Genomic DNA, 114346 nt, shown 5'->3' on the forward strand with positions numbered 1-114346 from the left:
TTCATGTTCAGAAAAGAAGGTTTCCAAAAAAGGAAAAGGTTCCTAACCCGTATTCTTCTCGCTTTTCACATTTCCTGTGTCTTTCGATTTCCCATAAAACCCTTGAAGGACTCGGAGAAGGAAGTGGTTGGATAGGGCAGAGCCAAAAAGGGGGCGGAGTCACGGAGGGGGGCGCCGAGCCACCGTAGTCTCGTAGATATGTTTTTAGTTTTATTTTTTCACAGAAAACTTTTATGTTTTAAGATAAATATTAAAATTGGCAAAGATTGTTTATGATTGCGTCTTTTGGCCTGGGTTAGTAAAATTGTGTTAAAAAATTTATATAATTTTGTAGATGGAAATCAAGGCTATATTTTTGTAATTAAAAGTTTTTAATAGGATACATACACAGCGAGTTATAGCCAGCAGAAGTCAGGGATTCCAATTAACTTCTTCTCAAATTTTTAAATTTTAGAGTGTCTAGTACTTTCGAAACTTTTACAGTGAATTCGACACCGCCCGTATCTCCCCAGTTTCAAATTTTCCCGCAGAGTTATCAATTGCAAAAATATAGTCCTATTCATAATCTGTTCAATTTTTTTTGAATTTTCAAGTTTCGACTATTTCTAACGATTTTACACCAAATTTAAGTAAGGCCATTTTTGGTCACTGTACCACCAATCAATTACAAAGTTAAAGCTCTATTTTTGACCTATTGATTGCCAATTTTTGTCAGTGTACTTGGTCACTGTAAAATATTTGTCAGTGTAACCATTATTCTATTTTCTGATAAAAAGTATATACCATCTTTCTCAAAATACATTGAGAGAAGGTCAAACCGATCTGACCGTCAAAACGTTCTTTTTTTCTTCATTCTACCTCCGGTCGTTATACAGTTTTCGTTGTGGTAGGTATAGGTATTGGACACACCGCGTTGATCACTTTGCCGGTGTTTTGTTTGTGTTCCCTAACTTTTTTTGTAGTGATCTGTAGTGATCTACAATACATTTATAAAAATATTTTCACCCCCTAAGCCGCCATCTACCGTAACCCATGTACACATATGTACATACATACACATGTCGCCTTAATCGTAGGGGACCGGAAAGCCATGGGGTCCGGCCCGTTCCCACCCATTTACCCTCTCACACAATCCACCGTATACTGGAAACAAATTTTTGTTGCCTTGCCTTGCTATGGGTGGGCTAGCTGAGCCAGAGGGCAAGCACTTTGAGGGCTCTTTTATTTCTCACTCCAAAAAAAGTTTTGGGTATTTGGTGATGTCATCGAATCTTACTTTGCTAAAAATTTGGTTTCAGCGTTTGGAATTGAAGTTTTTCAAAATGTTGATTTTCCAAAAATCGCAGATATCCAACTTTAACTGCTCATATCTCTCCAGGGAGGTGTCCTATCAAAAAGTTGTCAACTACAAAAATGTAGCCCAAGTCTTGTTTAGTAAACATACTTAAAATCAATAAAATGGAATAATAGGGGAGCTAGTGACACTATGTCAAAGATAAGTCAAAGCAGAACCATTGTAATGTGAGTGAGAGAGACATAGAGAAGCTAGAGCGTCTGTCTTCTCTGCGTCTCTCGGTCTTTCGGTATGTTTTTTTGAAGCAGATAGCGCTGATAATTTGCTATAGGAGAGTTTACCTGGACGCAATATCTTGGTTCCCCTTGAAGTTTGACCGGACCTAATCTCGAAAATGATTTTTTCAAATTTCAAACAAAATTTTTAAAAATTAGTCTAAATCGATAGAGAAAAATACGGGCTTTCTAATGGTATAAAAATCTTGCCAATCCGATCACAACTAAAACAGTTAAGCTTTAAAAATTTTTGGTCAGTGTAACTGTACAATAACCAACTTTTGTCAGTGTAGCTCTGTACACAGACAAAAACTTCCACCATTCATAATTCCACATGGACGGCTCATACTGAAAAGTTGTCAACTACAAAAATGTTTTAAAATGTAGTACTTGCCTTCCTTAGCATACATACAAAAATTCAACAATGTGAATTTACATTAGAAGCCGTGACGGAACTTCAAAATTTGACATTTTCCGAAAATTTTCGAAAAAAACTTATTTTTCATTTTTTTTTGTCAAGTCTGAAATGTTCATCATTCTCACTTAAATCATATCAATTTCTTCATATATTCTTTAAAACCGTCTAGACTGGTCATTGTAACTTACAGTGACAAATTTTGGTCAGTGTAAGTTACAATGACCAACTTTGACCGCCTGTATCTCAAAAGTGGGCGGAGCTAGCAAAAAGTTGTCAACTACAAAAATGTAGCTCGTAACCTATATGGTGCACCTACCAAATTTTGGGACACCATCCCACCTCCCCGTGACGTCACTCCATTTCTCAATCCCCCCCCCTTTTTCCAACCCAATTATCCTTTTCCCCGCCGATAAAATGTCAAAACCTTTTTTGTCTCGATTCCCCCCTCTCTGCAAACTATCATTTTATCATGGAGGTCGGGGCGCCCTCCTCACACTTTAATTGACTTGGGAACGTTGTCGTTGTATATAAGAGAGGGACACCGACAAGAATTTATTACAACAAAAAAGTTCATCTCTTCAATTTCTCGAGTTTATTAACAAAGGTTCCGACCTTTTAAAAGAAAATTTCTTGAGAAAATTTCTTCTTCTTGACCATCGGAGTGGACCCATCAGCTATGGGAATACTATCTCTTTTCAGTATTTGCTCTCGTTCTTGACCCTTTTCTTCTTTTTGTTATTCTCTTTTCTTTTTCTTCCCAATTCCTCAATTCAATCATTCCAGGCATCTCCCATGATGAATATAGAGGAAATACTACCAGAGTTGTTCGGCGAGAAACGTGTATATTATTGTCAGAGGTAGGTAGGCCAGGCGGTACTGTAGGCTTACTGTATGTGCTTACTGTAGCCTAAGTCTCTTGAATTTGGTAGGGCTGGCGCGTGATAGGCGCGATTAGGACATCAAATAAGAAATTCTATAACAAGAATAAAGAAAAGTGTAAAACTAGCTGGGGCACCGTTGACGCGATTTCTAAAATTTCGTGCTGCTGCACGTTTAGCGCGTTTTCTTGGGGGCGCCTAAAGATACGTTTTCTTGGAAAACTCAATGTCGAAATTTTGGAAAAAATGGCTAAAAAACTACTGTCTGGCGCACCTTTGACGCGCTTTCTTAGGCTACTGCGGAAGCTACGCCCCGGAAGGCTTATATCTCAAAAATTTAACGTTTTTACTCAAATATTTTGTGATATTCTTGTTCAGCATGTCTTCTTTAGTATTTGAGTCAATTTTCAGATATTTCCGTTAACAAGTTTTTGAGAAAATGTGATTTTAGTGAAGGTAGCGCACTTTCATGCACGACGCTAGTAGTTTGACCGCGCCCAAGATGCGACAGCCAACAATCTTTTAAAAAATGCTGAAAATTCCAGATGCCTCAACCATGGTCTCCGTGAGAAGCGTAAAAACCACAAGCTCTCGTGTTCTTTCCGATTCTGTCAGTGTTCGAATTGTATCGTGAGTCTCTCACCATATTTCACTTCACCCAAAAAAAGTAATTATCACTCCAGATGGTCGAACGACGTCGTCAACTCAACTCGCGTCTTATGCAAATCGAGGGAAGTCAGGAGGATAAGAAGCCGTCGCCGACGACGCCACTGACGACGTTAACGATGGCGTTGACAACATCGTCGGAGGAGGATCAGATGGAGTGTACGAGTCAGTCGGAGACAACTAATGAGAGTAGTGGAGAGGATAAGGATGATGGGAAGCCGAAAGGTATGTTGATTGGTGTTACAATTTATGGGATTTTGGGAATTTTGAGAATGCAAGTATACAGATCAAGTCAAGGGCTACATTTTTGTAGTTGACCACTTTTTGATAGCTCCGCCCACTTTTGAGATATGCGCTTTTAAATAGAGACAAGTAGCAGTGGGAGAAAGGGGTGAGGAGAAAGAGACATTTGAGATCCCGTCACGTCTTTTCTTGTCATCCGACTTTTTCAAGACTTGGCACATGTAGTAATCAGGTTTTGGACTACATTTCTGTAGTTGACGACTTTTTGATAGCTCCGCCCATTTTTGATTTATGCACCTTTAAAGATAGAAGACCTCGAGCAGTAGGCTAGAGAGGAGGGGACGTAGAGAAGCTCTCGTTTCTCTGCGCTCTCTTTAGCTAAGGATGTGAAACATAGATTTATAAAAAGAAGAAGGCTAGACGGTTCTAAGAAATATAAAAGTTATATGATTTCAGTGAGAATTCTGAAAATTTCAGATTTGACAAAAAATGAAAAAAATTTTTTAGAATATTTCGGAAAATGTCAAATTTTGAAGTTCCGTCACGGCTTCTTCTGTGAATTCACATTATCAAATTTTTGTATACATGCTAAAAAAGACTAGGGCTACATTATTTTAGTTGACAACTTTTTGGTATGAGCCGTCCATGTGGAGTTATTAAGAGTTGAAGTTGGTCAGTGTACAGAGCTACCAACACTGACCAAAATTGATAAAGGTGAGGAGAAAGAGACGTGTCACCCCCACTTCTCCAAGATTTGACACATACATTAATCAAGTTTCGGGCTACATTTTTGTAGTTGACGATTTTTTGCCAAGACCTCTTCCTAGACAGTTATAGCCCATTGAAGTCGGGGGAGGTCCACTACACGACTCATACAGTAGTTACCGTAACCTAGTTTTTTTTGTTGATATGTGTGAAGTACGAGTCTACGGGTACACATTCTTAGTTGACAACATTTCGCTAGGATCTGTCCTAAAAGCCCTTTGAAATCAGTGCTTGACTACATTGACCAAAATTTTTGACACCTTTGGAAATCGCGTCAAGACCTCCAGGTCAAGGTCTTCCTTTTTGCAATTGACATCATTTTTTTTGGACTCCATGATTCATAACTATTCCTTATCACTTTTTCAAAATCTTTTTGCACATACACTGACACACTGACACAAAGGGGTACCGCCACCCATTTTTATTATAACGTCAGTGGTCCCTTCCCTTCGCAAAAAAATCTGTCCTCCAACTTTCATTTCTTTCGATACTTTAATTGTTTCTTCTAAGTGTTTCCTCTTCCCCCCGTCAGCCTCCCCGCCTGCACAGCGACACTTAACGATTATGAGCACACGTTCCAGAAACTTTTTTTTTGGTCGATTCCTCTCTATGTTTCGGGGGAAGGGTTATAACTCTTGTTCGCATCTGAGAGAGAGAGAAGATTTTTGCGATTTTATTGCTTTTTGACAAGAAGAAGATGATGATGAAGAGTTGAGATTAGAGAGATCTCACACAGAGAGAAACAACTGGCTCCAAGCAAGAAACATAGAAGAGTTCCAAAGTTCCGGGGGATCTAAGTTACATTTTTCGATGGGCTGGCGTGCCTTGGACGCGCCCAGAGAAAGTTATATAAATAAGGCTTCGAGGATTCTAAAAATTTGTTCAGAATCGGTGTCTTTGCAAGGTGAGAACTTCAAACCTGTGTATCTCCGTCAGAATTTGTCGTATCAAAACTCTGAAAGTAGTTTTGGAATACGTAGAATTTCAGCTTTCTAGCCATATCACATTTATTCTAGAAATATTTGAGAAAGGATGCTATATATGAGTTTAAGTGGGAAAATTGAAATATTCAGACTTTTAGAAAATGCCAAATTTTGAAGTACCGTCACGGCTTCTAATATGAATTCACATTGGTCAATCTTTGTATGCATGCTAACCTAGACAAGTTCTACATTTTTATAGTTGACAACTTTTTGGAATGAGCCGTCCATGTGGAGTTATGAATCTACACTGACAAAAGTTGGGCATTGTACTTACACTGACCAAAATTTTTAAAATCATAACTTTATCAGTTTTGATAGGAACGGCAAGATTTGTATACCATTAGAAAGCCCGTATTTTTCTCTCTCGAAATAGTCTAACTTTAAAAAATTTGCTTTGAAATTTAAATTATATTTGGTCCGGTTAAACTTTACGATTTTTTCCATCTTTTTAAGCTTTTAGCAGTCTGTCAGACATTCAGACAAACCATCATATGGACATCCGGACAGACATGCCGAGTCACAGACAGACGCTCAAAACCCCTAAATGATCCAGGTTAAGACATCCGGACCCATAGATACACAGTCTCTTTCCCACCACTACCGTACACCAAAACTATAAAATCCTGTCCAAAATCACCGCTTTCTCATGACCTCCATGAACTGATCTTTTCAACCTTCCCCCCTATCACCCCAGCAGGCAAAGTATCAACATATCTTTCTCTGCGTCTCCTCCCTCCACACACTATTTCTCTAGTCCAGGCGGCCACAGCTGTTTAACCCATTATATCTCATTTCTCTCATTTTTTGTTGCTACTGAACGTTTCATTTTTGCGGCGGATGGATCGGCTTCCAAGAATACTAGGTTAGAAAGTGTGGCCTAGAATCCCAAAATCCCCAAAAACCGAATCCAAATTATTCCAGAACGCCGTCCGAACTGTCAACGATGCGCGCAGCACAGTGTGGTGAATCGCCTGAAAGGACACAAACGGGCATGCCCGTTTCGTGACTGCTTCTGTGCAAAGTGTCAAGTAGTCGTCGAGCGGCAAAAGTTGATGGCCGATCAGATCAAGTTGAGACGGCGTCAGAAGCGCGAGAAGAACAATTTGAATAGCGAACGCGAGGCGCCAATGACACACAGTTTGACACCGTCGCCGACAGGTTAGTTTTGGGGAAATGATATATGAGTAGATAGGAAATGTCTCGGGCTACATTTTTGTAGTTGACCAATTTTTGATAGCTCCGCCCATTTTTGAGATACACTTGGTCAAAGTTGGCCATTGTAACTTACAGTGACAAATTTTGGTCAGTGTAAGTTACAATGCCCAACTTTGACCAAGTGTATCTCAAAAATGGGCGGAGCTATCAAAAAGTGGTAAACTACAAAAATGTAGATGTTGTCTAGGTTAACATACATACAAAGACTCAAAATAAAAGAGAGATTGGATTTTGAAATCGGGTTGGTCAGTGCACCAAAGTCCCCAGAGTTGCGAATGCGTCACGGCTCTCTATTGAGTCTTAACAATTTCAGATTTTGTGAGCATATAGTACAAGTCTTAGGCTTTGTTTTTGTAGTGAATTACTTTTTCATAGAATTTCATAGAAACTTTCCCTAGAGAGATATAAGCGCTTTAAGCTGGTCTATCCAAAATGACCAAATTTGGTCAGCGTAGTTCCGCCTTGTCTGCTGACAAGATAGGTACACGACGGACTGAACTTTTTCTATAAAACTGACCGTAGGCAATTTCGACCCCAAGGATTTTAAATCTGCAAGAAAAATCTTGAAAATTGTCCTGTGGACCGAGTTATGAGCCATCAAACTTTTCCAATGGTTTTTACCACGGGGGGCACGGTCTGGAAAACGTTTGACGGCTCATAACACCGCCCACGGTACGATTTTTCAGATTTTCATTTCAGATTTGGAATCCTCAGGGCCAAAATTACCTATGGTCAAATTCATAGTGAATGATGGCTCCCCCCACTTTTGAGATACGGGCGGTTGTCGTAACTTACACTGACCAAAATTTGTCACTGTAAGTTACAATGACCATCTTTGACCATGTATATCACAAAAATGGGCGGAGCTATCGAAAAATAGTCAACTACAAAAATGTAGCCCAAGACTTGCTCTATCTTCCAGGCACCGCCACCACCACGCCAACCTCCGACTCCTCCAACCCAATGTGTCTAAAATGTGCGCAACAAGTCATCGGCTACCAGCAACTTCTATCCCTTCTAGACCCCTCTGCAACCCTTCAGGACCCCATGATTACACTATCCGCGGTCCTCTCAGCGTGCCCTCATAAAAATGAGTAAAAACTGTTGATTTCACAACGTTAAACAAAAAACTACCAAATTTCTCGGTGATTTGATCACACTTTGACACTTCCAGTTGTATTTATTTTTGTCCCGATTTCTTTTTTTTGAAAAAAAAAACTCTTCCCATGCATTTTTAAACGTGTTGTTCACCCTGTTTATTTATTCATTTTCCTCCCATTACTTTTTTGCAAGTTTTTAAAAAACTTTCCCTCAAATTTTTCCAAAAAATTTGTTTCATAGGTTAGCGTTGAATCTCATTCTCTCCCATTGTGTAACACTACTAAATCAATAAACGACCCTCTCTTCTCCAGAAAAAAAACGGAAAAAAGCAATTACAGTATACCGGATTTGCATGTCTCACGACACATTTGAAACGGAGAAAACGAGAAGACACCCCCCAAGTGAAATATGTGGTGACATTTCGTTTCCGCAAAACGAAGTGACTCCTAATATCTTGGGAATGAAAGACTAGTTTTGGGATTTTCGAATTCCGCGTGTCTTGGTTAGTCTATCTGGTGAATTTCAGAATGTTTGGATACGATCTACTCGAGTTAGAACAAGTTGTTGCAGGTTACCTTTGGAGATTCGCGTCTAAGGCGCGCCAGCGCTCCCCAAATTTTTTTATATTAGCTCGGTTCAGCTCATACAACTGCGCTCTACCGAAATTCCCTTGAGAAATGTCTTCTTTTCTCTGCGTCTCTCAATTTCGCACACTATTTTCCTCGTTTTTCGGTAGAGCGCGGTTGTGAGAAGCGTGCCGTGCTAATAGATATTGTTTTTTGGCACATTTTTCAGTAAAAATTCGATAAAATGTGAGATTTTTTAATCAAAAGTTAGTTTATTTTGTTTTTAACGAGAAAAAATGCTGATTCAACACAAATTTTTTGCTGAAAACGCGGTTTGGCTGAAAAACTACGATATTCGGGTAAAAAAAGCGAAAAAGTAGCGACTTTTGAGTTTTTCTGACATTTTTATTCAAAAAAAGCGCGAAAAATTATGCTTTTTTTCTATTTTTGACGAAAAAATGACGGAAAAATGAGACTTCGCGAAAAATTCGAAAAATGTGTTGTATGCAAGCGCGCTCCGTTAGACTCCGCCGTGTACTCCTCTCGGATGAGTCTTTTTACCGATTTTGAGTGTTCCAATAAGTTTAGACCGAAAATTCACAAAAAAACCGGAAAAAATCCAAAAAAAAAAACGTTTCAATAATTATTTTCAGGCGTCGCACCAACCCGTTCATCGGATACCTCAATATCTCGACAACCACTGAACCAAATTCTTTAAAACCAATATATTCTTGTTTCCCGTGCTTTGTTTAGTATGTTCACAAATTTTCAGTAATTTTTAATTGAAAATGTTCGAGAAATCGCTTTCTCAAAGCGTCAAAACGTAAAAAAAAAAGAAAAAACGCGCCTAAGGCGCGCCAGACTTGGTAACCTATGTCAAATTGTGTATATTCTTGCTCCCCATGTCTTATTAAGTCTTTCAGCCAATTTTCAGACAATTCCGCTGGCAAATCTTCGAAACAACACGCGCCACAGGCGCGCCAGACTCCGTTTTTTCCATTTAATTCCTCACAAATCAATGTGACAACTCTCCATTTTTTTTTCTCCAGAGGTGGTTAATTCGTTTCCATCTGTCTGTGTGGCATGTTAATTCTGAGATCTCCGCCAGATGCCAGTGACATTTTCTATTAAATGAATGAGAGGGAGGGGGATTTGAATTGGATTGGTGGCGAAAAAAAACGACATAAATTTATGAGAAAACAGAAGAGGAAAAAGAAAATCAACAAAAAAGCTATTGGGGGGGGGGGGGTGTCTAAAATGTACAAAAATTTCAAAAAATTAAACGGGCGGTGACGACGACGACGACGTGGCTTCAGAATCCTTTGAAGCCACTTCTGACGTCTTCTGATTCTGACGCTGTTGACGTGGCACATTGGATAGAAGACGTACGAGTACCGCGTCCGCTTCCAACAACGTCAAATCCTTCTTCGATCCCAAAAATCGTTCGCTGAGCTCTGGGTCGAGGAGACGGATGAGCACACGAGCACCGCTACGGTAGGCTCTGAGAAGGAAATTTGGAAATTTTTAGGCAAAAATATTGATTTTTGAGCTTTTTCTGGCATTTTAAAGCCAAAAATATGAAATTTTTACATAAAAATCGCTGCTTTTTGCAAAAATTCTGATTTTTGAGCTTTTTCTGGCATTTTAAAGCCAAAAATGTGCAATTTTTAGCAAAAACTCTGATTTTTGAGCGATTTTCACGATTTCTGACACTTCAAAGCCCAAAATGTGGTACTTTTATGTCGAAAATCGCATTTTTTCAGTCAAAAACTGAAAAATATTGATTTTTGAGCTTTTTCTGACGTTTTAAATATTAAAATGTGCAATTTTCATATAAAAATCGTTGTTTTTAGCAGAAATTCTGATTTTTGAGCTTTTTCTGGCATTTTAAAGCCAAAAATATGCAATTTTTAGCAAAAATTTTGATTTTTTTAGCGATTTTCACGATTTCTGACACTTCAAAGCCTCGAAAATCGCATTTTTCAGTCAAAAACTGGGAAATTCGGAGTTTTTTGGTTCAAATTTGATTATCGGCTCGAAATGCTGATTGTAGTCATAATTTTGAGCGTTTTCCTGATTTAGCATCTAGAAATCCTGATTTTCTTGATTTTTCAACCAAAATTGAGCATTTTTCTCCAAAAAATCTGAAAAAATTAAGTTAAACAGCCGAAAATTGACTTTCCCGCGAGAAAAACCCTGAAAATAATAGACTGTTGAGCTTTTCAGAGCTGAAAATCACGATTTCGATGGTGAAATTTCCATTTTTTCAGTCAAAATCACAAAAAAATGTTGAAAATCGGCTGAAACTAAGGATTTCTCAATTTTAGCTCAAAAATTCAGAAATTTTGCGATTTTGACACGTTCCAGACCAAAAAATGACGTTTTTCTCGCTCATTTCTATGTTTTTCATGTGTTTCGCTTTTTTTCAGTAAAAATCACGTAAAAATATTGAAAATCGGCGGAAAAAAGGGATCTCTCGATTTCATCTCAAAAATGCAGACAATTCGCGATTTTTACACTTTCCACGCCAAAAAATCACGATTTTCTCGCTTATTTCCATGATTTTCACCTATTTTTCACTTAAAAACGCCAATTTTCGAGCTAAAACGGTTTTTTTCTGTTCCAGGCCGACTCACTCAGCATTAACAGCTGGAACTTTGCAGACGGCATTGAATTTCAGTCCAAAATCAATATAAACGTCCTCCTGAATTCGGTGTACAATTTTTCCGACAACGAGCCGCCCGTTGAAGTCTCCGAGCTGCATGAATTTCGAGTTTCGGAGCAAAGAGGCGAAGGATTGGTTCTAAATTTGGAATTTATCGATTTTTTTTCAATTTTTTTTCGAGTTTTCGATAAACCTGCGCTTCTGAAGATTCTGTAACAGTGTCCACAAAGTCAATGATACTCTCATCACCGGCTCCGGCCACTGTTTCTGTGGAGAACGCTGCGCGGAAGCTTCTGAGAGCGACACCTCGAGAATTCAGCAAGGATCGCAGCATTTTCTGGAAATATACCACTACTTTAGGTGCATTTTTTACTTTTTTTTGTTAAAAAACTATGAAAATAGCTCATTATTCAGTTAATTTCGATTTAAAAATTAAAAAAAACCGTTGGAGGGTAAATGTCGTCAAATTAAATGCCAGGTCCGCAATTCTGCCGGCGCGGTGTTTGCGTACTTGTCAACCGTACCCCGTCTCATTAAACCGACCGCCAGTGTGATTTGTTTTAATTTCAAAAAAATCGATAATTCCGTTCAATTTTGAATTTTCAGAATGCAAATTAAACCTTCACTTCTCACTGCTCTACTCATTCTTCCCATTTTTTGCACGTCAGAATGGACAATTGACCTCGAATATAGTTTGAATGGTTTGTCTCAAAAAATCAATATTTAAAAAAATTTAAAATTTCAAAAATTTCAGGATTTACCAACAGTTATCCACTGGGAAATATCGAAATGCGACGCGGTTTCGACGGAAATTTCACGGGAACTTTTAAACCGAGTCAAGAGCAAAATTTCGGACAAAAGTAGTTTTTTGAATTAGAAATTGAATTTTTTTTTTAAATTCCCAAATTTTAGGTTATCTTCTGCTCAGGATGAAACATATTCCGTCAGAGCGAAGTCTTCTACACAAAATGGGCAGACTTTTTTGACTACTAGTGATCCGGTAGGTAAATTGGCAAAATTTACATTGTTATTGCGCTCCAAATGGTTCCCAGTGAATTCTAAACTGAAAAAATGGTTTTCCTGATCTTTTTTAGGTCTAGAAAACCTAAAATTCATCAAATAAACCGTACTTTCCTCTTGCTCAAAAATTCAGCGCGCCCCCACTCATATCTACGCCCTCCTCGCCCTCTTCTCGATTGCGCACGCGTGGCCGAGTGGTTAAGGCGCGCCGTTGTCTACCCCGTCGGTGACCTCTTCGGCCAGTTCAATCCCCCATGGCAACAAATTCCAATCGTGTGATTTCTAGCAACGCGATTGAGCCGACGCCATGGGAAAGTGTATTCCAACGGCTATTAGATCCCATTAACGCTACATTCAATTAGCGATCGTGGTTTGCACGTAGTCGACATTTTGTTTTTCCCCCTTTTTTTGTCTTTTTCTATAGATTTCTGCGAAAAAATCGAAAAATTATGATTAATGTCAATCAAGAGCTTTTCAAAGCCGAAAATCATGATTTTTGTCAGAAATAATGAATTTTTTCAGTCAAAATCACATAAAAATGTTTAAAATTGTCTCGATTTCAGCTCAAATATTCAGAAAAATCACGATTTCTGACATTTTTCAACCCTAAAATGTGCAATTTTCATGTCGAACTTTTCGGTCTTGACTAAAAAAAAAAGGATTTTTCGCTAAAAATAGTGATTTTTGCTTTTAAAAAACCGATTTTTCAACTAAAAAAAGCCATTTTTCGACTAAAATTAGCGATATTTAATTAAATAACCCGATTTTTGGCTGAAAAAAGCGATTTTTTTCACTGAAAAACCGAATTTTCAACTAAAAATAACGATGTTTGGCTGAAAAAAAGCGTTTATTTAAAAAAAAAAGAAATTTTTCAGTGCCTCTTCCTTCACTCGAACCTCTTCCACGTCTTCTGGCTCTCAATTTCCCAAGAAAAGCAACAATTACACACGATTACAGTATTCCCAGATACTGTGGCGTGGCGTAACGATGAAGAGGGCGGGAAATACGAATCACTTGGAAAAACGTGTAAAGAACGAAGCTCATTGGCATCTGAATCTCGCGGAACACCGAAAGGAATCGTCCACGTCGTCGGTGAATCCACGTTGCCAACTCCAGACACGGCGTCATTCGTTCAGAAGATGGAGAGAGAAAAACGGGCGAAACAGCACGGAGCCGATGCCGATAATCGCAGTTTTATCGCGAAATATGTGGGGTTTTCGCGAAAATTTTTGAAAATTTCAACAATTTATTGTCGAAAAATCGCATTTTTCGACCAGAAATCTTCATTTTTGATCGAAAAATCACTTTTTTTTGTAGAAAAAATTGGTTTTTTTCAGTTAAAATTTGCTTTTTTAGTCAAAAAAAGTTGGAAAATTGATCTGGAAGAGGGAAAGTTAGGTTATAAGGCGGATTTCTAGGCCACCAGCCGAAATTTTGTGATTTTTAACGATTTTCTGGTGAAAAATCGCATTTTCGACTCAAAATGAGCAAAATTGGTGAGTTTCGGGTTTCTAGGCCATGAGGCGGATTTCTAGGCCATCGAATTGAGAAAAGCACGTTTTTGAACATTTTGAGCCAGATTTTTGCGATTTTTACCAATTTTCTGGTGAAAAATCGCTTTTTTCCACATATTTTTAGTCAAAAAATCGCAGAATAGTTGCGATTTTTATCATTTCAGGTCATTTTTTGCAGAAAAATCGCATTTTTTCCACCAGAAATCATCATTTTTAGACAAAAATTGTGATTTTTATCATTTTCAGGTCACTTTTTGTCGAAAAATCGCTCGATTTAGTCTAAAATTGATCGGGTTTCGCTGATTTTTGATCGCAAAAGCCGATTTTTTAAGTTTTTCAATGCGAAAACAGCGAATTTTTGATAGTTTTTGACAAAAATAGTTTTTGACAAAAAAATGACAAAATCTGGCTGAAATTCGGTTCTTATTCGAAAACGGCTGAAATTGACCGGATTTCGCTGATTTTTGTGGGAAAATGATGAATTTTTGAATGATTTTGACTCAAAAACTATCAAAAATGCATTATTTTCGCATTAAAAAAGTTAAAATTTCGAGCAAAATACGGTCAAAAACCACCGAATTTCAGCCGGATTTGGGTTTTTTAGGTGAAAAACTAGGAAAATTTTAGATTTTTCATACAAAAACCTCAATTTTTCGCTGAAAATGGCGAATTTTCAGTCAATTTTATGTATATTTTCAGTGGATGTACATCGTTCCCGTCGTCCTCTTCGCCGTCATCTCAAGTGCAATGAATCCGGAAGGCGCCGAAGGCGCGCCAGCTCAATAAATTCATTTTTCCCGTCGAATTTTGTTAATTTCTCAGTGATTTTCTCCCTATTTTTCCTATTTTCACCATATTTTCAGCTTTCTCCCCCTTCTTTCCACTCGATTTCGGGTACCTTTTAGATATATTAGTATTGTGGTAAGTGCGCTCCATTGAGAATTTTTGATTTTTTTTTGTTGATAGAGCGCATTTCCTATAATTCTGTTATTTTTAATAATATTGCGCCGAAAAAATGTTTATTTATTGATTTTTATCAAATTTTTATCATTTTTGAAATGTTTACCGTGAATTTCGGTGATTTTGAATATCTTGCAATGATTTTTTATTGAAATTTCTCAAATTTCCATTCAGATGAACTCCAGAAACTACGAGACACACGTACCGCCACTGGCGAGTAACACAGTGACGATCGCAACTTCCTCGACGGGACAGGTTTGTTGAAAATAGCGATTTTTGCGGATTTTTAGTCGAAAAATGCGATTTTTTGAAACTTTTGACCCGAAAATTGTGAAAAATCGCAAAATTCCCACTGAAAATGCTGATTTTTTGTCGAAAAATGACTTGAAAATTGCCAAAAGTAGCAAAACTTCGCTAAACATGCTGATTTCTAGTCGAAAAATGCGCTTTTTTCAGAAAAAAAAACCCGAAAATTGTGAAAAATCGCAAAATTTCAACTAAAAACACTCACAAACGTGCTCATGCGATTTTTTCGACCAAAAAGATGTGAAAATTGCTATTTTTCACATGAAAATTGATTAAAACTGCGATTTTTTGACTAAAATAGTGGAATATACCGATTTTTCGACTGAAAATTACCCGAAAATTGTGAAAAATCGTAAATTTTCGGATGAAAACACTCAAAATCGTGCTCGTGGCCTAGAAATCCCCCTCATGGCCTAACTTTCCCTCTTTTCCAGGACCATAGCGATTTTTCAATTAATATACGTGAAAATGCGATTTTTAACCGGAAAATATGTGAAAAATGCGTCCTGAAAATTGTCAAAGATCACAATTTCTCGCCTAAAAATTCTGATTTTCAGTGAAAAACTGCGATTTTTCAGCAAAAAATTACTTGGAAATTGTCAGAAATCGCAAAATTTTCCCTAAAACTGCTGATTTTTCGTCTGAAAATCACAATTTTTCAACTAAAAAAGGGGGTTTTCACCTGAAAATCGTTAAAAATCACAAAAAATTTCGGCTGGTGGCCTAGAAATCCGCTTCATGGCCTAACTTTCCCCCTCTTCCAGCTCCATAGCGATTTTTCGGCTGAAAATAGTAGAAAATTGCGATTTACGACCTGAAAATCGTTAAAAATCACAAAAATCTGGCTCAAAATGTTCAAAAACGTGCTTTTCTCAATTCGATGGCCTAGAAATCCGCCTCATGGCCTAGAAACCCTGAAACTCACCAATTTTGCTCATTTTGAGTCGAAAAATGCAATTTTTCACCAGAAAATCGTTAAAAATCACAAAATTTCGGCCGGTGGCCTAGAAATCCGCCTCATGGCCTAACTTTCCCCTCTTCCAGGGCCGCCTCCAACAACAATTCACCGGTATTCGCCCCCTCAATTCCGTCCCAATGCGTCAAGTTCCCATACGAAAAGTGGCTCACGACGGAGGGGGCGGAGCCTCCACAAGCTCCGCCCAATTTCTACAAATCAAAGAGGAAGTTGACGATGGATTCGGAACGCCGACTTGCTCATCGGGTCCACTCATCGCCTCAACCTCCAACTCATTCCAACAATATCAAAGGGGCGGTCCGACTGGAGGGGGCGGAGCTACAGTAACCTCGGGAGCCCTCGTAATGAATAATAACGGGGATCGAAGTAGTATGGCAATGGATCAACCGGCGCCCGTCAATTTGGCTGCGAAGGTGGCCGAAGTTTTTCTGACCGCCGGCCACGCATTCCAGAAATTGGGTGATTTGACACTTCAATTGCACACGACGACCGATGTGGATGAGAGTAAATGGTCGGAGAAAGAGGTGGATAATTTGAAGAATGCGTTGACGAGATTTGCACATGATTTGGATCAGATTAGTAGTGCTGTGCAGAATCGGAGCACGTGAGTTTGGAGGGGAAACTAGCTGAAAATGGCTCCAAAATGACTTAGAATCGGTTGAAATTGGTTAAAATCGGCTGAAATTGACCAAAAACTATCGAAAATAACTTAAATTAGCTGGAAATTAGCTGAAATTGATAAAAAATGGATGAATTTTGCTTTTAATTCATTCACTCAAAAACGGGTCAAAAACAGCTGAAATTGGCCGAAAATGATTCAAAATGAGCCAGAATTCGATTCGTATCACCTTTATTGGCTGAAAATGATCAGAAATTGGTCAGAAATCGGTCGAAAAAGGCATAAATTCGCTGGAAATGAGCTGAAAATGAACGACTTTTGCTTTAAAATCAGTTAAAACCGGTCAAAAACAGCTAGAATTGGCTGAAAATGTTCGCACATGATTTGGATCAGATTAGTAGTGCTGTGCAGAATCGGAGCACGTGAGTTTGGAGGGGAAACTGGCTGAAAATGGCTCCAAAATGAGTTAGAATTGGTTGAAATTGGTTAAAATCGGTTGAAATTGATCGAAAATTGGTCAGAAATCGGTCGAAAATAGCTTAAATTAGCTGAAAATAGGCTAAAATTGATGGATTTGGCTTAAAATCTGTTAAAACCGGTCAAAATCGTCTGTAATTGGCTGAAAATGATTCAAAAGTGATCGATATTGGTTCAAAATGACTTAGAATCGGTTGAAATCGGTTGAAATCGGCTGAAATCGGTCAAAAATGACTGAAATTAGCTGAAATTCAGCTGATGAAAAATAGATGAATTGGCTTAAAATCTGTTAAAACCGGTCTAAAATGGCTCAGAAAAGTCCAAAATTGTCGGAAATTGGCTGAAAATGAACCAGAAGTGATCGAAATTGGTTCAAAATGACTTAGAATTGGAAATGGGTGGAAACTAGCTGAAAATGGCTACAAAATGACCCAGAATTGGTTGAAATTGGTTAAAATCGGCTGAAATTGATCGAAAATTGGTCAGAAATCGGTTGAAAATAGCTTAAATTAGCTGAAAATCAGCTGAAATTGTTAAAAAATGGACGAATCAGTTCAAGCCGGTCAAAATCGTCTGAAATTAGCTGAAAATTGTCCAAAATTGATCAAAAATTGCTCAAAAATGACTGAAATTAGCTGAAAATTGACAAAAAGCATATTTTTAAGCTCAAAAACAAGTTTTTGGGCCTAAAAACACAATTTTTACCCCCAAAAACCGTCGAAAATCACCTAAAACTCCCTATGGCCTAATTTTCCGATTTGGTGGCCTAGAAATCCAATTCTTCCCGAAAACTAGTCTCTGAACCCAATTTTGACGATTTTCTTCCATTTCGAACTGAGAAAAGTGCAAAAAATGGTCGTGGCCTAGAAAATTTGCGGAAAACTAGTCCTGAGGCCGTATTCATGAACATTTACCAAGTAAACCGTTTTACCATGGTAAATCTTTACCAAGGTAAACAGGGGGTAAATCGTTTACCGCGGTAAACCATTTACCGTATTCACAAGACATTTTTACCAAGGTAAAAATTTACCTTGGTAAATGTAGTTGTTTTCCCTCAAAAACTCATTGACTAAACGTCTCAATGACTGCATAGAATCATTGACTCCACATTTTCAATGACTATAATATCCCAGAAAAAGTAGCAGACTAGCCCTATTAGGAATCAGTTTCTATTCATGAAGATGATATTTGAAGCTATTAAATGAAAAGTGGAGATTTTTCTATTAGCGTTCTACAATCAAAACGCAGATTCTTGTGTATAAAGTCATAGCTATAGCACATTAATTAACCGAAGCAGGTCTTCAAATATCGTTAAAAGTAGATGTGTTTTGACCATAATATGATGGAAGTCGTGAAGTTACTACCGTAATATATCCTTTTTTGTACAAACACATTTTGATAAGTTATCAATAGACAAAGTAAAATATCGCAATTTCTGCAGTTTCTCACTGCTAAAAGAAGAGTTTTGGACCTGCCCACATTGATAGACTGTAACTTGTTAGCAAATGAACGTACAAAAAAATTTTCAACTATAAAAATGAAGCTCTATTGTTTATCTATATATTAATTTAAAAATTTAACTAAAAAAATGTGAGCATCGCTTTCTTTTTGGAGGATCCTTTCACTAGCTCTACTGTAATTGGTTCGGTAAATCCCATTTACTCGCAAAAAAGATGGGTAAATGTTTTCACCATGGTAAACGCATTTACCACAACTGCCGATTTTTCATGCATACCATTTTTCACCAATTTACCACAGTAAACGATTTACCTTGCTCATTTACCTCGAGGTAAATGTTCATGCATACGGCCTCTGGTTGAAAATTAAATCAAAAATCGGTCAGAAATCGGTCGAAAATCGGTCGAAAATTACTGAAATTAGTAATTTTTGAGTTTTAAAAACCAATTTTTCCATGTTTTTGGCTGTAAATCATCGAAAATTGATCAGAAATCTGCAAAAAATGACTGAAATTTGCCATTTTTGAGGTTTAGAACCATTTTTTCCACTTTTTTGGCTGAAAATTATTAAAAGTTGGTAAAAAATGGCTGAAGAATTGGTAATTTTTGAGATTTAAAACCATTTTTTCGGCTGAAAATGATAGAAAATGAATCAGAAAACTGCCAAAAATGACTGAAAAACGACTGAAATTGGTCATTTTTGAGGTTTCAAAACCAATTTTTTCCATTTTTTGGCTGAAAATCATTGAAAATTGATCGAAAAATTACTGAAATTCGTTGTTTTTTCCATTTTTGGCTGAAAATGATCAAAAATCAATCCAAAACCTGCCCAAAAATGACTGAAATTTCCAATTTTTTTCAGTCGCCTCGTAAAAAACGAGATCAAACGACGCCATATGCTGGCTGCCGACGATTCTCAACAAGCACCGAAACGAATGCAAATGAGTGGAGTGGGCGGAGTCCAGGGACAACCGACGGGTACTTATACGACAGTGAATTCAGTTGGAATGATGTCTGGACACGCTGTTCCACTCGGACAGAAAAGATTGGGTGGTGGAGGACTGACGATGGGAAAATTGATGGCTGCTAGGGTGAGTTTCGACTGAAAATAGTGGAAAAATACTATTTTTTAGCGAAAAATTACTTGAAAATGTTTAAAATCGCAAAATTTCGACCAAAAATGATGCTTTTTAGTCGAAAAACGACCTGAAAATGTTTAAAAATCTTAATTTTTTACCTAAAAATGTAGATTTTTAGGCGAAAATGCGATTTTTCAGCAAAGATTAACCCGAAATTGTTTAAAAATCGCAAAATTTCAACTAAAAATGTCGATTTTTAGTCGAAAAATCCTGATTTTCAGTCGAGAAATGCGATTTTTCAGCAAAAAATGACTTGAAAATTGTAAAAAATCGCAAAATTTTGCCCAAAAATGTTGATTTCTGGTCGAAAAATGCGAATTTTTCTACTGAAAATTGTTGAAAAATGCGAATTTTTCGACTAGAAATCCCAATTTCGGACTAAAAATGAGATTTTTCGAATGGAAAAATGGAAAATAGCGAATTTTTTGGCTGAAAAAACGATTTTTGGATCGAAAATAGCGATTTTTCAACTGGAAAAAGTGATTTTTTTCTCAAAAAATGGTTTAAAATCGCGATTTTTCGACTAAAAAGTGCGATTTTCCCATTAAATATGCAATTTTTGACCGGAAAAGGCGATTTTCGACTGAAAAAAACCAATTTTTCCACTAAAAAAAAGCGATTTTACGAAAAAAAAACCAGATTTTCATAGTTGTCAAGGCCCGGCCCGGGCAAATTGGCGCGAAAGTCAAAATTTCAAATTTTTTGAAAATTTTTGAAGTTTTTCGCGAAAAAGTCAAATTTTCGACTATGATTCAGAATTAGAAGAAATTCTGAAAATTAGTCAAAAATGATCACATTTTCGATGAAAAATTGGGAAAAAAGGGTCATTTTTTGAAGCCGGGCCTTCGGGCCTAGCCGGGCCTCGACAACTATGCAAAATTTCACCTAAGAATGTCGATTTTCAGTCGAAAAATGCGTTTTTTTCAGCAAAAAATGAGGTGAAAATTGAAAAAAATCGCAAAATTTCGCCCAAAATGATGATTTCTAGTCGAAAAATGACCTGAAAATTGCCAAAAATCTCAAAATTCCACCTAAAAATGTCGATTTTTAGTCGAAAAATGCGATTTTTCTGCAAAAATTGACCCAAAAATGTTTAAAAATCGCAAAATTTCGCACAAACATGCCCAAAATCGTGCTTTTCTCAGTTCGATGGCCTAGAAATCCGCCTCATGACCTAACTTTCCCTCTTCCAGGTCAATTTTCCAACGACTGAAAATAGTGTTGAAAATAGTTTTAAAAATCGCGAAACTTTTGCCAAAAGTACTCAAAATCGAAAAAAAAAAGGTTTTTTGACTAAAAAGTGATTTTTCGACTAAATAAAAAAGATTTTTGACTAAAAAACGGATTTTTCGATCAAAAGAAAAGTGATTTTCGACTAAAAATGGTTGAAAATCGTGATTTTTCCATTAAATATGCAATTTTCGACTGAGAAAACCCATTTTTCGACTGGAAAATACTATTTCAAATCAATTTTTACGCCCCAAACCCCCAATTTTCCAGACAATGATCCCGGCCGCCCGTTTCACGGTGACTCCGATTCCGGGCTCCGCCTCCTCTTCCTCTGGGCTCCACCCCTCCGTCGTCAACTCTCAATCTCAGTCTCCATCACCCGCCGGAATGCCACAATTACAGTCTCAAAGTGGAGGACCATCGACATCGTCAGTGGGCGGAGCTTCCTCGTCCAGAATAATATCGACGACGACGTCAGGAACGACGACGCCTTCTGGAGCCAATAGTAGTACGCCGACGACGATGACTCGAGTCATGGCGCCACAATTACAGCATGGAGGAGGAGGTGTGACAAAGAATCAGAATTCAGTGGTGAAACAACGAGTCATGACACCAGTGACGATGAGTATGCCCACGTCTGGAGCACTCGTTTTAGAGCATACTGATTAATTTAGGAGGCGGAGAGAGAGGAGAGAGAAGTGGAGGAAAAAATGCGAAAATTTGAGATTTTCGACAATTTTTTGGGTGAAAAATCCCAAAAAATCTCATTTTTCGAACAAAAATCAAAATTTTGGAGGAAATTTTGCGATTTTTGACAATTTTTCAGGTGAAAAGTCCCAAAAAATTGCATTTTTCGACCAAAAATCATCAATTTTGGAGGAAATTTTGCGATTCTTTTCAGGTCATTTTTCCTGAAAAATCTTGTTTTTTGACTAAAACTCATCACTTTTAACCGAAAATTTGCCATTTTTAACAATTTTTCACGTGAAAATTCTCAACAAATCACATTTTTTGACTAATAATGATGCCGAGTGCTCTGAAATTGAGTTCTGATGAGTTTTTGGCTCTCAATACCAAGTTTTTCGTCTGGAAATGCGTTTTTTTCAGGTCTGAGATCATATTTTTGCTCAGAATTCAGTCTAGACGAGTTTTTGTCTGAAATCCGAGTTCACAGCATATTTTTCCAATTTTCCTGCTCAAAATTGTAGTTTTGAGCAACTTCCAGACACTCCTGGCTGAAAACCTCAATTTTGAGTAGAAAAATTGCGAAAATATGCTGTGAAATCGGATTTTCAGCCAAAAACTCGTCTAGACTGATTTCTGAGAGAAAAATCGAAAATTTAGCTAAAAAACTACATTTCCAGACGAAAAATTTGGTGTTGAAATCGAAATTTCAGCCAAAAATTCATCTATATTCAATTTCAGATTTCCCTCGATTTTTCAGCCAAAAATTCACCGAAAAATTTGAAAAATTCGAAAAAAAATCAAATTCTCCCTCTGTTCCCTCTCTCTCTATCCTACCGTCGCTTCTTATTCCATTTTTCAAAAAAAAAAATTTTTTCCAACAAAAACAATCTCAATTGTCCTCCTTATTCACCACTTGTCACCCGTTGTCTTTCTCTTTCACGAGCGCGCTCTATTGAGAATCTCTTCGTGTACTCCACGTGGACAATCCGACGCTTTGGATTGTCCACGAGGACTACACGAAGAGATTCTCAATGGAGCGCGTTTCCTGCATTTTTCTAATTTTAATCAATATTATCTGTATATCAGTATTACACCGCCCGAATTTTCACTTTTTCTGCCTCCCTCAAGTGTCCTTAAACCCCATTTTTTGCCTCAAAAAATTTGAAATTTTACGGAAATTTTACATTGTAACTGTCGTCCCGCCTACCTCACTGTTATCCAGCCTTTCTGTAATTTTTTTGTCTGAAAATTTTGATTTTTTGAATTTTCGAAATTTGTCTGAAATTTGTCTGAAATTACCTCCACTATCTCTTCCATCTGACCTCACAAAAACAGTTTTTTAATGAATTTTAGAAAAAAATTTACTCGTAAAAAAGAAAAAATTCCATAATTTTTCCAGATCTACCACCCGCTTCCAGTCTGATTCCGACGAGTTGGAGGAGCTGAATTTTCAATTTTTTTTGTTGTTTTTATTTTTAGTTTGTTTTTTGGTTTTTGGTTTTTATGAACGATTTTTACAAAAAAAAAGTCCTGTGGAGCGCGGTTACAAAATCGAAAAAAAATTTGTAAGAAAAATTTTTTTTTCGTTTTTTTTTTGCGGTTTTAATGGTTTGGAGTAAAATTCATTTAAATTGAAATAATTCATTATTTTAAAAATGAGAAAAAAAATATTTTTTTCCAAAATTCCAACATTTTGGCAACAAAAACTTTAAGGCCCCTTCCCTCCTTAATTTTTAGGAGGAATCCAAAAATTCTTATATGAATGTGTAGATCAAAACTAGAGCTACATTTTTCTAGTTGACCGTTTTCCGGTAGCTCCGCCCACTTTTGAGATATGCGCCTTTAAAGAAAGCGGCCAGAGGGCTAGCCTTCCTTGAGTTTAAAGGCGCATATCTTAAAAGTGGGCGGAGCTACCGGAAAACGGTCAACTAGAAAAATGTAGCTCTAGTTTTGATCTACACATCCATATAAGAATTTGGGGGTTTGGACAAAAAATTTTAAAAAAAATCACGGAGTCTCAAAGTTGAAGGAATCAAAAAAAAATGTCAAAAAAAAATTTTTTCCAAAATTTTCAAAGTTTTTTTCAAAAATCACAAAAAAAATCACAAAGTCTTGACGATATCTCAATTATTTTGAGGCGCCACGGTGGCCACCTTCTGGCCGGCATACTTCTCCAAATGCTCATAGTGCTTCTTCAACGAGGCCCTCACACTTTCCGACCGCCGTTGGGTATTCTGATTCGACGAGCTTCCGCCGCCGAATAGTTCCTCCTCACGACTTCTCCGTGGCCGCCGTCCAGAATCGCCAAGATTCAGGTGCATCGTCGAGTGAGCCATGCCACTGATCTTCTGCTCATTTCGAATCCGCTCTATCTCTGAGCACTCGGCGGTGAGGAGGGTTTCGAGGTGTTGGAGCTGGAAAATGTTTTTGTGAGGGTCCGCATGGATAGACCAAGACTAGAGCTACATTTTTGTAGTTGACAACTTTTTGATAGCTCCGCCCACTTTTGAGATATGCGCCTTTAAAGAAAACGCTCAGATGACAAGCCTCTCCCCTTCATTGAATTTAAAGGCGAATATCTCTAAAGTGGGCGGAGCTATCAAAAAGTTGTCAACTACAGAAATATTCTCCTTTTTATAATCTATACAGTCGTTTAAAATTTTTAAAATTTGGACCAAAAGTTATGTGTAAATTAATCGAAAAAATTTGCGAAAAAATATTGAAAATTTTTTTCAGCTCATTTTTAGATTTATTTATTTTTCACTATTAATTTTTGTTCAGATTTATTTATTCTAAATGTGCATATTAAACAAGAGTAGGGCTACATTTTTGCAGTTGACAACTTTTTGATAGCTCCGCCCACTTTTGAGATATGCGCCTTTAAAGATAGAAGACCTCGGCTAGAGAGGAGGGGACGCAGAGAAGCTCTCGTTTCTCAGCGCTCTCTTTAGCAAGAGATATGAAACATAGATTTTGAAAAAGAGGAAGGCTAGACAATTCTAACGAATATAAAATTCATATGGTTTCAGTTAGAATTCTAAAAATTTCAGACTTGACAAAAAATGAAGAAAATTTTTTTTTTCGAAAACAAAATTCGGAAAATGTCAAATTTTGAGATTCCGTCACGGCTTTTTCTGTGAATCCACATCATTGGCTCTTTGTATGTATACTAACCCAGAAAAGTCCTACATTTTTGTAGTTGACAACTTTTTGTTAGCTCCGCCCACTTTTGAGATATACATGGTAAAAGTTGGTCACTGTAACTTACACTGACAAACTTTGAGTATGCATATCTCAAAAGTGGTCGGAGCTATCAAAAAGTTGTCAACTACAAAAATGTAGCACTAGACTATATCTATATTCCCTCCTAACTTCAAAACCCTACCTGTCGATATTTAGTCTCCGTGATCAATTTCATCTCGGCCACATGTTGATCCGCTGTCGTCACCTGCTGTGACTTGATATCAAGCTCATACGCCTCCGACTTGATCCGCTTGATATCTTGGTCACGTTTTCTAGAGAAAAACTGGTGAATATCGGCGAAAATAAAGGAAAATTTGAAACAATCTAAAAAACTTACGCCAAAAACTCATTTCTCTCCTGTTCGAGCAGCTCTCGTTCAGTGCTCACACGGAATAGTAGGTCGTTTTGATTCTTACGGAATGCTCTCAACTCCTCCGCCAACTGCTGCTTCTCCTTCTCAATATTCCCAATAATCCTGTCCTGATTCTCCTTGAAAATCTGCTTCTCCACTTTCAACCGGTTCCACTCCTCTTTTGTTCGCCATTTTTCCTAGAATTCTTTATTTTTATTTTGGATTTGTCAAAGCTACAGTACAGTACCCTCTCATTCTCGTCCTGCTGATTTTTCACAAGATCCTTCAGACTCAAGTTCAGCTCGTGCACTTTGAGCTGTTCTGTACGGAGAGCCGTCATGTCATCGGCGAGTTTCTCTTCTCGAATCTTGAGTCGTTCCTCTTGGAGTTGCAGAAGGGCCGCTTGTTCAGAACTCACTTTGTTGGTGGTAGCGCTGAAAATGCAACATTTTAAGATAGTCTAGCATAGTCCAGAGTAGCCCATCATAGTCCAGCCAAGCCCAGCCCACGATAGTCCAGCATAGTCTAGCATAGTCCAGCATAGTCCAGCATAGTCCAGCATAGTCCAGCATAGTCTAGCATAGTCCAGCATAGTCCAGCATAGCCCAGCATAGCCCAGCATAGTCCAGGATAGTCCAGGATAGCCCAGCATAGCCCAGCATAGCCCAGCATAGTCTAGCATAGTCCAGCATAGTCCAGCATAGCCCAGCATAGCCCAGCATAGTCCAGCATAGTCTAGCATAGTCCAGCATAGCCCAGCATAGCCCAGCATAGTCCAGGATAGTCCAGGATAGCCCAGCATAGTCTAGCATAGTCCAGCATAGCCCAGCATAGTCTAGCATAGTCCAGCATAGTCCAGCATAGCCCAGCATAGTCTAGCATAGTCCAGCATAGTCCAGGATAGTCCAGCATAGCCCAGCATAGCCCAGCATAGTCTAGCATAGACCAGCATAGTCCAGCATAGTCCAGCATAGTCCAGGATAGTCCAGGATAGCCCAGCATAGCCCAGCATAGCCCAGCATAGTCTAGCATAGACCAGCATAGTCCAGCATAGCCCAGCATAGTCTAGCATAGTCCAGCATAGCCCAGCATAGTCTAGCATAGTCCAGCATAGTCCAGCATAGCCCAGCATAGCCCAGCATAGTCCAGCATAGACCAGCATAGTCCAGCCAAGCCCAGCCCAGGATAGTCCAGCATAGTCCAGCATAGTCCAGCATAGTCTAGCATAGTCTAGCATAGTCTAGCATAGACCAGCATAGACCAGCATAGTCCAGCCCAACCAAGCCTAGCCTGGGAGAGGGGGAGGGGGACTAAAACTTACACCACATCCGCTGCGATCCTATCGATATTCATCGAAATGCTATCCACCTTCCCCACTACCGACACCAGATCCCCCACTTGACTCGTCGACGACGTCACACTATCCAGTTGCCTCTCGAAATTCGTCTTGATTCTCTCCAACTCCACGTGATGCTCCTCCTGGAGCTTTGTGACTTGAGTCTTATGAGAATTTCGAACATCCTCCAGGAGTTTCGAGTGATCCCTCGACTGGACCTCTAGCTTCGTCTTCCAAAAGTTCTCCAAGTCCTCCTCGTCCTCCCGTTTCTTCCGTTTCGTATCTTCCAGCTCCCGATTCACCCGTTCAAGCTCCGCCTCTAATCTTAGAACCCTCCCCGCATCGAAGTTATCGATCGGTGGTGGTGCAGTTGTCGCTGTTGGCTGGGAGACTTGCGGTGTTGCAGCTGTTGCAGGTGCCCTTGGTGCTGTTCCAAAAATGTCATCTAATGTGGAAGTACCTCCACCGGCTCGCCGGGGAGGGGCGGTTGAAGTTGCAGGTGTGCTGAGAGAGGTGCTTGGTCCGAAGAGGTCGTTGAGGGCATTGGTGGAACGGGCCACCTGGAAATTGTTAGATGTGTATACTAAACAAAGAAAGGGCAACATTTTTGTAGTTGACAACTTTTCGATAGCTCCGCCCACTTTTGAGATGTGCATGGTCAAAGTTGGTCACTGTAACAAAACTACACTGACCAAAAGTTGTCAGTGTAAGTTACAATGACAAACTTTGACAATGTATATCTCAAAAGTGGGCGGAGCTATCAGAAAATTGTTAACTAAAAAAATGTAGCCCTAGCCTTGCTGGTCTCATCTAAAATTTTCAATCAATTCTCACACAGTCAAAAAATGACAAAGTTTTGCAATATTTATGCCAGAATGAAGCTTTTGACTTGCAAAAGTCAATTTAGCACACCTTTCAATAAAATGGATTCATATTCAACACAAAACACACACATACCGATCTCATCTCCTCCTCCTTGGGTGCAATTGAGAAATTGACTTCTTTCTTGGCGGTCGGTGGTGTCTGAAATAGTTTTTTCCAGTACTTTTTTGATCAAAAGGGCATAACTCGCCTAAAACCCATTATAATCAGCTGATAAATATTCCAAAATGTAGATCTCAAAAAGATCTGTGTCTGTGACCTACGCGGCACATTGAATAGCCATCCGGCCCGTAGTAGGTCACAGACTTAGCACTCGCCGAGATTTACATTTTGATATATTTTTCAGCTTATAATATTGAGTTTGAAGTGAGTTACGGCCCATTATGCTCCTGGGGACCGTCGAATATTACGAACAATTAATTAATTAACTAATTAACTCACCTTATCGGCTCCTCCTCCCGAACTCAAAAACGAATCTAATCCACTACGTTGCCTTGTACCCTTCTGATTCTCTGCTGCTGGTTTTGCTGCTTCTGGTGGTGGTGGTTCGTTATCTAATCCCTAGAAAATAAATCAATTTCATTTAATTAGTCACAATTATCTATCCATATCACTTACCTCTAATAAATCACCCCATTCATCGTCAGACATACACTATCTCCCCCTCTCCACTAAATATGTTATATAATTATATCTGAAAGAGAATAAAACTTGAATAAGGGAAAGGATGAGGAACTAGTGAAAGTGAGTGTGCGGGAAAATGGAGAGAGAGAGAGGGGGAGCATTGAGAAGAAAGGGGGATCACTATGGCAACGGAGCAAGAGGCGGGAGGGGGCTCTCGAGTTTTGAACTTTTGGAGGGGGACTTAAGGGGTATTTGTATAATTAGAATGCGGAATCGATATGTTGCAGAGGTGTGCGGAAATTTGGACGTATTTCCTGTCAGTGAACCTGAAAAAGCTGAAAAAGCTGAAAAAGCTGCTAAATTTGACACATGAAAGTCGAAAGTGGAGACTTTTCAGTACCACTGGGATCAAATAAGCAAAATGTTATGATCGAAAGTTAATTGATTAGAATTGCATTACTGCCGTAAGTTTCATCTTCCATTTACTTTACTTTCACACAACTCTGGCACCTGGTAGGGAGCAGAGTTGCGCGGAATTCCGACTTCCGACTTCCGGGCTGTTTTTCACTTCCGACTTCCGACTTCCGTTTTGAAAATTTTAATTCCGACTTCCGACTTCCGACTTCCGTTTTGAAAATTTTAATTCCGACTTACGACTTCCGTTTTCAAAATTTTACTTCCGACTTCCGACTTCCATTTTCGGATGTTTACTTCCGACTTCCGTCATTCCATAATTGTGGGATTTCGGAAAAGTACATCTCGCAGAAATAGAAGGAAAAATGGTCTAAAAAGACAGAAAATGAGCTTTTCTTCAGCCAAAAACTAATTTTCCACTGATTTTCGCGAATTTTATGAACTTTTTCTAGGAGTTTTTGAATCTTTGCGAAAAAATCTACTTCCGACTTCAGACTTCCGACTTCCGGGCGTTTTTTCACTTCCGACTTCCGGCTTCCGACTTCCGTTTTCAAAATTTTGCTTCCGACTTCCGACTTCCGTTTTAGAAAAAATCACTTCCGCGCAACTCTGGTGGGGAGTGTAGAGCTAACGATGCTTGTTGTAATTTTTGGACGAATTCTGAAATATGTGTTTAACTCTGGGTCTGAAAAAAATAGAAAAAAATAGAACTCTTTTTTCTTGAATTTGTGTCATGGTGGCATATGATAACTGTTAGACTATAAACTACAATTTTCACAAATTTGTTCCATAACTAACCAGTGTTAAACCTTTTTAGGATGCTTCTAAAAGTTTAACTTCAAAAATTGAGCTTTTTTTGACCAAGTTTACGAATTTTTCGATTTTTCAAATAAAACTGTCCGCTGTGTCAAATACTCGATTTCTTATTTAAATTTCTGTGTTAATTCAGGTAATATCTTTAGTGTTACAAAAAACTGTTACAGTATGTCTCCTGTCGTTTCTCAGTGGATCTGATTTTTTTTGCTCGGCAAACTTCTAACAGTACTTTTTTTTTGAACCACTTTTTAGTAAGAATTCAACCTGGGAAGATAGAATAGGTTTACTACAGGTACATTATGCTAAAAATACCTTTTTTGTGAAAAAAAACTCTACATTTTTGCAATTTTGCTTTGAAACTTTGCAAAATCTTTATTTCTCTAGTTGACCTCCTGTAACAAAACTACACTGACCAAAATTGTCACTGTATGTAGTAATTTTTTTACAGTGACCAACTTTGACCATGTATATCTCAAAAGTGGGCGGAGCTATCAAAAAGTTGTCAACTACAAAAATGTAGCCCTAGTCTTGCTTAGTAAACTCCTTACCTCTTCGAAACTTGCTTTTTTATCATTTTCGGTTTTTTTGCCCGTATTAAGCCACCTCATCCATTGAACTCGCTGAGATCAACATTTTGGTATATTTTTCAGGTGTGCTCCATTCTTAAAATAAAATATTTATATACAAATTGTCCCTCTGTGGTCCAGTAGCCTCTTCCATCACTTCCTGTCAATAATCAGTCCCTATCATCAATATCATTTTTCCCTCCTCTCCTCTCCATCCACCAACCATATCGAATACTAATAATTTCTTTTCTCGCCCCCGAGACACAGAGAGAGACTCTTTTCTCTCTCCATCTCTTTCTCTCAAAACACTCTCGTCTCCTCTCCGTTCCCCCTCTTGCCTCCTATTATTCAGTATCTCATGTGGCAAACAGCCGATTCATCGGAAATCGTGTGTCGTAAATTGGCTGTGGCTGTGTTGCTGGCTGCTGCTGCTGTAGAAAAATTGGAGAAAAGAAGACAAAAAAGAAAAAAAAAAGGAAAAATTGGAAAATGAGAAATTGACAAGAAATCGTATAGTTAGAGGAGGGAGGAAAAACTACAGTAACCGTATTGGTAAAAAAAGCTTACAGTAACCTAGGCCATCTTGCGCAGGTGCCCGGGGTACTGTAGCCGCTCAAGGGTGCACAGGGGAAGGATTGGCAGCAGAGTTGCGCGGAATTCCGACTTCCGACTTCCGGGCATTTTTCACTTCCGACTTCCGACTTCCGACTTCCGTTTTGAAAATTTCACTTCCGCGCAACTCTGATTGGCAGGTACCCTGGTCTGGATTTCAGGTGATGATGTAATTCTGAAAACGAACGGAAACGCACGTGGATAGCATGCCTGAAACATAGTTTTCATTTTGGGAGATTCGGAAAATGGATTATGAAAAAAAAATCAGCTCATTTTCAGGTTTTTTTCGCTATTTTTGAGTGTTTTTGGTGTTTTTCTGGAAAAAGTTGGTCGCTGTAACTTTTACACTGACAAAGTTTGTCAGTGTAACTTTTACACTGACCAACTTTGACATACTGTATCTCAGCACTTTTGAATTCCCAAATTTCAATATTTGGCTTGAATACTAAACACGATTAGGGCTACATTTTTGTAATAGATCACTTTTTTGTAGACCGTCATCCTGAGCAGAAAAGTGTGTTGGAAAAAAAAAACTTCAAAAAAATTTTTGGTAAAAATGTTTTTCAACACTCTTTAATGTAACATTTTCAGTTTTAACCCATTCTTTCTAAACTTGAGCACACAGACTACCTAACTCAGATACATTCTAGTAGGACTGTCCGGATCCTCCCTAGACTGATACCCCTTTTTGCAAGGAGGAGCGAGTCCTACAACTTCTCAGTGTGGGCTCCTATTAAAAAGTGAGCAACTACAAAATTGTAGCTCTAGAAATTCTCTACACACTCATATACTATTCGGAGCAACTCGACTGCACCAGACACCATGGCGCCACCGCTAACTCTAACAATACTCATTTTGCTTTTAACTCTCCACCAAATCAATGTGACCCCATATATTCCGTATTTCCATCTCTCTTCCATCTTCCAAAATGGCAAGCAATACATATAAATGTGGTGGTTGGAGAGAAGGGTTTTTGTGGAGAAGAAGACCTCTCTCTTCCTATAGTGAGTGCGGCGTCGCACTCAAACTCACACAAGACGCAGACGCTTCCAGTCGAATCGGACGCTACGCGAAATTTCGGCGAGAAGGGGTTAGTGATCATTGTGCGGTAAAAGAGACGGAGAAGTTGTGAGACACTGGACGCATTGGATGGCGATGGCTGTGTATGTATATGTGTGTGTTGAAGTAGAGAGAGAGAGTCGATCAGCCGGGCAGCCGAGGCACCCATAGTCTGTCTCTCTTCCGAAGAACAACAATATTCGTTCACTTCTTTCTATCTCTCCTCTACTCCGCCTCTTCTCTCCTCTCCTCCCCATCTCCTCCCAGCCAGCAGCCCCTGCTGACTAGAGAGGAGACCTCCTGACTAGGTTGTGCCCCCCCTCCCTGCTATTTTCGTGTGTGTATAATCATTTTGGAGCTGAAAAAGGAATAATGGAAGGTATGGAAGAGGAGGAAGAGATTCCCGTCAAGTATCGACTTCGCGGTGAGACTGATTGGCAAGTGAAGAAGGAGGCTGTGATGAAGTTGGGAAAGACCGAGTGGTGAGTAGTTACAGTATACCTACCCCCTCTAGGCAGACTCGAAACAGAAAATCTGGGGGGTTACTGTAGCACCTATTGAAACGCCTATCGATCTAAGTTCTTCATCTCTCTCATAATTCCTCCGCTTTCTTCCTCTTATTGTTACACAGTTTTGTGAAGCCTTTTCCTCTTTCTCACGCTGCCTACAGTACCCTAAGCCCTTCAGAAGGAAAAAGAATGAAAGAAAAAAGTTATCGATTGGAATACAAGACAAGACAAACATTAAAGTGATGGGAATCCCGATCTGAAAATCTGGAAAGCTGAAAATTGACAGAATTATATGTAGTACTAAACAGATAAATATGCTTTATTCAAAAAATTTTAATTAAAAAAATATATACTCATAAGATCATACCGTACCTGTGTTATCAGTGGTGTCTCACATTGATAGACCTTATCTTTGTAACGGGTCTTGAGAGAAATTGAAAATTATTACCCAGATTTATTACTGTTTTATTGTTCGGCATGAATTATGAATTTTTAGGGATTTGAATCTATGATCATCTTGTTCAGCACGTCTGATTTATATAGTTTTTTCTAGACATTTCGATATCTAAATCTAATAGAAATATCACCATCCGTCCAGTTCTACGGTAAATCTCAAAATCTACCAACTCATCTTCTTACGATACTGTCATATTCTTGTTCAGCATGTCTTGTTTAATATTTCAGCCAATTTTCAGAGATTTCCAGTGACTCTTTGTTTATTTCCTCTCTTCTCCGTTGCGTTCGCTTCTCGAGAATTCTGAGTCAACAGACCTAGAGAACATTTATTATATTTAGCGTCTTATCTTATTTAGTAAATGAATCAGATATTTGAATCTTGTCGAGAACTTGTCAGCAGGAACAATTTCGTGTCCTTGAAGCTTGTCCTTGTTAGCTTGTTTTACTGAGTAGTTGAGCCAATTTTCAAAGTCATAAGTTTCAGAGAATCTACTTTTTTCCGTATTGTTCGTCGATCTTCAAATTAGTAGCACTATCTTTCGTTTTCAGGAAAGATTTAGTTAACAGCATACACTACATTGAGAAAACTTACTTTGTTTTAGTACATTTACCAATTTCCAGAGATTTTTGGAGTCATAACTTCTTAAGCTTCAACTTCTGTCTCACATATCATGAAACCTAGTGCATCAACTTAATTAGTTCCTATTATATTCTTATTCAGCATGTGTCGTTTAGTATTTCAGTCAATTTTCAGACATTTTGAATAGGGCATTTTTGAGAGATCGCAGTTGCAAATGCATTTCTTATTTATAAGGGAAGTTTGTGGAGATGCGGCTTTCAACTTTCAAACAATATATAAATTTGGTCATACGCACTTTCGACTACGGGGAGTCTATCACTCCCGTCAAAACCGGCGTATTTTCATATGGAGAGCTCATAACTCGAGCCTAACTTTGATTCATGACTCTGCTCGCTGAGACATTTTTTCGGTTTTGATTTCAGAAATGGAATTCGCGTAGTCGAAATTATGTAAATATGACGAAACTTATAGAAGCGCGTTTCCAAAGACTTCCTTTGTGAGCAATCTCATTTTCACAAGTTTTGAAAGATTTAGTCTCTACTAAATCCCATGTACAGTAACCTCACAAAAACATTTATTGACTTATCTCCTTATCACATCATTTCATTTCCAGGGCGATCCGTCTGAAACTATGCAAACAAGGCGACGACCACCAATACTACTCTCTCCACGTGGTGCTTCTCACCCCGGGAAAAGTGTCTCGTATCCAAATCAAATGCACTCGTGAAGGAGAAACCAAAACCGATTGGCAACAGGAGTACACCTTCGGCAGCAAGCAGTCGACAGTCGTCAATCCGTGTCTGATGAAAGTTGGCGAGCAACGGGTGGGTTACTGTAGTATTATCACTCTCCTGAGAGTCTCCTGAGTACATTTTCACCTTTTCAAGATTTCCCAAAAAGCTTCTCTCATCTCTTTGCATGGCGTCCAAGACAGTTGAAAAGACGGAGAGAAAGAGAGCAGAAAGAAAAAATATGTGTGTGTCATGTCATGTGCGCGCTCCTCATGTGGGGAAAGAAGAAAAGGGAGAAAAACACATCGATAGTTTGTCTTGGCTTGGAGGAAAACGCGAAATTTTGGAGAAAACTGTATAGTGAAAAGGGAACAGTGATAGTGAAGGCTATTGCTATTATTGTATAATTGACACTTTTTTGGTATAATATTTCCCTAACAAAGGAAGTCTTTGGAGACGCCACTTTTAAACGACCTATAAATTCGGTCATAGGTATTTTCGACCACGTGGAGTCCATTTCTGCAGTCAAAACCTGCTAAATGTCTCTGTAAGCCGAGATATGAGCTCTCAAACTTTTCATGTGGATAAGCTTTCTCGCATGGAATTCCAAATCGGCGATGTATACGCTAGCGCACGGTTCCGCTCGTGTTCCCCAGCGGTTTACCTGTGCTCGTACGATGCAAAAATGAAAATGTATTGCGTCTACTTCCTGTCGATTAGGAATCCCACGTGAAAAAGCTTATCCACATGAAAAGTTTGGGAGCTCATATCTCGGCTTACAGAGACATTTAGCAGGTTTTGATTGCAGAAATGGACTCCACGTGGTCGAAAACACCTATGACCAAATTTATAGGTCGTTTGAAAGTGGCGTCTCCAAAGACGTTACCATGAACCGTCTCAAAATCACACTTCTTTAAAGTTAAGGAAAAAAAATTATCAAAAAACTTTTTTTTTTGAATTTTTTTTCTATTTTTTTTATAACGAGATTTCAAGCAGCAACTTCAACACACGGCATCTTGTTAGGGAAGGGTCTAATAGAAAATGTTCAACTGCAAAAATGTAGCCCTTGTTCTGTTTAGTACACCCCTCAAAAATAGTGATAGTGGGACCGGAGCAACACGCTTTCCAATTTAGAGCTCAAAAAAAAATTTCAAAAACATTTTTTCCAAATTTTTTTATTTTCAGGACAAAGTGACATTCGTTGTGGAAATCAAGCAATTATGCGAATATGACAACCCGATTCTGGAGTTACCCGACGACATCTGCTTCCCGAATTCTGATTATGCATTGACAGTGGGAACCAAGAAGCTGCATGTCGACTCGGAGGTAAGTGGAGGTTTAGGGCGCTAGAGTGAAAATTTTCTAACAATGTTTTATATCAATAAATAGGAAATGGTATGAGGATTCTGAATATGTTTTTAGATTTTTGATAGGACAAACTTGAGCTGAGTTATGCGGTTTTCCCCAAGTAGATTCTCAAAATTCCTTCATATTCGTCGCATAATTCACACTGACACATTGCAAATTGCAAATTAGTGAATATCTAAAAATCTACAAGATTCCCAATCGGAGATAACATCTTTCATAATTTCATTCATTCCAGTTTTCCTTGGGTTACTGTAATTTTTTGATTTGATCATCATCACCACCAAAAAAATTACAGTACCTAAAACGTCGTGCTCCACTGCTTGGCTACATGTTTGAGGATGAGGAGAAGAAGGAGTACGAGGTGGATAATGTGGATTTTGCGGATCTGGTGGATGCGTTTGGAGTGTTTCAGCATAGATGGGAGTTTCCAGGTATCTTTTTTGTTCGTAGTTCATAAAAATTAATCGATTTCGATTTTCCAGCGGAACGTCTTCTCACCCTTATTCCAATTGCACGGAAACTTGGCTTCGATGTCTGGGGACCCGCTCTCAACCGAGAATTCTCACAGCTGGTGTATCGCGCGGACCCTGTGAAAATTGTGGCAAAGGAAGCCGAGGAAATCCAGGAATTCCAGTTTAACACAACTTTAAAGCTACCTATTGAGGATGTGGAGGCTATGGGCGCCTCCACGATTCCAGATAATCAGAATCATCTGGTGACGTGGGAGGAGCAGAATCGGAATTGCTTGATCTACACTTACACCCAAGAAATCCTTGGTCAGAAGTACTTCTCTCTCGGATTCCAAATGTCTCGCCCATCGACGTCGGATTCTGATTCTAGAGATGGAGATGATGAAGTGAATGTCACCGATGACGACGATGCACGCTCAGGGTACTCGGAATCAAATTCTGAATCCAAATTCTTCGATATTGAAATCCATCTGATAAACGATAAAGGCGAACGGCTGATCTCTGACAGAATCCGAAGAATTCGAGACGATGAGTATACAATAGTTGGGTCCCCGGTGTTCGCACTATTCGAGGATGTTCTAGGCAACTGTGTCGACGGGCGAGTGGAGTTGGAATTCAACTTTGTGGAGAATCTGGATGACGAGGATGAGGATAATATGACTCCAGATGAGAATCTAGATTTCGAGGGAGATTTCAAGCTGCCACCTAAGATCAGAATGCCTGGAGTCACCAACGGCGAAATCCAATGTGAAGGAAGAATCATCCAAATCAATCGAGAGTACCTCTCCCATCACTCTGAATACTTCCGTGGACTCTTCTCAAAACGATTCAAGGAAGGCCAAATGGATTGTATCACTCTCCCAGCGGAGCACCTCAACACACTATGCTCGGCTCTAGATCTACTCTACAATCGGAGACTTGTTCTGAGTGATGTGGAGATCTCGCGGGTGTTGGACTTCTCGGATCGGGTGTGCTTGAAGACGTTGACCGATGGGTTGCAGAGTCAGTTGTGGAATAGCAAAGTGATGGATGTGGGAGATAAGAAGTGGTTGGCTGAGCAGTTTATGTTGACGGATTTGGAGGTAAGGAGTGGGCAGATAAAAAACAGGGCTTTAATTTTATAATTGAGACTTTTTTGATAGCTCCGCCCATTTTTGAGATATGCGGCTTAATAGAAAGCGCGCCGAGAAGCTTCCCTGGCTTTAAAGGCGCAGATCTCAAAAGTGGGCGGAGCTATCAAAAAATGGTCAACTACAAAAATGTTTGTCTGTTTTTAATCTACACAGATATATAATATAATTATATAATAATTTCAAATTTTGGAACAAAAATTATTTACAAAAAAAATTTTGAAAATTTTTTTAGGTCATTTTCAGATTTATGTATTTTACCATTAATTTTTCTCCAGGAATTTGATTTTTTATTTTTGATGAGTACATTAAACAAGACTAGGGCTACATTTTTGTAGTTGACAATTTTTTGATAGCTCCTTCCTCTTTTGAAATATAACGGGTCGAAGTTGGTCACTGTAACTTACACTGACAAATTATTGTCAGTGTACATAGTTTTGTTACAGTAACAAAAAAGTTGGGAAAAATTTTCAAAAAATTCCAGATCAAATGCACAATGGAACAAAACGAGGAGATGCTCCGTGCCGCCCGGGCCTCCCGTAAACGTACCCGCCCCGCCGATTTCCAAGATGAACCACTTGACGCCCCGCCCCCACCGAACCCAGAGCGTGTGCTCCAAGAGCTGCCGGATATGGTGATGAATGAACAAATGAGCTCATGATAATCTGATTTGATGATTTCTATGTGAATATTGTATAGTGCGGTGGAGCGCGTTTTCCACTCCATCGAACATCTCTCCTCTTGTCTTTCCATTTTTTGTATATTCCAGAAGCTTCTAAGCTTCCACCTCCTCATCAATAAGACACCTCGTCTCAAAGTTTTTAAAATTTCAGGAAAATCTTTTTTCTTCTTTTTTCTTAGCACCGCCAAAATTTTAGTCCTCATGAACTTTAACATTCGTCTCACAACTGCCTTTCTTTAGGGTTTCTTTTTTCTGTAAAATGTCCTCAAGGTCCTCTTTAAATTGTATTGTACATAAAATAAAAATGAAGCAAATTGAGCAATATTTCATGTTAAAAATAGCACCTTCAACATGCTGAAGTGAAGTGGAATCCGAAGCCTGAAATAGCTACAATTAAAAAATCAACTTCTGAATGTGTTTTTCCAGAGGAATTTGTATAAGAATTGGTCATTGTAAGTTTTACACTGACCAACTTTGTCTGTGTAACTCTGCTGAATTCTCAAATTTCGACATTTGGCATGAATACTAAAAAAGACTACAAACTTTATAGTTGATTACTATTTGCTAGGACAGCTTCCTGCAGAGATATTGACCTAGAACGACTGAAGACTACCGAATCAAAACGGCGGAGCGGGGCCTAAACCTTAAATATTCACTCGACGATCCTGATGTTTGAAAATTAACGTATAAGAAACTGAAATGTCTGAAAATTCTGAATCTGTTTTCAAATTTGACCTGCGATCAAAACTAGCCGAAATGTGTAGCTTCAAAACTGAATTCCTAGCTAAGCCTCTTGTCCACGAGAAGTACACAGCTCTATTTATAAAAATTCTAAATCTGTATTTCGATATGAACAGCCTATACTCTATGAGATCATTTTTTGATTTCCCTAATTTCCAAAATTTCCTTTCCTTGTTTCAATGATCTTAACTTACGTGATTTTTTATTCGATTTCATCTTTCTTTACATTTAAACAAAGAGACAACAGAGACACAAATCAGAATCGCCAGTCTTTGCCCCGAAACCCATTTCCTGTCCGCTATCAAATCAGGAGGCGGGGTTTGTCTTAGTCTATTGGGTTTCTTTTTTTCGAGAGAATAAAGGTACCCTAATGAGACTATGACATCATCAGAGGGTCGGTATAAAAGAGAGACTTTTCTGACCGAGCGGACACACAGATACTTGTTTTCTTAGAGTGGGGATTGGGGTACTGTAGGTTTTTAAATTATTTTTTTTGCTAAGATCCCATCTTATAGTCAGTTTTTATAAAATTTAAGTCTTGAGATACACACTTTTAAATAAAGTTCCTTTTTATATATTTTGTTAGTGTATACAACCACGTTTAATTTGGGATACTGTAACTTGACCAATTTTTCTCCATTATTTTCGAAATTTTTACAGGTACATATGTAGATAAAATCTAGGGCTACATTTTTGTAGTTGACCATTTTTTCTTTTTTTAGTTGTGTTTATCACTGTAGCTTTCCTACCTCCACTTACTCCGATGACCTGGTAACTTGGAATTCGCCCAGTCTTTTTTTTATAATATGAAAATTGTATAGTTCTGTAAATCATATCAAGGGCTACACTTTTGTAGTTGACAGTTTTTTGATAGCTCCGCCCACTTTTGAGATCCTTTAAAGGAAGCGCACAGAGGGAGAGTCTCTACCTCCCTGACTTTAAAGACGCATATCTTAAAAGTGGGCTGAGCTATCAAAAAGTGGTCAACTACAAAAATAAAGCTCTGGATGTGATCTACATAACTATGTAAAAATTTTCAACAATTTAGCGACGCCAGCGCCTAGGAAACGTCTTTCTTCATTTTCCTCTTTTTCTTCTTATCGCCTTCAAATTCCAGCAAAATATCTTCAATGCCTCCATTTCCAGAATGCAAAAACTAACGCTTCTCCTACTTCTCGCCATCATCGGCTACACCACATGCCAGTGGGGACCGGGCGGTTGGGGTGGTGGCCCAGGACGATGGGGCGGATGGGGCGGTAATCGATGGGGCGGAGGAGGTCCAGGCGGATGGGGCGGTGATCGAGGAGGCGGTTGGGGAGGAAGTGAGTTTTAGTACCGTCTAGTATAGAAAATTTGCTTATTTTTAATTTCAGACGGCGGTGGTGGTCGTGGTGGAGATTGGAACGGTGGAGGACGTGGTGGAGATTGGAACGGTGGCGGTGGAGGCCGTGGTGGCGGCTGGGGAGACAACGGAGGTGGCGGTGGCCGAGGAAATGGAAACGGTGGCTGGGGAGGAAGTTAGTCCCCAGTGGAAGCTTTTAAATCAAAATTTTGTGTTTCAGATAACGGAGGAGGAAACTGGGGAGGAAATGGAGGCGGAAATGATGGTGGATGGGGAGGAAATAATGGAGGAGGCGGTGGAGGACGAGGAGGTGGCGGACGTGGACCACCAGGAGGAAATGGAGGTGGTGATTGGGGAGGCAGTGAGTGAAAGTACACTCCAGTGCTCATTTAGTAAATTCTAAATTTTCAGACAACGGCGGAGGTGGACGTGGCGGAGGTGGTCGAGGAGGCGGTGGTGGCGGACGTGAATCCACCGGCGAGCGAATCGCTGAAAATGTTCTCGGCGCGTTGTTAGGATAATTAGATCTCTCTTTTAATACAAAACGAAACAATTTCTTGTGATGTGTGTATGTGTATGAATTGATAACAATAATGAACCGGTTTTCCCGATAGAATTTTTTGAAAAGATTTTTTGATTGATTTGGGGATAGGAAGTGGATGGACAATGGGTAGAGAAATACGCAAGAAGGCAGAAAAAAGAGTGGAAAGGTCATAAGAGACAAAGAACTAAACTTTGAGCCTAACAGAACCTAGACAAGCCTAAACAGTCTGAAAGGGCTTAGAATCAGAACATGACAAACAGGGAGTTATTTCCAAAGTTTTGATACTCATATTGCCCTAGTTTGGAGTGGTGGCCTAACTTCCCAAATTTGTCGGATCCTTGGCCACCGGAAGTTTTTGAGGTATAATACAGGAGCGTGCAGAGATAGAGGAAAGTGGTAAACTACAAAAATGATCAGTAAAACATTTTCTATCAAATGATGTAACTTGTTGGCCAAACTTCCACCATTCGGATTCTAGGCCAGACTAGTCAGGCTCACATAAATCTTGGATGTTTTGGAAGGTATGAAGAAACCTAACCTGACCATACCATTCATCAAACCTATACCCGATCTTGATCTAGATCAAAATGGATCATGACAAATCTCTGGCGGGTTATTCGTCAAACAAGTAGATACACCTACACACAAATTGCTGCTTATCAGTAACGGATAGATCATTCAATGTTTTAGTTTTCTCTCGTCTCTCTCACTTCCGCTACAGTATCTCACCCAAAGTTCAGCATCGCCCAAAAAAAGGTGGGTCAGCCGTTAAGAAAGTATAAAAACCAGAGAATTTTCGATTCCATCATCAAATTCTGAATTTGAAATCATGAATTCCTTCATTCTTCTCGCCCTTCTCCTCGTCGGATTCGTCACTTGCCAATTCGGAGGATTCGGAGGATTCGGCGGTCAGCAGCAGTTCGGTGGACGTGGTGGACAATTCGGTGGTCAGCAAGGAGGACAATTTGGAAGTGAGTTGATGCATCTGAATCCCTGAAACATATTTCCCATTTCAGACCGCGGTGGATTCCAAGGACAACAAGGAGGACAGTGGGGACAACAACAGGGTAGATTCGGAGGACAACAGCAGTTCGGAGGACGGCAAGGACAATTCGGCGGTCAGCAACAATTCGGTGGACGTGGAGGACAATTCGGTGGACAACAACAGTTCGGAGGGCGTGGTGGATTCGGAGGATGGGGAAAGAAGTAGATATATTTTTATATTCCATGTTTTTGATAAGAACTTGATAAAGAATCTAAAAAATTAAAATCGTTGTTAAGAAAAAAGTCACATGACCAGTATCTTCATCTAATTTAATTCAACCATTAATTGAACTGTGAAAACTATTTGATGATGGCTGAGAGATAGAAAACTGATATTCTAGAAAAAGTTGTATAAAAACTGGTCACAGTAAGACAATGTTGGTCAGTGTAACTTTTTTTTGTCAGTGTAACTTTACCTTCTTGGACATCTGGATAACTAGCTACACAGAAAGACAAAGAAAGGAGATCTGGAAGATTAGACGCACAGAAAGACACTCTAGGAATCAAGTGAGAGATGGCCGCCCCTGACCAACGCTTTTTGAATAGTTAGCTTAAAATTTGGTCACTGTAAGTTTTACTTTTACACTGACCAACTTTGACATCATCATCGAACCATCCAAGGCTTACTTAGGCGTGACTATTCTGGGCTGATTTTGGCCCTGTTCAGCCCCACAAGGACCGTCTAGGGTCTAGAAGAGCCTAGGTCATCTTAGGCTTGCCTTGACCCGTCCTGGTCACTGTAACTTTTACACTGACCAACTTTGACATACAGTATCTCAGCTTAGCCAAATCCCTAAAATTCGATATTTGGCATGAATACTAAACAGGACTTGGGCTACAATTTTGTAGTTGATTACTCTTTGCTAGGACTGCTACCCGCCTAGATATTGACCGTAATAGTATATATCTGAAATGTAGTAGTTCTATCTTGGTAAGTTCTGATTAAAGACAATCAAACATTTGATCAAAAATTTATACAACTTATTTGGATTTTCCAGTTCCATTAAACCAGCCACAAGACACTGAACACATTGTTTCTGTCCTGATATTATTCAGCAATCAGATTGTTAATTTGGTCAAGGATGCGTCATGACAAAGGCATATTTTGACCCTAAAATCTCAGAATTTTGGTGAAAAGTGAAAAGTTTGTTTCGATGATCATTATTAAATGGCATCACACATCTCAGAGAAACATGGTATATAAGAACAAATGCCAGATTCTCAGATTCAAAATTATCATGATGCGCGGTCTGATTCTTATTTCTGTCCTAATATTCTGCCTACTCAATTCTGTCCATTCTCAATGGGGTAATGGTGGCGGCTGGAACAATGGTTACGGTAACTATGGTCCTGGCGGGGGATATGGAGGCGGCTACGGTGGAAACGGATGGCGAGGTGGATATGGAGGTACACATGTCAAAAAAAGTTCTAGGAAGTACGTGTTATTTCAGGAGGATTCGGTTCCCAACAGGCTTACAATGTCCAGAATGCTGCTAGAATTGGGACGGAGGTAGCGGAAGGAGTGCTGGTGGCTGAGGAGGTGTCGGAGGCGTTGGGATAACTTTTTTTTCTTTTTTTTAAATAAGATTTTGAAATAAAATTATTTTTTCTTTCATAAGTTCTTGCTGCTGGTCCTCTCTCCTTTGAACCCTAGTGTGTCTGTCCGTGTGTCCAATCGTCCAGATGTCTGAAACTCGAAGTTTTTCTGTGTCCCAAGTTGTTCAGATGTCCAAAAGTCGTTCAACCTGAAGACTCGGAAAACCTGTCTGTCCAATTGTCTAGGACTTTTCATTTCGTGATGCATAAAAAAACACATTTTCAACATAAATAAATAAAAATCTCTTTTTTTTTAATGTTCTGATATTCGTCTGTCTTTGAAAAACAATGCAAGACGTTTCAGGCCGAATGGAGTTGAAATTGGTGTACTCCTCTCGGACGAGCCATTTCAGGGGATGCTAATTTTTCGAAACGGGTGCGGTACGCAAGTCCGCAAACACTCTGCGTGCTTTATTGCCTACCCCATGATTTTTTCGGTCATTGCCTAGCGACCGCGAAACACTGGGATTTTTTCAAACGACAATTTCTTCAATATATTTTTCACCTTTTAACCGTTTTAAAAAGAAAAATTTCAGGAAAAGTAACAAAAATGGCGAGGACCAAAATTGGGTACACAAGTGGAACTTATCGGATGAATGTCGGTTCAGAACTTTTGGAATCGGGATCTAATAATGGAATCGAATGGTGAGTTAAGCTTTTTTTTTGAAAATAATGATTTCCAATTGTTTTGTACGCAAACAAAACTAACTAGGAAAAGTCATTGGCTCGGTCTGGAGTTATGGGTCGTGACCTATATCATTGGAAAGCTGAGAAAACGCTGATTTTAAATATATTGTCAGTTTTTGCCCTCGAGGTAGGGTATTCGAGAAAAACGAGGTCAAAGTTTGGAAACATGACAAATTATTGCCTTTCTGACACGCGAAAATCGCAAAAAAATTCAAAAATTTTTCGCGTGTCAGAAACGCAATTATTTGTTATTTTTTGACCTTGTTCTTATCGAATACCAGGCCTCGAGGACAAAAACCATACTTGCAACGGGCCGGGCCGGGCTGTGACAAGAATTTCCAAGGCCCGGCCCGGCCTGAAAGCCCGGCTGAAAAATTTGAACTGAAATTTTGAACAAAAATTTGATTTATTTTGAATTTTGTCCCAAAAATGTCGAATTTTTGACTATACTTCAGAATTCAATCAAAAGATAGTTATGCATCAAAAAAGTGAAATTTTTAATGTAAAATTTCAAAAAAATTTCAAAAAATTTGGTAAAAAAATAGGTACCTTTTTTTGATGCCGGGCCTTCGGTCCGGGCCGGACCTTGAAAATTCTCTAACGACCCGGGCCCGGCCTTCGGGCCTTGCCGGGCCAGGCCGTAAATTTGCAAGTATGGCAAAAACTGAATATATATTCGAAATCAGCGTTTTCTCAACTTTCCAATGATATAGGTCACGACCATAACTCCAGACCGAATCCATGACCTTCCCTAGTAATGCATTATTGAAATGAAACATTTTTCAGTATCTGGACCAGAACACTGTATGACCATCGAATCATTTTCAAATGGAAGTTCAATTGGATTGAACTCAAAAATCAAGGAGTCCATAAGATCACTGGATACATTACTCTCTTCTCAGCAAACAATTCGTTCCGTGCAATGAGAAGAACTGTAGAACTGACTGAAAGTAAACAAGAAATCGAGAAAGAATTCGAATGTAGTAATACAGAAACTGTCTACTATACATATTCTCTCTCTCCTTGTTACACCCACATTCCTGAAAATACAGTATACGATGAGATGTTTGCCCCCTCCGATCAAAATGACACAATTCTGATTGTCGACGGAAAGAAGCTTCATGTCAGCAAAGCTGTATGTAGATTTTTAAATTTCTATTGAAAAATCTATTAAATTCTCTATTTTTTTTTCAGTTTCTCTCATACCACTCTGAATATTTTCGCGCTCTCTTCTCATCAAACTACAAAGAAGGACAAATGGATGAGATTCCGATTGGAGAAGTCTCATTTAAAGATTTCGCTCTACTTCTCAGCACTTTCTACCCAAAACCAACGTTTCCAAGTGACGAGACTGTCGAAATAATTCTGAAAATGGCTCGTCGTTTTCTGGTAACGTCTGCCGTAAGTAGCGCCGAGCATCATCTGATGAACATGTCGAAAATCGATAATGAGAAGATATTATGGTTGGCTGACGAGTATGGAATGCCGAATCTTCTGGAGAAATGTATTCGTGAGATGAATACAATAGCAAAGGCGAAAAAAATGAAGAGATCTGCGGAATATGACCAACTATCGGATAAAACCAAGTTGAAAATGTACGAGCGTCTCGTGGATTCTAATTCATATTAACAAAAACTCGCCGTTTTATTTCTGGTTTTCATATTGTTCACAAATTTCTTGAAGTATATAAGAAAGTCACTTGCCAGATTTTCAGATTCTCAGATTCAAAATCAGAAAATCTGATTTTTAAAATTCTTTTCTTTCCCTATATCCCTAGAGTGTCTGTCTATGCGTCCAATATTCCAGATCTCCTTTCTTTGTCTTTCTGTGTGACTTGATATCCAGATGTCCAGGACATCAAAATATTGTATTTATTCATTTCGGGATGCCAATAAAAAACACAAAGATTTTCAACATAAATGTTAAAAACTCAAAAAATCACATTTCGATATTGCAAAGAAAAAAAGATTGGGATGAAAATGAAGACCAGAATGATACTGATGTTATGTCAGAGGGAGAGACACCGGAGTCTGGACTGGGGGAGGAGATCGAAAATCGATTAAAAAAAAAAAGAAAAATTTAGAAACTTGAGAAACACAGAAAAAAGGGGAAATCACAGTTTTCAAAAAATGAAACTTTTTTAAAACAAAAAAAAAATTAGCTAGACCTCCTCAAAATTGGAGATCAACGGGGTGGTTACTGTAGCGTAGATGCCACCGGTTGGGCAGTTCGACAACTGATCTACAGTACACTGAGGGAGTGACCCATTCCCTGACGACGCTGACGACGTGGTAGATCCCACAGAGATTCTGGGAATCGAAGCAGAATTCGGGAGGGCGGCGTCAGTGGTAGTGACTTGTAGGGGTTCACGATGTGACTGGCTAGCATGAAGCATTGGGGATTGACTTGGTAACGGGATCGTCGGGATTACGGTGGGGAGTACTGTACCAAGTTGAGTGGAGGTGGAGAAGTAGGCGTCTTGAGATGAGGTGACCGGGGCGGCGCAACACGGTGGACGGGTGTTAAGTGTCAACTGGAGTTCCATAATTTTCTGGGTGAGCACGTCGATCTGGGAGATGAAGTGATCTTGGGTGCGATGCATTTCCCACAGGGTCTCGTGCATATCGCTATGAAGTTTTCCGACGTCGAGCAGCGAGTTTCCTTTCTCTTGGAGCTTTCGCTGATCCCACTTGATGCGTCGGAATTCGTTGATCGAGTGGAGAAAGCGACGTTGGTGGTGACGGAGACGAAGGTCGTCGCCTTTGTGCAACGCTTTTTTGTATTTATGGATGAACCTGGAATGACAAAAGTTGTAAGAAGAATCTTAGGGTTCCTGTACCAAAAAATACTTAAACACCCCCAACGAAAAGTTGGTCAGTGTAAAGTTACACTTACCACGTCTCCTGAAGCACACTGGCCGCTGCATTCTTCCTTTGATTCGTCAATTTCGAGTCGGCCATGAAGTTATTCACGTGCTTCTCCGCTCTCGACAATTCCAGCTTCCGCGAGATAATAGCGATCAACGCAGAGGAGACTCCGGCGCCCTGAAACCGCACAAAATTTTGATCCAAACACCTCGTGGGGTCTAAAATTCTTACCACAATACCAGTGGTAATCGAAAGACAGCGTCCGCAATAGGTGTTCGGAACGATGTCACCGTAGCCGATGGACATGAAGGTGACCATGATGAACCACATTGAGTTGAGGTAGTAGTGCTCCACGTCGAGTTGACCGTCGTATCTGGAAAAATGAGAATTTTGACTTTGTCGGGGTGCCTGTATGTCCCAAATCATACTAATTCGATGGTCTAGAAAAAGTTGTATAAAAGGTTGTCAGTGTAACTTTTACACTGACGAACTTTGACATACAGTATCTCAGCTCTGCTAAATTGTCAAGGCTCTGTCTGTGTGTATCTACGTTCGGATGCCTTAAATCTTCTCAAAAATGCCAAAAGATTGACTCTAGGGAGCGCTGAACTTAGGTCATTTCCAGTTTTAAGTCTGCCTGTGGGTCCTATCATCCAGATGTCTCACCTCTCACACTGCGTAAACATCCAAGACATACACATCCAATAGGACAGTGTAAAGACTATAAGAACACGAAGTGGATGATCAGCCATCATAGTCTTGATCACGAATCGAAAGTCCATGGAGATACGGTTAAGTGCGGCGATTGACCGGGTGGCGGCGTCCTGAATTTGTAAAATTTTGCATCGGCTCACAGATCTTGGGACCCTTACCTGAAACTGTTTGCTGTGTAGAACCATAAAGCGACAAACTAGATAGGAGCGTAGAAACATGGGGACCGACAGTAGGACATCCACGGGGACGTTGATCATTTTGACCTGTCGGGTGTCCGCATTGATATAGGGCATTCGCATGAGACCGTCGGAGAAGATTTCAGGGAACGGACAAATCATACAGACCAACACTTCGATCAACATTTTCACAAATCGATCCGTACTAAACGCCACTCGCCAGTCATCCGCTCCACTGTCGATCAACGCGATTTTCACCTCGATCGCGTGATAATTCACCAGACAACAGATCAAAAAAAATGTGGAGACGACGCAGGCGGAGCGCAGGATTATTGAGATGGGGGAGTCCTAAAAAAGTGATAAAAAACCATAATAAGATTTCTGTAAAACTCACTTTAGTAATACCGGTAGAGCCAGAGAGAGCCGTAAGTTCAGAGTCGATTATCACCAGGATGAGGCCAACAACGGCGAGGAACAGAGATATGTCACAGACCTGGAAGAAGGGGAATTGAGGCTGGCGTGACTTTGGCGCGCGCGTGGGAAACGCTCTGGGGATCTAGATAGCGCTGATAGCGTAAGATAGCAGAAGATAGCAGAAGATAGCCAGTTTTCAGAAGTTTCAGATCTTGAAGTTTCAAGCAAAATCTACCTAATTTCAAAACTGTTAATACCACTATGTTCAACATATCTTGTTCAGTATTATAGACAGTTTCCAAAAAATCTTCTTGTTAGAAACTCCAGTCATGCAAAAAAGCTTATAGGAAACGCTTGACGGCTCATGACTTGGCTCACAGAAAGATTTAGCAAATTTTTATTTCAGATTTGGAATTTACGGACTTGAAAGTATCCCAGGCCACTAAACACTACAGATTCCTACTCAGATTTTCAAAAAATCCAAAAAACGAATGTCAGACCTCACACCTCAGACCTCAAGTCCGGAGCTAGCCGGGTTTGACAACGCCTAAAACAGTGTGGTCATATTTTTTCAGGATCAAAATTGTTTTTTTCCTTTTTCTCCATAAAATTTTGAGCAATTTGATACAAAAATCGGCAGATTCAATCCAGAATTCACAATGTTACAGATTTTCGAATAGTTTAATTTTTGGAAATTATCGAAGAGCCATTATTACTCGGTCAGTTTTTGGTACAGCTTCATGAAATTTATATTTTCAGAATCAGCATGTCTAGAAGCTTCCATGTTTTCCCTCACGCAGTCACAAATTTCTTCTTCTTACTTATTTATGCACCCTAAACCTAATTACTCCCTATTCATGCAGGTGCAAGCACTTCAAGTTTAGATAAATATAATTACTTTCTCCTTTTTTTACTTTCGCTCTCTAAAAGTGATGTGTGCTGCCAAAACATACCTTATTTCTTCGAATGAACAATTGCTTGCGGAGCCGGCATCGCATTTTTGCGGTACTGTCGCTGAAATAAATAAATTATGTACATATTTTAAATCAATAAACTTTTGAATACTTTTTTTTTAAACTATAATAAAAACCCACTCAAAAAAGAAGAATATTGTGTCAACGATAGTTTTTCGGGTGAAAATTCGCATCTTTCAGTGTCCAATATTGAAAAGTTGAGGAGAATTTAAAGTTCAAAATAAAAATCTTTTTCATCCGAAATGACCAGATGTTATGAGTCTCCTTCCATCAAAAACGCAAAAAAACGCTTCTGATTTTTTGACTCCGCCCACTTTTTTCATATATATATTGAGGGCAACGAGAAAGAATGTATTCGGGGGTACAATTTCATGTTTTCCTATATAGGGTGCTCATTAGACAGAGAGACGGGAAGGAATATGAGATGGAGTGTCACGAAATGTGTTTTCTCAATGGCGCTGAGATTCTGACAACACAGACTTTTTAAGCCAGAAGGTTCAGTGATCAAAAAAAAACGGCTAACTTTTGAAAGCCGTCCTGATCTCCAAAAAAGTAGGATTTTGAAAATTTTTATTTGGGCTGATAGACCGAAAATCGGCCTACATTTTTGTAGTTGGGAACTTTTTTGTAGCTATTTATAGTTTTGAGATACGGGCGGTCAAAGTTAGGTACTTGAGGCGACGCGAGAGGAGACGCAGAGAAGCGAGGGTGCCTGCTTTCTCTGCGCGCGCTATCTCGCTCTATTTTTTGAAATGCCTGTATCTCAAAAGCCTGCAGAGCTATCAAAAAATTTTCAACTACAAAAATATAGCACAAGACTGTAGTTTGTAGTCAAATAAATTTTATAAAAAACGAACCACATGACCCAAAGTTACAGGGTGTCAAAGTTGACTAGTTTTTTTGGCTAGCGGATGCAGAACCTTTGTATCTAAAAACCCTGCAGAGCTATCAAAAAACTTTCAACTACAAAAATATAGCACAAAACTTGTAGTTTGTAGTCAACAAAATTTTGTAAAAAATAAACCACATATCCCAAAGTTACGGAGTGTCAAAGTTGACCAAATTTTTGTCAGTGTAACTTTTTTGGTCAGTGTAAAACTTTTTTCCCCCAATTTTTTTTCAGCCTATTCAAACAAAAAATTTACCGCCATTCATGTGGATAATAGAAAACATTCAACTCGGGATCAGTTAGTGCCTCTTCAGATAACATTTCTCCATAAGAATAAAAAGAAGAAGAGCAGAGCCGCCACAAGACAAAAAGTGTTGATAGAATTCGGGTTTCAGCTTCCGCTTCGTTCCTCTTCTAACACAAGCCACGCCCCTTTTTTCCTTATATCGAATTTTGTCAATGACACTTGCCAAGTGACGACGACGAGGATAGCCGAGAACTCAGTGAGAAGTCGAGAGGGATCAGAAATGCAATTAGGAAAGGGGGATGGGCGAGAGAGTATGGTAAGTGGAGAGACGCAGAGAAACGGAATAGTAAAAGTTTCGATTGCTGTAATCAAATTGTTGAATTATCCCTTTTTTTTCTGCTGGTGCTGAAAATTTTTTTCGGTTTTTTCCGTTTTTGGTCAATAAGGTTCCCACCATCCGCAAAAAATTTTGGTTGTGAAAAATATATGAATGTTTTTTTCTTTTTTTATCTCACGGAACGATTAAACTTCTAACCAAAAAATATATATCATATAACAGATATGAGATTAATTCGATTTCCTGAGAGATGGACTTTTGGGAAATTTTTCGGAAAAGGGAATAATTTTTTTTGTGGGAAAGTGAAAGGATCGTGGGATTCATAAGGTGTCAAAAATGTTTCGAAAATGATTTTCAGAAATTTGAAAAAAATTGGAAAATTGGAAAAAAAGTTCTGAATTTTTTTTGTTGTTGAAATTTTCAGTTTTTTTTTCAGAAAACGTTCTGATTTTAACTGTTATAGGTAATTTCTTAATTTTCAAAAAAATGAAAAAATTTAATGGTGAAGGCACAAAATACCGAAAGAAAAATTTCAGACAAAAAAATTTTCAGCAAAAAAAATTTCAGACAAAAATTTTTTAAGTGTTAGGAGTTTAAAGCACAAATTAAACTATAAAAACCAGTATCCCGAATTTCCAGACATCGGAATGAAAGAAGTAGATAAATCGAAAAAAAATCAGAAAAAAATTTCAGCCAAAAAAATTTCAGACAACATTTTTTTCTGAATTTTTTTCCTTTGATTTTTTAAGTGTTAGGAGTTTAAAGCACAAATTAAACTCAAGAAAAACCCAGAATCTCGAATTTTCATATACCGGAATGAAAAATCAAATTCACCAAAAAAAGGGCAACATTTTTTTTCAGCATTTTTTTTCAGTACAACCTACATAATTCTCCTCAAATCCCTCTTCAGACAAAACCATGGCATAATAATGCTAGGAATACTGTTAGTGAATGTGTGCTCCATTGAACTCGGTGCCATATTTCTTAAATCCAGGGAAAAGGAGACGTGAGTTATGGGGGTTTTCTCTCTTCCTAATCCGGAAGGAAAGGTGTAAAAGGGGGCGGAGCCTATTTGGTCCTATTTGGGCGGCTCCGACGGGGGATACACATACAATTTTGATTAGCTCTTTTCCTGGTTCTGGCGAAAAAGAAGATAATAGAGTTAGAAGGGAAATGTCAGCAATATTTTTTTGAAAAAAAATGACTCACATGACAAAAAAGTTCATAATTAGAAGTTTTTTTGGAAGTTTCTGCAGAGTTTTCGGAATTTCCCAAAATTATTAGTATCTTCTTAGTCCCCTCCTCGCCAAAAATCCCAAAAAAAATTCTCATGAATCTCAAATTACCACCTCGAAAAGGTTGCCCTGCAGAAACAATTTTTAGGAAAAAGATTAAAAATGAATGCGAAAATTTTTCCAGAAAAAAATGGAGAGAGGCGTAAAACAGAATACACATTTTGGGGCCCTCTTTTTATGATACCCAGAGGATCGGCGAAATTTCACAAAAAAAAGAAAAATAGAAAAAAGTTACACATGCTTAGTAGGGTTCTTGTGGTTTGAGTAGTAATTGATGGAGTGACAACCTTCAAGATCCCGTCAGGGTCTCTAGGAAAGTTAATAAGATTAAAAATTTGATAAGTATATCAAACAAGCCTAGGGCTACATTTTTGTAGTTGACCACTTTTCGCTAGGATTGCACAGTGCAGAGATATCCGCCTTTAAAGATGGTAGGAGAGAAGGAGTAGAGAAGCGAGAGTGTCTGACTGTCTGCGTCTACTTTTTTCAGTGCTATCAGAAAGTGATCAACTACAAAGTTATAGAGAATTTTATGCAGATCATTTTTGTAGTTAAACGTTTTTTGATAGCTCCGCCCACTTTTGAGATATGTAACTTTAAAGATAGGGCTTTGTATAACAAAACGTACGAAAGAAAGGGTCACCTGAGTAAAAGATAAAAGTAAGTCTTAGCATAATCCTATCTAATTCCTTAGATATAGAGTTTTCAAGCTCTAGGTTACTATAACTCCCTCATATTTATTTATCATACACTGATAATTATTCTTTGTCAGTGTAAATCTACAATGACCAGAACCTAACTAATACAAAAACGTCTAGCGTACTCCACCCAATTTCCCTTCTAGACGCCGGATATCCCGTCTCAATGACGGCTCAACACATTAGCATTATAAGGTACAAACCAAACTTTTAGGCATCGACTGACTCAGTCGGAGTGCAGAACACAGCCTTGTTTTAATGTATATGTGCTCATTGGAGCTGAAAAAAGAAAAAAAAAACCCAATGACGTATTTTTCCTTTGTTCTTCTTTCTAAAAAACCCAGAACTCAAAGATACTGACTCACCTCGAAATAGCGATACCATAACCGCTCTGCCGTCTTCTGAACCCAGCAATCTTTCGGGGAGTCTGTAGACCGCCCGTCGTCGCTCCAGAAGCTGTGCCACCCTCGTCGATGACGTCATTGTCGAAACGGACACCTCCATTCACGTAACGGTCATCTGCAACTAATTATAATCAAAATTATGGGTTGTACTGAGATAATTCTTGACACCCCAAATTATGTGTCGATTAGTCACTGTGTTATTATTTTTCTTATTTCCCACATTTCCCAGCTATGAAATTTGAATCCCGTCTATATTTGACGGCGTCTGCCTCTGATGTGACGCTCCAAAAATTTCCCGGAAATTTGTGACTTCAAAAAACTCCGGAGAACCCGTCAACAATATTCCCAGAAGAGTAACTCTCTTTTGTTCTTCGATTTTTCCCCAATGTACTAGTCACTCAATTTATTGGCGAGTCTATGTCCCATAGGGAAACAAACTTGGAACAAAAATATTCGGGGAGTAAAAATTTTTTGGTGGTTTTTTTTTTGGGGAGGTCTTTGTTCTCTTACTTCGGGAATCTGGCAAGTTGTGCGGTAAAACCGTAAGTTTTACACTGACCAACTTTGTCAGTGTATCTTTGACAATGATCAACTTTTACATACTGTTTTTCAGCTCTGTTAAATACCCTGATTTCAATATTTGGCACGAATACTAAACAGGACTTGGGCTATATTTTTGTAGTTGACAACTTTTTTGTAGAAATTCGTCCTGGAGAGTTATAGCATGCGAGTGTCAGTGTCACTGACAAAGTTGGTCAGTGTATGAAAGTTACACTGACCAAAATTGGAGCATTTTTAATTTTTGAAGCAAAATCAATTAAGCAATTAAACCTAAGCCTAAAACCCTAACCCCTAGTCTAAGTCTTTCTCAAGCCTAAGCCTAAGTGATCCCTTAGGGCTTAACTTAAAATTTCCGTTTAAGCCTAAGCCGAAAGTGTTTTCCTTAGGCTTAGGCCTAAGAACCTGTAGACTCTTGAGGCCGCGCCTACTTCCTGCCAATACCTTCATCAATAAGAATTTTGGCGTCAGAATTGAAACAGAACCCAAATATGATCGCTTGGAACTTCTGCATGAATCAAAAAGCGAATGGGAATCCTTGAAGACGACCGGATGTCATTAATGGAAAAGGATTAACGGGGGGACAAAAAGCGAAGAAGTCGTTGGTTGCCAAGACACGCGGACAAGAAATAAGAGTGGGAGAAAAAGAACAGAAATAAGGCTCCAAGTGTGAGCTGAAAAAATGGGGGCGGAGTCTGAGCTGTTCGGCTGAGTTGCTCTGTGTGTGTGTGCGGGGGGGGGGGGGGCTCTTGGGGGGGAAAGGCGCCCAGCCGTTTTTAATTATAGAAAAAGGCACCGGGCGGGAAGAGTTGGGAGGGATATCGGGGGGAAACATTTGAAAGATTCGAGAGAGACGCAGGCGAATAAAATAGACGATTAATTTCCAAACGGACAATGACCACCCCACTTTTTTCCCCCAACTTGTGGACCCCTGAATTTAAATTTAATGGGATAATTTTTGGTCGGTTCGTTGTAGCAGTAGTAGTGGCCGGACACTCATTTATTATACATATGTATTGAATTTTTGCAACAATTGGTCATATTGAAAATTGAAATATTGTTGCGTGTGGAAAACATTTTTTTTGGGTTAGAATCAAACTATATACACATGATGAATGTTTTTGGGAGGATGAAGATGAGGAAATGAGTTTGGAGTCAGAATTGGAGCGGATTTTTCAAATGGTTACTAGTAAATAAGGTCAGAAGACACTTTTTGGAGTTTTGAGGGGGCGGAAGATCAGAATAATGTAATATGAAGTTAAATATCAAGTAAAGTTTGAAAATTGGTTAAGGAGCTTGAAATGGAGGAAGGCGGAAGGCCGAAAGCGGAACATCAGCGGAATTCCGCGTTATTTTTTTTGAATTTTTCACTGATAGATAGTACCGATTATAAAATGGCTATCAATTGAGAAAAAAACAAATTCCCGGAATTTTACTGTTGATTAGTATAACAATCTCATTCCTGGCCTAAAATTCCACTTTTTGGGTTTCTAGACCATCAAAACTCGGTCATTTTAAATTTTCGACTTTGAATTTAAATTCAGCGTGTCAATACCGTTCGAATGAGTATAATCATGACACATTTTGCTCAAAAACGAAAATTCCTAGTTTATGCGCTTTTAAAATCGTGGCGGGACCCAAAATTTCTCGATTTTAAGCAAAATACGTCATGATTATACTCATTCAAACGGTATTGACACACTGAATCCGAATTTCTTATAGAAAATAGGATATGACCGAGTTTTCATGGCCTAGAAACCCAAAACGTGAAAGGTAAATTATGAAAATTCTTACAGTATGCTATTGATCATGTATTACTTCATATTTTCGGCTAGTTTTCGAAACAATTCGCATCGAAAATCCAAAGAAATCTCATTTTTTCTAAGTGTCTACCGTTAAGACCCTGAATCTCAAAAGTTCTCTGATTTTTACATATTCTTGCTAAGCATGTCATATTAAGCTAATTTTCAGCAAAATTTCAGCAATTTTCATTCCTAAAACTTTACATGTCAGAGTCTATGTTGCGAATTTTCGATATATTCCTATTTGTCATGATTTATTCAGTATGTTAGACAATTTTCAGAAGTTGTGACCTACTGGAAGCGATTCTAAAAACAGCAAATAGGCTATAACACCAGGTGTGTAATATGTAAATACAATTTTTTCCATACTGATTCAATAAAGAAATCTGTGTCAAGTTACACGGACTTGACGGACTTGCACTCCTCAGGAAATCGAGAAAAAAAAAACACATTTTATCTATAAAAACTTTCACTCGAGACATCATCAACCACGGATTATTTTAATACCAAGAAGATTGAGATTATATGTCGTTTTGCCAGATGTCGTAGGGGAGAAGAGGATGAACTTTGAAGTTACAAGACAATGTAAATACGCTCCCCTGGATAGAGTACCGTGGAGCGCGATTACTCACTACCCCAGACGGTATGGGAAGAATTAGAAAAATCGTGAGAAAACGAAAGAGTTTTTTCTGTGTGTGGCGAAAATCACAAATAAGGCTAATTGTTAGAAGTAAAAAACTTTTTCTCGGAAAATAGGGAAAATAGGAAAAGTACGTGATTTTTATCGGAGGAAGACACTCTATTTGCAGAAAGCAGAGGTAATGATGCGGAAATTGCTCATTATCGGAAAAAAGAGGAGGAGGAAGGAGGAGGAGGGCAAAAGTTGTTAGATTGAAAGAGGAGATTTGGGATTTGATGGAAATTTTGAGAATGTTGAATTCATGGAGATACGATAGTGATGATAGCGATGATAGCGATGATAGCGATGATAAGGGCCGTCGCCTACGACTCTGGAGCCATGGCCTAGAAAATGGTAAACGTGGCCAAGAAATTGGAGAGCGTGGCCTAAATTTCAATAACGACATCAAAATCGGTGACGGTAGTGTAGAAAACGAATCTGTTTCTCACAATTCAGTGGCCGTATGATTTCTAGGCCATGGTCTCAATAGTCCTGTCAACGGGCAAGTTCTCCAATAGAGTCAAGACCGTAGCCTAGAAATTTAGAAGTTTGTAAGCGGTGGCCGTGTCCAGGATATAAATATATTGAAAGACGATGGCCTAGATATTGTGAGTTCGTAAAAAGCACCGATTTCTGAGGAAGCGGTAAGCTATGAAAGCTGGGCTCGGATTATCGTGAAAACTATATTTTTGAGCGATTTTTTCCTGCCAAAACACCCGTTTTTCCCAACTAAAACCAACAAAACAAAAGTCGCCGTGCACTTTTCTTTTCCCGTGGTCTTACACATACATACTCCATTACAATTATTCGCCCTTCTTCCATAATCCATGCCTCACAATCATTTGAAATGACGCCGCCATCGTCACTCACCCCAATAAGCCCTCTGGATTAACCCGGGTCGCGCAGAGGCACGACTTGAAACTTATTTCATTTTCAGAACTCATTTTCTGTCTTTTTGTTTTCAGTTTTTTCACTTTTTTCGCGAACAGAGAGTTAATAACGTCATCATCAATTCCAGACACTTCACAATTCAACAAAATTCAGATGACGTGCCGCCCCGTCCGTTCATGAATAAACAAACGGAGAGAAATGGGGGGTATCATATATCTTGGGCAAACACGCTCTAGTGGACCTGGACTTACATGGATTCGTGAAAATATGAATAATTTGTTTCGGGTCACTTCTTATCACCCTCCTCTTCGTACTGCTTCTTTTCAAGCCGATGGCGCCGTCGATAGTGGAGAATCGACGCGAATCGAACTGACTCAACGCCATCAGCGCCGTCGAACCCGGTGCCAGTGTAGACCGTCTAGGAGGTGCCGCCACGTGACAGCTAGTTTTCCTGGGAGCCGTCACACAGGCACCTGACGTCGACGGTATCGCGGCGCCGTTCGTCAGCAGCTCACTCCGACGACGTCGGCTCTCCGGCGTGTTCTTCTTCTGACTCATTGTACGCGTTCGTCGTCGTGGATGATGATGTGAGGAGGAGCTGGCGCCAAGCTCGGAGACCTCGGTGCTTGGGCAGCCATGCAGGTCAAGCAGAGGCTGTTGAGGCGGAATCGCTGTGGAGCACGTTGGCTGCGGGTTCAGTTTGACGTACGAAGGGGAGGTTATAAGAGTGAATTTTGGAGGTAACTGGTGAGGATCCGGTTACAGTAGTCTTCGGTTTTTTCGACCTGAGGATTGAGGTGACGGTAATATGATTCTGGAATCGGGGTTTTTTGTGACAAAACGTTTTTAAAGATGACGAGGTGATCAGAGAGCGAAGTAGAAAAATGAAAGATCAGAATAGAAGATGTTTGAGATAGCGTTTAGAAAGTTAGGCCCGTAGACGCAGACAGTCAGACAGTCTAGCTTCTCTGCGGCTCCTAAAAAGACGCATATCTCAAAAGTGGGCGGAGCAATACAAAAGTTGTACACATACCAAACTTTTAAAAATCCGGGTATCAATTTACATGAATATTGTCAGTTACACTGACCAACAAAAGTTACAGTGACGTTACAATGACTCAAAACTCAAAACCCACAAGGATAACAGATGACACAAAAGTATAATAGAAAAACTGGAAAAAAAATATGGTGGAGAGGTGGTGGCTTAACTATATATAAGTGGCAAAGAGAAGCGAAAAAAAAACGGAAGAAGAAGCACCACCAGAAGAAGCGTCCCGTTTTGCCCCCTTGGTTGCGTGTGTGCATACCACGGAGCACACACACACACACAACTGAGTGCTCCTCTTCTTGTGGCTTGCTTCTTCTCTCTTCTAGTCCACCGCTTCTCGAATATCACCTCATCCCCCCTCCTTCTCTTACCCTTTTTTTTTCGAAAAAAAGGAAAAAAGGAAGGCCACGCCCCGGTTTAAGCTCAGAGTCGGTAAGGTAAGGAAATAAGAAGGAAGTTTTGATAACGTAGAAAAAAGGTCTGGATTCTAAGATTCTAACATGCTGAAATATGATCGGAAAACGGATATTGACAGTGAGATTCAAAAATCCATAATGACGGTGGCCTAGAAACTCCTTACCGTGGAATAGAATCCCGTGGCCTAAGGCTCTAGGCTCTTGGCTCTAGACTCTAAGCTCTAGGCTCTAGGCTCTAGGCTCTAGGTTCTAGGGTTCTAGGGTTCTAGGCTCTAGGCTCTAGGCTCTATGCTCTAGGCTCTAGACTCTAGACTCTAAGCTCTAGGCTCTAGGTTCTAGGGTCTAGGCTCTAGGTTCTAGGCTCTAGGCTCAAGGCTCTAGGCTCAAGGCTCTAGGCTCTAGGCTCTAGGCTCAAAAAAGTGCAAAAATCAGGTCTAGACCTAACCACCCACCCCCAAAAAACCCCATTAATCAATAAAACACCGAGTCCTAGACTTTCACATAAATGATTTTCAGGCGAGTGCTGGGGGGAAACGAGAAACGACGGAAAAAAGTGGATAGAAAAATATTTAATCTTATCAGGATTATTGACTTTGGCTCTCGCTTTCCCTTTCAGCTTTCGATTATCACGCTCCCCGCTTTTTTTTCTCTCTATTTTTCTCTGGAAGGGATTAGTTTTTCTCATTTTTTTCATTCTTTTTTTCATATTTCATACGAAGTTGGTTTTCTATGAATTGATATGAATCCGTGAGGAAGTAGTCTGGGTGGCCACGCCCCCTTCAGGCGGAGCCTGATACCTTAAGGACGTTCTAGAACTAGTGAACCTAGGAATGCGTCAATATTGCGAAAAGTGGGCGGAGCTTCATTTCTAGAATTATTCATAGCTCTTTTAGGATTAGGAACAAGAAGACCCGTGATTTTTTGTTTTTCTTTAATATATATAATTGTTTTTACATCTGACGTCGTGGAACATGCAGGTGATCTATCATAGATTTTTCCAACAAAAAAAAACACAAAAACCTGAAAAAACCGCTCTAAAAAGGGTAATCTCCGTCGGAGAATCTTTTGGAGCATCCTGACGGAGCCATTATCTTCTCTGTCCCCTTCTAAAGAATTCTAAAGGGGGAAGGAGAAGATTAGGCACACGGAGATGTGTTACGTATATGTATAAAAAGTGTAATGCGATTGGAGAATTCTTTAGAGATTGAACGGGGGGATAGGAGGGGGACACGTCAGAGAGCAGAGCCCCAACCGATTCCCAAGTACTTTACCCTTTTTATCCATCTGAAATCGAAATTCCCCACCCAAAACTAACCATTCTTATTCTCATCCTCTGCTGCCTCGATGTTCACATTTGGTGTCGACTCGCGACGTGGTGAGAAGCGAGCGGTCAGAAGGCTCCGGAATTGTTGGGTGTAGCCGGAGACGCGGAGGATGTCGGAGGAGACCTGGAATAAGGGGAAATTTACAATGACCAAAATTACAGTGACCAAATTTTTTTTTTTTTCCAAAATTTTCAAAATTCAAAAATTTCTCACAGAATCATTTCGCGCTTTTTTGGTTCAAAATTTATTACATTGTATAGAAAAAGTTTTCGGCAATATTTTCTTAGTTGACAACTTTTTGATAGCCCCGCCCACTTTTCAGATATGTGCCTTTAAAGATGCATGCCTGAGAGACAATATGGAGTAGAGAAGCGAGAGTGTCTGACTGTCTGCGTCTCTTTCTTGCAGAGATATCAAAAAGTGGTCAACTACAAAGTTGTAGAGAATTATATGCTGATCATTTTTGTAGTTGACAACTTTTTGATAACTAGCGTCACTTTTGAGATACGCGTCTTTAAAGATAGGCGGCATATTCCTGAGAGAGTAACGAGACGCAGAGAAGCTAGAGTGTCTGATTTCTCTGTGTCTCTCACACAATTTCTTCTCGTTTAGCCAATTTACTTGTCAAATCCATTTTTAGCTCTAAGTCAGTTTGATGCAGAGTATCCCAAACTCCTGCAGCGCTATCAAAAAGTTTTAAACTACAAAAATAGTCACCGTGAATTTTCCCACATTTCATTAGTTGACAACTTTTTGATAGCTTTGCAGGATCTTGAGATATGACTCGTTGAAGATAAGCGCCAAAAAGGAAGAGAGGAGGTGGAGGGGGGACGCAGGCAGTCAGACACTCTAGTTTCTCTGCGGCCTCTCTCTTCCTTTGGTGCCTCCAGGTACCTATCTTTAAAGGGGCATATCTCAGAAGTAGGCGGAGCAATCAAAAAGTTGTCAACTATAAAAATGTAGCCCTAGACATGCTTAATACGCACACCAAAAATTGGGAGCACTGGAACAATTTTAAGATAAAAAATCCTGCTAAAAGCTCACCGAATACATGGAAAACGCTCTATCCCTTCCTTCATTTTTCTCTCCGGAATTAGCGGATAACGAGCCGTTTTTAGTGCCTAAAACCCGCTTTGGCTCAGTTTTCCGTCGATTCAACGGCGAGTCCGCCGGAGAGGTCATCTGGAGAGTTCTAGAAGTGGTTCGAATTCTAACAATGAAAAATAAAAAAGTAGAGAATAGAAGAATAAAGTAAAGTGTGAAGGAACGACAAAGTAAAATGATGTTTAGGCCGTTTTTTTGTGTTGGCAGTTGAAAAAAGTAGAAAAAGAGGGACGGGATGCAAAAAAAACGAGTTAGAGAGTAGATTTGAATAAGGGAAATCATATTTTCACCATTTTCAGCACTCAAACAGAAGAAACAACGGAATGGAAAAAGTTTGTAAAAAAGTTTCTATGAGTCACATTTTTAGAGAACAAGCAGCTGAAAGTAGTCTAGTTAATTGAGTTTTGAACAAAAAAAAGTTTTCATGTGAAATTACTAGAATGATGTTGAATGTATGAAAATGGGTAAGTGCGCTCAATTGAGAATTTTTCAGAACGGGAGGTTCAAGTTCGATGAAGCGCAATTACTGAATAAGTGCAGAAATGTTTGAATTATTCGTTAATTGCAATTAAGATAACTGAGTTGAGTTATTCAAGAGCACGGGGAAGTAGAGAAAAACCACTTGAGATTCAGGGGAAAATTTTTGAAAATTTTAGAATTTTTACTTAAAATTTTGAAAATGTGTCTAGAATCGTCCGATTAGCCGCAAATTCAGCAAAAACCTCTAATAAAATGGCAGCAGATTCATAATGCAAGCGCGCTCCGGTGAAACCACAAAAAAATAGAGTCTGACCAGAAAAAAACATGTTTAAATTAAATAATTCAAATAAAAAAGTAGATGATTAGAAAGCTGAAATTTCAAAGATTCAAAATATTTACTCAGATTTTCATTAGCTCAAAAATGAGCCGAGATACAAAGGTAAACGTCTAAATCGTCAATTCTTGAAAACTAATTTATCCATAAACCTAAAACTGATATAATGGAAAACGATTAGTTCCTGAGGATTCCAAAACTCTACTCAGATTTCTATTAGGTCAAAAATAAACCGAGAGACATGGCTTGAAAGCTTAGGGGCGTCACCTAATCTGCAAAATCCAAGAACAAGTTCAGATTCCTCACGTCATCAGCTTCTTATCTATATAAAAATCACCGAGGAAAACTCATCAGGAAAAAGAAAAAAAGAAAGTTCCAGATGAAAAAAAAACCTAAAACCCTCTTGAGCAAGAAATTGGTTCAATTTATTCGCCCTTCATCCTATAGCTATGGGAGCTCCTCGGATTTCCAATGAGACATTTTTACGAGGCGGGACGGACACTAATTACCCTATCCCAAGGAGACACTAAATTCTTTTCTGGATGATCAATTATTCTGAAGACCAGTAAAAAGTTCAGCCTCTCTTGAATGTGCTTATCCAGGCGGAAGGAGACGAGGCCCAAATCTTTTGGAAAATGAAAAATTGATGAGAATTTTGGAATGGAAGGAGGGTGGAGGGCAAAGCAAATACGAGGAGGAATTATATTAATATGGGTTTCATATAGAGTATGATGCATTTTGTGGGTTTTGACATTTTGAAGGATAATGTCAAGATATCAATTTCAGATTGCGTCATGAAGGCTTTAGGGACAATCAGTTTAAAGCCGCGTATCACAAACCCTGCAGCGCTATCAAAAAACTTTTGCCAACTAAAATAGTCACCATGAAATTTCACACATTTCATTAGTTGACAACTTTTTGATATCTCTGCAGGATCTTGAGATACGACGCGTTGAAAATAAGCCTCAAGAAGGAAGATAGGAAGGGGAAGGGGAAGGGGGAGACGCAGACAGCCAGACACTCTTGCTTCTCTGCGTCTCGTCTGCTCCTCCTGCTATCTTTAAAGGCGTATATCTCAAAAGTGGGCGGACCAATCCGAAAGTTGCCAACTACAAAAATGTAGCTCTAGAATTGTTTAGTATCCATGCCAAGAGTCAGGTAATTTGGGTAGAGGCAGAGGTCGTTATAACCATCAGAGCTACAGTAACCACCAAAAGTTACACTGACCAAAATTAGTCTACTATTTCAGAGAACCGTCTAGCCATTACACAAATAAAAATAAGACATAACTTGTATTCACACCATACAAAAAATATATTCTTGTTATTCCCTCCCCCCCCCCCCCCCCCCCCCCAATTATTGGAAATATAAATTCAAAAAAATGATTAATGGAATACGTCTAATGTACACTACATTTCTTATATCAGACCAGGTGAAAACCCCTCACCTGAGCAATCGGGTTGTCATAGCGATCGTGTCGATCATCATCAGACGTGTGGAACTCGCAGCTTCTTCCCTGACGGCGATCGAGAGGCGCCGGGATAGACGTGGATCTGAAAATTATGGATTTATGAGGGGTCTTGACTAGTTTTTTTCAAATTTTCCCTCTTTTTAATAAAACTACTCTTACCGAGTCCGTTCCGGGTTCGGTAGCTTCTTCCTACGAAGTCTAAACGAGCGGGAAGCCACCGCTTTCCGTTGTTTTGACAAAAACCCCATAGAATTTTGAAGAGAATTTCGAAATGGGGACGAAAAAAGTGGTTATGCTTCTCCCCCCTATAAAAGTTGCCATGTTAGGTAGGCTCCGCCCACTTTTTGCCCCTTTTTTCAGGTGATGTCAAATCAGAGACTTATCGGAAATTGAATTTGTCGCAACGGGATAAAGACAAAAAATTGTAGAAAGGAAATTGGAAAACGAAAAATCCGAAAATATATTTTCTAGACGCTTTGAAAGATCATAGATCCATACAATTTGCGGCACGAATAGGTGTGAAGAATGGTGTCCGAGTATTTGGGCATCCGAGGTGACCGACGATGGAATGCTCCGTTCTGGGGAAGCGGTCGCATTGGATAGGCATCTTCTGAGGAGATGTCTGATGAGGATGCCCACGGCATCTGGAGATTGGACTTTGTACTTTTTTGGGGGAGGAGGAGAAGGAAAGATATTGAAAAAAAGAATAAGAAGAAGAACGGAACAAGCAAACAGAAAGAAGATACGTGGATCAAACCAACAAAAATATCTCTTAAATCTACATAAGCTACTCAACATAACCTCAAAATTTGTTCAAAAATTGAATTTAGGCGGCGTTTTCTGCAAGACAGCTGTTAATAAAAGTATTATTTTTGTTCTGGTCTGCTGCTTCTATAACAAAATTGATCTCATTTTTAAATATTCCTTAATTTATCCAACTGACAAGGGAAGTCTTTGGAGACGAGGTTTCCAAATTTATTTCTGCAATCAAAACCTGCTAAATGTCTCTGCAGACTAAGTTATGAGCTCTTAAACTTTTCACATGATCAAGAAAAAGAAGGACCCCTTTGGGTACACCATTCGCCAATTTGGAATTCCATGTAAAAAAGCGTAACGTTTGTGAGCTCATAACTCGGCTCGCAGAAACATTTAACCGGTTTTGATTGCAGGAATGGATTCCACGTAGTCGAAAGTACCTATGGCCAAATTTATAGATTGTTTGAAAGCCGCGTCTCCAAAGACTTAGAGAAGGGATGACTAATTTTTTGGAGAGAGTCTTCTAGTGTCAGATAGAGTACATATTAGAGTGTCGTCTCGCGAGAATCAGTTACAGCACTTTGCGAGAATTCCAGCTGAATCCAGCATCGTCTCGTTTCGTTCTGTCTCGTTTTGTCCAGCATAAAGTTCAGCATATTCTCGTTCAGCATAGTTCAGCAAAGTTCAGTTCAGCAAAAGTTCAGTTACAGCATATTCCAGCACGTTTCATTTATTTTTCATTCCCGCATAATTTCATGCTGGACATTGCGAGAATCTAGCGAGACGAACGTGGTCCTTCTTTTGTATAAAAAATATAATTTTGACGTTTCTACTTATTTTTTCATTCAGATTTTTACGAAATGAATGTTGAAAATAAAGCAAAATTGACATTGTTAGAACCGTGACCTTCGAAAAAAGTTCAAAATAAAGGAACACTGTACTTGATTCACAATGAAAGATCACGGAAATAACACTTTAGCATAGATTTTTCTATTTTTCTCACAGAAAAATAATTCACGTTCGTCTCGCGAGATTCTCGCAATGTCCAGCAAGAAATTGTGCGGGAATGAAAAATAAATGAAACGTGCTGGAATATGATGTAACTGAACTTTTGCTGAACTGAACTTTGCTGAACGAGAATATGCTGAACTTTATGCTGGACAAAACGAGACAGAGCAAAACGAGACGATTGCGAGAATATGCTGGAATCAGCTGGAATCGTCTCGCTATACGACACTCTAGTACATATGTATGTCTCAAATTTTGGTTATATGAATATTCACTGGATCTGCATTTTTGTAGCTCGTTTCCATATTTTTTCCAACAAATTTTCTTAAATCTGAAAAAAACACGGAAATTCATTGAAAAAGGTAAGAAAACGAGGATTTGAGCAAAAAACCTTGTCCAGAAGGACTACACATTTCAAGTCGGGAGAACGAAAATGGTGACGTTTAGAGCAAATTTTTTAGCAAATGCGAAGTTCCCTAGAATTGTCTGAAGCGTCGGAATCTTCAATAAAAATATAAATTCAGTCCTCCTTGAAAATGAGACAACTCGGAATTAAGGTATTTAGAAACCTTAAAAACAGCAGGTATATTGAATTTGTTTTGATTGGAAAAAAGACTTTGGATGGCTTTGGACATTTCTAAACTGGGGTTAGACATCTCAAAACTTTAAGAATCTAGCTGAGAGTGAAAGATAGGAGAAAATTATAAATCTGTCTAAACAATTGAAGACCAAACCGTTAAAAACCTGAGAAATATATAAGGACGAAGGAAAAGCACGAACGAGAGCCTAGGTGGAAGAGTTTTTCCACGCGGCCTTGTAGTTCTCTCAGATTTTCTCAAAATTATCGCACAATTCTTCGCTTTTTTTCAACAAAATGTCGTCTTTTTCAATTTATATCGCAAAAACAAAAATCTTATCCGCGAGGACTACACGACTGAAAAACTCTTTTACAGGAAGAAGACGGAAAAGCAGATATAGATATTTCAAAACAACATAACACAAGTTCTAGAAATAGAGACAGAAGACCATTCTCAAAAAACATAATATGCGGCTCTCACCATATCACTGATAAGGTTGACTTCTTCTAAAATATTCTCACGCTCCGTTTCACATGATATGCCCCAAAACCCAAAAACCGAAAATTCTCTTCTTTTTTCTATTCTTTGTAGAATGAAACAAGCCCCCCGAAAATATGAGAGAACGGGAATGTGGCAATTTCGATATCGCGAAAATGCTCCAAAAAAATGGAAGAAGAACACACATACACCATAAAAAACGTTTGTTTGAATGACTTTTCTATCTCTCCCTCTTTCTGCAAAACGCCTCCTTCCTTTTATATACCGCGCATTTCAGCTTCCTTCTCAGAATAGAATAAATAAGTGAGGAAAGAAATTTGACACCTTTTCGGGCTGATGGATTGCGTGTTGTTTTTATAATTGATTGCTTGCTATGTATGTTTGTGTAAAATGATCTGGCATTCTGGAATTCCAGACTGTAGCTGAAATTCTAGGCATTCCGAATCAGTTAAAACATTAAAAGCAGGTAAAAATAGAACCGATTTACAAGGTTCCTTGGCTTAAAACCGCCCAAATTTTGTCATATTCATACTAAAATTCTCCAATTTTTCCGCTGAATCCAATATTATCATTTTTATTATCCAGACACTACAGTAGTGCCAGGAAATTTCAAAAAATTGAAGTTTTGCTTCAGATTGGCTTTGAAGGTGAAAAGGTGCAAAGGAGATGACCTAAAATTCTCAAAGCCCACGTCACGACCACACCATAAATTTCATTTCAATGTTCAAGCTATGCAATTGCGCTCTATTGGTAAAATCTTGATTTTTGAGCTTTTCCCGCTTGAAAAAGGAACATTTCGAACTTTGAGACGCAAAAATAAGGCCCGGGTACTTGGCGCCAAAACTCAAATTCCAAAACTTTTCGAATTTTTGTCTCGAAAAAGTCGAATTTTCGACTATCATTTAGAATTAGAAGAAATTCTAAAAAATCATCGAAAATGTACATATTTTCAATAAAAAATTTAAAAAATTGCTTCATTTTTAACCGAGCCTTGACAAGTATGGCTCTAATGCTCTAAACTTGATCCCCCGAAGTTCTACACCGACAGCTATGCTAATGTGCTCCAATGCTGTCACACATGAAATGGATAGATCAAACACATGACTAATATCATAAAGATCAATAAAAGTGGAACCCGGGGCAAGGAATGTATAATTTCCCTCCAGCCGGGGGGGGGACTCGGTGTGGGGAGACAAAACAATGATTAGAATGCAAATTGACACTCGCGCTCTTTTCGGGCATTTCTCGGTTAGGAATGGGAAAAAAAGGGGGGGGGTGACTGAAAATTGCCTGCGCGCTACACCTCATTATTCCACCTGCATTTCTTTTTGGCTTTCTCAGAAAGAGAAAGAGACTGCCATCAGAAATCAAATCAAAATTTTTCTATTCTCACCCTTAACTTTTACTTCTGACTCACCCGAATCGTGGAGTACAAGTAGACACTGTGTGCCCTTTGACGAGCACTCTGCTTGGCGTGGCTCCCGATTTCTGATGGTGTCCGGTGATGGGGATAGTCGATAGGGAGCTTGACAGTGTGTTGCCTGGAAATTATTGATTGATTTACTGATTGCCACCAGATCACCATCGGAGCACAACTCACTGGTACTCTTCCTACTATCACTCTGAACATTGCGGGTTCTTATCAACCTGCTCCGCTTTCGCCGTGTCTCGTGACTCAACGAGACCGTAAGACACGGGCGGTCTGTGGAGAAGCGACGGGGATGGCTGTGATGACGTGGAGAAGCGCCGTCGGAAGAGCACTTGGTGATACGAGGGATTTTATGGGTGCCCGCTGGTGGTGCCATCGGGGAACTATATGAAGGAAGGAGTTCATAGCGGCGATGGTTACGGTAGAAGGAGAACGGAGAGTACATAGTGGGGTAGAATAAAAAATGGAAGTGAAGAAAGGAAGAAAACGTTTTTGTTCTTTTTTAATTGGATTTGGTTTTCTAACAAACAATAGTAAACAAAAATAAAAAAGAACGAAACTACATGAAATTTGATTCAATTCTGTGTATACACTAACTCCAGACAGACTAAAATCTTGGCAAAACACTACAATATTATGATTCTGAGATTCCAATTCCAAGATTTAGAATGAGATTCAAAAGTGCAGGGGCACTTTACACAGAATTACTATAAAACACTATTTCTAATTTTTGCAGTATCTGAAGTACCAAATTTGGTTTAGAAAAGTGCGGAATAACACAAGATTGAATTTTCTCAGAATCTTATAGGTTAAATGTGCTGAAAGTTAATGGATCTACTGAATCAGACATGCTGAACAAGAAAATCGCAAGCTCTCCTGCCTTAGTAGCTAAAAATTTGGGTAACTTTACATTTTTAAATTTTAGAGCATAAAAAAAGACATTTTGAAAAATGGTTAATTAATAATGATTAAATGTTCAACTAACTTATTTAATTCTGGAATTCAGAAGTCAAACTAACTGAAAATCGGCTCAATTACTAAACGAGTCGTGCTGAACAAGAATATATAAAAGTTAATAAAAAATCGACACCATGATTTTGAGATTAAAATGTTAGCAGGTCAGAGTTCCTAAAAATTGGCGAAATTATTAAAGCAGAAAAAGAGTTTATTAATTTTCACTAAACCAGCCAGAGGTATGTATGAAATGCTGAACAAGACATCCCAAAATAGAAGAATTAAATAATTTACTTCCTAGTTCAACTATAGCATTTAAGCAACAGCTGAAAATCAAAAATGCTATTTTTCAGGATAAAAATTGACTGAACTATTGATATAGCAATAGTAACTAAAACTACTACAAAAAATTGAATAAAATCAGATAGTTAATACTCCAAAATACAAGTTGACCAGACTAAAAATGTACCGATTTGTTTGGTCAGTCAAATATATTTTTTATACTGCAAATTTTTTTAAACTCCTACGTTCTTGAATGGACTGATATAATAGTGACAGAGATCAAAAAGTTCAAAACGTGCTTTGATGCCAAAACTCTTCTAAAAATGTTCTGTAAGCACAAAACTTTCAAAATTTTAAAAATACTAAATTTTGAACACTACATATGTAACAGGTAACCCAAGCCATTACTATGTACATGTTTACCTAGGTCTTTGGACCCATGACCATCAAACTATGAACCACAGATTCTAGAATTTTCAGCCGAACAGAAAATTTTTATTTTCAAAATAATCCCTTGGTGTCTAGGGGCAATCACTTTTTTGATATTTTTTTTTTGAAATCTCAAAATCTCTGGGGAGGAAATAAATAATAAGAAATATTCAATAAGAAAAAAAGTGAAGAAGAAAGATGGGCTGGGAGATGAGAAGTGGAATAAAGCGGATTATGACACCCATTTTTTATAGCCCTCCTCGTCCCGTTTCCAACATATTTTTATGGATTTCTCGACTTTTTTATATTCGTCATCGTTAGCGGAAAGGAAAAGGACAAAGAGTACCGGAAATTAGTCTGGGAGCCTCGTGAGAGATATAGATTTTTGGTATCATTCTGACTGAAAATCTCTATGGCATAGGGATTTCTAGAACATGGATTATAGTGAGTACTGAACAAAGAAAAAAAATAGAAAAAAATGTGTTCGAATGATACAATGCATAGATCCATTCATAACATATTATATTTGTTCAGAAGGAGCCTGTGACCTAGAATTTTCTAGGCCACCACAGTACCAGAGTGGAACTAAAAACCAAAAATTGTAATTCCGAACAAAAAGTCACGCGATGTGTAAAGCAGAGATATCCAGTTACCACCAGCACCACACCTTCAATAGAACTAATGAGTTTGCTTCCAAATTACAAGTATACAATTTTTCGAGAAATTGTTGTGGTCTAGCGTGGGAAAAAAGTATGGAAACACCAATTTTTGGCCTAACCCGATTATTTAAGACTAAACAATTGGTTCAGTCTGATAAATATCTAAGCCTAAGCCTGAAGGATTTTGTAAGCATAAGCCTAAAGACTGTCTGAGCCTGAAAATTGTGTAAGCCTAAGCCTAAACTATTTTTCTACACGATTTTGTAAGATAAGCCTAAAGATTGTCTGAGCCTGAAAATTGTGTAAGCCTAAGCCTAAACTATTTTTCTACACGATTTTGTAAGCCTAAGCTTAACGATGGTCAGAGCCTGATAATGGCCCCAGCCAAAGCCCTGAAAAATATCTAAGCTTAAGCCTAAACGATTATATAATCCTTCAATGGGGACGTTTTTTCGAAACCATGACATTTCAAAACTATGCTATTCGAGAACTATGACATTTTGTAGCTATTTATAATATTAACTTGTTTTTTGAATATGAGCAAATCTTATAATGAAAAATGCGCTCCCCATCAGAATTATGAATCAAAGAGGAAAAAAATTCTAAAAAGGGAAAAATATGGGTGATTAGAGACCCTAAATCCCCCCGTAGTTCTTTCACTAGATCACGTCATCCTATATACGGCTCAATGCAGTTCAAGACAGCTCATGACACCACACAGCGAATCGGATCAATACAAAGAGCTTATGGCTTTTTCATGACTGACAAAGGGAAGCGGAACCAAAGAATGTTTTATGTAGAGGAGACCCCTCTCATCCGAAAGAGGAAATGTGTTGATTAGTAGTGCAGACAGCGTGCATTTTTGATGAGGAGGTACAAGATATGTTTTTGGGGGACAGGGAGGGGGCAAATGAATTGGAAGATGACTTTTATAGGACAATAAAAAACTAAGAATTCTGAATCCGTTCTCAAAATTCAAGTCTCCTGACTGAAGTTCATAGCAGAATTCTTATTTTGAGTTCCCACAATTACCGCTTTAAATTTCCAAATATTATGTGAACGGCTCAAAAAATCTTTCGGAAACGAAAGCTCACTTTTTCAAAATGAAAGTATATGTACATTTTGTGAGCTAGACTTTATTGTTGTATTGTCAAATATATATGCCTATTGAGGACTATTAAATTTGAAAAGAAGTGGTGTTATTCTCACAAAATTTTTTCGCAAAAATATTGAAATTTGAAATTTTTTTTACAAAATCTTTTTTTAAATTATTAATAACGTTTTTGAGTTACTAGGTAGTTTTGACAGCGGCGGCTCTCTTTGATGAACTATTATCACGTCACGCTGCTTACAACCGCGCTCTATCGAAATCGAAGGAAATTGTGTGCGAAATTGAGAGAACAACCATGCACCATGAGTCTGTACAAAAAAATGTCAAATAAATGAAAACTTGAAAATGTTTGACAAAACTTGAAGCCTTAGGCCACCTCCAAACATCATGTTCAGTGTATAGGCACACTGACTAATTAGTTACACTGATCAACTTATAAGATTCTAGGCTGTGGTTTTAGAGAAAAGGTGTCAACTATGTACAAAAGTGTACCCCATTTCCCCCCGCCATAAAACTCACCACTAGTCGCTTCCGTCTCCGCCGACAATCTGCTATGCAAGTGACTGTTGAGTTGTGGTGTCAAGAATGGAATCCGGTCGTCCATCTGACAGTAGGACGAGGCGCGGACTCGCATTAACTGAAAAAAGAGAGGGTTCGTGTTTTCAGACAAGGAAAGTGGAAGGAGGAAAAAACAAAAAAAGACTTTAAAATTCATTAACGTTCTTTTTGTTTCTCTCGTAAATTCGGTAAAAGAGCAACGAGGAGTAAGGAAGAAAAAAATACAACAAAAAGAGCATAAGGACTCTAGGTCCATTGGGAAATTACCATGTGTTCCAGAAGGAAAAAACATGAAATAAAATCTGTAAGGAGACATGACCAAAACAAGTCATAGTGTATATGGAATTCTCTGAAAATTTGATCGGAAGAGTCCAAATTTTTTCTATTTTTTCTATTTTTTGTATCCATCTAGACTGCTATTTATCAAAAATCTAAATCAACAATGACTCACATATTTTCTTCCCACCATCTGGGGGGGGGGGGTGTCTGGAGACGGACGGGGTGGGGGTCACAAGTTTAATTTCTAGGGGAAAACGTTTCATTTCCATCCCCCCCCCCCTCGCTTGCTCGTAACAACTTTTCTGATGAAATTCATTGTTTTATTTATTCAATGGAAGGGAGGAAGCTGCAGGGATAATTACGTGGACGTGGTGATGGTGAAGGAGAAACATAGTTTTCTCACGGAATTTTACTGTTTTGGGATAAAGTACGTGGATAACAGGGGGGAGCAAAATAAAAATCTGAAGGTTTCAAAGTAGCGTTTGGACTGGAAAACTTCGATTTTTATTGATTTTTGTAAGTTTTAGAGTCTAAAATGTATCAGCATACGTTATCAGACAGGTTTCAAAACCAGGGGTTGCCAAATGTCTTGGTTGGAAAACGTCTGGCTTTGAAACGTCCCGGGGTCGTTTTGTCACTGTAAAAATTATATTACACTGACAAAGTTTTTACAGTGACCAACATTTTTATACTGTCCGAAAAATTTATTATTAAAAAAATGGTTTTTGTCAAAAAATGAAGTTATTCTGCTGAAAAACCCAGAATTTTCACAATTTTCAAGGTTTCGGCATCGCAAAGCATGTAAATTCAATTGGGAAAAGCTGAAAAGGGATGAAATTGCTGTGTTCAAAATTTTTTGCTGTTTTTGAGATCTAATCTGAAAAAAATCCCAAAAAAAACCGACTTCAGATGATCAAAATAAGCTAAAACTCGGGGTTTATGACGAAAATCTGTTTAAAAATCGCAGAAAACACTGCCAACAAAAAATGCAACCGTGGGAACTTTTTTTTCAGGAAATCGTGTGAAAATTTGAATGAAAATGATATTATAAATCCCACGGAAAAACACGGACCAAAAATCCCCAGAAACGCGTCAACGTCACCCCAGCCGCATCCTTTCCACAAAAACCTATCGGGGAATCACAAAAATATCATTTAAAAACCCATAGATTTCAAAAAACGCGTCAACGTCACCCCAGCCGCATTCCTCCCACAAAAACCTATCGGGGTGAATAAAACGAGATAAACTCAACAAAAAGGGCGGAAAAAGAACTTGGAGATGACCGGGGGACGCACTTACTCAATTAAGTTTGTCTCTCTCTCTCTCTCCATTCCCCCTTATTTTATTCCTTCATTTTTCTCCTCCCATCCATCTGGTCTCACACTAGCACCGTCTTAGTTCGTTTTATAGAAAAGAGGAAAAAAAGAGTTGCACATGCTGACGTGTTATAAAAAAGTTATATCGGGAGGAATAGAAAAAAGAAAATTGGAAAAATTGCAAATCTTGTTAGGAGACCAGAAACTAATTGGAAATCATAATCAGGTCGGCTTGATCTAGCTCAGCAGGTGCCTTATGGGTCTTTGACTCTTTTTTCAGGGTCTTAGAACATTGCTGTCAGGCTTTAAGGATCGGAATCAGTACAAACAGAGCACATTATGCACCATTATAAAAATTTGAATGTCCTCCAAGGCACCAACATAAACCAAACAAAAATGAGACACACATCCACAATTTTTTGTCCGCTCGTCGTCCCTCCCCAGATGATGATGATGAGTGTTAAATCTAAGAGAAGAAAGGATACGACAAGGGGAGGAGGAGGAGGAGGGTGAGAAATTGAAGAAGAATAGGAAAAGAAATGGATATGGGAATATCAAGAAAACGGGGAAAAGGGGAGTGTTTACTGGGTAGTGGTTTTGGGCAGTGGGTCTTGGTTCTGGGGAGGAGTGACCAGGGTTCCAAAATTTTTTGAAGGCATGATAATGATAATCTTACTAATTATATGAGTATCGGTGCCACCCGCACCGCCCGTTTTTACCCCATTACCCTAAAAATTAGCGTGTACATCAGACATGACTAGAACTGCATTGACAAATTTTAGATAGCTCTGCCCACTTTTGAGATATACATAGTCAAAGTTTGTCATTGTAACTTACACTGACAACTTTTGGTCAGTGTAGTTTTGTTACAGTGACCAACTTTGATCATGTATATCTCAAAAGTGGGCGGAGCTATCAGAAAGTGGTCAACTACAAAAAAGTAGATCTGGTCAGGATTAGTTAGAATTTTGAATTATATTTTAAAGGTATGGAAGAGTACAGGTTTAAAATGTCAAAATTTCAGTCAATTTGTTAGATTATGTGAATTTTACGATATGTGAAAACATGAACTTTGAAAAATATTCAAATTTTTACACTGACCAAAAAATTGTGTAGTTTTTTTTACACTGACAAAATTTGATCATGTATATCTCAAAAGTGGGAGTAGCCATCAAAAAGTTGTCAACTACGAAAATGTAGCCCTGGTCTTTTTCAATATACCAAACCATTTTCAAAATTTTAGGACTATTCCGGACGGCGCCTTACCGTAAGCCGGCCACGTATATAAAACGTTTAATAAAACTTGAAAATCATCGATTGCCAAGTTCATATTTTTGGCGAGTTCTATAACTATACCGATTCTTTACTCTACACATCTTTCAAGAAAAAAATGCTCTCGAAGAAAAATTTTCAGCTCCATTCCTTCTATCCTACTCCCTTCCAGCCGACTAACCAAAACCGAAAAGTGCAAACATATATTCAAATATCCCCCGAATTTCACAACCTTTTAGTCACCAATTTTCTCTCGTTTTGGCGTTTGGCGGCTCACCGAACCGTTATAATCGTCGTGTGTTTTTCAAAACGAGCCTTACTTCATGTGTTAGTAAAAAATAAAAATAAAAGAAAATTGACACCTTTCATAGTGGCTGTACGGTAATTAGACACTGAAATTTAGGAAAACAAAATGAATCCAGTGGGGGAGTGACGTGGCGGTGAGAAGAAGACATGTGGTGGACAACATGCAATAAAATGGAAACTTGAGAAATGCGAAGGAAAAGTTTTATCACCAATTTACGAGCTGGAGACTGAACTTTTTTATTTACACTATATGATGCCTTAGAGATTTTCAGATAGACTTAGTTTTAAGAATAAGTACAACACATAGAACCAAAGATCCCAACAAATTAAAACAGAAATCCGAAACAAAAAGACAGAAAAAATAGTGTCAGTTGTGTGTGTGATGATCAGCAGAGTGTCTCCCATCAAATTGAGACTCAATTTGCAAGAAGATAGAGAAAAAAGATAAAAGAGCAAGAGAAGGGCGAAGAAAGACAATTGGTGGCGATATGATTGACATTTGGACCCGGGGTTTTTATGAGTTTCGAAGGAACTTTTGAATGCGAAAAAAGTTTTAATGGTTTGGAGATAGATGTGGCAGACTACAGTAGTCTACAGTAATCGGTAGTCGTATACAGTAGTCGTATAGGCGGTGTGGACCATTTTAGCATGAGATGATCATTTCTGGACCGAAATTACTTTGCTAGATTCGTCAGATTCGACAGACCGTTATGTTCATCCCAGGGTTGCCAGAAGGTCACTCGAGGTGATGAGCCATGGTAAATCCTTATAAGAGGGATTGTTCCAATAATCGACCTGTCGGATCATGTCCACGACCATGTCTAACCCTGGCGGAGCTTTCTTTCAATAGATTTTTCTCATCAAAAACGCTGAAAACGCGTCTCAGTTGCGCCAGAATGTCAGAAAATCGCTTTTTCGCATCAAAAACTCTGAAAACGCTGACAACGCGCCCCAGAATGTCTAAAAATCGCTTTTTTCCCTGAAAACGTTAAAACGCGTCTTAGGTGCGCCAGAATGTCTGAAAATCGCTGAAAACGCGTTTCAGTTGCGCCAGAATGTCTAAAAATCGCCTTTTTCACTGAAAACGTTAAAACGCGTCTTAGGTGCGCCAGAATGTCTGAAAATCGCTTTTTCTCAAGAATGTCTGAAAATCGCTTTTTCTCATCAAAAACGCTGAAAATGCGTTTCAGTTGAGCCAGAATGTCTAAAACTCGTTATTTTTACTGAAAACGGAAAAAAACGCGTCTCAGGTGCGCCATCACTGTTCGAATTTGAAAAACGCGCCAAAGACACCCCAGACTTCCCTAACAACAACAAAATCGCTAAAACGCGGATAAGGTGTACCAGACATACTACTATAAGAGCAGAAAAATTTTTGAATTTTTTGCATTAAAAACGTTAAAACTACGTCTCAGGTGCGCCAGAATGCCCGAAAATCGATTTTTTGCAAACAAATCACTGAAAACACGTCTCAGGTGCGCCAGACACATCCAATAATCGCAGAAATTATGGATTTTGCATTTGAAACACGCCAATGGAACGCCAGACGGATCCAAAAACCATTGAAAATCGCTAAAAAAAAATTACTAACGCGCGACAGAATGTCGGAAAATCGACTTTTCGACTCAAAAATTCTCTAAAAACGCGTCTCAGGTGCGCCAGTGTTAGACATGGTAGACCGATTGAGACGTACCTAAAATAGCCATAACATATCGAGCAACCGATTTCAAACCATCTTGACACTACAGACTTAGCTCAAAAATGCTGACTTCACACCTATCTCTCCCCCCAGCCACCACTTGGTCACTCGTAATAAAAATACTAAAAATCTCACTTCTCATTTTTGACGACCACCAATAAATATCTACTATAGTTTGGTCCATGGAAAAAAAAACACAAAAACTTTGGTCCTTCTTTCCTCTCCGAAAAATAAAAATAATTAGATTTGGATGGGGGTGTCAGGTTACTATTCAGGTATACACGTAAGCAAGATTCCAGAATTTTGGTCAAACAGATTCTGCAAGATGTATTGGGGTAAGATTAGGATCTAAGGGGTGTCAAACCAAACAAAACGATTCTTAAGAGGCGCCAGAATTTGTAATTTAGAAAGATGAAAAGAAGGGTAATAGAAACAATTGTTAGGGGGGAAAATGAAGGTTTCAAGAGGGGTAAAAATGATTTTTTGGAGATTTGATCTCTCTTTTTCTGGGGGGATGGAATGAAGGAGGGGTGTCTGGGGGAAGATTTGCAGTCCGTCACAGTTGGTATGCACTGTGTTCACATTTAGATAATTATCTGTGTACTCACGACATGAAAGTCTTTGGCAAATTTGAATTTGGCACCGTCACAACCGTTTTTTCGAGATTTTTTTCAAACATTCTCACAGACCACTTGTTTTTACCAAACTAATTAAATTTTATGTTTTCAGATAGACTAAAATCAGGGCTCCATATTTGTAGTTGACCACTTTTTGATAGCTCCGCCCACTTTTTAGATATAAGCGTCTTTAAAGATGCTAGAATGGTGAGAGAGGGAGTAGAGAAACCAGAGTGTCTGACTGTCTGCGTCTCTTTCTTGCATAGCTATCAAAAAGTTGTTAACTTCAAAGTTGTAGAAAATTTTATGCTGATCAATTTTGTAGTTGACAACTTTTTGATAGCTCCGCCCACTTTCGAGATACGCACTATCAAAGGTGCCGAATAGATAACGCAGACACCCAGCACACTTTAAAGGCGCACATCTCAAAAGTGTGTGAAGTTATCGAAAAGTGGCCAACTACAAAAATGAAGCTCTAATTTTGCTCTATACAAACATTTAGAAATTTAAACTTTAAAAAAAAGAAAAATAGGTCTGTTGCGGAATCTCGAATTAGACGAATTTCTTTGTATTTTAAGTTCATTTTTTATGGTTTCTACGCTATTTTTTTAGAAAAAAATTATTGAAAATGGATACAATAACATTCAGATTAAAGGATACACTTCATAACCAATAATATTCCAACTGGTTTTGTTATGGCGGTCAAGTCTCAAATCTGGCTCCTTTTTTTTCAGAGTCAAATACATGCTGCAAATTTCAAACCATCTTTCCTTGGTACCCGTACATCCATTTTCCACAGGACCCTGTCTTATATCCATCCCTTCTCCCAATGTTTCCTTAAAATTGGACTCAAAAGTTCACAATTTCTTGTACAAACATTCCCAAACATCCTTCTAATTTTAATTTTTCAATTCCATGTTCATGTTCACAATTTATTAATCATTCCCATCTCCCTCCTCATAAATGTCTGATCCTACATGCCTCCCCCTCACAACCAACGCCAAAAGACAAAAAAACCGGACAGCGTGTGCCGTCCACAAACACTATGGTCAGATGCGTTAGAAATCTTCTTCGTCCTGAGCAAAATGAGCAAAATGATGGCACACATTGTGTCTCTGCGTCTCTCCAGTCTACGCTCACTATCTCTCTACTCAAGATCTTGCTCGGCAAAGAGCAAGCATGAGGCAAAACGAGGCAGAAAAAAAACGAAAAGAACTCTCGGAGCAACATTTTTCCATGTAAGACACTTATCACTTGAGAGGAGTCTGGTGTGTGTCGGTGACACGTCATCCCCACCGTCTCAAGTGTTCGTTTCGTTTTGAAATGTGAACTTTTTTCAATACCGTACTCTCGCCTCAGATCAAAATTCAATACACACAAAAAGTTTTTGTCAAAAACGAAGAGTTATACGAATCGTGATACATTTCTCGCCCCCACCGTTCATTTTTTTCTTTTTTTTCACTTACAAACAACAAAACGGGAGCAAACATGGGTGACTTGTAGTAATCTATTGGGTACACACAGTTGTTGTGGGTTCAAGTTTTTCCTTTTTTTTCCCGCCGGTCAGTTACATAGACGAGTCAAGAGTATACTCTATTTTTTGCAACATCTCACGTTTCGGGCACTTGAGAAGTAGGTGTTATAACGGAACGGAGTTTTGGTATAGTTAGGTTTCATTTGTTATTTCAGGAATGCGAAATTTCTACATTTCATATTGGTTATGTAGGAAAAGAATATGAAAATATTTTTGTAGTTGCCAAATTTTTCGTAGGACGCTTACATGAAGAGTTATAGGCGGTTTAGGTGTGGTATCTATTCTGACTGCTCCAAATGTAAATTTTTTGGTAGATCACACTTAGATCTCTATTTTTGGAGAAGATAACTTTTTTCTAAGACCTTCACCTGGAAAGTTGTAACTTGTTACCGCTTTGAACGAAACGCACCAAATTTCTAGGGGAATTTTTGCTAATTTTACAATTTTTAGGTAAACCAAACCGCGATCTCAATTTTTACAGTTGAAAACTTTTTTGTAGGACGCTTACTTGAAAAGTTATTGCAGCTCAAAGTTGGTCAGTGTACATAAATTCGAATTTGTTACACTGCCCAAGTGTTTTTTGTCAGTGTCACCAGCTGGTGTCTCTTAGCCTCTAATTTAATTTAATTGCTTCAAATTTACAGTTTTTATGTAAATAAAGTCTGAAATAACATTTTTCTAGTTGACAACTTTTTTGTAGGACACTTTCTTGAAAAGTTTTTGGAGCTCAAAGTTGGTCAGTGTACATTGTTACAGTGACCAACGTCGGTAACTCCAGATGGGCGGCTCATACGGAAAAATTGTAAACTACAAAGTTGTAGCCCAGGATATGTTTAATGGGAATGTTAATTGACAAAATTTTTCTAGAACGCTTACCTGGTAAGTTATAGTTTCTTAAAGTTATTCTTTCCAGCCAAAAAAAACTCTATTCACACCTTCAACCCTCTGTAAATAAATGCAACTTTTTTCTGTTTCCAATTCGTGATGGAGTAGTCATACAAACAATGTTCATCTCTCTCTCTCTCTTATCCCCCCGTAGAGTATCAATTCTTACCTTCCACGTTTTTATGCTCCAAGAACGGGGGGCTCTTGTGAGGTCAGTCTATATGTCCACTCTTATTTGTTATATATCTTTTGGGAAATTGAAAGATGAAAACTGACGGTTTGACAGGCGGAAGAGATAGGGATGAGATGATGGGATAAGTCTATATGGTGTTCAAGTTGTGTCTGCAACGTTCGCCTTTTATTTTGTGCTGCATTTTTTGGGGTTTTGAGACTGCAATGGTGCCTAGAATCGTCCCCAAATTCACATTTTTGTATACATAAAACAACTTTTTTTCCAAGATTCTTGGGGCTTCTTAACGATGAATATTGATTAGATAGGTCATATTAAAAACTAAATTTGGATTGTTGACTATTCTCTGACACAAACCGTCCAAAAGGAGATTTTTTTTCTATATTTCTAGAATTTGGGACGGTATCATAATCTGATTTTAGATTTATAGTTATAAACCATTCCTATAAAGTTTAGGGACATAGTGCCTAGGTCTGACAGGAGTGTCTTGATTCTAAAATACCTCCAGGTATGTGTCTTATCAAAAAGTTGTCAACTACAAAGTTGTTGCCCAAGTCTTGTTTAGTCTTCATGCCAAATAAGGAAATTTGGCGATTTAGTAGAGATGAGATACTCCATGACAAAGTTGGTCAGTGTAACCTACAGTGACCAACTTTTATACAATTTTTTTATTAGTAAAACCCTTCTCTACCCTTCTTTTTATTGAGTCAACCTACACAATTCGTATCAAATTAAAGCCCTGAATATGTACTGTTTTCAAATATCCCCATGGAATGCGTTCCCCATCTTCCACTTGCTATAACTCTCTAAGGGAGACTTCTACAAAAAAGTTGTCTACTCCAAAAATTGACAAAATCTGAAACCTCCGACCCCCTTTTTAGTGAAGTAGACCTCATTCTCCTCTTCGTCCATTCCATTTCCCGTCTTCACCAGTTCAAAAATTTGCCCGCACCTTCGTTAATCTTCTCCCCTCCTTCATCATCATTTCTACCTCCTGGTGTGCCCTGCTCCGGGTTGTGCCTCCAATTTCTATTTGTTTTTGTTCCTTCTTCGGCCACAAGGCCACACCTGAAGCGGAAAAAAACAAAAATGTGTTTGGGGCTCTGTGATTATTTCATTTTACACCTAACTTTTTCTCTAGACCATTCCTATACCACGAACGCGTGTGTATGTTCCCCCAAACCCCAAACAATTGACCACCAACACTTGTCAAAAAGTTGAGTGAGCGCGCGCGAAAAAACAAACATCCAAAGAGGTTACCTCTTAGGTTATCCCATAGTCTTTTATCCCGATTCGATTCGTTCTTCGATTCAAGTGCAAAAATTTCGTTTCGTTCTCTTTGACCCACACTTCCGCCTGAGATCGTGGGAATTTTCAAGGGGGAGGAAGCTCAAAGCTCTTCCGTGTCTTTCTCAGTGTCAGATCCCTTCCCTTTTGCGGTTGCTGCGGGTGGCTGGGGTGTTGTAGGCGCGTTTGCCATTCCATTTCTATTTCTGTTGCTCTTGTGCCGCGACGACCTAATTCATTCTCAAATTACCTGCCCTTTCTAATTAGAAAACAAACGAACATTCTCAAATTTCTTGTCCTCCTGCCCCGGGTGTCTGAACATTCCAGAAACCAGTTCAGGGTCAAAAACTCAAAAACTTGTGCTTGGTGCTCCCCAATGAAAAATGAACATTGCGCGAAGCTTCTTGAGTATAGGAAGAACTACTCATCTTTTTTGCGTTTTTTTTCCGCGCGGAAGCTCTCTCACTCTCTACGTGACGTAACTACTTTACCGCGAGTGAGCCGCGGGAGCCCTTTTCCAAAAGAGCGCCCCCTCCTCTCCCAACCAGTCAGGGGCGTATGCTCCGAGGAATTGGAGAGAGAGTGAAGAAGCATCTCCAGCTTAATCATTGCCATCTTTTCAAACAATTGTTGCACTTCCTCTTTGCGTTTTCGTTTGAGACATTTTTTGATCTTAGTTAGAAATTTCTTTAGTAATGTATGTACACTGACCAAATTTTGTCATTGTAAGTTATTGTATGTTCTAACTATTACACTGACCAACTTTGAGAGCTTATTTTAGGTTTAAGGCTTTTGGCTTAAGGTTTAAGGATTCAAGTTAAATTCTTTAGGTTTTAAGATCTAAACTTAGGCTCAAGGTTCAAAGATCTAACCTTAAAGCTTCATGCTCAAGCCCGCTTAATTAACCAAAACTTTGTCAGTGTAAGTTCTAAGACTTACACTGACCAAGGTTTTTTCTTGTTCAAAAATTGGGGTTATTCTTAATAATTCTTCATATATTTTTATATTGTAATGTAGATCTAACCTTGGTCTTTATTTTTGTAGTTGACTACTTTTCGATAACTCCCGTCAATTTTGAGATACGCGTCTTTAAAGTTAAAGTTGTGAATTCCAAACCATGTTACTACTTTTCCTCCCTACCCATTGCAAATCTAGTCCTCCTCCCTTTCTCATTTCTGTCTAAATAATACTTACCGTCAATAAACACCCGTTGTCAAGTGGTTCAGGGGGGTAGAACGAGTCAGCAACAGTTGACTCATCAAGGGTGTGTAGCACTACCATTTGTTTTATTTATACTCTTCCTTCATTTTAATCTACGCCTTTTTCATTATTTCATTTTATCTTTCCAGGACGATGCCTCCACTCAGGTGGCTCTTTTTAGTACTATGCGCGTGCGTGGCAGTGAGAGCGGCCGATGACAGCCTCATCGACTCATTTAAGACAATGTTTTTTGGTAATGAACCGGACAAGACCACCAACGACTCTGCCGCGCCACCACAGAATAATCCTCCGATCAGTTATCATCAGTATTCTGCCTCGTCTTCATGTGAGTTTTTTTTTGGATTTATATTTTTTGGATAGATCAAGTCGGAAACTATATTTTTGTAGTTGACCATTTTTTGTTAGAGGTTCATACTAATGAGTTACAGAGATTTGAAGTTGGTCAGTGTGATTTTGGAATTTTACACTGACCAAGACTTTTTAATTTCCAGCTAGCCGCTCGCAACCACCGCCGTCCGGACAATCGTGTACCCTCCCCCGCCAAATCGGAACCGGACCCTACCGAATCCCACGTTGGTACTATAACCCAGTGCGCGGACGTTGCGAGCTCTTTTACTGGTCCGGCTGTTGTGGAAACGGAAACAATTTCCAGACATTCCAAACCTGTCAATCGACTTGCGAAGGTATGTAGGTGGCTAGGGACAACGCCCCCATTAAAAGTTTTACAGATTTGATACCTAGCTCTATTCTAGTGAATTAAAAATATATATAAAAAAATAGAATATTCTAGCATCTTCTGTACTTCCTACTCCTTCCACATCTTCTTCTTCTACTTCTCAAATCGTATTTTCCACACCTCAACTTTCCGTGTTTCAACCCTCATCCACCCAAATCGATGTCCTCTTCCAACCAAATCTCTTAAACCATTATCTCTCAATGCCGCCCGTCCTCTGCTCCTGTTGTCTCCGTCCCTATTCCGAGGGGTACGGTAGCTCGAATCTTCTCAGATTTTATTACGACGCACCGTCTAAAACGTGTCGTCAGTTTATCTATAAAGGGATGGGCGGCTACGGGAACCAATTTGAAAACGAGCAAAAGTGTCGCAACTCGTGTGGTGTCAGTGGGACTCCGGTGGTCCCACAAACTCTGGCGACACCTCCACCGACACTGATGACGTCTACGTCACTACCACCTGTCGTCTATGTTCCAACAGGTTCTTAGAGTGTGTGATGACGCTTTGAGCTTAAACCGCCTAAAATCCCCCCTTTAAAAATGTGTGTTTTTGTGTCAAAAGTGTGAAAAACTCCCTGAGTTGTGTGACTCCCCCACCCGCCCTTTAATCGTGTGCTTTCAGTCGATCCGTGCTCTCAGGACAAGGAGCCAGGTGTGGGCGCCGTGCAGCTGCCACGCTTCTTTTTCAATAAAGATACACGGTTGTGCGAGCAATTCCAGTATTTTGGCACTGGAGGGAATCGAAACAATTTTCAGACACTAGAGGAGTGTCAATCACAGTGCCCAGGTTGTTGTAGCACTTCTTAACGAGTACTAATTGGAATGCACTGGTTTGGTACGGTTAGGCTCAGGCTTGAGAATTTCGGTTTTAGGCTTTAGGCTTAAAGCTTCTGGTTTAAGGCTTAAGGCTCTAAGGCTTTAACGTTAATGTTTTAGACTTGAGGCTTTAGGCTTCATGCTCTTTTTTCGTAGAAATTTAGTCCGGTCTGAGCTAAGCCTAAACTTTACCAGTAACCACTAACCACGTTTTTCTACTAACCCAAGGTTTCCCAAAATGTTTTTTTCTTTTTTCTCCGGTGTCGGTTCTCAAGCTTATCATTTCCTTCAATTATTCCCACTTGGTCCATATTACCTCGGTGTCAGTTATTTGTCTCTCGGCATGCGCACACAGCAATCGGGTTATTTTTGGAAGCGGTGTTACATCTTCCCAAAACTTCCACAACTCCAAATTTCCAGAAAGCCCGAACCCATGTGCCGTGAGCAGTGGAGCAACGCTCGCTCCATGCGCTCCAGGACAAGGATGTGGTACTGGAAGCTATTGCCACGTCGGCGCCCAGACCCAAACCACAGTCTGTTGTCCGAAACCAGCGGCTGTCGATCGATGCCAACAACCGTTGAATATTGGAATCGGTAACTCGAATCTTCAGAGGTAAAAGGCAAATTTAAGGGAAAAACTAATCAAAATATTCTAGATGGTACTTCAACCCACTCACCCAACAATGCCAAACATGCACCTATCGTGGACTTCAAGGAAATGAGAACAACTTTTTGTCCCAAAACGAATGTGAGCAGTCCTGCCTCGTGAACCCCTGCAAAATCGGGTCACCATTCCGCTCTCAGGGAATCACCGTTCAATGTTCGGCCAATAGTCCAACAGTGTGCCCCGCCGGCTATTATTGCCATCTTGGAGCCGATCAGACCACCACAGTGTGCTGTCAGGCACTAGGTATAGTTACTAGGATTCTTAAAATTGGTTAAAAATCTTCTTCTATCTAAACTAACAAAAATTCCAAAAACTCTAATCGCGTGCTCCCCAAATATGGTCTAACATGTCTAAACCTGCTAACCCCCCAATCTTAATTTCAGGTGCATTTGGTTCGGGTTAAGGTACTTTGGTTCGGGTTACGGTATAATTAAGACGTGGTAGGTGGAAGTGTTGGTGTTGGTTTTGTTGCCTAGCTAACGTTTAGCTTTAGTTTGGATGTGTTATTAATAGCATGTTAGAAGTTTCAGATTATATGTACCCCTGTAATTATAGATATCTGTGTGGTGTTGTTTTTCGCTTTTCAAACCGCCCGTTCCATTCCCCAATAAAACATTTTCCAGGAAACTCCCCGTGCGAGGAAGAGATGACTCAAGGCGAGGGGTCTTCTGCGCTCACCCGCTTCTACTATGACGCCTCCCAACGCAAATGCCTCGCCTTCAACTACCTCGGTTTAAAAGGAAACCGCAACAACTTCCAATCCAAGGAGCATTGCGAGTCCACCTGTCCAGTATGGATCAACCCATGCGCCATCGGACAACCCGTCATGACAGTAACCCAAAAACCGTTCCAATGCCACCAAGGCGCCACATGCAGTACCGGGTATTTCTGTCACCTTGGATTCGACGACGCCACCACTGTCTGCTGTCAATCAGAGGGTGACCCATGCTCCCTGGTAGTCAAGGAAGGGAATGGAAACCACCATTTGTCAAGATGGTTCTACAACCAGAAGACCCGACAGTGCCAGCCATTCACCTACACCGGACAGGGAGGAAACGAGAACAACTTCCTGCTCCGCGAGCATTGTGAGGCCACCTGCCCGGTATGGATCAACGCCTGCCCATCTGGTGAGCCATACCTCCTGCCAAACGGTAAACCTCAACCATGTGACTCCTCGAACACCAACTCCTGTCCATTGACCCATTGGTGCCACCCCGGACCAGATGCCTCTACAACTATGTGCTGCCCTGGAAGAGTCGATCCATGCACCCAAGCGCTGGGACAAGGAGAGGGACCACTAAGTGTCACCAGATACTACTTCAATGCTCAAAGCAGTACGTGCGACGAATTCATGTTCCGTGGACTCAAGGGTAACTCGAACAACTTCAACACCCTGGCGGAATGCGAGAAGGCGTGTCCAGTCCAGCAGAATCCATGCCCGATTACCATGTCATCCTTGAAACATTCCGCTAAGTTGATGCCTTGCTCACCTACCAAATCCTGCCCATCCCAGCAATGGTGTCATTATGGAGAAACCAAGGAGACCACAGTGTGCTGTCCTAATGGTAGGTCTTCAGTTTTATTTAGTTTTTATTCAATTTAATAGTACCAGGAATTAAAAATCTAGCAGAAATAGAGCCAGGAGTTAGTAAATTATCAAGAATGGGTTGTTTCTTCGTTCTGACCCATATCGTTGAAATCATCTTGCGTCCCTCATAAATCGGACATCCCCCGTGTTCCGAAAGATCTTCTTGACTGCCATCCCCCATCATATCGAACCAAAAAAACGCGTCTCCAGGATTCGGTCTTACTGTAGCACCCAGCGCCGGGAATACGGTAGCACCTCCTTTCTCAGCAGTCTTGAATACCATAATAAGGGTTCCAAATCGGTTTCCATAATTGCGCATCCATGCGTCCCATTCCTTCTCGCTGGGGTATTCTAGGTAGTCGTGGTGGGTAGCGTAATGACCGCCAGGGTGGTAGGACAGGGCTACTATATCCTCTGCATACTTAAAATCCAAATTTGGCATTAGGTTCTTGACAGTGTTGAAAATCGACAGAGCCGCCGGGAAGTCTTTCGCAATGATTTGAGTTCCGTTAGCCTTGCGGATTTTGGAGTAGAATTCTGTGCCATCGTCGTCTACTACTTGCTAAAAAAATAATTGGAGTAGACTAAACAAGCCATGGGCTACATTTTTGTAATTGAACATTTTTTGATAACTCCGCCCAGTTTCGAGATATGCGCCTTTAAAGATAGGAGGGTGGAAAAGGAGAGTGTGTGGGAGGTGGAGAGCGCAGAAAAGCTAGAGAGTCTGACTTCTCTGCGTCTCCCCATCTTTCTTTATGAATTAAAGCGTCTAGAACTCCGGGGGTTCATTAGTGAAAAAGTGAGACGCAGAGAAGTCAGACACTCTACCTTCTCTGCGCCCTCTTTCCCCCTCCTTCCCTCAAATTCCAGGTACCCATCTTTAAAGGCGCATATCTCAAAAATGGGTGGAGCTATCAAAAAACTTTAAACTACAAAAATGCACCCCAAATCTTCCTCTATTCAACCAACCTACTTTTAACTCACCTGCTCTTCAAATTCCTGCTCTTCCAGCAACCTCAAATAGTCCTCGACCTGCTTCACGGTGAACAAGTCTCTATAAATCACAAGTCCCGGACGCCATGCGATCACTTCCATTTTAACGGCCTGATAGTTCCAAAAATACTCAAAACAAACAGCTTTCTCCCACTGCCACGTGGTATCCAATTCCACGTCATCACATAGATTTCGAGATTCTTCATCCCAGAATTCCTGACCGTCGAATTGAAATTCGTCAGATATAGAAGAGAGAGCAGAATAGGTTAAAAATAATGAGAATACATAAATTTTGTACATTTTGAGTAGAAATGATAGAAACAAAAAGAGGATGCAGCTTGCATTTTTAACGACCCCGAAAACATTTCATGTTTTATTCAAAAAATAAACGCCTGTCATAATATTTTTTGCTTTCCGCACAAGGCATTGAAAACTCTTGTCCTTTTGCATGTACCCATAACGTAGCTCCTGGAAAAAAAACACAATTGTGAAATAATTAATTAAACAATTACCAATTTTTGTGCCATCTTTAATTGGGCATGCTGCGTGTAGGGTCTGCGAGTCGGACTCTCCGGAGGGAAGCGTGTTGAGCCATACCACGACGTCGCCGGCTTTCGGGCGAATGTTTAGGTTGATTTTGGGAAATACGGTGGCTGAAATTTCGAAACAATTGAATAATAATTATCCTCTAGTTACTAAATACTTACTCCCTCCTTTCTTGGCAATCTGTAAAATCACGAGCACCGTCGCTATCCGATTCCCTCTAGCCTCCACCAACTGTTTATTGGTGTCCGGATTCAAGAAATCATAGTGGTGCGCGTAGTAGCCATCAGAGTTATAACTAAGGATCTGCCAGGGCTCCGCGGTGCTCAAATCCAACGCTGCAATGTCGGTTTGAAGATTTCGAAACATTTTCGCGAAATTCGGACGGTTCTCGTGGATTAGCCAGGTGCCGTTGGCAGCTCGGATTTCAGATTTTTCGGGCGTCTCGGTTTTTCCGGAGATGCGCTGAAAAAGGGGACTTTTGAGGAGGGCGCCGTTAGACTTTGGTGTAGAGTTCTGCGTCATCTACATGCTAAACGTAGACTAAACAAATCATGGGCTACATTTTTGTAGTTGAAAGTGTTTTGATAGCTCCACCCACTTTTGATATATGCGACTTTATAGATAAGGAAGTGGAGAGCGCAGAGAAGCTAGAGCGTCTGACTTCTCTACCTCTTCTTACAGTTTTAGTCATAGCTCAAATATTTTTATATATTTGTGTAGACCAATTCCAGGGCTACATTTTCATAGTTAATCATTTTTTAATGACTCCGCCCACTTTTGAGATATGCGCCTTTAAAATTCGGCGGCTCATTCCGAAGGGGAAGAAGAGACGCAGAGAAGCTAGAGTGTCTGACTTCTTTGCATCTCTCTTTTCGCTACCCTGACTTTAACACCCCATATCTTAAGAATGAGCGGAGCATTCGAAAAGTTTTAAATTGCAAAAATATGCAGAATTTCCTGTAGATCGGTTTAGTAGTTGAAAATTTTTCAATAGCTTTGTCCATTTTTGAGATATGTGCCTTTAACTTACCAACTGCTCCAATTGCAACGCCTCCGCCTCCACCACCGCTCTCTTCGCCAATCTTCTATGCACCAAGTTGTGATACTGTAGTATAAAAGGCTCCAGACTTAAAATTTCCATTTTCCGTATCATCAAGTGTTTGAATGTTCGGAAACATACCAAATTCGCTGAAAAATTCTTTGAAATAAACATCGAAAAATGGCATACTTACGATTTGTGGCGGAATTTCCACGTAGTTCTTTTCCACATTTCTCCCACATTTTTTCATTAAATTTAATGGTTTCTGATAAGAGAAAAGGGAGGAAGAATTGAATAATTAGTATTAAGCGCATTTTAATGTTACAGGGGGGCTCAGGCCCCCACAATTGAATTTAGGGGCTCGTGTATGCTGAGCAAACAAAATTGATATATGTATTGTGTCAACAATAATGGTCATTTTTCAGCTGTCGACGATCCGTGCACCGCACCACCACGTAACCCGGGAACCGGCGAATTCCACGCCACCAGATGGGCTTTCGATGGATCATCCCGTAAATGTGTGCCATTCGAGTACCGAGGAATGAAAGGAAACTCGAATAACTTCCTTACCCGCGAGAATTGCGAGAAACGGTGTCCAGTATTCCAAAATCCGTGCAAGATCGGAGAGCCACATGCCGTGAATAACCAGTACCTCCAGTGCTCGCCACAACAAGTGTGTCCAGGCGGACACTACTGTCACATTGGATCGGAAGCCAACTATTGTTGCAAGGCTCTTGGTAGTTTATTTGCTGTGCAGTGCTTTCCCCAAATTCCTTTCATTTATTCAAAAAAACAAAACTAAACTAAACAGAAATATCATTTACACCATAATTTAATGTTTAGGAGGCGACCCATGCGGCCAACCATTGGATCGTGGAGTCGGAGGATCTCAGTTGTCAAGATGGTACTGGAATCAACAGTCTCAGTGTTGTCTGCCATTCAGCTATTGTGGACAGAAGGGAACACAGAATAACTTCTTGACCAAACAGGATTGTGATAGAACTTGTTATGGTAAGTCTCTCGGTAGATTTGGCCAAACGTGATCCTACTGTAGGTGTGGAATCTTACTGTATCTTAGGTAGCTTACGGTAGCTGTGATCATGAGATCCGAGTATGGTAAAGGATATTACTGTAGCTGAAGGATCATACTGTAGCTAAAGAATCTTACTGTAGCTAAAGGATCTTACTGTAGCTAAAGGATCTTGCTGTAACTAAAGGATCTTACTGTAGCTGAAGAATCTTACTGTAGCTAAAGGATCTTACTGTAGCTATTAGGCAATTTCTGTCACGCGATCTTAGCCGTAGCTACTAATCATAGGGATCCTGGAAGTGTCCGGTAGTTATCAGGACCTAATATAACCTCCTAAAGATCCTACTGCAGATCCAAAATCTGTGATCCCAATTTTGTATTCCCCACCCCAGACCCGATCCCTTATATCCCCCATCCCTGAGTGTCCCCGCTAGGTTTTTCAGATTTTTTGTTTTTTTTTCTACCCTACCTCCCTTCCTTCCCCATTTCTCCATCCCCCTTACTGTAGGTCCTACAACCATTTCCAGAACTCGATAACCCATGTGCTCTCGGCGACCCACAAATGTCTCAAACGAACCGCCCACTCCAGTGCACTTCCTCCTCGAACACGTGCGGCTCCCAATTCTGGTGTCACTTCGGAGCCAACGCCGACACCACCGTATGCTGTCCAGGACGAGGTTTTCTATTGAGCTTCTCCTCTTTTCTTAGTCTATCCAATTCTCATAATTTCTCTTTTATCCCATCTTCCCCTTTTCAGTCGAATCCCCCCAAATCTGTCAGCAGCCAATGGTCGCTGGAAGCGGTGGCGCCTCGCTGCCACGTTGGTATTACAACGCCTCCACAATGCAGTGTGTGCAATTCAACTATCAAGGACGAATGGGAAATCAGAATAACTTTTTGAGCCAGCAAGCTTGTGAGCAGACGTGTCCAGGTAGGAAGGTTACATTTCTGAAATCTTTTGTACTTTTTTGAATATCCAACGCTCTTTGTCTTTACCCATGCATCCCATCCCCCAACCATATTCCAGTATACGTAAACGTGTGTCCCACCGGTTCGCCAACCCTCGACCCATCCACCAACAAGCCCGTCCCATGCACATTCGGCTCCAACTCGTGCGGTGCCGACCATTGGTGTCATCTCGGTTTGGTACCCGACGAATACCAATGCTGCCCAGGATCCCCTACAAATCCAGGTGCCTGTCAGGGTCTTCCATCGTCAGATGGTGTAGTTGGCGCGCCTGCCCCGCCCACTTCCAGATGGTACTATGATCAGACGGATATGCAGTGCAAGCAGTTCACCTATAATGGAAGACGAGGAAATCAGAACAACTTTTTGACTCAAGAAGATTGTGCAGCCACTTGTGACGGTTTGTGATGCATGTTATTTATTTAGAATGGCGTGTGTTGTGTGCTCCACTTCTATCTTTCTATCTTTAACACCTTTTTTCATATGAATTTCTTATTTCTAAAAAAAACTAATTTCGGGGTAGACTTCTTGTAGTCCTTAGTTACTTTCTATCTATCGGTTCAGTTTCTGGTTCAGTCAATTCTCCTCTAACTGCGAATCTTTTAGTCTTCACGAACCCTTGCAACCAACCCATCGCTCTTCCCGCCACCATGTGCTCCGGCACCGGAACCTCCGACACTTGTGGAGCCAACATGTGGTGCCACATCGGCGCCTCACAGGAGTCTACAGTATGCTGCCCATCTGAAGGCGACCCATGCTCCCTCCCACTGGCTCGTGGTACCGGCAACCAGTTCATGGACCGATTCTTCTACAACCAGCAAACCGGCTCGTGCCAGCAGTTCACTTATTCCGGACTTCACGGAAACCAAAACAACTTCCTTACCCAGCAATCTTGTGAGGAGCAGTGCGGACCGAATCCATGCTTCGAAGGCCGCCCGTTTGTTGGAGCCGATGGAAGAACTCAGACGTGCTCGGCATCCGCCAACTTCAACACTTGTCCACTCAACCATTGGTGTCATATTGGAACCGACTTGTCTACTACCGTATGCTGTCCAGGAGCCTCTACAAATGTGTGCAACCTTCCAATGTCGACAGGAGAAGGAAATGCCAATCTTGATAGATTCTACTACGACCAACAGTCCAAGACCTGCAGACCGTTTGTCTATAACGGATTGAAGGGTAACCAGAACAACTTTATTTCCTTGGTAAGCCCCGCCTCCCTAGTAAAAATTATTTTCCAATTTTCCAGAGAGCCTGCCAACTGTCCTGCCAGCCACTTGACAACCCTTGCATCGGTCAGCCAGCTACCACCGCTGCCGGACAAGTTTTGTTCTGTTCCATCACTAACAAGGACTCGTGCCCAGTCAATTTCTGGTGCCACATCGGAGCCACACCGGAAACTACAGTATGCTGCCCGGGAGCCACTAACCCATGCTCTGTGCCATTGGCGCCAGGAACCGGAAACAGTGGATTGTCCAGATTTTACTATAATCCGGATGATAGAGTAAGTATCACTAAGAGCCCGTAAATCTACAAAACAGTTTTTTCAGACATGCCTTTCCTTCCAATACAACGGAAAACGCGGTAACCAGAACAACTTCGAGAGTCAAGCAGAGTGCGAGAGGACGTGTCCAGGTAACACTACAGTAATCCAGACTCAGATTATTTTTGAAAGATCGGCGTTGGATACTGTATAGATTTTTTGAGCGGGATTTGGTTGTTTTTACTTTTTACTTGTTTTACCCTGCATGCTCTATGTACTCCCACCCCCCGCTTAGCCTTGAATTCAGTGTTTATCAATCCGTGCCTTGGAGAAGTGATTTATGATAACGGAGCACCCAAGAAGTGCCGAGCAATGCTCAAAAACTCATGTGGCTCTCCCAATGAGTTCTGCCACACCGGCGACCCGTCGGACCCGGATTCCAGTTACTGCTGTCCCAGGATTAATCGTAAGTCACTCTCGTAGTGCCGATCAATTCAAAAATCGCTTCAGAAGACCCGTGCGACGCATTTGTACGTAACGGAGAAGGAAATTTGAACATGACTCGCTACTACTACAACCCTGTCGAAGGAGACTGCTTCCCATTCCAGTACAAAGGATTCAAGGGCAATGAGAACAACTTTTTGACACTGAAGACTTGTCAGGAGACTTGTAAACCTTGTAAGCCTAGTCCTATCTATTTTCTAATTATAATATTTTCTTACAGTAGCCACTGCTTGTTTTGGCGGAGAGTCTCCTCTTATGAACAATGGAAGAGTCGTCCAATGCCATAACTTTGTGTGCCCCTCAACTCATTACTGCCACCGTGGCGCTGACGTCAGATCTACAGTATGCTGCGCCCGTCGTGGGCACTCTTGTGATCAACAGCTTATGCTAGGTGTCGGCAACTCTGCCATCGATAGATACTACTATGACACCACTGACGACGCATGCATCGCGTTCAACTACACCGGCGTCGGCGGGAATGAGAACAACTTTTTGACGAAGGCAGAGTGCCAGATTGCGTGTCCGGGGTACCGAGGATACTGTCCGCATGGCAAGCCAGATGTGACGAATCATGCGTTGACAACGTGTGGGATAGATACAGGATGTCCGAGGGATCACGTGTGTCATGTTAGCAAAAGGGGATCGAAGACTGTGTGTTGTCCGGATCCAGGTAATCATTTCATATTTGTCAGTGTAAATTTACACTGTCCAACTTCTACTTTATGTAACTCTACAGGGAGGTGTCGTACAAAAAAGTTGTCAACTACAAAAATGTAGTCCGGTTCTTTTTCAATATACATACCACATTTGGTTATTTTATTTATGTGGAGTTATGAAAGGTTGAAGTTTGACAGTGTAAACTGAGACTGACCAAGGTTGGCCACTGTAACAATGTACAACTTCTAGTGTATATAACTGTACAGGGAGGTGTCCTATAAAAAAGTTGTCAACTACGAAAATGCAGTCCTATACTTGAACTACCTATTCGTTTTGTTTTCAGCCTCCTTCTGCCTCATCCGCGCCAATCCAGGCCCGTGCAACCGTGAGATCCCACGATGGGCCTATGATAAAGCTACTGGAACCTGCAAGAAGTTTATGTGAGCATTTTCAGCCTAGACTATATATAGTTTTCAAATTTCAGGTTTGGCGGTTGTCAGGGCAACTTGAACAACTTCGACACGGTGGAAAAGTGCACCGAGATTTGTTGCGATAAGGGATACAACTAGCCCTGCTATTTCATTCACAAATTTTTTATCACTGCCAAGCTTTCCATTATCACCTATCCCCCCACCTACACGTATACCAATACCCCCTTGTGTGTGTCTCTGTCTTTTTGTGTGCTGTGTCTGTATTTCAGAAAGTGAGTTTAAGAATTCTCAATGCATGTTGGCTTCCCTATCGCTTTGCAAGAAGACTCCGGACCTTTGGGATGATTGGTATACGGTAGTGGGCTCCCCTGATTAAACATTTAACAGTCATTTTTAAAAATCTAACACTAACACATACAATCTATTATTATTTATGTAACAGCGCCGATCAAAAATAATCTGAGAATGTGACGGAAATCGATAAGTTGGATGATATACTCACCGCAAGAACTTCTCTGATAATCCAAAAATTTTGTTTCAGAGCAATTGTGCTTGCTGTCAATCGATCGAGGAGCGTGTGGCGGTCGTCAGACCAGATATGCATATAATAGACAGACAGTAAGTCTTTTGTTAACTAAAAATGTAAAACACTTGGATTACTGTATTTACCTTCCAGAACCAATGCGTCCCATTCGAATATACCGGTTGTGGTGGAAACCTGAACAACTTCGTGTCGATGCAAGATTGTATGGCGACGTGCGGAAATGTTGGGTTCCGATAAACTTTCTAATTTCTTTTCATTTTTTTAATTCGCATCTCTGTCTGCTCCTTCTCAAAAATATGCCACACTCTGCCCTGTCTAGTCTTTCTGGCCCCCCTGTTATCCGAAACTATTTTTGTATATTTCTGAAGAACCAAAATATTTATAGCATTGCTTCTGCCACCTTAATATATAAATATATATATTTTATTTTATTTTTGTCAATTTTTTTTCACGTTCTGCTAGTCAATAAACCTTTTATGATGATATACACACAAAGCGTCTCGGTATAGTACAACAAATGGGGGTAATTAGGTAATTAGGTAATTAGTAATTACAACAACCCGGCGGGGAGATAAATTAGTTGGGGACCTAGGGGGTCTAATTAAAGGACGGCTTGAATTCTGGGTCGATAGCTGGCGTGCTGACTGGAGTGACGATTGGAAGAGAGTCGGTGGAGGAGTATTGAGATTCGGATGATTTGGAGGAGGAGTCGGTAGAGAGTGGTGGGGATTGGAGGGATCCACATGGAGCGACTTGGTCCTCTTCTCCGGCCTGGAATGATAGAGAATGTCTAAGATAACAGGAAGTTAAAAACATACCTCAATCAATTTTAATCTTTGCACAAGCTTCTCACTAAACCGCTCCCGGTATCCTGGCGAAATGTCGTCCATCAGTAAGTACAGCGAGTCGTAGTACTTGGTGAACAACTCGAGCCGAGTGAAGTCCCCAACCATGCAGTCTGATCGAAGACTTGTGATCCGCCATCCTTTCAGGGTGAGCTCGAGGCAGTAGGGTTGCGCTTCCAAGGTGGTGACGTTGACGAAGATGAGGTCTGGCGTACGTGGCAGCATTTCGGAGACACTGATCGATTGGACGGCGAAGGAGAGTTCATGGACGGCGGCTGGAATTTTAAGAATTAAATTGTTACAGTGACCAACCTAGTAAGTATGAATCATATCTATTTGCACCTATGATTTTCAATTTATTACCCACCTATGGCCTCCAATTCCAAAGATGACTCGCCGCCACGCGACGCTGGATTGGTGCCTGCTGACCGGTTGATTGATGAAACCTTGTGAAGAGACATCGGGACAGAACTGAAAAAAAAAAACAACTGATATGATATAAAATGAGAGGAGGAAGTCACGTGGTCTCTTTTCTCTTTATTACACTAAATTTTGCGCTATCAGACACACACACGTGGTGTCTGATAGCAATTTTTTGAAAAAAAAAGTGATTTTTAACCATCTAAAACAGATCCTTACCCAGTGGGACTTCCCACATTGCCGCATCTCAAGCATGGAATCGGCTCAGACTTTAACATTTTCGACAGTTGGCTCGACGTGGTTGGCGGTGATGTGGAGGGAGCGAACTGGCTGCCCTCAAATAGTGAATGGCTACGGTTGCGTTGTGGTACGGTACTCATTGTTAGAGATTAGACAATTACGAAACGCCTTATATACCCAGGGGAGTCCCCCGGGTGTGGGGCGGAGAGAAGGGAGAGGGAGGGGCGGCGAAAGAAAGAAGAGAGTTCTAGAAGACGTTGGAGACGCAGAGGACAGAAGTGGAGACGGGTAATAACATGGGATGATGTCATGTGTATATCATTAATAATGGATGGGCGACGGGCGAGCAAATAGACAATGGTGGGAACAAGGTCAAGTATACTTTTGAACACCGCTCTAAGATTAGACAAGGAACCCCGTTAGATAAGGAATTGCTCACAGATTGAAATTAAATCAATCTTTTTAGATTAGATACGCTTATGTATTCATAGAAAAAATATAATTGTGTCGAGAAACGCCGAGAAAAAAAATTGGTGGTGGGCGTTATGATAACAAAATAAGAATGAAGGGGGAGCGAATAAAAAATTGGCAGCGAGAAAATGAACTTTTAGATTAGAATTGGCTATGAATGGGTTTTAAGAATAAGAAAACAGAGAACTAGACTTATTTTCGGTAAGTTTAACTGGAAAATGTTGATGAAATCACAAAAAATGATGCAAAATGTATTTTTTGCAATAAATTAATATAAATGTAGAGATTTTACGGACAAAAACCTTAAAAATGTTGGTGAAATTTAAAAAAAAGATGCAAAATGTCTTTTTTTCTATAAATCAATGTAAATTTTGAGATTTCACGGACAGAAACTGTCACAAAACTTTCAGTAAGCTCTCAGAACCTGTCAGGACTCAAATTAACTCAAAAATGAGATTTGGTTGAAAAAAACTGATATTCAAGTTAATTTTTGGTGTTTTGAGCTAAGTTTTGAGCTAAGTTTTCTGACTTCGGCAAGTTTTTTCCTGAATAAGCGCGATTTTTTTTGTGAAATCTACTTTTTTGAATAAAATTAGGCGAAAAGCCCCACCAGACTCAGTTACAAGTTGTTCAATCAAATAAAAATTGGTTACAATTCGAAATTTCGCAAAAAATACAAAATTTATCAGGTTTTACAATGTAAAAAACTGAAAACAACCATTTTTCACAGCTGAAAATGAAAATACCTCTGATTTAAAGTCGAAATGTCCAAAATCTCAGAACCAACTTTTTTGTCTATTTCAACATACAAACTAAAGCCCTAAGCTAGTCTCTTCCCTACTATTTCAAAACATTTGCATCATCTAACCCTCAAAAAGTGCAAAACCGACTATTTTTCGGGCTACTAACGCTCTAGAGGACAAAAATTTGGGGCCCATAGGTAGAAGCATCCAGAAGAAAAGGGAAGACGATAAAAAATGAATTGGAGTCCCTCTCTCCCAAAATGTGCGGAGGGTCTCTCGGTAGTCTCGCGACGTCAGAAGGTGCAAAAAGAAGAGAAGACAAGGAAGAAGGAATAAGAAGAACAGCTGCCACCCCAGCAGTTTTCGAAAGTCCGATGAAACACCGTGAGACACGTGGCTTCCGTTAGACAGTGTAATGTGTAATTAAGCGCCACGTGACATTCATATGATATTTGACATTCATATATAACTCAAAAAAAGTAGACAGAACATTAGAGATTTCTGCAGAATTGATAAAAAAGTGAACTATAGTGCCTACATCACTAGAGAACGATCATGACCAAATCGATGTTATATAGATTTTCATTTGATCCGGTTCCTCTTTTTGACCCTGATGATCGTAACCTAAGCCGAAAGGTCAATAGTGAACTTTGGTTATACACCTGTCACCACCTCACCTCAAAAAAATGACAAAATGTGTCTTGGAACACACATGTTATATACTTTTATACCGATCCCCCGAGTCAAAGATCAAACACATAATTTGATTAAGAAACCATGCGACACAGGAGAGGTACGCTTTGTTGAATTCACATCAAGATTCTTCTGAATCGAAATCAGAAGAGAAACCTGTCACAAATGAATACACCCATTAGAATGAGAAGACGTGAGGTTGTGCAATTTTTGTTAATGGGGGAGGGATGCTGAGGGGAAGTTTTTGACTAATTAGGGTTAAAGAAGACTTAGTCTAAGAATAGAATATGAAGGCCTGAGTACAAGCCTAAGAGGAGATTCGAATACCCAAAACTAGCCCGAAATGGAACAGAATTTGAAAATTTTCGAAATTTTTTGTAAAAATCGAAAACTTTTTATTTTCAGTCAGTTTTCGACCATTTTTTGTGAGTTTTAGCTTAAAATAAAGCTGAAAATTTTAATTTCGAACTCTAAATTTTTCAACTCGCCCTCCAAATCCACTCCCGAACTGTAAGACTGGTTACAGTACCAATATGACCTCCCACCAGTGCTCAAACTGAACCATTTTTATTCTAAAACTCAAATTTTTAATTTAAATTATGAAAACTATGAAAAACCCCTAAAAAGTCCGCCAAAATCAGAAATTCCTCATGCATATACCGAAGTTGAGCCTAATTCTAAAAATAAGACACTCTAAGCATAAGCTCGAAAATTCGCTTTGACAAATATGAAAAAGAAAACCAAGAAATCACAGCCAACATGAAAAAGTCATAAAATAACCCAAATTGAGTAGCTGACACCGAATTTAAACACGAAGAGGTTATCAGTTGGAATGTGTGTGTTATCAGGAAACGTTAGCATTTCCATTTCCAGCTGCCTAATTTAATTTAATTTACATCAACGTGTGATGCGTGGAAGAAAAAGGAAAAGAGATAATAATTCATATGACTTGACTCCATTTTCGAAGAATTTTTCCTGCTTGGTCAGCACCACATTACTAATGCTGCGTCCAAAGTAGTTTTTGCACGCAAAATTTGCGTCGGTGAGGTGTCCAAAGTAACTTTTTTGCGTCGCTTTTTTGCGTGACTTTTTGCAGGTTACTGTAGCGAATCGCGGCGAGACCCGCTCTTTCGGCGGCGAACTTTTCCTTTAAATTTTTAAAAAATCGTTTTTAAAATAATTATCGAAGCAGTTTCTTTCGCGTTTCATTAATTTTCAGAAGTTTTTCGACGGAAAAATGAGAAACAAAAAGAGTATGTCACTTGCAAGAAAAAATAACAATAGTGGAAGGGTATTTTTTTACAGAAATTTCCGCAATTCTTCTACTTCTCCTTTCTATTAAAAAGAAGAAAAAAATAGAACAAGAAAAGTTATTCTTGGTAGCAAGAGAGGCCAGAAAGAACAGACAAAAAGCGCTCAGCAATAACACCAATCGCAGCTTCAAAGAATATTGTGACATGATAATCAATGACGAGGAGAATGTATCGGTTAGTACCGAAAATACAACACTAGAGAGTAAAATTTGTTTGTAGAAACATTTGGCGGTTAGCAAAGAGGTTTTGGAGAAAATGTCGAAAAGTGTCGATGAATTAGGCTTGCATCATAACACAAAGTTAACATCCCACGAGCAATGCGTAATTTTCTTGTTATTCGTCGGAGGTGGAACGTCATTCGGTTATCTGGCGAGAGCTCACGGCCTCTCCAAAACGACTATTTCAACTGTTGTCACACGTCTTTCTCGCACAATCAACAGTACATTGAGCTCGATTAAGTTTCCTGAAACTGCTGAACAATGGAGGAACGTTGAAATGACGTATCGTAGAAGAAACATGATGCCCACTCTCGGAAGCTTGGACGGCAAGCATGTCAGAATCAGAGCTCCTCCTCAATCCGGGTCACTGTTCTACAATTACAAAGGATTTTTCAGTTTTGTGTTGCTTGCGTTGGTAGACGGAGACGGAAAGTTTCTTTGGGTAGACTTAGGTAAATTAAGAAAAAAGGATGTACATGATTTTATATCGGATTTTAAAGGTTCCCCCGGAAGTACCAACGATGCAACAATCTACAATAATTCCCGATTGAAGACTGTTCTTGAAGATGGAGCCACTTTACCGAAATGTACTTTTTGGGATTCTGATATCGTAATGCCGTCTTTTATTATTGCCGACGGAATCTTCCCTCTTTCCAAGTCGTTGATGAAGCCGTTCGGAAGAAGATCTTTGACTCCAGAAGAAAGTATATATAACAAGAAGTTGTCCAATGCTCGTGTAAGGGTCGAACATACTTTTGGTATGTTAGCAAAGAGGTTCCGCATTCTCGACAGAAGTATTGAATGCTCCTATGAATGCGCCATCGAGATCGTCACAGCAATGTGCCATCTGCACAACTTGCTTGTCCCCCCTCCACAGTCGAATAGTATCGATTCCGTCGAAGAATGCGATGTTTATCCGTACAAGGATGCAAAGGAACAAAGAGAGTATTTGAAATTTCTTCTGAATAAGTAGTATATCTGTTAAAAATTGTTAAAGTATAGATTTTTAAATAACAAAATTTTTTTATAACAACAACAACAAAACGTTTCAACTTATTTAGCTATTTCTGCCAGTCAAAATCGTAATCGTCGAAACCAGATCTAGAGGGTTCTGCCATGGACGAATACGACGCCGACTTCTTCGAATTTTGCAGTTTTGCATTACGACACAGATTTCCGATATCGAGTTTGAGGTCCAACTGTTGACTAGGAGTCAAAAATTTCATAGTGTCGTTAATCAGAGCCAATAATTCGCTGTTTTCTTCGTGCGATGACGTTGGTTTTTCCGGCTCTAGAAGCTTCATAGTGCAGATTTTGATTAGTTTATCGATATCTGTTTCTTCTTTTACATCCTCACTACTTCTTCTTCTCTTCGGAGTTTCCATCATATTTTCTCGCTGATAACTAGAATATCTTTTAGTGACGGACGGTGTCGACTCTTCACATCTGCAAAATATGCATACGGGAACGTCAACTGTCTTCACTTCTTACGGCTCCGGAATGCTGTTTGAAGAAATATTTCCCAGAAAAGACATTTCTTTTTCGAATGGAAACTCGTTTACAGTCATTTCATCCAAGCCAGATCCACTAACGGCTTTGTTTTTGTTCTTTGAAGCACGATAATCTCTTACCATCTGAACCCATATCTTCTTAATTGTGTAACCGGAAAGTTTAATTTTATAGGTATATATTTTGTTTCGAACTCATACCACGATTCACTTTTAAGAAACCAACTTCACTTTCGAGTCTGTGCCACGTAGAATCCTTCTTCTCTCCATTCTTATAATCGGCATCCGTCATATCCCACAACATCGGCTCGTCTTCAATCATTGATATCGTTCTGATTAAATCGCAGTCTCGAAACTGAAACAAATATTTCGCAATTTGAAATTACCAATTTTTTAAACCTTTTTGTAAGTTTCTCCAGTAACTAGCCCTTGTTTTACCATTCTATTCCCTTTATATCCGCATATGTTCGATTTTTCATTCATTTTCCGTCGAAAAACTTCTGAAAATTAATGAAACGCGAAAGAAACTGCTTCGATAATTATTTTAAAAACGATTTTTTAAAAATTTAAAGGAAAAGTTCGCCGCCGAAAGAGCGGGTCTCGCCGCGATTCGCTACAGTAACCTGCAAAAAGTCACGCAAAAAAGCGACGCAAAAAAGTTACTTTGGACACCTCACCGACGCAAATTTTGCGTGCAAAAACTACTTTGGACGCAGCATAAACTCATTCGCGGTGGCGGTGGCGGCGCGAGAGAAGAAGGAGAACCAACTTAATTATCGTGTGAGCCGTGGCGCCCCGCTTTTCCCATTCCATTTCCTCCAGCAATTATCTCACGTCACTTTAGTTGTTTTTTTTTGCCACAGATTCTCAGACCCCTAAATCACTTTGTATATATATTTGAACTTCTATCTTCCATCTAGATGAGATTCTGATCTCTCCGCCACGTGACTATGAAGACGTCTCGGCATTCTAGAGAGCGGAGACGCAGACCCTCGCCTCCAGGCCGGTCAGCGACGATTCACGTGCGTCGCGCACCGAAACCACCCACTTTTTCGTTGACAAGATGTGTGTGTGTGTATGTGTCAGTGGAATGGGGGAGAGGAGAAAACCAAAAGAGATGGGGGAGAGACAACACTACGTATGGGAAGGAGAGAAGAAGGAGCTTGGTTCTTTTTATAGAGTGTTGAAAGGAAATTGATGAGGTATGTAGAATTCAGTGACATGTGATAATTGTTGAAAAGTTCGGAAGTTTGTTTGAGAGATAGAAGAAGAGTTCAAACTATGATAGAGTAGAGATTCCGAAGTTTCAGAACCCGTCATAGCTTCTGGAAAAATCAGGTTGCTTCAGAATTTGGGATTGGTTGTGCAAAAAAAATTGTCAGTGTAAGGATACAGTGACCAAGATTGTCAGTGTAACCTACAAACAACTTGTAGGCCAGTCAGGGCCTAGAAATGTTTTGTTTTTTGTTCAAAATGTAGGTGAAATCTAGGGCTACATTTTTGTAATTGGCAACTTCTCCTTCAAAGCACAGAGTAAAGAGATTTGACTAGGATTGCCCAAGTGACATGGCGATTCGTTGAAAAAACTGGAATTCTTTCTCAAAAGGCTTCTGGAAAAGTGAGGTTGCTCCATAATGTGGTTAGTGTAGTATGCAATTGTAGGGCTATAGCTATTTAATTGGCAATTTTTCAGTAGGTTTCTGTTCTAGGGAGTTACATGGGTTATTACTGAGAGTAATCTTACCAGAAAGTTGTAAATTACAAAAATAGAAAACACATTTATAGTAAAAGCAAACAAGTTTAAGCGACACCTCACCTACCAGAGGATCTAACTGGTCAATGCTCAATTTGTACCATTTTAAACCAACTGCATTCTTTAATCCTACCGAAACTGAATAATTCCCGCAACACTCAACACAAAAAAATCCTGCCAAAAATAGAGCCAGCTGACTCAAAGTGTCTACACACACATTACTCACTTTTCTCCTGCAAGCTGCACCCCCCTATCAGTGTCCAAGTGAACACAGGAAATATCAGATTTCCAAAAAATGAAACTCTAAAGTTGCACGTTTTCTTGTGATTATCATGTGATCCTTATCCTAAATACTATCTGCAACCGTTCAATTACTCAACAAATATTTACTTTTTTCTCTTTTTCACCAAACAAAAAAAAATAATAAGAAAGCGTACTTTCATACCATCAATCTTTGGGTGTTTATCAGTTTGGTGTTCTTTGTTCCCCTTACAAAAATTGTTTTGTTGTATACCCACCTAGCCTGGTCATTGCCTCCAAAAAATAAGTGACTGTGGGACAAACGACGGCGATGAAGTTTTGGCGAGTGTTCCGGGGAGTGGTATTCTGAATTTTATATTTTAAATAAATCCTCACGCTAAGAACTTACGACTCCTGCACTTCTCTCGTCGATCTCTCTTTTCAATATCATGGAATCGATTACCAAATAGAGCATGGCCGATTCGCAGCTCGTCGTAGAGATGGGCAGCGGAGTTCCAGCGGATAGCGCTGAAAATGTTTTTCAATTTTCAAGATAAAACAATTCGACCTACTCCTTCTTAAGATAATCCGGTGCCGCATGCAAGGTCTCCTCGGTAAGGCTGCTGATGATGCAGTCGCAACGGATGGTGCAGGAACAGATGGGCATCTGAAATTTGATTGTATTATAGTAGACGTTTTTTGATAGGCCAAAAATGAGCTGACTTATCTGGCATTGCGGGAAATTGTCAGTGTAATTCTACAGTGACCAAGATTGTCAGTGTAGATTACACTGACAAAACTTTTTAGCCGTGTAACTTTGTTTATTTCAGACCTATCAAAAATCTAATTACAGTTTTGGAATCCTCAGATTTTCAGCATTCTGAACGTACTAGATTCAATGTAAAAACAGTTTTAAAAAATCTGAAAGCTGGCTCTACTAAAATCTATGTAACTTCCTTCATTTTGATCCTACCAAAAAATAAATTACAGTCTCAGAATCTTCACGTTTTCCGCTTTAAACACATCCCAATCCCAAAAAATTCCTCACCTTCAACTGATGACTCAACACCTTTGGCAAGCGATGATTCCTGGAAGAACTCATTTTACGTGTGTCTCAATGCAAAACGTCTATAGGTTAAAAAGGGGCGTGGCTTAAAATTGGACGGATTAAAGATACAAAACGACTTGGATAAAGGATTAGAGATATTGTTCGAATGCTTTTTTTTCAGCTGTGAATATTTGATTAGGATCAAACGCATAAGAAATTGTGAGATTTCTTGGTTTCGCACGTTCACATTTCTTCTAAACACCCAAAAAATGCAGAATTTTAATTAAAATTCACTTTTCGTGTTTGTTTTGCCCCCAGGAAAAGGAAAAGGAGATCTTTGTTTGAAAACGAGATTCTTTTTTCGAAAAAACAGGAATTATCGTCTTCCTTCTAAAAATAGAACATCAAAGAACACCCCTTCGTGTCATTCCTTATCAGTTCGTACATATGTGTATGACTTTTGAAGAATATGTACAAAGCGAGAGAAATATCAAGTAATCATAGGAGAGTGATGGGTCTTCGCAAAGATTGGTTACGTCACGGGTCAGAGACGAGACTAAAATAGATACTGAAATGGAGAACGGGATGATATTTTGATTTTTAGGCAAGGGGGGCTTGGGAATTTCTGGAATCGTCAAAAACAGAGATTAGCAAAGAAACCTTTAAAATGAAATGGCAGACCAAAGTCTGGATCTGGAAAATGAAGTCACGGTTTAGAAACGGCTCGGTTTCAGAACGGTATAAAGTCATTTTACTGAAGTAAGGAGGTTTTGAGACAGAGGGAGTTGGTTGCAGGAAATTGTCAGTGTAACTCTACAGGGACCAAGATTGTCAGTGTAGGTTACACTGACCAAACGATTTGTAGGGCAGTCAGGGGGCGTGGCTTGCTCCAAATTTTTTGGATTTTTGTTTTAAATGTAGGTAGAGTCTAGGGCTACATTTTTGTAGTTGACTAGTTGACAGCGTTTCAATCTGAAGCCTTCCTGGGCAAATGAATGTTACTAACCGAAATCAGTCAAAAGAACCATTTTTAAACCGAACATTTTCCAGTCGAGAATTATAAAAACCACAATTATATTGTTGGTCTGATTTTAAACTTAAAATAGCTCGGTTTTGAAATGTCCTAGTTTCAAACCGTAGTTTAATTTTCATATGAAAGGTTAGGAAACTGAAATAATTGAAAATCGAGACGTTTTGAAACTCGTTATTTATATCAGATTCTGCAATTTCGAAAGTTATTGTTTTTTGAACGTCTGGTTTCCAGATGTCTTAATTTTGAAGAGTCTCGGGACAAAACTTTATGACCAGATGCTTCAAAACCGGTACATTCTAAAACTAGCCGTCTTGAAACCAAGGGAAAAAACGACTCGGTTTTAGATCGCACTACCTGCTTGACCGGTCAAAAACTATGATCTGGAATCATAGCTCAATTAGAAAACGTGAAAATCATAAAATAAAATGAGACGACACTCTCTGTCTTATTGAAGCGTAACAGCTCATTATAAGCAAATTCCCTCCGGAAGCCCTTCTTCTAAAAAATGTGAAAAATGTTTAGGAAGCCATTTTTTCCAAAATGAGAAAAAAGTGCCTAGAGGGGGTGCACACAAATAACGATTAGAGAGAAGAATGATGTTTGGTCATGCAATAGAAATTCAAAAGTGATGGAGAAATATAAACAACAACTTGAAAAAAACGCTTTTCGAAAAAAATTGATAAAAATTCTGCGCTCGGTTAGGAGTCGTCAAGTTTGCCGTATTAGAAAAAAAAACGAGACGGGCGGTGCACACACAAGATTTATCGAATAACGTGTGGCTGCTGCTCATTGCAGCGGAAATATAAGGATGAAGAGTCATAATCCCCCAATTAGCACTTGCTTCATTTCTTGGACACATAGCAAAAACTTTATTCAGAAATGTAAAGAGAAGAAATTGAAAAATTCTGGAAAAAATGTCGCCACTCTACTCAAAAAATTAAAAAGAAAAGAAAAAAGTTGTGTGTGTTCGAAAATACAGAAAAAAAATGCTTCGTGACTTGAAAAATGAATCCAATGGCATTATAAAGTAATACTGGCGGATTATTTAAAAGGAGAAGGAGAGCATGGGGGAAGAGGAGTTCACTGTGATCGGATGACAGTGCGGATCACCTGTTGTTGGCCGGTCTGAAAGATAAGATATATATTGGCATTATAGGGTTACTGTAGCGTGAGATGAGTGGTGTAAGCTAGTTAGGTGTGGATTTACGGGATTAAATCGACACGTTAATTTACAATAAGCAGTACGTAGAAGTAATGCAACGTTACAAATTGTGTTTTGTGCGGAATTTTATCGTGAATGTTAAAATTGAAGCTCCTAAAATCCAAATAGAACGGAAAATTTTGAGCAAAAACGATTGATGTTGAGTAGAAATGTCTGTGTCTGGCGCACCTTCGGCGCGTTTTCAGAAGTATGCTGTATCTGGTCAAACTTTACAGATTTTTGTTTTGAAACAATTTAATGGTAGTCCGAAATATCAAAAAACCAAAAAATTCGAGATTTTTGACAAAAAACTATTGATTTCGAGCAGAAATGTTTGCGTCTGGCGCGCCGTCGGCGCGTGTTTAAAAATATACGTATTTCTTCGAAATCACAAAGTTGTGAATTGGTTTAGAAAAGCCATAGTTTCAAAAAATGTAACTTGCAAGTTTTAAAACAAAAAATTTAAAATGAAAAGTTTCCTAATGTGAAGTTTCGAAACGTCATAGTTTGAAAACGTCAAATGTTTTTGAACCAGTGCTGCACCCTTGATATTTTTGATATAATATTTATAGATCTGAAAAACTGAAAACGTGAGGATTCTGAATCTGTTTTCCAAATTTTTCTAGGACAAAAACTCGGCGAGATAGACAGATTTGAAAATTTTCAGCAGAGTCAAAATTTCAAAAAATTGTGAAATTTCCGGTTTTAGAAGGTCAAAATTTTTTCAATGTGAATTTACGCCGTAAATCTACGCACCAGTTTCGTTAGTTGTTATAACCTACTATCTAATAAGTACCACTCTAACTAACTTTAAAAGAAGAAAAAACAAAGCATTACTTTTTTGAAAATGAAACGAAAAAAGAGTGAGGAGTTAGTGATTATTTTAAGCCTGAATATGTCCCATGCGAAGGCTATTCACCGCTTGTTGTTGGTCGACCTGCAAATTTGGTAATTAGAGTAATCATCATTAATTAATTAATAATTACCTCAGCTGGATTGTAGCGGGTCTCGATTTCACCGGTGGATTCCACAACTGAAATTTTTTATTTAGTTTTTTTTTAAATGTAATCTTCCAAATAAATCGAATCAATTTGCCTACTTCAATATCGTTATTTTTTACCTTGATATTGTGGTGGCGGTGGTGGCCACTGTCTCTCCATTTTTTTGGTTGGAATATGCTTTTGGAGCACTTCGACCTGCTCACGCTCGTGAGCCTCAGCCTCCGGTGGGGGCCATTGGACGACAGGCATGTGTTGGGGTCCTGAGAGAGAATGTTAGTTGGAGATAGTGCAAGGGACAAAGGTATTGGGGAGTGGGAGTTGGTTGCGGGGACGGAAATTATCAGTGTAAGAAAATCTACAGTGACTAAAATTGTCATTGTAGGTGGTTACACTGACCAAACAGGGCCTGTCCGGAGGCCAAATTTTTTGGATTTTTGTTTAAAAATTTAGGTTTGTAGTTAACAACTTTTTAATCTAATGCCTCCCTGAGCAGATAAATTTGTCAGTGTAAAAAAGTCTACAGTGACCAAAATTGTCAGTGTAGGTTACACTGACCAAACAATTTGCAGACCTCTCGGGAGGCGTAACATGGCCCAAAAGTTTTGGATTTTTGTTCAAAATGTAGGTAATGTCTAGGGCTATAATTTTGTAGTTGACAACTTTTCAATCAGACTAACCGAAATCGGTCAACGACGACTCGTTCTCCGGTGGTGGCCAAACACGATTGATTCTCGACGTCTTCCCCCAAACAGCTTGCTTCTGAACCCCATTCTGATCTTGTTGAATCCAGGCGGTATCCTCATTAGCCTTAACGACGAGTGGGGAGTGTCTGAATCGAAATTTCCAATAAAATATGTACATGTCTCCCCCGATCATTTATTACTCACCCCTCCTTGACCAACTCGTCTTGCGGTGGTGGCCAGACAGCCGACATACGCGCCGGTTTGTAGATACTTCTTTGTAGCTCGTTTTGCTCATTGTTGACCGGCACCCAATCTTGAGTCTTGGTCTTTGGCGCCGCCTCGATCTCGTACTTCGGCTCTTCGGGGAACTCGTTCCATTGGACTTTGTGGTAGGAGGCGGGTTGCGCGACGATTGTGCGCTGAAAGTGGTTTAAGGATGTTTTAGACTTAAAACGGGGAGGGCTTACTTGAATCTCCTTCTCACTCAACTCTGGAATAGAGATCTTGCCGACTTGCGGTTGTTGGATCTCAACTGGGACACGGCGTTGGGTTTGCCAGCAAGCGTCGTCCTGGAAATATAGGAATTCAGAATAAGAACATTATTTTTGAAATTTTTTAAAACTATCCTGATGTTTTAATACCATAATTTTATGCGTTTTACGTTTATGTTGTGAAATTATGACCATCGAGCTTTAACGAGCTATATCTCCCCAGAGAAAAATTCTATCAGAAAGTTGTCAACTACAAAAATGTAGCCCTAGATTTCACCTACATTTTAAACAAAAAACCAAAAATATTGGAGCATGCCACGCCCCCTGGCAGGGCTACAAGATTTTTGGTCAGTGTAACCTACACTGACAATCTTGGTCACTGTAGACTCACACTGACAACTTCCCTTTAACTTTTTTCATCCCCAGAAAATAATGAATTAATTACCATCGGTTTAATTGGCTTCCGATTGAAATCGGTGTTGTTCAGATAATTAGCCTGTTGATGAGCCAACATAGTAGCTGAAGAATTTTGAAGGTAAAAAGACGAAACGAAAAATATATATTTTTCGAAAAAAGAAGAAGTCACGTCATATAGAAATCTGAAGTAGTGGGGGGAAAGAATGGGGGAAAATAAATTGGTGGTGAGAAAGCTATGAATGAGAAAATGGGATTTGGAGGGGAACGAAAAATAGAAAGGGCGTATGGTGTTTTTTGTTTTTACTTTTTTGGAAGTAGTAGTCATTAATCAAAGATTTTTTGCAATGAAATTCTCAGAATGAGATGTCAGAAAGGGTAGCTGAGAAGGAGAGGCTCCTTGCGCCAAAATTGCAAAAAGGGGCGGAGCCTGCAGTAAAGTTTTCAAGAATTTATGTAATTTTTGTTGTAAATGACAATTGTAGAACACCTCTCTGAGCAGAAAGGCACAGGGTGTTTCTACTCGGGGTTGTGAGAATCTAAGTTTAAAGGTGCATATCCCAAAAGTGGAAGGAGCTACAAAAAAACAACCAACTACAAAAATGATCAGCTTAAAATTCTCTTTAACTTTGTAGTTGACCACTTTTTGATATCTCTGCAAGAAAGAGACGCAGACAGTCAGACACTCTCGCTTCTCTACTTCTTCTCTCACCCTCCTACCATCTTTAAAGGCGTATATCTCAAAAGTGGGCGGAGCTATCAAAAAATTGTCAACTACAAAAATGTAGCTTTAGTTTTGCTTAGTATATATACAAAAAATGAGGCAAATAAGACAAATACCTGAAACAGTGGCGCAGGCCATAAACTATCCCTCAAATTCCTCCAATTATCAAGCAAGCTAACCAATAAAAACGAGAAGTCGAAAAATCAAAAGAAAGCAGCAAAATTGCATTGTTTTCCCCTCCGGACGGGAGCCCTCCGGAGCCATCTGCCTGGGCTCCCGCCCCCAATTGCTCCAGTATCTCTTTCCTTTCCTCCAATGCTATTTCCCTATTTCCAAGCGGGAAGGAAGAGAAGAAGAACGGGAAAACAGAAGAAAAGAGTGTAAAAGTGGCAGTGGCAGCAGTCTTGGGGCAACACGTCAGGGTATTTTCGAAAAAATAGAAAAAAAATGGAAAAAAAGTTTTAATTTCCGGTTTCTGAGTTCAATTCAAAAGGTTTGAAGTTTTTTTTTATAAAAATAACTTGAGTGAACTTTTCTAAATACCAATCTCTCTAGGGGGACACACCTTCTGACTGATTGACGTCTTTGGGCTCAAAAATTTGTATTTTTGGAAATGGAGACAACAATAAATGTAGTGTGCTCAGATGATTTGACTCAACTCATTTTTAGACAAGACACGTCACAAATTGGTAAAAATTGTTATTGTTTACTCCTGGGAGCCCATGGAGCACAAGAACCCAATGACAACTGTGTGATAAACGATTTGAGATCTGAGATATCAGGATGCTCGGAGAAGTGTAAAAATGAGAGGGAGACGTGTGAAAAGGAGGGAGAAAATTATTGGAGGGAGCGGTTTTTTTTTGGATCTTTGGGGGGAAAATTGGATGATGGTTTTGAGTGATCAAGGAGCAAAAAAGCACAAAACGTTTTTTTTTTTGGATAGTAAATACTAAGAGTGGTTTTGATCAGTAGTTGAAGACAGACTGGTCGCAGATGTGTCTTGAACACAGTGAAAAAAGTTTTTAAAACTAAAATTCCAGTTGTTAACATCTATAACATCAAATTAGCACAATGAAACAACTAGTCATCACGCTTTAACGAGCTATATCGCCACAGGGAAAAGTTCTACCAGAAAGTTGTCAACTACAAAAATGTAGCCCTAGACTTTACCTATATTCTAAACAAAAAACCAAAAAATTTGGACAATGTCACGTCTCCTGGAAGGCCTACTAGTTTTTTTGTCAGTGTAACCTACACTGACAATCTTGGTCACTGTAGACTTACACTGACAATTTCCAGCAACCACTAATTATCGCGCTATTTTTCCGTTTATTGTCGAAATTCACAATTTCGAAATGTCATAGTTTTGAAATGTAACGGTTTCTAAATGTCATGGTTCTATAATGTCATATTTTTGAAAAATCAAAGTTTAGAAATACTTCATTTTCAAAAAAATTGGTTTCAAAAAATCAAAATGCCACACTTTTGAAACATCAAAAGTTTCATAATATCTTGGTTTCAGAATGACAAAGTTTCAAAACGTACCCCAGAGAATTTTGGAAAGCTTAATCATATCATAATTTCAGAAGTCGTGAGAAATTTTCAGCTAGACTCTTTTTTTTTCAGAAATCTAAAATTTCCAGAAAAACTCACCGCCAATATCACCGCTTTGGGTCCTCTCTCGACTTGTTGCATATTGTTGACTGGCGCTTCTCTTGTCTCACTATCAGCAACCCACCGTTTCGCTCCTTCCAACTGCTGTCCCTTTTGTACCGCCTGAAAAGAAATGTGTCATTTGAGTATGCAAGGGAAACAAAAAAAAACAAAGTGTATCTATCGATAAGACGAGGGGGAAATCTTAGCCATCATCCCACACTATTTGTTTAGCAATCGAAAAGTCAAGATCGGGTGGGGGATGGAGCTCCACCTTCTTGACACTTTTTCTATTACTCGCTGAGTCAAGTGAACGGTTTTTATATTTTTAGAAAAAAAACTTTTTGTTTACCAGCCTACCATTTTCTCTTTCTGCTCCTCCGGCTTCTCCACAAACTTTTGCGCAAGTTGGTCCGCCTGGATTTGTGGTTTACGTGCCATTACTGGTGACATGGCAAGGTGACCGCCGATGGCGTATTCTTGCTCTTGTTGCTGGAAAAGAAATATAATTTATATATATAAATATTTATAGTGGGGTTGAGGGAGAAAAGTGTAAAAAAAATAAAAAATCCCTCCGATGTGAAAGTGAACACATGTGGCTGTGGCCCTCAAGAGCTTTTGGCGGAGCATCCCTTCCCCCCCCCCCTCTCTGCTACTCACCAAAACCGTCTGCCGCAAAGCAGTCTTTCCTGTGGGCGGGGCAACCGCGGTTACTAGTTTCGGTTGCTCTGGTTGTGGTCCCTGAGTGGTCACTTTGCCTGGCGTTCTGCTCCATTTCGGTCCGGTTGCTGCATGAATTTCCTGTGGAGCTGGTTGAGATTGAGTGAGAGCTCCTTTTGGAGCATTTTGTGAAGTTGTGGAGGTCTGGGCTTGGGGTTGGGCTTGGGGCTTGGCTGGTTGCGGCTTAGCAGCCTGGGCTTGAGGCTTAGCGGTCTGAGCAGCCTGCGCAGCAGCTTGCGCCTTTTTCTGAGCCTCTTCCTGCGCTTTCTTTTGAGCTGCGGCTTGAGCCTGCTGAGCCGCCTGAGCCTTCTTCTGCGCTTCTTCCTGAGCCTTCTTTTGAGCAGCAGCCTGAGCTTGAGCTTGTTGTTGGACCTGCTGCTGAGCCAATTGAGCCTTCTTCTGAGCTTCTGCTTGAGCCTGAGCCTGAGCCGCTTGCGCCTTCTTTAAGGCCTCCTCCTGAGCCTTTTTCTGCGCTTCTTGTGCTCTTGCCAGCGCCTCTTGCTGGGCCTTAGCCTGACTTTGCGCCTGGGCCTGAGCAGCTTGAGCCTTCTTTAAGGCCTCCTCTTGCGCCTTCTTTTGTGCTTCCTGGGCTCTTGCCAACGCCTCCTGTTGAGCCTTCTTTGCCTGCTCCTGCGCGGCTCTCAGCGCTTCTTGTTGGGCTTGTTGGGCTTGGTTCTGTTGGGCCTGATTGGCCTGCTGATTCGCTTGGGATTGACTCTGTGCCTGAGCGACTCTTGCGGCGGCGGCTTGAAGCGCAGCGGCTTGTTGGGCTTTTGCGAGTTGTTGAGCCTCGAGCATCTTTTGGTGTTGCTCCAGCGCCTTCTTTTCTGCTTCGGTTTTTTCTTGCGATTGGGTTTGCTGGACGACTACCTCGTTCTGTTGTCTTTCACTAGCCAGGTTACCAATTTGACTCAACACCTGCTGTGCGGCTTGTGCGGGGGTTTGCGCGACACGGATTCCGAACGACTTCCGGCGAGTGGTAACCACGATCTGAATGAAAAAATTGATTATTTTGATAGAAAAAGAATGTCTACCTCCCCATCAGACTCCTCCTCCGACGACGTTCCATCGTGTCTATTGACTCCTGAAGACGTGGATTGTATAGGGGATTCTTCAGAAGTCGGACGCTTCTTGAGGGTTACGACGATTACTGGAGAGGGAAAAGGTGTTAGGTTAGTAAAAAGGAAAGAAAATTTTTTTAGTGGGAACCTACAATTAGAATCTACAAGAACTTACCAGTGTCCGGCATGATGCTGATTTCAGATTCAGGTGTGTTGATTAGTCGGCAAGAGAGATGTTTTCGGGTTGGATTGTTTGTTGGGTGGTGATGCGAAAAGATAAAGAGAAAACGAGGCGAGTCAGTTGTTTCTTATGGTTTTTGGCGATTTCCGACTGATTTGAAGGCGAGCACTGATCGATGAGAGAGAGAGATGAGAGAAAGACACCCCCTCAAAAAACGAGAAACAAAACAGATTGTGTGGAGGGGGGGAGGAATCAAAGGGATAGAGAGAAAGAGAAAATATGTATAAAAAAAAGGTCGAATGAGTCGTTGGCTGTCAGAGGAGCAATAGTGATTTGGGAAGAATGAATGGGAACTGGTTTAAGAGGGGGAAATGAGTAAATAGTTTATAGTTGCAACATCAATCTGACTAGGAAAGTCTTTGGAGACGCCACTTTCAAACGACCTATAAATTTGGTCATAGGTATTTTTTTGGAAAGTCCATTTCTGCAGTCAAAACCTGCTAAATGTCTCTGCAAGCCGAGTTATGAGCTCTCAAACTTTTCATATGGTTAAGCCTTTTCACATGGAATTCCAAATCGACCGCATATATGTCATCGCGAGGTTCCATTTGTGTTCCCCAGCGGTTTACCTGTGCTCGTACGTTGCAAAAGCAAGAATATCTTGCGTATACTTCCTGTCAATTTGGAATTCCATGTAAACAGGCTTAACCATATGAATAGTTTGGAAGCTCATAACTCGGCTCACAGAGACATTTAGCAGGTTTTGACTACAGAAATTGACTCATCGTGGTCGAAAATACCTATGACGAAACTTATAAGCCGTTTGAAAATGGCATCTCCAAAGACTTCCCTTGTGAGAGATATTGATAGTTGAGTTTGAAAAGAGTAAGCTTTTAGCTTCAAGATTCTTGAAGTTTGGTTATTTGCAGTTTTTTCAGCTACATTTTGAAATTGCAATTGAGATTTTTTGACAAACTATACAAACAGTACCGTGCAGCCGTTTTCAGTTGAAAATGGCCAACTTTGAGAGGATGAGTTACGAAAGGTTGAAGTTGGTCAGAGTAAAATTACACTGACCAACTTCAACCCTTCATAACTCATCAGAGACATGACCCACCAAAAAAATGATCAACTACGAAAATACAGCCCCAGACATTTCCTATACAACCATATCAAATTTCTAGCAGCCGTGTGTACGGTATCTGAAAAAATGCAACAGGGCACCGGCACATCCCACGGTCGCTCTTCATCCGTTATATCGCCGACTAAAGGTTAACATTGTGATATTCTTTTTTGCCATATCTTCTTTACGATTTCAGCCAATTTTCAGACATTTCGATTGGGATAGGGATAGCGATTCCACTAGACTCTCGTTGTTTCACTATTTCAATCAATTTTCAGACATTTAGACTTGTAAATTTCATAGAAAACTCACATTTCAACCCTGGACTCTGTAAAAGTCGCCCAATTTTGTAAGCTTATTTATTACTATACTACATACTAATTTTTAGGACTACTGGATACAACTGACATGAGTCAAAAGTTCCACCTGCTTTGAAAACATTACGTTTCCTAAAATAAATAATAAATAGCATAACAAGTTCTACAAGTTACTCAATATTTCAATGAATAGCGATATAAGTGAACCAGAATTGAGAGCGTCTCTCTGTGAAGCTTTTGACAGAAATGACAGTATTTCTTGCGAATGGAATAAAGCATTCGTTGCAGCCATCAAGATGCTCCTCATCGCCTTTATTCTTCCATTTTGGGACGACTAGATCCTCGTTGTAGCACGTAATATATTCCTGCTAACTATATTTTTTTCACTATTTCAATCAATAAATAGAATTCCTGTTCAATAGTGTGAGACCTCAAAACTATCTCGAGAGATTTTCGAGTTTTTGAAGCTACAGTAGGCTACACTAGAAACAAAACCCTGATTTTCTAGCCTTAGGCATGGCTAATCGACTGGTTGACAATGATTTATTTAAAAAAATTAACAGAACAATTATTCAGTCTAGTTGGCCACCGTTGAGATGATTTGGCTCAGCACCATTCCATCGGTTACCGGTTCGACTTGTCGAGAGAAGAAGCATATAGATCTTATAGTCTTTGGAAAGTTGTTGGATTTCAAAGAAGTGAACAACGCTTGCAGATTCCTCCGGTTACATCCAAGATACGTGAGTTGTAAAACGAGAGGTAGCGAAACTTCATCGGAATATTTACAATAAAACAATGCCTGAAAAATAATTTATATGTCTAATTTTAGAATGTATATTTCTCACGTTATCGATATTATTGTTGGTGAACATGTATTTTGTGAAAATTACCTTAAAAAAAGATGAATAGATAATTATGTCTACAAAAAAAAAACTACCGAATAGACGATAATTTTCTCTGCGACAACAGCAACCAGCTGCCAGGCAACATATCGTTGAGGTTGATTCACTTGAGCAGAAGCGAGATT

General features: G+C 39.6%; 19 protein-coding genes across 19 annotated transcripts in view; 10 read left to right on the plus strand and 9 right to left on the minus strand.

Annotated features, from left to right (window-relative positions):
* Window positions 1-2779: 2779 nt before the first annotated feature.
* Window positions 2780-6685, plus strand: GCK72_021754 (uncharacterized protein; the record flags this gene model as incomplete). The annotated part of the gene is made up of 4 exons (XM_003095962.2): window positions 2780-2844; window positions 3411-3495; window positions 3549-3756; window positions 6444-6685. 4 exons carry the CDS (start codon window positions 2780-2782, stop codon window positions 6683-6685), a joined length of 600 nt encoding a protein of 199 aa, XP_003096010.2.
* A 2997-nt stretch (window positions 6686-9682) lies between these two features.
* Window positions 9683-11403, minus strand: GCK72_021755 (uncharacterized protein; the record flags this gene model as incomplete). Its single annotated transcript, XM_003095927.2, has 3 exons — window positions 9683-9905; window positions 11041-11207; window positions 11263-11403. The coding sequence occupies 3 exons, from the start codon at window positions 11401-11403 to the stop codon at window positions 9683-9685; spliced, it is 531 nt and encodes a 176-aa protein (XP_003095975.2).
* A 273-nt stretch (window positions 11404-11676) lies between these two features.
* Window positions 11677-14389, plus strand: GCK72_021756 (uncharacterized protein; the record flags this gene model as incomplete). The annotated part of the gene is made up of 5 exons (XM_003095940.2): window positions 11677-11770; window positions 11824-11929; window positions 11982-12069; window positions 12965-13297; window positions 14303-14389. 5 exons carry the CDS (start codon window positions 11677-11679, stop codon window positions 14387-14389), a joined length of 708 nt encoding a protein of 235 aa, XP_003095988.2.
* A 348-nt stretch (window positions 14390-14737) lies between these two features.
* GCK72_021757 (uncharacterized protein) lies at window positions 14738-21436 on the plus strand (the record flags this gene model as incomplete). Its single annotated transcript, XM_053734478.1, has 4 exons — window positions 14738-14818; window positions 15914-16449; window positions 19261-19489; window positions 21038-21436. 4 exons carry the CDS (start codon window positions 14738-14740, stop codon window positions 21434-21436), a joined length of 1245 nt encoding a protein of 414 aa, XP_053583391.1.
* A 2141-nt stretch (window positions 21437-23577) lies between these two features.
* On the minus strand, window positions 23578-25851 carry GCK72_021758 (uncharacterized protein; the record flags this gene model as incomplete). The annotated part of the gene is made up of 5 exons (XM_053734479.1): window positions 23578-23868; window positions 24840-24969; window positions 25035-25246; window positions 25297-25483; window positions 25559-25851. 5 exons carry the CDS (start codon window positions 25849-25851, stop codon window positions 23578-23580), a joined length of 1113 nt encoding a protein of 370 aa, XP_053583392.1.
* Window positions 25852-31739: 5888 nt separating this feature from the next.
* GCK72_021759 (uncharacterized protein) lies at window positions 31740-37263 on the plus strand (the record flags this gene model as incomplete). The annotated part of the gene is made up of 6 exons (XM_003095936.2): window positions 31740-31840; window positions 33517-33727; window positions 34820-34960; window positions 35298-35433; window positions 35485-36554; window positions 37087-37263. The coding sequence occupies 6 exons, from the start codon at window positions 31740-31742 to the stop codon at window positions 37261-37263; spliced, it is 1836 nt and encodes a 611-aa protein (XP_003095984.2).
* A 1909-nt stretch (window positions 37264-39172) lies between these two features.
* On the plus strand, window positions 39173-39888 carry GCK72_021760 (uncharacterized protein; the record flags this gene model as incomplete). Its single annotated transcript, XM_003095941.2, has 4 exons — window positions 39173-39347; window positions 39399-39542; window positions 39588-39728; window positions 39779-39888. 4 exons carry the CDS (start codon window positions 39173-39175, stop codon window positions 39886-39888), a joined length of 570 nt encoding a protein of 189 aa, XP_003095989.1.
* An 852-nt stretch (window positions 39889-40740) lies between these two features.
* GCK72_021761 (uncharacterized protein) lies at window positions 40741-41121 on the plus strand (the record flags this gene model as incomplete). The annotated part of the gene is made up of 2 exons (XM_003095953.2): window positions 40741-40882; window positions 40928-41121. The coding sequence occupies 2 exons, from the start codon at window positions 40741-40743 to the stop codon at window positions 41119-41121; spliced, it is 336 nt and encodes a 111-aa protein (XP_003096001.2).
* Window positions 40784-41140, minus strand: GCK72_021762 (uncharacterized protein; the record flags this gene model as incomplete). Its single annotated transcript, XM_053734480.1, has 1 exon — window positions 40784-41140. One exon carries the CDS (start codon window positions 41138-41140, stop codon window positions 40784-40786), a length of 357 nt encoding a protein of 118 aa, XP_053583393.1.
* A 1053-nt stretch (window positions 41141-42193) lies between these two features.
* On the plus strand, window positions 42194-42516 carry GCK72_021763 (uncharacterized protein; the record flags this gene model as incomplete). The annotated part of the gene is made up of 2 exons (XM_003095944.2): window positions 42194-42362; window positions 42407-42516. 2 exons carry the CDS (start codon window positions 42194-42196, stop codon window positions 42514-42516), a joined length of 279 nt encoding a protein of 92 aa, XP_003095992.2.
* A 585-nt stretch (window positions 42517-43101) lies between these two features.
* On the plus strand, window positions 43102-44867 carry GCK72_021764 (uncharacterized protein; the record flags this gene model as incomplete). Its single annotated transcript, XM_003095973.2, has 3 exons — window positions 43102-43196; window positions 44025-44373; window positions 44433-44867. 3 exons carry the CDS (start codon window positions 43102-43104, stop codon window positions 44865-44867), a joined length of 879 nt encoding a protein of 292 aa, XP_003096021.2.
* Window positions 44868-45399: 532 nt separating this feature from the next.
* GCK72_021765 (uncharacterized protein) lies at window positions 45400-63005 on the minus strand (the record flags this gene model as incomplete). The annotated part of the gene is made up of 12 exons (XM_053734481.1): window positions 45400-46033; window positions 46134-46282; window positions 46337-46478; window positions 46772-46929; window positions 46978-47343; window positions 47390-47488; window positions 48363-48423; window positions 52215-52368; window positions 56435-56854; window positions 58963-59095; window positions 62338-62443; window positions 62860-63005. 12 exons carry the CDS (start codon window positions 63003-63005, stop codon window positions 45400-45402), a joined length of 2568 nt encoding a protein of 855 aa, XP_053583394.1.
* A 3609-nt stretch (window positions 63006-66614) lies between these two features.
* On the minus strand, window positions 66615-67075 carry GCK72_021766 (uncharacterized protein; the record flags this gene model as incomplete). Its single annotated transcript, XM_053734482.1, has 2 exons — window positions 66615-66742; window positions 66802-67075. 2 exons carry the CDS (start codon window positions 67073-67075, stop codon window positions 66615-66617), a joined length of 402 nt encoding a protein of 133 aa, XP_053583395.1.
* A 14286-nt stretch (window positions 67076-81361) lies between these two features.
* GCK72_021767 (uncharacterized protein) lies at window positions 81362-85163 on the plus strand (the record flags this gene model as incomplete). The annotated part of the gene is made up of 7 exons (XM_053734483.1): window positions 81362-81554; window positions 81721-81912; window positions 82020-82442; window positions 83198-83390; window positions 83434-83687; window positions 84068-85009; window positions 85057-85163. The coding sequence occupies 7 exons, from the start codon at window positions 81362-81364 to the stop codon at window positions 85161-85163; spliced, it is 2304 nt and encodes a 767-aa protein (XP_053583396.1).
* Window positions 84433-87852, minus strand: GCK72_021768 (uncharacterized protein; the record flags this gene model as incomplete). The annotated part of the gene is made up of 7 exons (XM_053734484.1): window positions 84433-84720; window positions 85256-85594; window positions 86017-86225; window positions 86538-86678; window positions 86733-87033; window positions 87602-87759; window positions 87804-87852. The coding sequence occupies 7 exons, from the start codon at window positions 87850-87852 to the stop codon at window positions 84433-84435; spliced, it is 1485 nt and encodes a 494-aa protein (XP_053583397.1).
* A 149-nt stretch (window positions 87853-88001) lies between these two features.
* GCK72_021769 (uncharacterized protein) lies at window positions 88002-92819 on the plus strand (the record flags this gene model as incomplete). The annotated part of the gene is made up of 13 exons (XM_053734485.1): window positions 88002-88347; window positions 88454-88621; window positions 89168-89317; window positions 89398-89571; window positions 89668-90006; window positions 90213-90811; window positions 90856-91110; window positions 91157-91241; window positions 91397-91555; window positions 91600-91767; window positions 91814-92263; window positions 92594-92690; window positions 92735-92819. 13 exons carry the CDS (start codon window positions 88002-88004, stop codon window positions 92817-92819), a joined length of 3075 nt encoding a protein of 1024 aa, XP_053583398.1.
* Window positions 92820-93822: 1003 nt separating this feature from the next.
* Window positions 93823-94870, minus strand: GCK72_021770 (uncharacterized protein; the record flags this gene model as incomplete). The annotated part of the gene is made up of 4 exons (XM_003095968.2): window positions 93823-93996; window positions 94044-94345; window positions 94438-94541; window positions 94710-94870. The coding sequence occupies 4 exons, from the start codon at window positions 94868-94870 to the stop codon at window positions 93823-93825; spliced, it is 741 nt and encodes a 246-aa protein (XP_003096016.1).
* Window positions 94871-101168: 6298 nt separating this feature from the next.
* On the minus strand, window positions 101169-102771 carry GCK72_021771 (uncharacterized protein; the record flags this gene model as incomplete). The annotated part of the gene is made up of 5 exons (XM_053734486.1): window positions 101169-101286; window positions 101948-102035; window positions 102079-102197; window positions 102242-102336; window positions 102718-102771. 5 exons carry the CDS (start codon window positions 102769-102771, stop codon window positions 101169-101171), a joined length of 474 nt encoding a protein of 157 aa, XP_053583399.1.
* An 11125-nt stretch (window positions 102772-113896) lies between these two features.
* GCK72_021772 (uncharacterized protein) overlaps window positions 113897-114346 on the minus strand; it is a gene marked incomplete at both ends in the record, with an annotated part of 694 nt that continues 244 nt past the window's right edge. The window contains 3 exons of the mRNA XM_003095943.2: window positions 113897-114118; window positions 114165-114209; window positions 114257-114346. The exon at window positions 114257-114346 is cut by the window's right edge and continues 84 nt beyond it. Coding sequence (XP_003095991.2) covers window positions 113897-114118; window positions 114165-114209; window positions 114257-114346 — 357 coding nt within the window. The remainder of the gene's footprint in view (window positions 114119-114164; window positions 114210-114256) is intronic.

Source organism: Caenorhabditis remanei, chromosome V, assembly GCF_010183535.1.
Source record: "Caenorhabditis remanei strain PX506 chromosome V, whole genome shotgun sequence".
In the NCBI taxonomy this organism is placed as follows: Eukaryota; Metazoa; Nematoda; class Chromadorea; order Rhabditida; family Rhabditidae; genus Caenorhabditis; species Caenorhabditis remanei.